We start from the raw sequence: 144,179 nt of genomic DNA, 5'->3' as shown, positions 1-144,179 counted from the left end.
AACAATTAGTTTTTAGTATCAAAATTTCAAAATTATAGCTCACTAACTGTTAGAGATATATATTAGACATATTAGCCCAATGCAATAGGCCCAAGTCCATTCCTACTTGTACTAGTAGTCTAGGGTTTAGTCGCCTATATATACTCATGTTAGGGTTCATTGTAACATAGGTTATTGTACTAAACTCTTATACATAATAAAGATGTAGCCCTTAAGAGATTCTTCCGTGGATGTAGGCCGCCATGGCTGAACCACGTAATTCTCATGTTCTCAGTATTCCTATTCTATGCTTTCCTCTTCCGCATCCACTTTAATATATACAACATGGTATAACACATCACATCGCATCGTTAATAATAATATTGTCTATTTAACATAGTATCAGAGCTAATATTTAACATGGTATCAGATACAAACTTCGTTCTTGACATCAAACAGACATCTCTAGCATGCAAAGAAGATTCTCAGTGCACACCACCATCAGAAGTCACTTGCTTGTCTGCTGGATTTAGACCTCACGGCATCTCGTAGCCACCATGGCTCAGTGCTATGTTCAAAATCTACAAACTCAAGCAAACTCGTGACATCAATCTTAGATCTGTGCAAATTCAAGCTTTGCCTCATGAAACCAACCACATAGATGTGCCCTACGGCATCCCGCGAGAAAAACCTAGAAGTCCGATCACCACTGAATTTTGCACGCGCCTCCACGCGTTGACGAAGTTTCTACCAACTTCTCCACGCGCCGCCGAGGATTTCACATGTTCAGATCCTCCTGTAGTTACATGCGCTGCCCTGATAGCCTTGTAGCCCGCCGATCTGCAAAATTGAGAAATCTGGAGCTCATCGGATGTTGCACGCGCCCTCACGCGCCTCTAGGATTTCGAGATTCTCCTCCACGCGCCGGTAAACATCGCATGCTCCTGCCATGCGCGGGAAAACTGCGGCTGATGTCATCTGACGTCACCGGATGGCGTCATCACTCTACGTCAGCAGCCACGCAGCACGTCCACATCAGCCCTAGTCCACGTCAGCGACATGTCATAGGATGACGTCAGCAGCTCTGCTACTTGATCTGTGACCCGACCTGGAAACCCGGAACCGACCCGGACCAGTATCTATTGACTTTGACCCTGGACCAGTTGACTTTGACTTTTTGCGTTAACCTTTGACCAAAAGTCAAAATTTTCTGATAGGGCCTATCTTGCTCAGTTTTTCGCATAGATTCCAATTTTGGACTCTGTTTCTTCATTTGAAACTCCTAAATTGTTCAATTGGCACATTCTTTATTGTGGTTTCTTCAGAGGCATTCTTCAAGGCATCTACAAGTGATCTTTTCATACTTATCCAACTTCAAGTCTTCATCAAGCTTCCACCTTGAGTTTGAGGGAGGGTGTTAGAGATATATATTAGACATATTAGCCCAATGTAATAGGCTCAAGTCCATTCCTACTTGTACTAGTAGTCTAGGGTTTAGTTGCCTATATATACTCATGTTAGGGTTCATTGTAACATAGGTTATTGTACTACACTCTTATACATAATAAAGATGTAGCCCTTAAGGAATTCTTCTGTGGATGTAGGCCATCAAGGCTGAACCACGTAACCCTCGTGTTCTCAGTGTTCCTATTCTATGCTTTCCCCTTCTGCATCCACTCTAGCATATACAACATGGTATAACACATCACATCGCATTGCTAATAATAATATAATTTTTAACACTAACAAACTAGTTAAGATTGATCACAGCACTTCTGCAACTCATGTCACTACAAAATTCTCTCTTCCTGCTAGTGAGTCATTTAGTTTTCATAAGGATAATCTCCCAGGGTTGTCCACTCTGCCTGTTTGGGGGATTGTCTTGGTGCCTTTTCTATTTGAATAAAATTGAAGTTTATTATTATTTTTTTTTAAAAAAATTCTATGTAAAATCAGTTTATCATGTTGATCAAAGAGATTTGCTCTAAATGGACCATTGTAGAAAAATAATAATAATAAACAAGACCATATGGAAAATGAAATTGCATGAGCGGATGAAGTTATAGAAAATGATATGGATAGAGAGGTTAAGACTTAAGATAGATACTATGAAACATGTTTTTTTTGTTTTTTTTGTTTTTGTTTTTGTTTTATTTTTTTATGCCTTGTAAATTTGTAATCAAGCAAATTTGGTCTTCGTGTGCCTCAAATAGGAGAAATTATAGGTGAGAATCTTTTAGTGGAATTGAGAACAAGTGACACGGTCCACCATGACTCTTCTCAAATAGGGTCGGATGACTAATCATATTCACAGAACTTCCTGTTTGATTTCTTAGGATGTATAGATGTGGAAGCAAAATATTTCTATTTTCTCTTTATTTATGCTGCCATGATAGTTGAATTGAGTTATGTATGAGCATCAAGTAACGTGGATGTAAAAATTAAACACACCCAAAATAGTAAATTTTTCAAAAGTTGGATTAACTCAATTTTTATGATGAAAATAATGAGAAAACTCTACACAAGAATAAAAATGTCGTCATAGACTAATTTTTGATAACTCAAAATACAACAATAACAATTAGCTTTTAGTATCAAAATTTCAAAATTATAGCTCACTAACAAACTAGTTAAGATTGATCACATATATTCTTTTATGCTCTATACTTTAAATGTTGTATTCTTATCAAGGAAGTCGATACCGTACCGGTACCGGCCGTACCGGCCGGTACGTACCGTACCGGTTGCATACCGGTATCGAAACATTAACGTTTCGTACCAGTTTAAATACCGGCCGTATCGACCATGTACCGGCTATACTGGCCAATTTCGGATAATACCGGCCGGTACCGGGCGTACCGACCGGTACATGAAAAAAGTTTTTTATTTTTTTTTATTTTTTTTATTTTTTTTTATTTTAAGTTTTGTAATTTTTGAATTTTTGTTAAGGCAGAATAGTAACTTATTTGCATTAATTTATTAATATTATTTTTTTTCTTAGTATGCAATGGTAATTTTTAAGCTTTCTATTTTTTATATTGTGTGTGTGTGTGTGTGTGTGTGTTTTTTTTTTTTTTTTTTAATTGATACTAAAGTCTAAAACCATGAACAATTAGTTTTGAATTAAGAAAATGTTTTATGGTAAACTTTTATATTTATTATAATATACACACACATACATGTATATATTTATTTATAAATATAAAAAATAGCGGTAAACCCGAAACGGTACACCGATATTGACCGGTATCCAAAATATATCGTACCGCTGGACAAACCGGTACAGTCTCCGGTACGGTATTGACTCCCTTGATTCTTATCCTTGGACAATCTCATGTGTGTTTGTTTGGACGTTATGTACGATCACATCCGATACTTTCTTTTCTTAGTGTTGTCATAAGTTCTAACGTACAGACTAAATTGACAACATATCTCTCAATTGAAGTTGCAAGGTGTGCATACCCTTCAATGAAGCTGGAGGATGTTCTCATTGTATCTTTTTAAAGCCTTGATTTTAGGTACAACTATAACACAATACAGCTAATAAAAACAAACCGCACCAAATCAACACACAGTTTTTAATCATAGATTCTTTTGTTCCAACACACAAAAAATAATAACAATAATAATAATAAAACTCTAACACAAACTTAGCCTACGTGACAGAATATAATATAACTGGCTGTCAACCAATTTTTCGTGGACCATATCACTCATAATTAATTACATCAATAAGTTTCAGTTAACTCGATCAATAAAGTCTTTAATGGTTAAAAAAGAGATTTAGAGTTTAATTTTTGTCTATACAAAAAAACTAATTGGTATCTTTATTTGATAATAAAGAGCTATCATCAAAAGAGGACGCCATAAATTAAAATTCTTTCAAAAAAATAACAATAATAATAATTAATCACGTGAAAGAGTTATGACAAAAATTAAAAATTTATTCTCTAGTGCTAGATTTTTTTTATTTATTTTAAAATAAAAAAAAAAGAAGAATCTGATCCAAAGAAAACTCAACTAATAAATTGTTTTCATTCTGTTTACTATATAATAATATTCTTGGCAGACAAATGCATTAATTAATTAATTCAAAGAAAATAAAAAAAGAATCAGCATTTAGTAATGCAATGCAAATCCCAACTGGACACAAAATGCCACAAATAAGAACCTCCGAACTTCACTTTCTACCATTTCTACCCCTCAACAACACCCCTCCAAACACCACATCATACACACACCCCAAAAAAAAAAAAAAAAACCCAGGGGTATTTTCGTCACACCAATCTCAATTACCCCAGATCAACCTAACCCAAGATCAAACCAAAAAAAAAAAAAGGCAAACCAAACAAACCCAAATCTTCCGTCACCGTCTGTTCAATTCTCGCACGTGACAGCCCAATCACCCACCGTCAGATCATTCAAACGGTCAAAAAAAAGATTCCTTAAAATCGCACCCTCATGTGACGCTATCTCCAACAGTCCTTCCATATTTTAAAAACCACGAAAACTGTTTTCCGTGATTTCTATTTCCCAAAAAATTTTGTCAGATCATTCACAAACATAAACATTTCTATATTTATATCTATATATTTATATATATATATAGGATTTCGTTTTCCGCGAACCCTAATTCCAATATTTCTTACAACAATTTTTGTTTTTACGTTTTTCATTTTCAAAAAAAAAAAGAAAAAAAGAAAAAAAAATCTTTAGGATTCATAGCCATGAGTACTTGGGATCTTCTCAACATTCAACCTACAGAACTCAAATTCCAAGGTAGGTTTTTCATTTTTCCCATTCCTTTAATTTTCTCAGTCTAATTTCTGTTTGGTTTAATTTTTTTTTTTTCCAAATGCTGCTTTGGTTTGATCTGAATGCAAAATGCACGTTGATAATTCATGATTTGCCCTAGTTTTCTGTTTGGTTCCTGGGAAAATTTTGTATTGTGTTTGTTACGCGAGAAAATTGAGGGGGGGAAATAGAACATGATTTGGGTTTTTGGGGTTTGAAACTTTTCAATTTATTTAGGTTGCTTTCAGAATCTGTAAACTTTATGGGTTTTGTTTTTTATTTTGTAATTTTTATTTCTGTTTGCTGTTTTGTCTAATTGCTCATGATGTTTTTTTTTTGGTTATTTTTCCTGTTTGTAACTTTTTTTTTTTCAATTTGTTTGTTTCTGATATTTGGGGTTAATTTTGGCATGTGATTGGTAAAGTTGAATTGAAGAAGCAGAGTTCATGTTCTATGCAATTGACCAATAAAACAGACAAATATGTGGCATTCAAGGTAGTTTGGTTTCCTATTGAATTTTAATATTCTGTGTTTAATATATTTGGGTTAGCTGTGGTTTGGCATATTGTATTATGCTTATCTTATGTTTGTAATTGAGTAGGTTAAAACAACAAACCCCAAAAAATATAGCGTCCGACCCAATGCTGGTGTTGTTTTGCCTGGAGGCTCATGCAATGTTATAGGTAAATACTTTAATTACTTGTAACTCTAATAGTAAGTGGTTCTTCTTGTTCATTTTTTTAATGTATAAAATATGTTATTTTTCCACTTTCCACTTTAGAATTTGAATTGCATGATGATGGGTTTTATTTAAATAATTTTTGCCACATTGGTTAAGTATTAATTTTAAAATGCTTGTCCAGGTTCTAAAGTTCTATCATTTTACATTGTAATTTGTCTATGTCAATGGTTGATGAGTTTCTTGGCATGTATTCTGGCAGTAACAATGCAAGCTCAAAAAGAGACGCCTGCTGATTTGCAGTGCAAGGACAAATTCCTTCTTCAAAGTGTTGTTGTGCCTGATGGTGTGACTACGAAAGACATAACCCCTGAAATGGTGTGATGGTTTTCCTGCCTCTTTTTTTTTTTTAAAATAACATAATACATTTTTTAATGTTTACTATTTAACTAAAATTATTTCATATTTTAGTTAAAAAATTAATTCATTGATAAAATACATTAAATAAAACATTTTTTAAAGTGAAGTTTGCTAGAATGCATTCCACAATAATACATTTCCACAATATAATTACCAAACGCAGCCTTAGTGGGTGCAAGAAAACATACCCATTGTTCACTTCACCAGGGTGGGGAAAATAATTGAAATGAAAATATATTGATAGTAGCGTGGGACAAACAATGTTCCCATGCAAATTACAAAAAAGAATATGGAACCATTATGTCATGCAAGTGCAACACACAAATTGGGTCTCTGGTGGATAACAGTAGGTCTTACTGGAAGAGCAAAACCATAGAGCTATCAGGTCCAGGAAGAGCTCCCAACGTGTAGCATATTTCACCAAATATTCAGCATCACTAGAGTTGAAGCAAAAATCCCTAGATTACAATCTGTAGTAATCAAAGAGCTGAGCGCCAATTAAATAAACGAATCCATTCATAACACTCAAGGAGAGTAAAAAATCTTAACTAAACCAAACAATCAATATTGTGCATTGAGTTTACAATAAGCTGAACTCATCCAGCCACACCTCCAATCAAGAAAGTTTGTTTAAAGAAATAATAATCATTCAAAATGTCAAGTAAAATTATAAGAGGCTACAATTTACACACTATATAAAAAGACCTAAAAAGTCTTAGAAAGATATGGGGCAACAACAACAATCTTGATTCCAACAACCGGGTAAGAAATAAAAGATTTGCTTGAAATGCAGGTTTCTACGTTTACTTAACGAAGTAGCCAGCCAAGATGCCAATGAGACCAACCAGCACCACAATCAATAACGAGAAGCCACCAGCACGACTTTTGCTAATTTCTTTTCTCATAATATCCTGTCAAACATAGTAATGACATTATGACAAGGTACAGCAAGTATGAAACATAAAATTTATTAAAATGACAAAGGAAAGCAGGATGGAGTAAATTGATAAAATGCACCACATTCATCACAAAGAATTACACATGCAAAAAGGGTATTTGTAAAAGAACAAATGTTCTTTCCATTTTAACTATTATATTAACTTTCAATCAAGGATGCTGGATTCATTGCAAGCCCCAAGTCCATAAAAAAGGAAGAGGGAATTTTGAACCGATCAACCAGCAAATACCTAACTAAACCAAGTTGAAGGCTAACCCCACAGGAATAGAATCATTAACACACATACCCACCCTTCTAAATAAACTAGAGTTTCCTTATAAAATTCAGCACATACATGTGTGACAGCAGTCTCTCTATATATGTATTTATATAAACATTCCATGACAATAATTAAGTACTATATCTTACAAGTGGTAAATACTTCTGTACCACTCAAAAGCAGTGAATTAGAGAGAACTTTTGTACAACAGACTATCAAATACTTAACATGCTAACTGAAGCAGATGGATTAGTTGTTGTACCCACTTTGCTTAACTGAGTTTCAAGATTGACAGTTACGTATGGCCCCATTCAAATTATTTTAGTTAAGTGAAGTAGGGCCTTCTACTGAAACCACATAACAAGATAAATCACACAATCTCTAGAAAATATTGGAAACAAGCAATATGAATATGAATTTATTGGAAAACCACAGGAGTATTTAAAAATAAATAAATAAATAAATTTAACACCATAAATGCAAAAACAAAACCAATACCAGCTCCTGACGTAGTTTTTGATTTTGTTGCAAAGCAGAACTTTTCTCCTCAGTCAACTTGGAAATCAAAGACCATGCCTGAAGGAAAAATATCCATTAATTATTGCTTTGCAATATGGCAAGGCAATCAACCAATTCTATTAAAGGGAAAATGAAAATAATCCAGCACAATAAGCACAGAAGTAAATTAGACAAAACAAACTTCATGCAAAATGAAAGACAAGCCTTTTCAAAATTAACAAGAAGATAGTACTTAACAAAACTTTTTTTTGATAGGTGAAGATAGTACTTAACAAAACACAACAATTTTCCTATTTGGTANTTTTCTCATAATATCCTGTCAAACATATTAATGACATTATGACAAGGTACAGCAAGTATGAAACATAAAATTTATTAAAATGACAAAGGAAAGCAGGATGGAGTAAATTGATAAAATGCACCACATTCATCACAAAGAATTACACATGCAAAAAGGGTATTTGTAAAAGAACAAATGTTCTTTCCATTTTAACTATTATATTAACTTTCAATCAAGGATGCTGGATTCATTGCAAGCCCCAAGTCCATAAAAAAGGAAGAGGGAATTTTGAACCGATCAACCAGCAAATACCTAACTAAACCAAGTTGAAGGCTAACCCCACAGGAATAGAATCATTAACACACATACCCACCCTTCTAAATAAACTAGAGTTTCCTTATAAAATTCAGCACATACATGTGTGACAGCAGTCTCTCTATATATGTATTTATATAAACATTCCATGACAATAATTAAGTACTATATCTTACAAGTGGTAAATACTTCTGTACCACTCAAAAGCAGTGAATTAGAGAGAACTTTTGTACAACAGACTATCAAATACTTAACATGCTAACTGAAGCAGATGGATTAGTTGTTGTACCCACTTTGCTTAACTGAGTTTCAAGATTGACAGTTACGTATGGCCCCATTCAAATTATTTTAGTTAAGTGAAGTAGGGCCTTCTACTGAAACCACATAACAAGATAAATCACACAATCTCTAGAAAATATTGGAAACAAGCAATATGAATATGAATTTATTGGAAAACCACAGGAGTATTTAAAAATAAATAAATAAATAAATTTAACACCATAAATGCAAAAACAAAACCAATACCAGCTCCTGACGTAGTTTTTGATTTTGTTGCAAAGCAGAACTTTTCTCCTCAGTCAACTTGGAAATCAAAGACCATGCCTGAAGGAAAAATATCCATTAATTATTGCTTTGCAATATGGCAAGGCAATCAACCAATTCTATTAAAGGGAAAATGAAAATAATCCAGCACAATAAGCACAGAAGTAAATTAGACAAAACAAACTTCATGCAAAATGAAAGACAAGCCTTTTCAAAATTAACAAGAAGATAGTACTTAACAAAACTTTTTTTTGATAGGTGAAGATAGTACTTAACAAAACACAACAATTTTCCTATTTGGTACACTTCCCATAGGGTAAGGTGCCCATTTAAACCTTAGCAACCAATTTTTCAAGATAGATGGTTCTTCATTACTAATCAATATCACCCATTATCCCATCCATTAAACAACTCATGCAAACCTCATTTCTTCTACTTCTAAATTCCTATCCACTGGCATAGCATATGGCTATAGAAAGTATCTGTATCAAGAGAGAAAAAGACATAAAATTTACATGAAAGAGTGAACTCCTGAAATAAGGCTGAGAATGGGGCATCTAATTTTGTGTTGACCCAACTTAAAATTTAATCTTGAACTTTAGAACATGTTTCACATTGAATTTTATCTGTATCTTGTTGTCACCATAACAAGGCTGAGATGAGAGCATCTAATTGTAAGCCAATACCTAAGACAATTTTTCAAGATAGATAGTTCTTCATTACTAATCAATAACACCCATTATCCCATCCATTAAACAACTTACGCAAGCCTCATTGCTTCTACTTCTAAATTCCTATCCACTGGCATAGCATATGGCTATAGAAAGTATCTGTATCAAGAGAGATGAAGACAAAAATTACACAAAATAGCGAACTCCTGAAACAAGGCTGAGAATGAGGCATCTAATTTTGTGTTGACCCAACTTAAAAATTAATCTTGAACTTTAAAACATGTTTCACATTGACTTTTATCTGTATCTTGTTGTCACCATAACAAGGCTGAGATGAGAGCATCTAATTCTAAGCCAAAACCTAAGACAATGGGGGCTATAAGTAGTTTTTGTCAATGATACAGCAGAACATCAATCGTGCCAAGTACAACAAGTACACCTCTGACTTTATTACTTAAATTATTTCATTTATGTAACAAATTTTCCCCACTATACTTTAGGCCTGTAAAAAGCCAACTCCAAGCATGAAAACTAAAATTTAATTAACTAAACATATTAGCCTCCACAAAAGCAAGAAAGTGAAACTATTGGTTTATATTAAATTGCTACACCAATAGCTACAACCTACAAATAACCTTACTCTTTGATTTCTCCCAAATTTGCATTTTAAGATTTGACCCGACTAGAAGTAGGGAGGAGGGTGTGACTAACATGTAACTTCCTGAACACAAAATCAATAGTTCTTTACTTGAGAATGTCCCATAGAGTGGATGACAACCACACAGAGGCCAGGCTATTACCTGAAATCCTAAAGGAGAAAATGCCTTTCTCGGCACAACTGGAGTAAAATAAAAACAAAAATCTTAAGAGAGGCATGTCATTTAATAGCAAATAACTGGACCAAAAATTTCCACTCCTGCTAGGTCCATAAAATTTCAAGGGCTCCCCAATTTTGGATTTTCCTTTCATGCTGGTCCAGCCAGACATGCAATACTACATGAAGAGCCACTACCAAAAATCTTTACAATTTGTCATTTGATTGAAGTGCTAAACCAAATCCCCCTAAATCAGTTAACATAATATAACCTACAATTATAAGTACATAGGAGGTCATCAAAACTGGAACTCGGTGACATGATTAAGACAACAAACAATATTAAACTGACTATATTAAACTGACTCAGTTGAGAAAAGAATAATGTAAAACATCAATGCTATATTACCATAAGGACATCTAGCACCACAATTTACTATTGCCATTTTGCATCAACATTTAACATCATTACAAATTTAATTCATACTGAAGAAAATAACAAATAGAGAAGTTTTCCTCAAAAAATGGTAGCTATCAACAAAAAGATTTTGGCAATACCAATTAAGTGTCAATGAAACATAGAAAAAAATAATACAATATGAAGCATCAACAACTTATTTTATGATTTGATGAAGCTCTGCAGTCTTTAGTTCCCTAAACTTTGTAAAGCATCATACCCATTACCAGCCATTTTAACCCTAGGCAGACATTGACTCTTCCAAGAAAGGCAATATCAAACTATAAGCTTGATAACACCACACAAATCCTTCCAACTATTTATATACACGCAAAATAAGTAAGCATAATTATTATAATGCTACATGGTTCAAACATCCTTCATTAAAATGAAATACATTAATCATTAAAAATAACAGAGGTTTACCTCTGAAGACTTCTCATTAGGCTCCTCTAAAGATCTTGACACCTAATTTTAAAACATTTAAAACATTATCCCAGGTCAACAGCAAACCAGAAGGCTGTCAAAGTCTCCATACAAGCTACTTAAATAATGTTTAAAATGTTAAGAAAATAGAATAGATTTCAAGACAGGAAAAGTAAAAACACTTACAGCATCAAACAATGAACGATTTTGATGACCATTCTCAAGCACTGATGATGCCCTTGGGGAAGAAACTTCTTCAGGTTCTTCAGGGACAGGTGATGGGGGATTCGCAGGAATGTAACTGACCCTCAACTTGAACTCTTCCACAGCCTTACCACTCTCTTTGTTAAACTAAAATATTATACCATGTTAGTCCACGAAAGAAAAGAAAAAAAAAATCCAAAAACACAACAACCCCCCCCCCCCCCCCACAACCATGTAAGGTTATGCACAATTTTTTTGAAAAAAAAAAAAAAAAATTCCTTAAGTCTCATCTTCTTTCTTAGTAATTAATTTCTCTACCATCTTTTCTGTTTCCTCAGATTTTATATTTTTATATTTTTTTATTTTTGCAAAACTTAGATACAGTTCTTTAATTTTACTACATACGTTTCTCAATAAAATTTAAATACATAATTTGCATTGATCACTAAAACACAAATAATACTATCTTTTCCATGAACAGTTAAATGCAGAGTGTAACATCAGATGGTTCGCATATAACCTGACTAGCTTCCTTCCCTTATTCACAAAGCTCTCTTATAAACTTTCTGAGAACCACACCTCTTCCGCCAAAAAGAAGCCTACCAAATCATTCAAGTCCACACAAGTTTTGCTTTATATTATTCTTCTAGTAGTAATATGACATACCGCTCTCACCATTGCTCTAACTTAACCTTCTACCTTTCCTTCTCTCATTTCATTATATTCGTGACACATGAATCCACACAAGAAGAAATATCATATCTTCCAGATGCGTTAATATTGGACATTCGTTAATATTGGACATTCTCTCCAGGCTTACCCTCAAAACCCTCTCAGTGCAGGAACGTCTTTAAAACTTGTTAAACAATGATTCACTCGCCTTGCTTCACTAAGTTACATCTTGACAAAAGTTCAAGTTGTTTATAATGAGGATTTTATAGTTTTGAAGACACCATTGATGGGAGTGCGGTAGCTGATAGTAGATTAGATTTTTAGACCAAATTTGACTAAAAATGCATTGAGCCTGATGTGAATACTCTAAAACTATGCAAGAAGAAATCTATATATATAATAATAGGTGAAGCAGAGAGAGTGTGAAATTGAATGCTAAATTAGAACTCTAATTGTGTGCCACGTGTACACACCAAATTAGAATTCTAATTTTGTGCCATGTGTCTAGAATCTGAAATTGAAGTTGAATTTTGCATCATGTGGCTAAATGTATTTGATCCCATTCTCATTAAAACCACTTCTATGTATCGGGTCAAGAAATATATATAATATGGAAAACATAATTTTGTAAAAATATGGTATAAAAAGAAGAAATGAAAGGAAAAAAAAAAAAAAAAATACATAATTTTGTAAAAATATGGTATAAAAAGAAGAAATGAAAGGAAAAAAAAAAAAAAAAAACCCATAAACTCTGCACTAAAAAATTGAAATAAGTTATTTCTTCTACCATATTTCAATTTAGTAGTATATTTGCTTTATTTTGATTTAGTTTTAAAGATATTTTAAGAATTCAACTTATTTAACATTTAATATAATTAGCATATATACATATATTCCATTTTTAGTTTTTACTAATCATGTAGAGAGTTGCAGTTGTAGGAGAAGATAAACAAGAGCATGGAGTTTTTGTATTTGCTTCGAATAACCTTAATACCTTCCTTCTCTTATTCAGAGGCCAAACTTACTTGAACAATTCAAATTGATCCTACATTTGAAGTACATCAATAAATTTGACTAAACACACATCCATTAAGGAAAATAATTTAATAACAAAACATAGTCCTACATAATCCTCGACCACGATAAAGTCAAATTCGAAAGTCAAAAAATAAATCTTTGTCAAAATAAAAAATAAAAACATTTCATGCTATTTCTTGCATCCACTTGTTAATATCCCAGGTGTCCCGAAATTCATCATCATCAATTGAAATAATCTTCTTCAACGCAGAGAAATACATCTCCTCTCTCCATTTCTCCAGGGGTGGTAAATCCAATATTTGAGTGACTAGCCAGTCTTCATAATCAAACTGACCAAACAAACAAATGTCAATCAGCAATGTGTGTGTGAGAGAAAGAAAGATTAAAGACTAATTATTTAATATGGCACTTGGAAACCTTGTTTTGAAGCTGATGAGTGTGGCACTTAGGCCATCCACTCTCCCCCATATGCTGGTAGAGTTCTTCAACAGATGATGCCATCTCTTCTTCACTTGGCAATGCCACCTTGCCGGATAAAACTCTTGCCACCCATCGGGATTGTAACTCAATTATTAAAGTGGTAACACCCTGATTACATATTGAATAATACTTAGTCAACCTAAAAGATGAAGCAATAAGAAGTATTGGATATAACATATAAGAGAGATATTATGTATAACAAAATATAGCTATTCAAAATTGTTGCCATCAAGATAAAGAAATTTAATGCTTTGATATCTGACATTTTTCATCCTTTTGTCTTTGCGGTGATCAAATAAGGACTATCATAACCACTTTTTACCAGAAAAGTCTAATCATAAAAGGGTTAAGAGTTATGAATAGGAGGGAAATTGAAGTGCTAAGTTCATCTCGCAATACCAAACTGCACATTACTTAAAGAAATATTTTCATATTCTTGAATACTGATGAATTCATCAACTTCATAGCACAGAATAGCATACCCTGTAAGGTAGACCTACAAAAGAAAGCCAAGGAGCTAACTGTGGCGGGAAAACATGTTTATATAGGGGTCCAACACGATTGTCATCCACGCTCACTATTCCATTTGTTCTTAAAAATGGGAAATGGTATTTGTACCTGCAGGAGGAGAATAATAATCAACATCTAAAAGGAGAGGTTGAAAGTTTTCAATAATCAACCTAGCATATGCAAAAGGTTCTTAATTTATGTAACTGAGACTAAGAAAATAGAGCAGATATGAAATCACTTTCAGGGCATTACCCAGTACAATGCATGATGACATCTGCATAGACAAATGATCCATCTTGGAATACTACTTTACCATCTTCTTTAGTACATTCTATCTGCAGAAGGTTACCATCCATTAGGAGAATAACTTATCCATTTTAAAGTTTCTGATGTCAAAGCTGTGAAATAAGAATTTTCCAGTAAAGAGATCACCAAACCATTGAATGTTGCCAGATATTATCATGACTTTCCAACTTTTTGAAATGGATATCTGAGGCTCGTAGGGCTTGATGAACTTCTTTTGCAACAGAGGAGATCTCTGTCAAGATGTCAACTGCACTAGATCCATTTCCAATTACCACCACAATCTGTCAACCGGGATCACACAAATACTATTAAGGAAAGGCACCAAAAACAATTATGCTACCAGAATTCATGAATGAAATTAATTAAGAAGTGTGGAGTTAATATATGTGATCTTGTAGTATGCCACCATTGACAAAACAGACAAAGTGAATTTTACTGACTTTGGAAATAAGGTCACTTTGTTTGCAATACTATCTTGGCCTCTTTCTCATTTTCTTTTTCCCTTCATCCCTGTAATCTAAGCAAAACGTTTTATGATTCTAAATCCTCACTTTAGGGAAAGTTTGTAGTTTGAATCTTAGTACCAATAATTAATTGAATGCGTGCAATCTATTACAAACTAGATGCTAGATAAAGCCATGTAATTTGCAAGGTCATTGCACAAGGCAACATAGAAAGGTATGGAAGCAGAGCTGGAGCAAACTGTAATAGAAAACTGAAAGCTATTCTAAATGGTTACTTCGACACCTAAGACACCACACCATGTCTGAACATGTAATGACTTGGGTATGAGTGTATGCAAAATCTATCTGAGAGTTCCATTGGCATATGAGGATATGTTCCTAGATGACTAAAATTTCCAAACAATAGTCTTACATTGTTCTCCTGTTTCTCAGAAAATATAGCATTTCAAATCATGTCTAGTATGTTTCTATAGTAGAGGCAAGAAAAATTATACCCAGACAATTGTTAGTTTCTAAGTCGAATAATTAAGGAATTAAAAATATTGGTGCCTTGACATGCACACAAGCACACCCTTGAAAACTCTATATACAAGTCCATGGAATATAGTATGCAAGTTGTTTTGAAAAGAGTAAGAGACAGTCTTTCATCTTTTACAGACAGTATTTTTTTATAATTCAGTTCCCCTAAAATGTATCAACTTGGACACAGAACATTCCCAAGCAATGTCTTTAAAAATGATGATAAAAATCATACCTGAACTCTGTTTTGTATAGTAGTTTATAAACCATCATTCCATAGCCTTATTTTAGCTTAGTCACAGCCATTGCATAGATCTAGATAATAAAGTACAAGAATGTATTTGTAGCAAACAAGGTGAACAACTTGGCATAGAATAGCAGCAGCCAGTAACAAACTGTATTCATGTTTTAGATGAAGAGAAATTGGTGATGTTGGAAAACAACAATAATAACTTTTACTTACTAGATTTTGAAATGGTTCGGGAGTCCGGTAGTTGTGGCTGTGTATTTGCACTCCTGGCCAAGAATCCATTCCTATCACACAATATAAAAATGGCAACACTTGTAAAAAATGAATAAAAGGTAATCGAAAGAATAAAAAAATACTAATTATAATCGATTAGGAAGCACATCCACAACAAACATGCAAAGAGCAAGAAACCATATAAAAGCCTTCAGCTTCATGAAGAAATGCGCTGCTTTTATGTCTCTCTATGTAAAGTTAATAGCATATTTTTGCAACAAGGTAGTCACATACTATATTACTTCATATTAAGCATTGGAGAAATCGAGAATTGGAAGCAATAAACATAGATGGCCTAAATCCTATTAAAGAAAATGTAGGAGTTTAGCACTCTTGTATATGCCAAATTTGACAAACAGCACAATTTTAGCAAAATTCTAGGAAAAAAAGCATCCTAACAAAGTCCCTCAGTTATGTAGCACATTTTTGGAACTCGAGTTTAATTGTGCTATTTGGCAAATTTGGCCCTTGTATATAAGGTTAAGCCACTGGGAAGCCACAGGTATATATTTCAGGAGAAGAAAACTTGAATATGGCTACTCTTCCTATTCAATGGAGGTTGAGTTTTATGTAGGTGTAACTTCAAGGTTTTTATCTCGGAGGACAGCAGGTACTTCTGCGAAGTGTTCCAAACAAAAAATCATGGTGCAGATATTAGGATTGTCTTATTGCATATTAATGTAGCTATACCCCTATGTTTGCAAAGTTTCAAGATTATTATAGATTAATAGCTACCTCATTTATAGAATTAAAATGTATAAATTTTAAATTTGCAATTTTAAATTATTGCATAAAAGATGAGTTTATAAATCAAATAGTAAAAACATACAATTGGCACGAATTTTACATGTGTAATTGGTGAACATTACTTTTATTTGGCCCAATAATTAACATTATTTTTATTATACATTTAATAATTGTGAAAAAGAAGCTGTGAACCCTTCTTTTTACCAAACTATTTTTTCCCCAATTAATATGATAGCATACAATAACAAAAACAGTTAAGTTATAGTTTATTTGATAAAATCTCTGATGGAATAAGAGTTTGTTGGAGTTTGTTGTATTTTAAAAAAGGAAAGCATATGGTGAATGGAGGTGCAAAATTGTAATTATGTTCATTTATGATGTTTTCTATTCTCTTTTTCCTTAATTTGGATTTGGTAATTAAAATTTGTGGGCTAGTATAACACCACCCATCTATTCCACATCCAATTTTCCTTCATACCAATCATATGAAAATTTTGTCAAGATTCTTATAATTTAGTGATATATTTTGTTCCTCCTTTATTAAGAGCAATAGAGTTTGATCGAATCTCCTTCCCTATTACTGTAACTATCAAATTAGTAATAAAAAAAATACTCTTATTCTCAACTTGTTTGAGGTTGTTAAAATTGGAATCTTATGTCAGATTGGTGGAAGGGTTTCAAATATCAAATCGAATTGTCAAATTTTAAGATTCTACTTTCATTGAAAAATAAAACCAAAAATATAAATAGTAATCATTAGAATTATAAAATTATCAAATGAAAAACAATGTTTTGCTTCAATATATTTGATATCCTACACTATTTCATCTATGCTAATTAATGAATGAGATATATATATATATATATATATATATATATAAATGTGCAGCATCTAAATAAGGCAAAGTCAAATAGCTAAGCATAATTAATAGTAAATGTGAGATATACTTATAAGTTAAGATTGAAACAAGATATGTTTAGTAAACGTGATAAATTGGCAGATTTTAGTTAGCTTAACTGGTACAATATCTTGTTACACCAAAAACTAAATGAGTGTTTTGATCTTATAATAAAAAACAATTTTCAGGATTCGGACGTTATAAGTTGAAATTTTTATAAATAAATTTTTTAAATAAAAACGTGATAAATTAGAAATGAATGTGAAAAATGAAATGATGGTGTTTTTTTAGTGTTGAAGTGTATTGGTTAAAGTTAAGTTATTTTATTTTAATTAAAGTTAAAGTTAAGTTTTTTATTACAATTTACTAAGTTTTTTTAGGGAGTCAAACACTTTTAAGTAAAAAAAAAAAAGTATTTATTTATTAATTTTTGTTATTTTCTAAACCTCTTTTTTTTTTATTACTTTTTATTTAAAAATTACACGTACCAAAAGGAAGTGAATGCACTGATAAAGTGATAATGCTCCGCTTTTGACAGTTTTAGTACTTTTTGTCCTTTTTTTTTAAAAATTTTTTTTTTATTCTAAAAAATTTGAGGATGAAATGTACGAGGATGGGACCAGAACAGGACCGTTTGGTAAGAGAGTTTAAGGTATTGGAGTTTCAAACCAACTGCAAAGTAACTTTTTTTGAGTTTAGTATTATAATTTTACATTCATCTAAATTTGAAACGTTTCTCTATTTTATTTAATTAAAATATATGCATAATAATTTTTATTTTGGATATAAAAAATACATTCATTAAAATGAAAAAAAATTACAAATAAATGTGAAGAGAAAACAATTTATTTATTTATTTTAATGAAAAGAGAAGAGAGAACACAATTTAGACATCAATATAAATAAATAAATCATTAAGAAGAAAAAAAAGGGAAAACATTGAAAATCACTTTTTTTTAATGTACATTAAAAAAAAAGGTCAAATTAGAATTTAGAAGAAAGGAAACCGAAAAAAAGAAGTAGAGAGAGCTGTGAGTTTATTTTTATATATAATTTTTATTTTGAGAAATCTACCTATAAATTAAACTATTTAAAAATTAATAAAAAAATGATCTTAATTTTTAATTAATATTTTAATGTATTAGAATTATATTTTTATTGAATTATCTTTTAATTTATCTCTTTACACGAGAGTGCCGGAACATTAAAAAAAAAAAAAAAAAAAAGGAGGAGAGAATGCCAAACAGGAAACTTTAAATAGTATAGACAAATCAAAACAAACCTGGGAAGTGAGCAATTCGTGGCTCGGTGTGATGACCGTTACAAACCACCACAGCCTCAAACACCTCTTCCTCTTCTGACTCACTCCTCCGAGTCCTTGACTCAACAACCCACTCGTGACTCACTTCATCAACTCGTTCAACCCGAACCACTTCGTGCTCGAACCGCACCAACTCAACCAACCCAAAATCCTTAGCAAAATCCTCAAGGTATAAGAGCATCTCCTCGTGACCCGGGAACTCTCTCGGATCCTTTCTCTGCGTAAACGGGTAGTCCAAGAACCCCATGAGTCGCCTCGGCAGGTTGACTCGGAGCGACTGGTACAAGCTGCTGTGGACAATTTCACGACCCGGGTCAAGACCCAATGGGTCGGGTTCCACACGTGGATCGTAGGCCCACGTGCCACCGAGTCTATTGGTTTTCTCGAAGATGGTGATGGCGTGGCCTTGTGTTTTGAGCTCACGTGCGGTGTGTAATCCGGACACACCAGCTCCGATCACTGCCACTTTTAAGGATAGCTCTTTCATGGTTGGTTTTTTCTTAAGGCTTTGAGAAAGTAATAAATGTGTGCAATTTTTTATATAGTAGTGTTTGTGTTTGTGTTTGCTTTTGTTTTGTGTTTGATGGGTAGTGTTTGTGTTTTTGCTTTTGATGGAATTTTTGATTGCTCAGCTCAATTCATTGAGATAAGAGCAAGACTTAAATATATTTCTTAGGCTGCTACTTAGTTTCCTTTTTAAAATTTTGTCACTTAGAAAAATACTGTACCAAAATCTTGGGATAAATTGTTGATGGTTTTAGACTGGATTTTGTTTTTACTCACGTTTGGTTTTACCATTTTCCTATAATGTTTTGACCAGACAATTCAAACGACAGCTAGGTTCTATACTTCTATGACTAATTTTTTTTATTATTAAAAAATTCAACTTATATGCCTTTTAATCGCTATCAAGTAGATTAAACATTTTTTTTTTTTGCTTTTTTGAGAAACAAGTAGATTAATCATTAAAGTAACTTTTTGAAATATAAATTTATTTTTTTTGGAGAGTAGACCTTTTTGGTTAAAATTCAAAATAGCCATAGTTTATTTTATTTTATTTTATTATTATTAGCATTAGTATATATAAATATAATTCGGAAGGTGGAGGAGGAAAGATTTGAGTCTTCAATGCCTTTGTTAGCTGTTATCAATATTAAGAGATGCAAACTAGTTGGAATATTAAATTTTAATTATAAGACTTTTGGCTGAATAGCAATCCTTATAATCAATCAATTAATCAATCAAGTGCTCTCTTTGACAAGAAAATTTATTACATAAATTCTTTACTTAAGTGCCACATTATAGATAAGGACTAATTAAAATTCAAGAGATAAGAACTCTTTATTTTCTTAGATTCGTTGTATCAGGACGTTTCTCGAGCATCATTAGAGATAGGGATTAATTAAAATTTAAAGGATAAAAACTCTTTATTTTCTTGGGTTCATTGTTTCAAAACTTTTCTTCCTCTCACAAAGTAATGTCACGGAAGCCGGAAGAAAGTACATACCATACCCTTTTTGATGGATAGAAATTAAATTGTTAGACTTCGGTAGTAAACTTTGAATCTACGAGGAGTTCTTTGAATCCACAATGTGATAAAATAGAATCCATCAGAGAAAGAATCTGACACAACGTCTATATTTTATTGGTAATAATTTATGAAAAATGTTTACAAATTTAAGAGCCTACTTAAAGGCTTCGACAATAAAATATATTCTAAAATAAGTCTTAATTAATACCTAACTATAACATGAACCAAATTTGACCTAAAATGCATTAAATGCACATAAAAAAAGGGAAATAAATGTCCTAAACTTAAAATAACAAAAATTATATAAAAATACCAAATATAATAAATTATAGAAATTAATTTGAAGATCCTATCCCATATCACAAAGTAGAAAACTTTTCACGTTTCCACTCATCATTTTCACCTCCTACATTTCTGTTACTTTATATACACCTACCCATAACCTTTTATTTTCATGTCATATGTTAGGTACTTTTTTATTTTATTTTAGCCCTAATAATTTATAAGTTTCTTTGTAATTTACAACTACCATTTAGTGTGGTATTGGTATTAGCGCCGACCATGAAAGTATTAAATGATGATGATTTTGGAGTTTTCTTTGTTGTGAATCAAGACTATCTCAACTTCAATTGCAACTTCAAGTTTAGTTTAGCTATTCAAGAATAGTGTGCAAATGATGTACATACTATAGTCATATTGTTAGTTCTATCCATCATAACTACAATTAAGTAGTTCTTCGCATAATTTTTATGTTCTTTCTCATATATCTTTCACATATAGTACTTATCCACTTGTATCTTTTTGATTACTTAATTGTTAGTGTTGTTAATTATGGTTACAATTTTTTAGGATTAGTTTCAAATTATTTAATTTTTTGTTATGGTTTTGATATACAATTGCTAGTTAATTAGTGTGCTATATTTTTCTACATAAAGACAATGCTCATGTGTAAAATTAATAATACAAGATCAGTTTTTCTAATTTTAGCTTATACTTTTCTTGAATTTTAGCACTCTCTTTGTATTTTGTTAAATTTTTTTTTTTGTTTTGTTTTTCCTTTTAAAGGATACAAAGGTCCTATTAGAGGAAATTAAATATTGATAAATGGAAGTATATTTAGCCAATTTTTCTTTATTTGATTATGTTCTCTTTATGTTGGTACACAAATAATTTTGTTTAATTTAGATTATGAACAAAGTGTTTGAGATTGAGGTCTTGGGATTTGGTGGTGAGAATGAAGTGGTTAAGGAAGTGTTTTGTTTTAGAAATAAAGTCTACATTTTATCTAGATGTTTTTTTATTATTTTAAATATTAAATTTATAATATGGTATAAACTCTTAAAAATATCTAATAACTATGCGATTCCAATCTCTCTCTCTCTCTCTCTCTCTCTCATTAGTAAAGAAAACCCACTCAATAGTTGGAAACTATGGATAAGAAAAAATTATAAAATATGAATTAAGAATATTAAACTTCAAAGTAATTAGCAATATTATGGGAAACATCATAAATACTATATATACCAAAATGAGTATTACATATGGATCTTAAAAAAAGTATAAATTATTTTCAAATAAAATAATCAAGCACCCGCACATCGTGTGGGACATTATCGTATGGGACATTATCTAGTATATTAAATTTTTTGAGTAAGTATGTTATAAAAAAAAAAAAATTATTAGTGAGGATAAGTTATATAACTTCGTGCGATATATTAGTTAACTCTTAATAATGGATCAGATTTTGAAAGCTTTTTTATTTAGTCCATGTATCAAAAAAAGTTAGACAATAATCTCTCAAGACCCATAGGAGCCTTGTAGTTTGATACTACCATCCATTCTTTGGTGAATCTCTCACTCCCCCATTTAGATGTAAGGAAAAAACAGACTCAAAATACAAAAGAATATCTATTTATATAAGTAATGAAAACGGGAATGGTATTCGCAGCAAAAATAAAGAAAAATCATCTAACTTTAAACTTTTCTCCTCAGTAATCATATGAAAAAGAAAATTAAAAGAAAATTTCACTTTTATTTCAACTTTTGTGAATTGTAGGTTACAGTTAGCTCAACTGGTAAAGTTTTAGGTAGTTAAATAAGAGATCTATGGTTTAATTTCTGCTTAGACAAAAAACCGACTGGTATCTTGATTTAATAATAAAGAATTATCATTAGAAGTGAATGCTATAAATTAAAATTAAAAAAAAAAAATTCTGAATTGATCTCATTAGTCATTACGCCATGTGTAAATGTGTAATAGGTATTACACTGATATCAGTATGGAAACTTTACTGGCCCAAGCCCACTTTTTACAATCCACCCAATTTAGGTGGAAATGGACACAAATGTGTGACCAAAAAATCTACTGCCTTTTATTACTTTTAGGGTTTGTTTGGATATTTCTTATTTGTTAAAAATTAAAAATTTATTATTGAAAATACTGTAGCATAATATTTTTTAAAAGGCCAAAATATTGTTCACGCATTTTGTGCAAGTTGGCTGGTCCATGAACAGTGTTATGAGATCAGCCAAATGCAAACGCTGAAACTACAGTACGCAAACGCCCACTTAACCGCTTCGATTTACAAATTTACATGACTTTTTTTATATCCATTTCCACTTCAAAATATTTTTATTATTGATTATATATATTTTTTTCTATGGAAAATTATATATGTTTGTATCGTTAGAGGTTCAATGAACATTTACTTGATAAGTTATCCACTTACCTATCAACATTTGTTTGTTAGATACTCTATTATTAATCAACAATGTAGGTGGAGAACTAGAAAACCAAGGGGCGGCCCCTTGATACGAGACTTCGAGCTAATTTGACTCTTCAAATTGGGCATATCAAAAAATTGTTATGTGCTACTAGGAAAAAAAACAAAGAATTTTTGTTCATCTTTGTAATATTCTGAACTATTCATAAACATCTCAGCAAATTAGAAATTTTCATTTATTCAACTAATATTGATTGAAAGGCGAAAGACACATACATAAATTAGTACAATTATTCCCCGTGTACAATGCTGCATGCTTAGCATCAATGACTGAATAGTTAAAGCGCTCAACTTATAATTGGCAAATTCTTAGGTTCAATTCCAACCGGATGCATGCCTACAGACATTTCATTTTATTTTATTAAAATTAACTCAATACAATTAGTTTAAGAAAAAAATTTAAAAGAATTTAAATGGCACATTTATAATTTTTACAAAGGTAGGATATGCTTGAATAAACATTTCCTATCTAAAAGCTCGGAATTAATCTCAAAAAAGAAAAAAGAAAAAAGAAAAGCTCGGGATTAGAATTTCTGCAACTAATGAGAACTGTAATTCTCAAAAAGTTTGTCAAACGAAAAACTAATAGTTTTTCTGCCGCTTTCATGATTCATGTATTGTGATTGACAACGCAAATGTAGCCCCAAAACAGGAACAAAACACAAAATTTAGTAAAGGGAAAGGAATGTACGAGAACTAGTTAACCCTAACAAGGAAAACTGATAACGAGAGAACATTACACTACCGAGGAAACAGATAAGAAAAGAACAATGGACTAACTGACAAGGAAAGTGTTATGTACATACTGAAGTGAAAGAGACTCAAAGTAAATGTGTGACAGTAAAATAAGGAACTAAACAGTGAGAGTATTAAGTAGGACTAAAGAACACAAAGTTTAATTTGATTATAGGACACGGACATACGAGGCGGAAAACCTCAATTTCCAATGTAAGTAACTAGATTCGGTACAAACAATCACTTCCAAAATCATTTCATAAGTCGTGACTCCATATATATATATATATATACATATGTAATGCTTTTGATGATAAACTTTTTCAGTCTTGGTGTGTCCCACTTCTCAATGTGTAGAAAACCACATACAAAACTAGGATGCACAAACACGGACATGGGCATAGGTACAAGTATATGAACAATATGGCAACATGAGCAATTTATGAAAATTTATAACATGATATAGCATATAGAACACTGTTACAAGATGGGTAAAACACATATACCACATGAATACGACACCTCAAATGAAGTGTCCATATACAAAATTACCAATCACATATTAGCTTAGGCTACATTAGTTCCATATTTTATAAAACAGTAATCACCCAGCACCTCACACATATCCAGCCAGCCGAGCACATTTATTAAAAGGTATTGATTGTCACATATTTCTTTTATATTTTGTCCGTTCACATTACCCATTACCCATCTCACTTTTTAAATGTGATCATCAATAAAAATGTGGACATCATCTGTGAAATTATGGACATTGTGTGTATATAATTTATTATATCAATGAGTTTAATAACAATTACTGTTAATTTATTCAAAAAAAAAAAAATTACCGTTAATTTACTTTGGCATGGTTGTGAATAAAGTCAGTAACTTGTGAGCATTCTTGCAACCACTTGTCTACGTCCCAAGTGTCCCAATATTCTACGATATAAAGTGGTATAAGAGTAGGACCCGAATGTTATCTTTGAATGAATGAATTCATGCCATAAAATTTGAAGCCAAAAAGAGAAGTGGAAGAAGAAGAAGAAGTAAGATACATACACCAACTTCACCAAGAAACATCTTTTCTCTCACTCTTCCAGTGGAGGCAATACTAATTGATTGAGCAGCCAGTTTTCATACTCAAACTGTCATGTCACACAATGAGAACAAGGTTAATAGGATGTGTGTGTTTGAATATTGCCAGACAACAATTTACACAAACTATGAGTTGCTAGATTTTTATTGGTTCTCCTATGAGCCAACAATTGACATCATTTTATCATCTACCATCAACAACTTGTCACCTTGACAACTGAGAAATACTTTGTGAATTTTTATTTTTGTGTTTTGGGGTGGGGGGAATCATTATTGAATAATGTGATTCAGAAACCTTGTCGTGCTGAAGCTTATGCGTGTGGTGCTTAGGCCGACCAGTCTCGTCCATATGCTGGTAGAGTTTTTCAACAGACGACGCCATGTATTCTTCTGTAGGCAGTGCTACCTTCCCAGATAAAACTTTGGCCACCCACCTGGCCTGTAACTCGAAAAGTAGAGTGGGAATAGCCTGATTGTTCAGTGAACTATGATACTTAGTCAATGTAAAGCAATCAAGGGTGAGTAAGTATTGGTCATCTTATAAAGAGCAATTAATTAAAGATTATAAAGTGATTACTTGTGTCTGGAATTTAAGGCTCTGAATTGTACCTTGTTAGGCAGTCCCACAAAAGAGAGCCAAGGAGCTAAGCATGGTCGGAAAACATGTTTATATAGGGGTCCAACACGGTATTTGTACCGGCAGGTGGATAACAATATTCAACAACACAACAAAGGCGAGTCAGCAATATTTGAGATCAATGATCATATATACATGAGGAAAATGCTTAAACTACTACCAATTTTACTATCAAAGGTTTACAACTTGACATGACAATGAAGGTGATTGGTGTTATTTCAACCATATATTAAAGAAAATGTATTAATTTCTTTTTTATGATTAGTGACATTTCAGTTTGCGATGTTTATGTTGTAAAATTTATGGTATTCCTAGCATCACTCAATTAAGAAAAATATATGTTATGATAAAAGACAAACAGAGACACTAGAAGTAAATATGATGCCAATACCCAGTGCATTCTATCTGCAGAAACATACTATTCATTAGGAACCATACTAGTTTCAAGTTTCCAATGCCAAAGCTGTTTGAAAATTGAATTTCTTCCTTTTTTTTTTTTTTTTTTTCAAAACAAGAAACCATTGGATGCTGCCAGCTGTTATTGTGATTTTCCAACTTTTTGAATTGAGCATCTGAGCCCCGTATGGCTTGATGAACTTCCTTAGCAACGGGAAATCTCTCTCAACATATCACGTGCACTAGCTGCATTGCCAATTAGCACCACAACCTGTCATCAAGATTATGTAGTAGCTTGTAAAACACCAAGCACCTAAAGTCAATTTCAAGTGCAGGAATGAATATAAATCAAGGAGCATAAAGCCCAATGCCTGTTGAAGAGGAAGAATTTCATATGGACGGACCCTCATGTCGATGGGCCTCTATATGTACTGGATGGATCCATACCTGAGTGGATTCCATACAGATGGGTACTGGATCCAGGAGGGACCTGACTTTGTTATGTCATGATTTCCAAAAAACTCTAGATGAGAATACTTGCAGCACACACCACAAAATGGAATCTTAGCGCAAATGGGACTCTATTAGTTGCGTGCATTAATGAGAATCTTCCTTATAAAGAAAAGACTTGCCCATCACGTTTTGGAGGCCTCAAGAGCATTTCTACTGGGAAAGACCTCTACTCCAAGTAAAAGAGGTCAACTTTCGATTACTATAAAAGCCCCAATATCCTCATAAATCAAGGTATGCGTAATTGACACTCTCTAGCACTCTGGAGTTGTAAAAGATTCTAACTTGACCTTCGGAGAGTATTTGGTCGGCACCACACCGGTGCTTTCTGTTTAGGTCTGTCTCCTTTCTCGTGTTGTGCAAGTTGCATTCTGAACGTGCCAGTACGTGTGGCTCACTGGTGATTTTTTCGGCATCATCAGTTGGCACAATCTGTGGGAATATCACGAGTAATCAGCCGTTGCTTTATCCCTGAGACAGAAGAGTTGCATGGTGCTCACTCGCTCGATGGAAACCACCAACAACATCCAAGGAGAGGAACCACCTACAATTGCCCTCGAGAGACAGGTTCGAACATTCACTGCGGCCGTGGAGCGTCTCACCAAACAAAACCACAACCTAGAAGAACAGCTGCGCCAGGAAAACGCAGCACCAAACAATCAGAGGGAGGACCAGGAAGGTACCAGTGCCATGCGAAGAGATTGAGAGGGGCTTGAAGGGACGAGTGAATGCCCTCAAGGGACGAGTGTCCAGCGATCTTAATGACCTAGTCAACCGGATCGACTCTCCATTCACTGCCCCCGTTAATTCCTTTCCCCTACCGTATAAGTTCCGGATGCCACAGATAGAAAGTTACGATGAAGTCAAGGATCCTCTATATCACCTGGAGACCTTCAAGACCTTGATGCATCTTCAAGGGGTGCTGGACGAAATCATGTGCAGGGCCTTCCCACAACACTGAAGGGTCCTATGAGAATATGGTTCAGTCGACTGACACCAACCTCCATCAGCAATTTCAAAGAGTTAATCGCTCAGTTCACTTCACACTTCATAGGGGGGCACAGGTACAAGAAATTCATGGCATGCTTGATGAGCATCAGGTAGAGAGAGGACGAGATGCTGAGATCCTACATAACCCGCTTCAATAAGAAAGTGCTTTCGATTGATGAAGCCGACGACAAGATATTGGTAGCAGCCTTCACAAACGAGTTGTGAAAGGGTAAGTTTTTGTTCTCACTATACAAAAAGACCCCAAGACCATGTTAGAAGTACTTTACAGGGCTACTAAGTACATGAACGCAGAAGACGTGCTACTGGCCCGGGAAGAAAAACCCAGGAAGAGAGAGCGACAGGGAGATGCACGGCAGGATCAAGGGCAGAAGAGACCAAGGACAGGAGACAGAAGGGATGAAAGGTGCCTTAAACCCCAGGGAGGAAGGTTCACAAGCTTCACACCACTGAACGCCCCAATAGACCAAGTCCTGATGCAGATCAAGGACGAGGGGGCACTGACGTTTCCAAGGAAGCTAAAAAGCGATCCAAACAAGCGACCTAGAGACAAGTATTGCCGCTTCCATCGTGATCACGGTCATGACACGGTTAATTGCTACGACTTAAAGCAACAGATTGAGGCCCTTATCAAACAAGGGAAGTTGCAAAAATTTGTCAGCAAGGAGAGAGTGGATCCCAATCCTCGGGAGTAGGCCCCTCGACGGGATAATGAACTTCCTAAACCCTCCATCGGAGACATAAGGATGATTGTATGGGGAATCGCGACTACTAACTCCTCTAAAAAAGCTTGAAAGACGTACCTCAGGACGGTCCAGAACATCCAGCTAACGGGCTTTGTACCTTAAACAGCACGGAGGGAAAGCCCTATCATTGGGTTCTTCGAAGAAGACGATAGAGGACTTCATCACCCTCACGATGACGCACTAGTTGTCAGCATACGTGTAGGGGACTACAATGTTCACCAAGTGTTGATTGACAACGACAGCTCCGCTGACATCCTATACTATCTAGCATTCCAGCAAACGGGGATTGACAGAATGTGATTGATACCAACAAATGCCCTGTTGGTCGGTTTTGGATGAATAAGGGTATTCCTGTTAGGCTCGATCACACTCTCGGTGACGGTGGGCGATTATCCTCAACAAATCATGAAAGACGTAACATTCCTTGTGGTTGACTGCTCATCCGCCTACAATGGTATTCTTGGACGACCAACACTTAACTCGTGGAAAGCGGCAACATTGACATACCACCTGATGATTAAGTTCCCTACAGATTATGGGATTGGGGAGTTGCGAGGAGACCAAATGACTGCCTGCGAATGCTACATTGCCATGCTAAAAATGGAAGATCACCAGCAGACCATGTGTAGAGAAGAGCAACGGACCATAGCGGAGCCAGTTGAAGATTTGGAAGAGATAACGCTCAATGAATCAAGGCCTGAACAGAAGACAAGGATAGGGACGCTTGCCAGCCAGCCAATTCGTCAAGCCCTTGCAGCATTCCTCAGAATAAACCAAGACGTATTCGCGTGGAGCCATGAGGACATGCCCGGGATTGATCCCTCAATTATGGTTCATGAGCTTAACGTAAACCCCGCATCCTCGCCTGTCCGACAGAAAAAGCGAGTGTTCGCTCAGGAAGGAGACGGAGCGATAGTGGAAGAGGTCAGGAAACTATTAGAAGCGGATTTCATTCGAGAAGTATATTACCCAGATTGGTTGTTGAATGTAGTCATGGTCAAGAAGGCTAACGGAAAGTGGCGAATGTGCGTCGATTTCACTGACCTCAACAGGGCGTGCCCGAAGGACAACTACCCCCTCCTTCAGATAGATACTCCAGTAGACTCAACTGCCAGACACTAGCTCCTAAGCTTCATAGATGCCTTTTCTGGCTACAATCAAATCCAGATGAAGGAAGCTAATCAAGAGAAAACTTCCTTTGTCACCAGCCAAGGACTTTTCTGTAACAAGGTGATGCCATTCAGACTCAAGAATGCAGGGGCGACGTACCAGAGACTACTAAACAAAATGTTCACACACTAGATTGGGAGGAACGTACAAGTCTACATTGACGACATGTTAATAAAAAGCCTGCGCGAAAATGACCACCTAGACGACCTCAAAGAGACGTTCGACACCCTTCGGTCATACAACATGAAGCTAAATCCAAGCAAGTGCATGTTCGGAGTAACGGCGGGAAAATTCTTAGGATTTATGGTGTCCCAAAGAGGTATAGAGGTCAACCCGGAGAAGATATGGGTTATCATGGAGTTAAAACCACCGAGGACGGTGAAAGAGGTGCAAAGCTTGAATGGAAAAATTGCAGCCTTAAACAGGTTCGTCTCAAAAGCGATGGACAAATGTCTACCATTCTTCCGCATCTTGAGAAAGTCATTCGAATGGACGGACGAATGCCAGAAGGCATTTGAAGACCTAAAGAAATACCTTGCCTCCCCACCATTGCTTAGCCCATCCAAGCCAGGGGAAGAACTCTATCTCTACTTAGCAGTTTCACAAGTGATGGTTAGCGCGGCCTTAGTAAGAGAAGAGGAAGGATCTCAACGACCCGTCTATTTTATAAGTAGGGGTTTTCGGGGGGTAGAAGAGAGGTACCCCCAGATGGAGAATTTGACCTTTGCACTGTGACTGCAGCCCGAAAACTCAAGCCGTACTTCTAGGCCCATACCATCATAGTCTTGACGGATCAGCCACTAAAAAAAGCCATGAGCAGCCCTAAGGCTGCCAGACGAATGGGTCTGTGGGCAATAGAGCTGGGCGAGTTTGATATACAGTATCGCCCGTGAACTGCAATAAAGAGGCAAGCTGTGGCAGACTTCATCGCTGAATTTACTCAATCAGAAGGCAAGGTGGCAGACGCCCTCAGAGAATGGAGTATCCACGTGGATGGATCGTCAAACAAGCAAGCTGGAGGCGTCGGTGTGGTGATCCAAACCCCTGACAGAGATAAAATCGAATGCATGATTCGACTGGATTTCCCAACAACCAACAACGAGGCCGAGGATAAAGCATTGGTGGCAGGATTAGAACTCGTGAAGGCAGCAGGTGCTGAAACCATGGTCGTACATTGCGATTCCCAGGTAATAACAAATCAGATAAATGGCGTCTACGAGTGTAAAAATGAAAGGATGAAGAAGTACTTGGAAAAAGTCAAGGATCGAATTAGCAACCTCGAAGTCAGAATCGTTCAAATCTCAAGGGAGGAGAATGAATGTGCTGACTGGTTGGCACAAGCCACCTCGGCAGAATTTATGCTAGTCCCTAAACAGGTGTTGTTGTTTGTCCAAGTTTCCTCAATTATTAATAACGGAACAAAGGTGCAGGAGGTGAATTCTGAGAACAACTGGACTGCGCCATTAATAGCATACTTAAAGATGGGCACACTACCAGACGGAAAAGATGCAGCCAGGAAACTAAAAGTCCAAACCTCGCGATTTGTGCTGATCAATGATGTCTTATACAAAAGGGGATTTCTCACGATCGTACTTAAGGTGTTTGGGTCGCGAGGAAGCAAACTACGTAATGAGAGAAGTCCATGAGGGTATCTATGGAAACCATTCAGAGGCATGGTCCTTAGCGCACAAATTGATCCGAGTAGAGTACTATTGGCCTACAATGCAAAAGGATGCACAAGCTTACGTTAAGATTTGCGACAAATGTCAGAGGTTCAGTAACCTAATTAGGCAACCAACCGAGGAACTGACACCCATGACAGCCTCTTGGCCATTCGCCTAATGGAGTCTAGACATTATGGACCCCTTCCCAACGGCTGCAAGGCAGCTAAAATTTCTGGTAGTTGGTATCGACTACTTCACTAAGTGGGTAGAGGCAGAGGCCCTAGCCACTATCACAGAGAAGAACATCCAGAGTTTTGTATGGAGGAATATCATATGTAGGTATTGAATACCCAGAGTGCTCGTCTCTGACAACGGAAAGCAGTTCAACAACAGTGCGTTCAGGGACTTCTGTTTGGAGCTGGGTATAAGGAATCACTACTCGTCGCTCGCACACCCATATGCCAATAGGCAAGTCGAAGTCACAAACCAGTCCTTACTCAAGATCATCAAGACTCGGCTCGAGGGGGCGAAGGGCATCTGGCCTTACGAACTACTGAGCATTTTATGGGCATATCGTACGACGGTGAGAACACCCACTGGAGAAACACCGTTCAGACTAGCATACAGAAGTGAGGTTGTCATTCCAGCAAAGGTGGGGCTTACAAGCTATCGGGTGGAAAACTATAATGAGAATAAGAATGAAGAGGCCTTGCGATTTCAGCTGAACCTGATGGATGAGATTCAGGCTACAGCAGAGCAAAGATTGGCGCGATACCAAAATCTCATGGAAAAATACTACAACTCCCATGTTAGACATAGAGACCTTCAGATCAGAGATCTTGTGCTACAGAAGGTAATGGGAGTTACCAGGGATCCTTTACAAGGAAAACTCGGCCCCAACTGGGAAGGACCATACAAATTCTCATCTTGGCAAAGGAAAATGACCTACCATCTTGAAACTCTGGACGAACGGAAGCTGTAGCACCCATGGAATGCGGAGCACCTACGGAGATACTACCAGTAAAGACGACATGAAGAGTATCGACGCTTCCCAGTTTCCAGTTTATTACATTGAGTTTTATTAATTTTTTCTTCAAACAAATTTTTTCTATTACTTAGTTTTGCGATCGCTAGTTTTTATTTCAAACAATTCTTTCTACAAGTGCCTTTTTGAGCCCAAGGGGGCAGGTACTTTTCTACATGGATAGTTTTCTTTCAATAAGAGAAATATTCAGACACGATTGTGTTTTTCCTACTTAATTAACAAAGTCCACAAGATGGACGGATTATCCCAAAAGGATGAAAAATTATAAGTCCACAAGATGGACTGATCATCCCAAGAGGATGAAAATTATAAAGTCCACAAGCTGGACGTCCACAAGATGGATGGATCATCCCAAGAGGATGAAAGTTATAAGTCCATGAGATGGACGGATCATCCCAAGAGGATGAAAATTAAGTCCACGAGATGGACGGATCATCCCAAGAGGATGAAAATTATAAGTCCATGAGATGGATAGATCATCCCAAGAGGATGAAAATTATAAGTCCAAAAGATGGACGGATCATCCGATGAGGATGAAAATTCTGTCCACAAGTTGGATGAACATAAACTAAGTCCACAAGGTGGTCGGATTAGCCCATGAGGATGAAAATTCTGTCCACAAGGTGGACGGACATAAACTAAGTACACAAGGTGGACGGATCAGCCCAAGAGGATGAAAATTCTAAGTCCATAACCTGGATGGATATAAAAATCAAGGAAAAACAAGGTAAAACAAAAGTGTCAACAGGATTAAATGAAGCAGACGGACATATTCCATAAAAAACATCAAAAAAGGTCGACGGACCTAGCATAGTTAAACATAAATAAAAGCCTTTAAGGGGAAATGTTTACATAGCCCCAAAACACGATGGGGGAAAACTATGAAAGCTATTCTCCACATATTCTTACAAAAATGATTAAAAATATAATGATAAAAGTTAATCTACTGTGTAGCCGGGGCAGGGGATCCGTCTTTGCTCTCAATAAAAACATCAGTTTTCTGACGGGCTTGTTCCTCTTGTACTTTAACATTGACTCCTTCGTCATGGGCAAGGTCAACGGGTGCATTTTCACCAAACAACTTGTCTATATTCTCTAAATGGATGGGCTGAACAGACGACTGATCCTGGGCGTTAATATTGACGGCGGAAAGATCAAGCTCGGGGTAGATGGATTGTACTTGACAGATGGCATCATTGAAGCCATCCCCATAAGAGACCTTGAGCTCCGCCAAAAAGGCGTTGGAGTCACGATATTCTTGTATCGCGGCCTCCTTCACATGACGGATGTCATTTTCCTTCTCCTCCAAGAGCTTTTTTAGCTCCTCCATCCTCTAGTAAAGGTCGTCCCTTGCTTTCTCTGTCACCAAAAGTTTTTTCATTTGAGCAACCCTTCTAGCTTTCAGTTCGTCCAGCTCCTGCTCCATCACCATCATCTTATCTCTTAAATGGTCCAGAGTGGTCTCACAGTTCAGGCACTGTCCTGTCAGCCCCTTCACCATGATCATAGCCTGGAAAATAGGAAGGGGAGATTAGCTTTAAAACTAAGGAAAGTGGACAGGTGAAAACAGATGGGGAACTACCTAAGTAATGCTGAACAGACCCGTCTTGCCCATTGCTTCCGTTGAGTGATTGCCCATATCTTCATAGTCTTCATTAGTAATGATAGATGACAATCTCTCTAGAGCATATTTGGAGTCCTCTCTAAGGAGGGGGACGGGCAGATTCTCCTGTTGGGCAGACGGACCCTTCATGGGGCCCTTGCCAGCCCCCGTCTTGGTTGGGGTGACCGTCTTCAAATCCCCAGCCATTAACCCTATGATGGGCTCCAGAGGGACTTTTGGCTTTTTGGGTAGACGATCCCCTTTTGGCAGATATTTCCTTTTCTGAGCCAGATTGCTCGAGCCAGGCTTCGTGGGGTCCACCTCAACGGACTCCTTCTTCTTGGCAGCATTAGCCTTGATCAAGGCCCTCCTCTTTGCATCTTCCATCTCTATGAAGGTAGACGGACAAAATTAGGTAAGTAAATAGTTTTATACAAAGTCATCCGAGTATAATTTTTGTGACGGACTTACGTTGGCGAACTTGGGCGTCGTACTTTTTGGCTGCTGGTGAAGGTTCAGGTCCGTCACAATACCAGTGGATGGTATCAAGTGTGACTAATTTCACCCAAGTCCTTTCCTCCAGCTTAGTCTTGTTAAAAATTTTCTCAAGAAATGTGAACTCCTTGAGATCAATTTGTGGACGTCGTCTAACTGCAAAAAAGAAGATGGTTGCAAATTGTTAAAAAAAAATGGGTTCAGTTGAAACGCTGAAATCAACTGGACAGGTGACTAGTTTAAAAACACTAGGACGGGTCCATACCAGACAGGTGTAATACAGCCCAAGTTGTGTCAACGGGCATATACTCTGTGTCCCCTGGACGAGCCATCCACTCATCACCTTCAAGGAAAAAGTAACGACTCTTCCAGCCCTTATTGGAGTTTGGGGTATCATATATGACCTTTAACAAAGGACTCCTAGCCATAAAGCTATACATTCCCCGTGATCTATCGATTTCATCTAGACGATAGCAGTGGAGGAACTCCCGCATTGTCAACCTTCTTGCACCATTCGTCATAGCACCATAAAGAATCTCCATAGCTATGTAGACCCTCAAAGCATTTGGAGATATTTGGTTGACGGATAGGCCGAGATACTTAAGAAGCTGACGGTAGAGAGAACTTAACGGGAACCGTAGACTTGCCTTTAGCATCTGTTCATATACTCCTAAAGCTACTACCCCTTCGTAGTAACATCTCTCTAACTCATGGGGAAGACGGATGAAAATATTTTCTGGAATCTGGTAGTTGGCTCTAAGGGAATTAAAATGTTTTTCCTTGATGGTTGACAAAAATGCATTCATCGTCCACTCTGGTAGCATGATGAACTCCCTGGGTCCATCAGCACCTGCGAAGGGTATTATAGGTTCTTCCCCTCCATCGTCAGAGCTTTCCTCTGGTTCTGCCATCTCCATATCCTCATTTGTTGAGGATCGGGTTGAGGCGGAAGGACTCCTATCTTCACCCATATTGTAGTGGTCTTTGTGACCTGACGGGTATACCTCCTCGTAATCCGCCCCGTTACTGACAACGGATTGATTACTGGACACACTAGACATCGCCTACACGGGATGACAAAACTTAAGACTATGACGGATCCAGCAAAGGCGACGGAAAAAATAAAATTCTATCAAAGTAAAATACTTTTCTGACGGATAAAAAGAGGAGAGAAAAAGAGGAAATGTAGAATACTTACCAAATCAGCAAGATGATAGAGAGACCTTGATGACGGATGTAGCAAGAGGACGGGATAATCTCTGACAAGGATGACGGATTCGCTCTGACAGTGTACTCTCTGTGAAAAATGTGAAAATGAAGGAGGATGGGTGATACGTATATAGGGATTGCACGGAAGATGAAGTGACGCTTCGATTCGAGAGAATAACCAATGAGAAAGTGACACGTGTCGTATGATCTGATGGTCTACTGTCATGACCGTCAGGGTTACACTAAGTTCATGGATCCTTATCCTACCGTCACCCAATGTGTCCTTGATGATGTCTCGGACTCACAGGGTGAAAGGGGCAACTAAAGAGGAAGAATTTCATATGGACGGACCCTCATGTGGATGGGCCTCTATATGTACTGGATGGATCCATACTTGAGCGGACTCCATACAGACGGGTATTGGATCCAGGAAGGACTTGACTTTGTTATGTCATGATTTCCAAAAATCCCTAGATGGGAATACTTGCAGTACACACCACAAAATGGAATCCCGACGCAAAGAGGACCCTAGAAAGAAAAGACTTGCCAATCATGTTTGGGAGGCCTCAAGAGGATTTCTATTGGGAAAGACCTCTACTTAGAGTAAAAGAGGTCAACTTTCGATTACTATAAAAGCCCCAATACCCTCATAAATCAAGGTACGCGTAATTGACCCTCTCTAGCACTCTGGAGTTGTAAAAGATTCTAACTTGACCTTCGAAGGGTATTTGGCCAGCACCACACCGGTGCTCTCTGTTTAGGTTTGTCTCCTTTCTCGTGTTGTGCAGGTTGCATTCTGAACGTGCGAGTACGTGTGGCTCACTGGTGATTTTTTCGGCATCATCACCTGTGGTTTTGTTGCATGCTAACATCAGCAGGAATTTTACAATCCTAATAGAGTTTTTAGGATTCTGTCAGTCTCTTGTTTAATTCTTGACGTAGGACAACCACACTAACAACAGAACAAAAAGATAAACCCTAGGAGTCAGCTTATAAGCACCAAGCAAAATTGGAGCCGGCACCAGTGAAAAGAAAACACATTTTTAATAATTCTTAAAAGCTGTCTTACAATAATCAGAAAAAGTGCTTAAATAGCTAATAATAAAACACATAAAGAAACCCTAATTATTAAATACTTGGGCTTGCTTAATTTCAAACCCAATAACTAATAGTTTTCATCCATAAGGCCACATGTTGGGCCGTCTTCTTTTTGCTATTCCTTCCATTCATGCGTATAATTGGAGGCTTGTACCTTGTGTCCACACCAATTCTTATATTTATCCACATACCTAAACAATGCATCATTATTTTCCAATGCCACTTAAAGCAAGTTTGACATTTATATCAAACTAAATGTGGGATATCTGTCAGAAACTAAATGCTAGTGAAAGTATTCTGTGAAAGAATTTCATATGGTCACTATTAATGTAATAAACGGATAGGTATTTATACTTTTAAAAAAAAAAAAACACACCCAGATAGGTATTGGTGTGAAGTATGTCTATAAGGCACATTGTTATCTGCAATCACAAAAGGAGCATACAAGAAATGAAAATATTTAACTAGGTGACTTTAGGTTCCATAATAGTTGGCACTTTGTTCTGTTTCTCTTGCTAGTATTCTATACTAGATGTGACTTGCACCTCATTTTTCCTAGGGTAAAGTAAAATGGGATGTCTTAAAAAAATTAACTGCGTCTTTAAATCCAATAAAACTGAGATTAAATATGTGAAACTTAGACATGCGCTCTTGAAAATGTATACATGTTGTTAAATATTGTGTGTAAGTAGTTTTGAAAAGATTAAGAGAACACATTATTAGTAGCCTCTCTCTCTCTCTCTCTCTCTCTCTCTCTCTCTCTCTCTCTCTCTCTCTCTCTCTGAGGAAACAGTCTGTGGGGCCCATTAGCTTCATCAGTGGCATGTGATATTGAGGAAAATGCATTATGAGATTGACACCTAAGCATCTACTTTGGTTCTTGACATCTTATGCCTTTATTACGCGTTAGCACCGTTATTATGTGATGTAATGTAATTCTTGCTTTTGCTGGCTTTGACGACTAGGTGGTTTTGGCCCAAGTAAATGACCTTTTCCCCTGTAACTCTCTTCTACGTAAAGTCAATTAAGATCATTTACATCAAATCAAATCAATGCAAAATAGAAATAGTTTTAATTTACCTATTTAAGTTCAAAAATCACTCACAAGAACTAAGTTAAAAATATGTAAATTTTTTATTTTATATAAAAAAAAAGCGTAATGTAAATTTATATAGCATTATTTATTTTACAATTAATTTTTTATTTTTTCTTTACATATCTTGATAATAAAAAAAAAAAGTGAATGGTAGTTGTGTGTGAAAAAAAAATTTAAAAAATATATATATATTTTAATCAAATATAGTATAATAGATAATCTAATCTGAAGTTTTTAAAAAGTAAATACATAAAATATAAAAATATTTATACTGTTAATAGTGAATAAAAATATAATATTCATGATAAGCGGCGTGAAATTTTTGTATCAGTAGCATGCTCTCTTTCATTTGTTGTTGTTGTTGTTTTTTTTTTTTTTTCTTTTTTTTTTTTGATAAGTCTTTCATATGTCTTTAAAATAATGTAAGTTGTAAGTGGAAAAATATTAGTACTTTTTTAATGAATTTATCACTGGCAATCACAGTACAATAGGAATCAAAAAAGCAATCACAATGTTATAAAAAAAAAAAAAAGGCAATCACAATATGTCATCTTAAAATATTTCATGTGATTGTTTTTAGTTCCTGTAGAAGCAGTTTGGTGGTACCTGATACAGCTGGATAGTGAGGATACAGCCAGCGTTAGGAAGGCTTAGCAAATGTGACAGACCTATGGGGGTGGCCACGTGCGATGTTAGGTAATAATTGTGGCGCAAAACCTCAAAAGTATACAGCAGGGTGGAGGTTGTTTGGTAACGTTACTTGACATCCAGCCCACCGCCAAGAAAATGGGGCCCATGATGCAAAGAGGCATAGGAAAGCGTGCCTTGTACCACAAATCATTTCCGTTACCCCGTCCTCCGTGCACGGCTGTGACCGTAGGAAGAGAGAATGTTTAGATTGCAATTAATTTTTTCTTTTCTTTTTTTGGGTTCAAAAAGTTGGTGAAGTCAGAAGGGAAATAAGAACTTGTGTGATTGGCCAAATGTGTCTTTAAAAATGGTTAATAATGGGTCCTCGATGTTTTTTGCATTGACAAGTTTAGACTATCAAGTGATGTTATTATTAAATAAAATTGCAATAATTCTGTCGTTTATCCTTAAAAAAAATAAACTAAAATTGCCACAATATTTTTAATGAATGAGATTGTATTGTTTTACACTTTAAAGTTTTTATTTTTATTTTTATTTTTGTCATATTATAATTTTATATTGTAGATCATATTTCTTTTATTTATAATTTTTTAATAATACATATCAACTAGAAAATATCAATGTGAATAAGAAAAACATATATATATATATATATATTTCTTTCTCAAAAAAAAAAATATATATATATATATATATTTAAAGATAGAGAGATTAATTGAATATTAAATAGAATATCCTAATTACTTCACGCTCTAATGAGGTCCATGATTGGCTTTGCCTGAATCACCGTGATATCTTTCTAGTTGGGACGAAGGTAAAGGGGGGACAAAGCCATGAGGATGGGGATGGTGGAGGTGAGTATGTGGTTGTTTTGTTAAACGACATGGGTGTTTGGTTTGCAGCGGTGTTGCTATGATGAGGTGGGGAAGAGATAAATATATTTATTTCTTTATTATTGGAGAGAAAAAATCATAATATTTAAATAGAATAGAAAAATAAATATTGAGGCAAATGTAGGTTTATATTGGTTAAAATAGCAACAAAAAAAAAAAAAATTAATGAAGTTTTTAAGGTTACTTTGGCTAAACATATAAAGAGACTAATGTGAATGCTATTAAAACTCGATCGGAGAAAAGTATTTGGAATGAATTTAAACCTTATAGTGGTGTTGTATCTCAAGAGTGATATTTTATTTTCCAAAGCATATTGAAAAATAAGGCAGAAGTAATGATATATATATAACACACACACTAGCCTTTTAGAAGTTTTTCTATTTTTTCGAGTAAAGGTTAATAATTTGCATCTATTATAATGTGGAAATATATATATATATATATATATATTATATATATATATATATATATATATATATATATATATATATATTTTAAACAAATAAAAAGGATAAACTTTAGAGATAAGGAAAATAAGATGAATGTGAGGGAAAGAAGGCTAAATTTTAGGAGTTCTCTTAGTTTTTTATTTTTTAAATTTGGTGTTTTACTTTTATTCAATTGAAAAAGGAATAAAAAATGCTAAATTTTAGGGAATAAAAAAATGAACATTGAAGAGGAGAAAAATAAGCTGACGGATCCAAGCAATGTTGATGGACGGGCCCATTAGGTGCAAGACTCGGTAAGGAGGATTTGTTGGCCACGTGTCAGACAGAATCCCTATATGGGAATACTTGCGGCACACCTCCTAGATTCTAGGGGTAATTAGAGTCCTAGCGCAATTAGGGTTCTAGAAGCTGCGTGCATCGATGGAGATCTTCTTTATAAGGAATATGACTTGTCCATCACGTTTGGGACTCCTCAAGAGGATTTCTACAAGGAAAGACTTCGACTCCAAGTAAAAATGTCAACTTTCGACTACTATAAAAGCCCCAATACCCTCACAAATCGAGGTACGCATAATTTACCCTCTCTAGCACCCTAGAGTCGTGAGAATATTTCTGACTTAACCTTCGGAGGGTATTTGGCCGGCACCACACCGGTGCTCTCTGTTAGGTTTCCTTCTTTGTGTTGTGCAGGTTCACGTTCGAGCACGTAGGTATCGTGTGGCTCACTGGTGAATTTCTCGACATCATCAGTTGGCGCCGTCTGTGGGGATCAACAATTGAGATTCGTAAGCCATATTGTCGTTTCCCAGACAAAAGGTTGCATTGTACTCACTTGCTCAATGGCAACCGCTAACGACGTTCAAGGAGAGGAACCACCCACGACTGCCCTCGAGAGACAAGTTCAAGCTCTTGCTGCTGCCGTGGAACGCCTCACTAAACAGAACCATGACTTGGAAGAACAGCTGCGTCGGAAGAATGCAGCACCGAATGACCAACAAGAAAATCAGGAAGGGACTAGCACTCCGAGAAAAAATCAGGAGAAACCTGAAGGCAGCCACGCCCCAAGCAAACCAGAGAAGCAGAACTTGAGCATGCCATCCCTCACGGATGCAACTCCGCCACATATCGTCGCAGAGATGCAGGCGATGAGGGAACAAATGGAGGTTATGATGAACGCGCTCAAGGGGCGAGTTTCCAGTAATCTTGACGATTTGGTCAACCGCACCGACTCGCCTTTCACTGCGGCCGTGAACTCTTTCCCTCTACCCCATAAATTTCGCATGCCAAATATAGACAGTTACGACGGAGTAAAGGATCCTCTGGACCATCTAGAAACCTTCAAGACCCTGATGCACCTTCAAGGGGTAGCAGATGAGATCATGTGTAGGCCTTCCCTACAACGCTCAAGGGCCCCGCACGGATATGGTTCAGCCGACTGACGCCAAACTCCATCAGCACTTTCAAGGAGCTAAGCGCTCAGTTCACCACGCACTTCATTGGAGGGCACAGGTATAAGAAGTCCACGGCTTGCTTGATGAGTATCAGGCAACGAGAGGATGAGACGCTGAGATCCTACATAATGCGCTTCAATAAGGAAGCGCTCTCGATCGATGAAGCCGATGACAAAATACTGGTAGCAGCTTTCACGAACGGGCTGCGGAAGGGTAAGTTCTTGTTCTCCTTATACAAGAACAACCCAAAAACAATGTCAGAGGTCCTCTACAGGGCCACTAAGTACATGGGTGTTGAGGACGCACTTTTGGCTCGGGAAAAGCCAAGAAAAAGAGAGAGGCAAGAAGATGCCCGACAAGACCGAGATCGAAAGGATGACAAACGCTCCAAGCCCCCTGCGGGAAATTCACGAATTTCACCCCGTTGACTACCCCAATAGACCAGGTACTAATGCAGATCAAGGACGAAGGATCCCTGACCTTTCCTGAAAAGTTAAAGGGAGATCCTAATAAGCGATCTAGGGACAAGTATTGCCGTTTCCACCGTAATCACGGACATGATACGGCTGACTGCTATGACTTAAAACAGCAAATCGAAGCCCTTATTAGACAAGGAAAACTACAGAAGTTCGTCAGCAAGGAAAGGACGGATCAGCAACATCAAGAGCAGCCGCCATGACAAGAAAATGAGCGCCCTAGACAACCTATAGGGGATATAAGAATGATCGTAGGGGGCACGGCAACTATGGGGTCGTCCAAGAAGGCTAGAAAGGCATACCTCAGGATGGTTCATAACGTCCAGTTAACGGGCTCCGTACCAAAGGTAGCATAGATAGAGAGCCCGATCGTAGGATTCTCAGAAGAGGATGCCCGACGTCTTTACCACCCTCATGATGACGCACTTGTCGTCACCTTACAAGTGGGGGACTTCAACATGCACTAGGTGCTAATCGACAATGGTAGCTCAGCAGACATCCTATACTACCCGGCGTTCCAGCAAATGAGGATTGATAGAAAACGGTTAATACCGACAAGTGCTCCGCTGGTTGGTTTTGGAGGTACAAGGGTATTCCCATTGGGCGCGATCACGCTTTTGGTAACATTAGGTGATTATCCTCAGCAGATCACTAATGATGTGACTTTCCTTGTGGTCGACTGCTCATCCGCTTATAATGCTATCATCGGACGACCTACACTTAATTCATGGAAGGTGGTAACGTCAACATACCACCTAATGATCAAATTTCCTATGGAGTACGGGGTTGAAGAGCTACGAGGAAATCAAGTGGCCGCATGCGAGTGCTACATTACCATGATGGAGATGGAAGATCATCAGCAGACCATGTGCATAGAAGAGCAACAGACCATGGCAGAGGAAGGACCTACCACCTCAAAACACTGGATGGACAAAAGCTGCAGCACCCATAGAACACGGTCACCTCAACAAAGTTCACGACCCCAAGTGGACGACCAACAAGGTGACGAGGTAAAACTTAGTCACCTCAACAAGTCCACGACCCCAAGTGGACGACTAATAAGGTGACGAGGTAAGACTTAGTCACCTCAACAGGTCCACGACCCCAAGTGGACGACCATCAAGGTGACGAGGTAACACTTAGTCATCTCAACAAGTCCACGACCTCAAGTGGATGACCCTCAAGGTGACGATGTAAAACTTAGTCACCTCAACAAGTCCACAACCCCAAATGGACGACCAAGAAGGTGACGAGGTAAGACTTAGTCACCTCAATAAGTCCACGACCTCAAGTGGATGACCAAGAAGGTGACGAAGTAACACTTAGTCACCTCAACAAGTTCACGACCCCAAGTGGACGACCATCAAGGCAACGAGGTAACACATAGTCACCTCAACGAGTTCACGACCCTAAGTGGACGACCAACAAGGTAACACTTAGTCACCTCAACAAGTTCACGACCCCAAGTGGACAACCAATAAGGTGACGAGGTAACACTTAGTCACCTCAACAAGTTCATAACCCCAAGTGGATGACCATCAAGGTGACGAGGTAACACGGTCACCTCAACAAAGTTCACGACCCCAAGTGGACGACCAACAAGGTGACAAGGTAACACGGTCACCTCAACAAAGTTCACGACCCCAGTGGACGACCATCAAGGTGATGAGGTAACATTTAGTCACCTCAACAAGTTCACGACCCCAAGTGGACGACCAACAAGGTGACGAGGTAACACTTAGTCGCCTCAACAAAGTCCACGACCCCAAGTGGACGACCAAAAAGGTGACGAGGTAACACTTAGTCACCTCAACAAGTCCGCGACCAAAAAATGACAACCCAAAAAGTGGACGGACAAAAGAATAAAATAAAATGGACGGATGCATGTCCATTAACAAAAAAAAAAAAAAAAAAGAAAAGAAAAGGGACGGATGCATGTCCATTAACAAAAAAATGGATGGATGCATGTCCATGAAGAAAGTGGACGGACATCCACCAAAAAAAAAAAAAAAAATGGACGGAGGACCATGCACGTCCATGAAAATAAGTGGACGGACACTCCATGTCCAAAAAAAAAAAAAAAAGAGACGGAGGACCATGCACGTCCATGAAAATAAGTGGACGGACACTCCATGTCCAAAAAAAAAAAAGACGGAGGTCCATGCAAGTCCATGAAAAGAAATGTACGGACTCTCCATGTCCATTAACAAAAAAAAATGGACGGAGGACCATGCACGTCCATGAAAAGAAATAGACGGACATGCACGTCCATGAAAAGAAGTGGACGGACACTCCATGTCCATTAACAAAAAAAAAAAAAAAGACGGAGGTCCATGCACGTCCATGAAAAGAAATGGACGGACATGCAAGTCCATGAAAGGAAATGGACGGACTCTCCATGTCCATTAACCAAAAAAAAAAAAAAAAAAAAAGAGAAAGATGGACGGATGCATATGTCCATCCAAGAAGTGGACGGACACACAAAAAAAAAAAAAAAAAAAAAAAAAAAGAAGATGGACGGATGCATGTCCATCCAAAAAAAAAAAAAGAAGAAGAAGAAGGTGGACGTATGCATGTCCATCCAAAAATGTGAACGGACAAAAAAAAAAAAAAAAAAAAAAAGAAGAAGAAGAAGGAGGACGGATGCAAGTCCATGAACAAAGATGGACGAACACGCACAACTAAAACAATAAAATAAAATAAAATAAAAAACTTTGATGATGAGGTAACACTCAGTCACATTGGCAAGTCCATGATCCAAAATAGACGGATAAAATACCTTAAGAATGGGACGCTAATAGAGGACTACAACGTGTCCAAAGGTTGAAAGTTCCATCATGTGTCTCGGGGTAGTGTATCAATGGCTTACCGTGTAAAAGGATGCCCAATCCTACGGATAAGCATAAGAGAAACGACAAGGCTTCAATAAGACCTCAGAGGGCTAAACACTACAAAAAGGAAGCCGACGGACACCTAATCCTCATCCCAATGGGATGGATCGACAACCAAGGATACCGAAGATCAAGGATGCTAACGGCACCTGATTCTCATACAAAATTTAAGTCCTACTACCTACGGGTGGAAGGACAAACCAAGTCACTCACAAGTGCCTTGGTACAAAATTGAAGTCCTTCTACCTACGGGTGGAAGGACGGACCAAGTCACTCAAGTGCCTTGGTACAAAATTCAAGTCCTACTACCTACGGGTGGAAGGACAGACCAAGTTATTCACAAGTGCCTTGGTACAAAATTTAAGTCCTTCTACCTACGGGTGGAAGGATGGACCAAGTCACTCACAAGTGCCTTGGTATAAAATTTAAGCCCTTTTACCTACGGGTGGAAGGACGGACCAAGTCACTCAAGTGCCTTGGTACAAAATTTAAGTCCTTTTACCTACGAGTGGAAAGACGGACCAAGTCACTCAAGTGCCTTGGTACAAAATTCAAGTCCTACTACCTACGGGTGGAAGGACAGACTAAGTTACTCACAAGTGCCTTGGTACAAAATTTAAGTCCTTCTACCTACGGGTGGAAAGATGGACCAAGTCACTCACAAGTGCCTTGGTATAAAATTTAAGCCCTTTTACTTACGGGTGGAAGAACGGACCAAGTCACTCAAGTGCCTTGGTATAAAATTTAAGCCCTTTTACTTACGGGTGGAAGGACGGACCAAGTCACTCAAGTGCCTTGGTACAAAATTTAAGTCCTTTTACCTACGAGTGGAAAGACGGACCAAGTCACTCAAGTGCCTTGGTACAAAATTCAAGTCCTACTACCTACGGGTGGAAGGACAGACCAAGTCACTCACAAGTGCCTTGGTACAAAATTTAAGTCCTTCTACCTACGGGTGGAAGGACGGACCAAGTCACTCACAAGTGCCTTGGTATAAAATTTAAGCCCTTTTACCTACGGGTGGAAGGACGGACCAAGTCACTCAAGTGCCTTGGTACAAAATTTAAGTCCTTTTACCTACGAGTGGAAGGACGAACCAAGTCACTCAAGTGCCTTGGTACAAAATTCAAGTCCTACTACCTACGGGTGGAAGGACAGACCAAGTCACTCACAAGTGCCTTGGTACAAAATTTAAGTCATTCTACCTACGGGTGGAAGGACGGACCAAGTCACTCACAAGTGCCTTGGTATAAAATTTAAGCCTTTTTACCTACGGGTGGAAGGACGGACCAAGTCACTCAAGTGCCTTGGTACAAAATTTAAGTCCTACTACCTATGAGTGGAAGGACGGACCAAGTCCTACTACCAATGGGTAGAAGGACAGACCAAATCACTCACAAGTGCCTTGGTACAAATTTTAAGTCCAACTACCTACGGGTGGAAGGACGAACTAAGTCACCCGCAAATGCCTTGGTGAAAATTCTAAGTCTTCTTACCTACGGGAGGACAGTTGGACCATGTCACCCAAAAGTGCCTTGGTCAAAATTTAGGTCCCCTACGCCAGAAATAATTTCGGGCTAACCTATTAAAGATTGACAAGTCTCTCAAGATCCAAATCGAACCGTCACCCCACGGATCCTTTCACTCCAAGATCACGAACCCATAGGGTGAAGGGGGCAACTGAAGAGGAGAAAAATAAGCTGACGGATCCAAGCAATGTTGATGGATGGGCCCATTAGGTGCAAGACTCGGTAAGGACGGATTTGTTGGCCACGTGTCAGACAGAATCCCTATATGGGAATACTTGCGACACACCTCCTAGATTCTAGGGGTAATTAGAGTCCTAGCGCAATTAGGGTTCTAGAAGCTGCGTGCATCGATGGAGATCTTCTTTGTAAGGAATATGACTTGTCCATCACGTTTGGGACTCCTCAAGAGGATTTCTACAAGGAAAGACTTCGACTCCAAGTAAAAAATGTCAACTTTCGACTACTATAAAAGCCCCAATACCCTCACAAATCGAGGTACGCATAATTTACCCTCTCTAGCACCCTAGAGTCGTGAGAATATTTTTGACTTAACCTTCGGAGGGTATTTGGCCGGCACCACACCGGTGCTCTCTGTTAGGTTTCCTTCTTTGTGTTGTGCAGGTTCACGTTCGAGCACGTAGGTATCGTGTGGCTCACTGGTGAATTTCTCGACATCATCAAACATGAAGGAAAAAAAAAATCATTTTTCAAACAAATAAAAATGATAAATGTGGTGCCTAGACCCAGTGGTACTTCTCTTAGGGATGGAGAACTTGGGCTCCCAATTTAATTTTTGGTGGGTTTTCTTGCATTCCTACTAGATGTTGCCTCAAATGCTGCCTTGACAGCCCAACCCTCTCCCCTTCTTTGTCACAAGTTCAACCCTAACCCTCTTTGATTCCTTCTATCACTCTCCTTTCTTCTCTCCTTAACTTTCACCCTTCTCTGTGTTTGCCAACCCTCTTCCCATTCATCATATCTTCCTTTTTATAGCCTCCCCCTTAGTGGATGTCCAAATCATTACTTTTGCATCAATTCTCACGCAATTCCACTTCTACTCAAAATCCCAAGGAAATTGATTCATTTTGAGGATTCCTTTGAAACTTGTACCTGACGCCAAATAGTGATTGATAGCGGATTTCCCCAAGACATTAACTGTGCTCGGGGGACCAACCTTAGTCCTTACTATTCCCTCTTCGACTATCCTTCGTCTATTAGTTAGTATTGGGCCTAACCCGGCCTAAATATGGTCAGTTTTCCCTCGAGTGTCGATCCTATACCTTGTACTTTTGTCATAGTATTAGGCCTACTCAAGCAGTGCTAGGCTAGTCTCAGTTACCTGGGCCAGCCTTGGTTATCGACCCTAGGTCCTTACAATAAACTTTAGAGATAAACAGTAACTGTAATGCTCAGAGGCTCTTCTATTATTTTGGGTAAAAGTTAATAATTTGCATCTACCATAATTTAGAAATATATTTTTTTTCAAATAAATAAAAAGGATAAACTTTAGGGATAAGCACTGCAATAATTGTAATTTTTTTTTAACGTGAAAGGAAAAAAAAATCCAAAATTTTAGAAGTTTTCTTTTTGAATTCAAAATGAAATTTGTTATTTGACATTTATAACCCTATTTCTAAATGAAGTTACCCTTCATTAATAAGAGTATTTTGAACCACATAAAAGTCCAATTGAAAGATGTGGGGCCAGAAAATCGGGTGGCCTCGGCCCACTTCAACCCAGGCCTAAATGGCCCATGCCGAGGACGCATGATGGGTCCGAGGATGACCCAATCCTCGGTCGTCCGAGACCTCAGTACGAAGAAGGGGCAAGCCCTGGGCGAACTGTCACCTCGGCATTGAATACGCTCACCTAACCCTTCTGGCCGCATTAATGAGGATGTAACCCTTTGGCAGGGCAACATCGATCAGGGTGAACCACTTGAGCACGGATATGACCTTTGATGGGATGGACGGTCAGGTGGAAGGCCAATAGATGACCAACAAGAGGAGGAAGAGGGGGATATATAAGAGGGGTGAGCAAAATGTAAATGGAGGGTTTTTTGGAAGGGGTTTTGGGGAGGAGCAGAAAAGGGAAGGAAAAACCTCCTCGGCGAGGAGCCGAGGAGCATCTCCCAGTTGTAAATTGTTCTAAGTATTTTTTCAGTAAAAGAAAAGAGTTCATGCTACGTGAACGCCGGCCAGCGCCTAAACCTTCGATCCACTCTCTACAAATTCATTGTTCTGAGTTCGTTGGGCCTTTGACCCATATTCTTTGGGCTTGGGCAACAAAAACAGATCCTACAATTGGCGCCGTCTGTGGGAAGGACTAGTACGCCGGCCGGCGCAACAGGCGATTGTTCTAAATAATCATCCTACAGAAGATCGATGATGATGAAAAAAAAAAAAAAAAAAAACTGCCAAACANAAAAAAAAAAAAAAAAACTGCCAAACAAACACGGCAGAAAGATAAAAGTTCGAGAAGAAGATTCAACAGCAAAGAAAGAAAGCTTGATATTATTTCATAAAAAGAAAAGTTACAAATTACAATCAGAGGCTCAGGCAGGCGTGTTTTAAAACTATTCCTACCAGCTAGTTCTACAATCAGAGGCCCAGGTGGACCCGTCTTAAAACTAGCTAGAGGGAAGTGTCAACCCGTGCTTTTATTGGCATCAAGAGAATGGGAGAACTTGACAATAAAAGCAGGGAAGGGGGGGCTGGCTTGTTTCAAGGCCACCAACAACTCCTTTCTCGGTGCGGCGGAGCTTGAACAAAGCGAGGAGCAGATGCAGGGGCATCGGGACGCCTTCCCCCGTGATGTTCCCTTGATTCTCTCCACTCCTCACAAGCATTGGCCGTTGGAGACGGCAACACTCGGGCACCAGCCATGACATAGGTTCGTGCGTTTCCTCCGTCGGGGGTGCGCTCGGGGAGAGACGTTAGGTACTTCAGCGACGTCCCTCCTGGCCACCGCGTACGGCACTGTCAGTGTTACGCCCAGACTCTGCCGCGCCGGAAGCCCAGTGGGGCTGCGGTCACAGCGACTCTTGGCACGGATGTCCTCGCACCCGCCCAAAGCCGCCCCATATCTATCAACTCTGGTCACAATTCCGACGGGGTTATTAAAGGGGCTTGGGGAGCTGAAAGGGTGTGTTTTTCTGTTTGCGTTGGGAAGTTCATGGAGTATGGAGAAACCATCCCTCCGGAAAGTCTTATATAGAGGATGACGGTTGGTGAGAATTAATCCATGCAGAATTCGAAAAGAGAGTTACCAGCGGGGCTAATAATGAGGCCACCAAATTCCAAGGGGCCGTAGACCGTTGGATTTGTGCTAATTCACGAAGACATTAATGAAGGAGCGTCTCGCGCACCAAAACGTTAAGCGCGAAACACGAACGGCCAAAGGATGCTTCGTAAGTGAAGAAGATGGGGGCTCGAGCTGGAAGCGAGATCAACGCCACATGTAAGATCATAATCCGACCCAAGGAGGAATCATCTCCAACAGAGCGGTCCGAGGACAAACCCCTCCTTACAGAGAAATGAAAGCGCTGGATAGAACTAAGGCACTGCATGGTCCTCGGACTCAGGCCTACGGGGAAACTAACAGCTCAGTCAGACCAATGTGCCAAATAGAACAGGGCATCGGATGGCCCTCGGACTCAGGTATACAGGGAGGCTAACTACAGAATATCCCAGGTTAGGAAAGGACCAAGCCCCACCTAGCCCTTGAGATGCAAGAGAGCTGCCTATGCATACGTTCTCTCTCCTTATCATCGTTACTGGCGCGATTGGCCGACATACAATTCAAGCTAAATCGTACAGATCTAAGGAAAAGAGGTAAAGCAAGTAGTGCGTACACAAATAAGCAATTCAAATAAAGGGAGATTAAATTCGCATTACAACAATGAGTTCATAAAAATTGCATGGCAAGAGCCAAAATACATAAAGGAAAAGCATAACAAAATAAAATGACAACGTGAAAGTAGGACGAGCCGCGACGCTGAGGAGCCTACTCCTTTTGCTCAGGCTGAACAGGGGCAACCCCTGACCCTTCCGAGCCTTGGCCTGATGGGATGGCCTGCGGGGGTACGGCGAGAGCAGCTGCTTCCTCAGTAGTGGGGGTTGGATCATCGGAAGGGATCACCACTACCTCTTGGGGTACCTCCTCGCTCGAAGGCTCGCCCAGCTCAGCTGCCCGTACCTCTTCAACCATCTCCCTAACCTTAGGGTCCTCAGAGGCGGCCTCGCGGATAGCGGGGGAATACACGTTCTCTGCCTTCCACAGGTCGGACGTGGCCTCCACCCCAGCTTGTTTGAGAGCCTCAGCCCAGACCTAGGAACAATATCGCCTACACACCCCGGGACTTGAGCCTTGTAGGCGGCCTCTACCGCAACCATCCCATCAGCATAAGCTGCGGTCTCAGCCTCCTCCTTGGCGCGCTCGGCCATCCCCTGCCATGGTCAGCCTCGTCTTTAGCTCGCTGAGCCTGGTCTCTGGCCCATTCTGCCCCCCTCTGGGCCCCTCGGCCTTTGTCACCTTAGTCTGCAGATCAGCGACCAGATCCTCGCGATCTGCAATTGGTCCTGCGCCTCGCCCAGGCGCCTCGTTTTGCTCATTGGCCTGGTTCTGGGCACCCTCAAGACCAGACAGGGCATTGTCCCGCTCCCCTGGTCACCGCCTTCAAATCCTCTCGAGCCTTGGCGAGGTTAGCCTCGGAATTCTTCAGAGTCCGAGTAGCTTGACAGCGCCAGTCACGCTCCCGTTTGAAGTCTCCTTTGGTCGTTTGCAACCCCCTCCACATAAGATAGCTTGGACAGCCTGCCAGAATAACCAATGTGCTATAAGCCCAATAAAGGAAAAAGAGTGGAGAAGAGTCGAGGTACAGCGCTTACCATCCCCACATATCGCTTAAGGCTGAAGAGACATGCTCACTCGTCAAAGTGTTAAGCTCAGCCATGTCCGCCGGGAGCAGCAGGCTCCTCTCCAGCGCATCAGCCACGCACGCACCTTTACCCTCATTGAAGTCCTGAGGGAGGCGTTATCCCTCAAGGGCTCTGCGGAGCAATCGGGGCTGGAGCCAGGCCTAGACCTTGGAAGAGGTGGTGTCGACGACCTGCCTCTCCTGGCTCTGGTCGCCTATCTTAAGCTGCTTGGACGGCCGCAGAGTAGTTTCTCCTCCTGCGAGGACACCGTCCTATCCTTCACGATCCTTTTTACCCTTATCCTTCTTCTTCTTGGGACCAGCAGGCACGACCCAGAGGCGAGCACGTCTGAGAAGGAGAAGGAAGGAGTTTCTGCGAGAAAAAAAAAAAAAAAAAAAAATACCGTTAATTTACTTTGGCATGGTTATGAATAAAGTCAGTAACTTGTGAGCATTCTTGCAACGACTTGTCTACGTCCCTAGTGTCCCGATATTCTACGCCATAAAGGGGTATAAGAGTAGGACCTGAATGTTATCTTTGAATGAACGAATTCATGCCTTCAAATTTGAAGCCAAAAGGAGAAGTGGAAGAAGAAGAAGTAAGATACTTACATACACCAAGAAACATCTTTTCTCTCCACTCTTCTAGTGGGGGCAATCCTAGTTGATCGACCAGCCAGTTTTCACACTCAAACTGTCATGTCACGCAATGAGAACAATAAGATATGTGTTTGAATATTGCCAGACAACAATTTACACAAACTTTGAGTTGCTAGATTTTTATTGGTTCTCCTCTGAGCCAACAATTGACATCATTTTATCATCTATCATTAATAACTTGCCACCTCGACAACTAAGAAATGCTTTGTGAATTTTTATTGGTGTGTGTTTTGGGGTGGGGGGGAATCATTATTGAATAATGTGATTCAGAAACCTTGTCCTGCTGAAGCTTATGCGTGTGGTGCTTAGGCCATCCAGTCTCGTCCATATGCTGGTAGAGTTTTTCAACAGATGACGCCATGTATTCTTCTGTAGGCGGTGCCACCTTCCCAGATAAAACTTTGGCCACCCACCTGGCCTGTAACTCGAAAAGTAGAGTGAGAATAGCCTGATTGTACAGTGAACTATGATACTTAGTCAATGTAAAGCAGCCAAGGGTGAGTAAGTATTGGTCATCTTATAAAGAGCAATTAATTAAAGATTATGTGATTACTTGTGTCTGGAATTTAAGGCTCTGAATTGTACCTTGTTAGGCAGTCCCACAGAAGAGAGCCAAGGAGCTAAGCATGGTGGGAAAACATGTTTATATAGGGGTCCAGCACGGTTGTCATCCACACACACTATGCCATTTGTTTTTAAAAATGGAAAATGGTATTTGTACGGTTGTACCTGCAGGTGGATAACAATATTCAACAACACAACAAAGGCTCAGCAATATTTGAGATCAATGATCATATATACATGAGGAGAAAATGCTTAAACTACTACCAATTTTTACTACAAAAAGTTTACAACTTGACATGACAATGAAGGTTATTGGTGTTATTTTAACCATATATTAAAGAAATGTGTTAATTACTCTTTTATGATTAGTGACATTTCAGTTTGTAAGGTTTACGTAGTAAAATTTATAATATTCCAAGCATCACTCAATTAAGAAAAATATATGTTATGATAAAAAACAAACAGAGACACTAGAAGTAAATATGATGCCAATACCCAGTACAATGAAGGATAACATCCGCATAGACAAATGATCCATCTTGGAATATTACTTTACTATCCTTATGAGTGCATTCTATCTGCAGAAACATACTATTCATTAGGACCCATACTAGTTTCAAGTTTCCACTTTCCAATGACAAAGCTGTTTGGAAATTGATTTTTTTTTTCTTCAAAACAAGAAACCATTGGATGCTACCAGCAGTTATTGTGATTTTCCAACTTTTTGAATTGAACATCTGAGCCCTCTTATGGCTTGATGAACTACCTAGCAACAGGGGAAATCTCTCTCAACATATCCCGTGCACTAGCTGCATTTCCAATTAGCACCACAACCTGTCATCAAGATTATGTATTAGCTTGTAAAACCAAGCACCTGAAGTCAATTTTAAGTGCAGGAATGAGAATAAATCAAGGAGCATAAAGCCAAATGCCTGTGGTTTTGTTGTATGCTAACATTAGCAGGAGTTTCACAGTCCTAACAAAGTTTTACAGATTCTGTCAGTCTCTTATTCTTTCATTCCTTTAATTCTTATATTTATCCGCATACCTAAACAATGCATCATTATTTTGCAATGCCTCTTAAAGAAATGTTTGACATTTATATCAATAAGTAACTAAATGTGGGATATCTGTCAGAAACTAAATGCTAGTGAAAGTATTCTGAGAAAGTATTTCATATGGCCACTATTGAATGTGATCAACGGATAGGTATTTATACTCCAAAAAAAAAAAAAAAAAAAAAAAAAAAAACCCAGATAGGTATTGGTGTGAAGTATGTCTATGAGGCACATTGTTATCTGCAATCACAAAAGGAGCATACAACAAATGAAAATATTTAACTAGGTGACTTTAGGTTCCATAATAGTTGGCACTTTGTTCTGTTTCTCTTGCTAGTATTCTATGCTAGGTGTGACTTGCACCTCATTTTTCCTAGGGTAAAGTAAAAATGAATGTTTAAAAAAAATTAACTGCGTCTTTAAATCCAATAAACTGAGATTAAATATGANAGGACGGATTTGTTGGCCACGTGTCAGACAGAATCCCTATATGGGAATACTTGCGGCACACCTCCTAGATTCTAGGGGTAATTAGAGTCCTAGCGCAATTAGGGTTCTAGAAGCTGCGTGCATCGATGGAGATCTTCTTTATAAGGAATATGACTTGTCCATCACGTTTGGGACTCCTCAAGAGGATTTCTACAAGGAAAGACTTCGACTCCAAGTAAAAAATGTCAACTTTCGACTACTATAAAAGCCCCAATACCTTCATAAATCGAGGTACGCATAATTTACCCTCTCTAGCACCCTAGAGTCGTGAGAATATTTCTGACTTAACCTTCGGAGGGTATTTGGCCGGCACTACACCGGTGCTCTCTATTAGGTTTCCTTCTTTGTGTTGTGCAGGTTCACGTTCGAGCACGTAGGTATCGTGTGGCTCACTGGTGAATTTCTCGACATCATCACTTATAATGGTCTTTTTTATTTTTGTTTTATTATGTTAAAAAAAAAAAAAACTTTTCACTAATCTATTAGAGACTAGGGGCAACTCAACCATTAGGCCATTTAGACAATGGATAAGGCCCCAAATGGAAGAAAGCCCCTTATATTTTAAGACTGGCTCCATATTTTTAGAATTAAAAGTTTTAAAATATATTTATATATATATATATATATAGAAGTAGTCCAATTAATTTATTAAATTATATAAAAGGCTAGATTCTTTTCTCTAATGCATGTATTGCTTATAAAATATTAACTAGCAATACAATTTACATTTGCGTTTGTAAAAATAAATTCTACAAAATTAAAATTAATAAAATTCTATTTAAGATTGACGATGTTATAAGAAAAAAATAAGTGGATTCGTAATACTATCAATTGATGAAAATGAAATTTTGGTGGAACAACTTTTTTTTTTTGGAGAAAAAATTTTATTGGAACTTGAACACAGAAACATAGTTGATAGTAATCTTGCATCTTAAAAAGTAAGGAGTATATATTTTAAATGTAAAAAAATATAAAAACATAAATATGATTCAATTAATATTTAAAAATATGCAAAAGCCCAACTTGAATTATCTCCTTAGGCCCAAAACAATATGATGAACTTGAGACGGTCCTATGCCATGGACAATGTGGGATAAAAGCCCAAATTCATATATTGGGCCTTGGGTCCTATTTGAAGATGTGGGTACGTCCGATGAAGAGTAAATGATTGAGAAAGGCCTCGGAGTGGAGAATCACATAAAGAAAAGATAGAGGAATATAGTCCGATGAGTGTATCCTCCTCGAATGTGAGGAATATTGATCAAATAAATACCTGGGCGGTTTAGGTGACCTTCAAGAAGTTTCAACGATAAGGATGAACTTCAGGCACGTATAAAGATGATAAGAATAAAGAAATATTTAAAGGAAAAGCTACTACTACCGCATTAAATACACTGCAGCAACTTTTCTAGCTGTATTTATGTGGAGAAGACTCCTGAACAGTGCAGTCTCAGCTGCTACTATTCATGGAGAACCAAAGAAGATACCTGATGGGATATATACTCAAGTGAATGCTTAGATGAAAAACAAGTGTACGATAGAGATAGTCTAAAGAAAACTATATAAATGTAAAAGACCTCTCACGAGGGGAGATCGAAAAAAGAGAGAAGAGAAGAAGAAGGAATATTTACTGTAGCTTTAAGAATTGTATTAGCTTTTTAAATAATAGTTATCTCCTTGGACATCAGTTTATTCAAGTTTTAAGTTTATTTTATACTTGTTCATCTTTTAAATCTTTATGAACCGTTGTTTAATTCACAAACAGCCAACTCTTTCAACCGCTCTCTACAAATTCATTAAATTGGGCTCGTTGGGCTCACAACCCACATCTTTTGAACTTGGGCTACAAATCTTGACCATACAGACATCATTCAGAATTTACTAGTTTATTAAATTATTTATTTCATATTTAAAATACTCTAATGCATATAAAAAATCTTCATAGCAATGTGGCCATATATTGCATGTAAAGCATTTAACACATCAATAACATGCTCAATATTTTGTTATTTTGGCATGATCATCATGGTATTAGTACAAAGAAACCAATTCAATTGAGGCTACAATTGTTAAAAACACACAAATATCAAATTGATGATTTTGCAAAGGAGTGTTCAACAGGTGTCATCATTAGGATATTGGAAGAAATTAAAATTTTTTTTTATTTACAAGAATCTCCTTAGGCTCTAAAATATGTTAAGCTAACCCATCTTTATATTCAATTTATACCAAAAGAACAAACCATTAGAAGAATAGATCATCAATTTTAGTCATTTTTAAAAAGGTCTTCATCTGTTTACCTCACTGCTTTCATAGTAATCTTACGAGAATAGTGTGTCAATTGTTACGAGAAAAATTACATATTTGTGTGTCAATTGAATACAAGATTAAAACCATTTCTTTCATAGTAATGTTACAAGAAAAATTGCAATTTTTCGTTTGTTAGTTGTTTAGGATAAATATAGGACAATCTTGACTATATTGTATGATTGTAATTTTACAATAAAAATTAGAATTCCTCTGTTTATCTTTGTAATATTCTGAACTATTCATAAACATCACAACAAATTAGAAATTTTCATTTATTCAACTAGTGTTTGATTGAAAGGCGAAAGACATACATAAATTAGTACAATTATTCACTGTGTACAAGGATGCATGCTTAGCATCCATGACTGAATAGTTAAAGCGCTCAACTTGTAATTGGCAAATCCTTAGCTTCAATTCCAACCGGATGCATGCCTACAGACATTTCATTTTATTTTATTAAAATGAACTCTATACAATTAGTTTAAGAAAAAAATTTAAAAGAATTTAAATGGCACATTTATAATTTTTACAAAGGTAGGCTATGCTTGAATAAACATTTCCTATCTAAAAGCTCGGAATTAAATCCCCAAAAAAAAGAAAAAAAAGAAAAAGAAGAAGCTCAGGATTAGAATTTCTGCAACTAATGAGAACTGTAATTCTCAAAAAGTTTGTCAAACGAAAAACTAATAGTTTTTCTGCCGCTTTCATGATTCATGTATTGTGATTGACAACGCAAATGTAGCCCCAAAACAGGAACAAAACACAAAATTTCGTAAAGGGAAAGGAATGTACGAGAACTAATTAACTCTAACAAGGAAAACTGATAACGAGAGAACATTACACTACCAAGGAAACAGATAAGAAAAGAACAATGGGCTAAACTGACAAGGAAAGTGTTATGTGCATACTGAAGTGAAAGAGACTCAAAGTAAATGTGTGACAGTAAAATAAGGTACTAAACAGTGAGAGAATTAAGTAGGACTAAAGAACGCAAAGTTTAATTTGACTATAGGACACGGACATACGAGGCGGAAAACCTCAATTTCCAATGTAAGTAACTAGATTCGGTACAAACACTTCCAAAATCATTTCATAACTCCATATATATATATATATGTAATGCTTTTGATGATATACTTTTTCAGTCTTGGTGTGTCCCACTTCTCAATGTGTAGACAACCACATACAAAACTAGGATGCACAAACATGGACATGGGCATAGGTATAGGTATATGGACAATACGGCGACACGAGCAATTTATGAAAATTTATAACATGATATAACATATAGAACACTGTTACGAGATGGGTAAGACAGATACAACATGAATACGACACCTCAAATGAAGTGTCTGTATACAAAATTACCAGTCACATATTAGCTTAGGCTATATTAGTTCCATATTTTATAAAACAGTAATTATGCAACACCTCACACATATCCGGCAGTCGAGCACATTTATTTATAGGTATTGATTTGCACATATTTCTTTTATACTTTGTCTGTTCACATTACCCATTTCACTTTTTAAATGTGATCATCAATAAAAATGGGGATATCATATATGAAATTGTGGGGGGAAAAGGCCCAGCCTAGTGTAGCGGGCCTAGAGCCCCATGTAAGGATTACTATGCGTCCGAAGAGAAGGAGAGGTAAGGGCAAGGCCATTTGGAAGAGGGACCTCCAGAAAGAAAAGTGATTACAATCCGAAGAGGTCGCCTTTTGTCCGAAGAGATTATATTCTTCTGACGCGAATAGTATGGATCAATTGAACGTATAAAATGTCAAATGATCTTTCGAGGACTCATCTTGATCAAAATAAGCTCTAAGTATACTTGAAGACGATAAGGATGAAGAAATATCTAAAGAGAAAGCTGCTACCACCGTATTTAAGGCTCTGCAGCAACTTTTCTGGCCGCATTTATGTGGAGAAGACCCCTGAACAGTGTAACCTCACCTACCGCCACTCACATAGAACTAAAGGAGACGCTTGACATGACATATACTCAAGTAGGCTCACGAATGAGGTACAAGTGGACGATGTAGATGAAGAGAAGGGAGGATATATAAAGGAAGGAGGCTCCTGAGAAAAGAGGGAAAGAAAAGAAAAAGAAAAAGAAAAAGAAAACCTTACTGTAGTTTTAAGAATTGTAACCGCTATATGATCAATGATATGCCTCTTCGGAAATCAAGTCATTCCATTTTTTATGAGTAACTTCATGTTGGTTTATGCGTGTAGGTTGTGATTAACTGTTGTCAATTTCATAATTAATCTAATTCTTTCACCCATTCTCTAAAAATTCATTGTTCTGAGTTTCGGCCACAAATCCTAACCCTACAGAAATTATGGACAATGTGTGTGTAGAATTTATTATATCAATGAGTTTGAGATAACAATTGCTGTTAATTTATTCTCAAAAAAAAAAAAAAAATAATAATACCGTTAATTTACTTTGGCATGGTTGTGAATAAAGTCTAACTTGTGAGCATTCTTGCAACCACTTGTCTACGTCCCAAGTGTCCCGGTATTCTACGCCATAAAGGGGGTATAAGAGTAGGACCTGAATGTTATCTTTGAATGAATGAATACATGCCTTAAAATTTGAAGCCAAAAGGAGAAGTGGAAGAAGAAGAAGTAAGATACTTACATACACCAAGAAGCATCTTTTCTCTCCACTCTTCTAGTGGAGGCAATCCTAGTTGATCGACCAGCCAGTTTTCACACTCAAACTGTCATGTCACACAATGAGAACAATAAGATATGTGTGTTTGAATATTGCCAGACAACAATTTACACAAACTTTGAGTTTCTGGATTTTTATTGGTTCTCCTATGAGCCAACAATTGACATTATTTTATCATCTATCATTAATAACTTGTCACCTTGACAACTAAGAAATACTTTGTGAATTTTTATTGGTGTGTGTTCTGGGGTGGGGGGAATCATTATTGAATAATGTGATTCAGAAACCTTGTCCTGCTGAAGCTTATGCGTGTGGTGCTTAGGCCATCCAGGCTCGTCCATATGCTGGTAGAGTTTTTCAACAGATGACGCCATGTATTCTTCTGTAGGCAGTTTCCCAGATAAAACTTTGGCCACCCACCTGGCCTGTAACTCGAAAAGTAGAGTGGGAATAGCCTGATTGTACAGTGAACTATGATACTTAGTCAATGTAAAGCAACCAAGGGTGAGTAATTATTGGTCATCTTATAAAGAGCAATTAATTAAAGATTATAAAGTGATTACTTGTGTCTGGAATTTAAGGCTCTGAATTGTACCTTGTTAGGCAGTCCCACAAAAGAGAGCCAAGGAGCTAAGCATGGTGGGAAAACATGTTTATATAGGGGTCCAACACGGTTGTCATCCACACTCACTATGCCATTTGTTTTTAAAAATGGAAAATGGTATTTGTACGGTTGTACCTGCAGGTGGATAACAATATTCAACAACACAAAAAAGGCTCAGCAATATTTGAGATCAATGATCATATATACATGAGGAGAAAATGCTTAAACTACTACCAATTTTACCACAAAAAGTTTACAACTTGACATGACAATGAAGGTTATTGGTGTTATTTCAACCATATATTAAAGAAATGTGTTAATTACTCTTTTATGATTAGTGACATTTCAGTTTGTAAGGTATATGTAGTAAAATTTATAGTATTCCTAGCATCACTCAATTAAGAAAAATATATGTTATGATAAAAAATAAACAGAGACACTAGAAGTAAATATGATGCCAATACCCAGTACAATGAAGGATAACATCCGCATAGACAAATGATCCATCTTGGAATATTACTTTACTATCCTTATGAGTGCATTCTATCTGCAGAAACATATTATTCATTAGGAACCATACTAGTTTCAAGTTTCCACTTTCCTATGCCAAAGCTGTTTGAAAATTAATTTTTTTTTTTCAAAACAAGAAACCATTGGATGCTACCAGCAGTTATTGTGATTTTCCAAATTTTTGAATTGAACATCTGAGCCCTCTTATGGCTTGATGAACTACCTAGCAACAGGGGAAATCTCTCTCAACATATCCCGTGCACTAGCTGCATTTCCAATTAGCACCACAACCTGTCATCAAGATTATGTATTAGCTTGTAAAACCAAGAACCTAAAGTCAATTTTAAGTGCAGGAATGAGAATAAATCAAGAAGCATAAAGCCAAATGCCTATGGTTTTGTTGTATGCTAACATTAGCAGGAGTTTCACAGTCCTAACAAAGTTTTACAGATTCTGTCAGTCTCTTGTTCTTTCATTCCTTTAATTCTTATATTTATCCGCATACCTAAACAATGGATCATTATTTTGCAATGCCTCTTAAAGAAATGTTTGACGTATATATCAATAAGTAACTAAATGTGGGATATCTGTCAGAAACTAAATGCTAGTGAAAGTATTCTGAGAAAGTATTTCATATGGCCACTATTAAATGTGATCAACGGATAGGTATTTATACTCCAAAAAAAAAAAAAAACCCAGATAGGTATTGGTGTGAAGTATGTCTATGAGGCACATTGTTATCTGCAATCACAAAAGGAGCATACAAGAAATGAAAATATTTAACTAGGTGACTTTAGGTTCCATAATAGTTGGCACTTTGTTCTGTTTCTCTTGCTAGTATTCTATACTAGGTGTGACTTGCACCTTATTTTCCCTAGGGTAAAGTAAAAATGGATGTTTAAAAAAATTAACTGCGTCTTTAAATCCAATAAACTGAGATTAAATATGTGAAACTTAGACATGCGCTCTTGAAAATGTATACATGTTTTTAAATATTCTGTAAGTAGTTTTGAAAAGATTAAGAGAACACATTATGATTTATGAGTAGCCTCTCTCTCTCTCTCTCTCTCTCTCTCTGGGGACTTCCATTATAAATCTGCAATAACTAGTGGATAGGAACATGTCTTTCATCTTGTTCAGATGCCATGTCCACGGGTAAATGCTCAAGAAATATAGCTGCTACCGTGAAGCAACCAACATATTCTGATTCATAGTTTCGTTTTGTTGCCATCTTCAAACCTGTCTCATGCTACTTGCACATTTAGGCTTGAACATAGATGACACCATGTATAAATTGATAAAATATCTTATCTTTGTCCAAACCCTGCGTAAGATTATCTGTAGTTATTCCTCCATGAGCTTTCACTTTGCTTATCCACATAATGATCAGTAGCTTATTTTAAAAAGGAATACTCTAGCAGTAAATGTTCCTGATTTTAAAAGAGGGAAGTCGGTGGTGATGTAGAAGGCAATAACAATTTAACATACTTGATTTTGGAATGGTTCAGGTATCGAGTAGTTGTGGCTGTGTATTTGCACTCCTGGCCAATTATTTATGCCTAAGCCAAGTAACAAAAGTAATCAAAATAATTATAAGAATGGAAAAAAGTAGGAAAAAGACGATGTATTTAAGGACTTCCACAACAAATGATGCAATGAGCAAGAAACTCTATAAAAGCCTACGTTAGGTAAAGACAGTACTCATATCTATCTAAAGAGAACCATATCTCTGCAATTTTCTTAGTGTATATTGCTTTGAAAATTAGTTGTCTTGATTTCAGAGAACTTATCATAAACTTACCTTCCCTATTGAAAACAAATGGAGAATTCTTCATCTTTATGTTAATAAGTAATTGGTTTTTCCAATGGAAAAAGTAATCTGATACTCATACATTTTGATCAATGGATTGTGATGCTAAATAGCTGTTTATTTCAGGATTCATATTCTCATGTCAGAGGGCAACAAATAAGAAACTCGGAACAAGGTTCAGGAAACTTGTCTAAACTACGGTTTGGTGCTTATATGCCCTCCAGTCCCTCATTTTGTACACATCAACCTGCTTTTGAGAATTTGAGCCCCAAAGAACCTATTCTAAATGGCCTATGTGCCCTGATCCTTATTGGAAGCAGGATTATCATTTTCATGTTTTGTTCAAAGTTGACACTTGATGCTTTAGAAATGTTACATGAAATATAACTAACGAAGTGTGTAGGCTTGATAAATAATCTGTAGCAATCAGTGCTTAACTTTATTGTAATTCAATTCATAGCAGAAAAATTAAAAACAGAAGACCTTCATATAGTATATGGAGGATCATTATCTGGTGTCTACAATGAAAATTATGCGATAACTGGAGATGTGCAATGTGCATAAAGATAGACGTTCAGGACAGAAAATTGTCATCTATATCAGCAAATTGTAGTCACAATGTTCAACTTTATTGTCACACTGTTGCTAGATGCTTGAGATAATAAGTTTGTTCTCTTTTTCATTTCTTATAATGGTCTTTTTTTTATTTTGTTTTATTATGTTTTTTTATTTATAAAAAACTTTTCACTAATCTATTAGAGACTAGGGGCAACTCAACCATTAGGCCATTTAGGCAATGGATAAGGCCCCAAATGGAAGAACGCCCCTTATAATTTAAGACTGGCTCCATATTTTTAGAATTAATATTTTTAAAATACGTTTATATATATATATATATATATAGAAGTAGTCCAATTAATTTATTAAATTATATAAAAGGCTAGATTCTTTTCTCATGCATGTATTGCTTATAAAATAGCTAGCAATACAATTTACATTTGCATTTGTAAAAATAAATTCTACAAAATTAAAATTAATAAAATTCTATTTAAGATTGACAATGTTATAAGAAAAAATAAGTGGATTAGTGATATTATCAATTGATGAAAAGGAAATTTTGGTGGAACTTGAACACAAAAACATAGTTGATAGTAATCTTGCATCTCAAAAAGTAAGAAGTATATATTTTAAATGGAAAAAAAATATAAAAACATAAATATTATTCAATTAATATTTAAAAATATGCATAAGCCCAACCCGAATTATCTCCTTAGGCCCAAAACAATATGATGAACTTGAGACAGTCCTATACCATGGACATCGTTCAGAATTTACTAGTTTATTAAATTATTTATTTCATATTTAAAATACTCTAATGCATATAAAAAATCATCATAGCAATGTGGCTATATTTTGCATGTAAAGCATTTAACACATAAATAACATGCTCAATATTTTGTTATTTTGGCATGATGATCATGGTATTTGTATAAAAAAACCAATTCAATTGAGGCTACAGTTGTTAAAAACACGCAAATATCAAATTGATGATTTTTTGCAAAGCAGTGTTCAACAAGTATCATCGTTAGGATATTGGAAGAAATTAAAAAAAATTTATTTACAAGAATCACCTTAGGCTCTAAAATATGTTAAGCTAACCCATCCTTATATTAGATTTATACCAAAAGAACAAACCATTATAAGAATAGATCATCAATTTTAGTCATTTTTCAAAAGGTCTTCGATTGTTTACCACATTATCTTACTAATGAATTAATAATACAAGAAAAATTAAAACCCTGCTTTCATTGTAATCTTACAAGAATTAAAACCCTTTCTTTCATAATAATGTTACAAGAAAAATTGTTACAAGAAAAACTGCGATTTTTCATGTGTTAGTTGTTTAGGATAAATATAGGACAATCTTGAATTTATTGTAAATTGAACACCTTAGATCCATTGCCTTGGCAAAATGTGTCTTTGAGATCAGTCCAAATCTTGACGGCTATGTCTCTGTATATGATACTTTCTTGAAGTTTCTGAGAAACAGAATTGATGATCCAAGTGCCTACCATATTGTAGGCACGGATCCAAGCTTGGATAGCTGAAGGTGAATCCACCAATGGTGATGAGATAGTTAAAGAACCATCTATGAATCCTAACTTGTTCTTGGCAATGAGTGATTTTGTCACAAATCTTGCCCAAGCAGGATAACTCTCACTCCCAATCAATGGTTGAGAAGTGAGCATAGCACTAGGATTTTCTCCACAATGCAAAAACAGAGGGTCAGAAGGTCATTAGGATTGTATGAATCTTGTGGTGAAGATGAAGTTTCAGATGAAGTGTAAGCTATTGTAGTTGCCATTGAAGAGCTTAAGAAAGCTTCGTAGAGATCAACAATGGCGTCAGAAGAAGAAGAATTAAAGAAGAAGAAGAAATGAGAAAACCCAAATTGATGGAACCCTAGAATTTCAAAAGTTCAGAAGTTGCTAATATGCAAGATGGGATCGATTAATATTTACTCAGAGTAACATTTGTTCTGTAGATAAACTTGTACTTAAACAAGAATGAAAAATGTTTATAAACATTTTTCATTGATTGATCATTATGATCAAGCATTATGTTTACGTGTGTGTTAGTTTTGATAATCAATCAATGAAATCAAAAATTAGTTTTACCATTGTTTTATGCTTTGTTGATTCATATTTATAAAATTTTAGAGCTTGAAAACAGAAATAATTAATAATTCACGATTCAATTTTAAATATCATACCCGCCTTGACCTGCCCCACCCTCGTGGGGTGGGCGGAGGATGCCTACATCTAGGGACCATAGGGGCGAGGGTTCAACCCCACCCCGCCCAATTGCCATGGTATTATTATTAATTATTAGTTTCTTTGTGCAATTATTGATGAAGGTGCAAAAGGTCAGTGAAAACTCATTAGTCTCAATATTAATTTCAAACGACCAATATATCATGAAAAATTAGCTACTATTTTACTAAAGAACTAAAATGCAAGAAATTGCAAAATAGAATGAATCAACGACCATTCATATGATCATATCAAACGCGCCCATAGATAAAGGGGAGGGAAATAATAATCAATAGACAACAAAATAAAGAGAAACAAATATTTTTACTAATATGTCATCCAAAACTCTCGAATTACACAAGAATTTATAACCCAAGTTGAGAATTATATATGGTGATCATACCTATACTATTTCCAATAACACTAGGACGAAAAAAATCAATTCAAGGACCATAATATGTAAATAAATAATATAATGACAAACCCAAATATAAAAATACCTACTTAACATAATCCAAAGAGAACTATATGCAAAAGACCAAGATTTTACAACTTGGGTTAGTCATAAAAACGATTTATTGTAAAACATCGTTGTCCTCGCTCTTGGTCTTGGGTATTGGCCTGGGCTTGCGATATGTTTGCTCAATCTGCTTGGCCCTGACAAGGCTCGAATCGGCAAAGCTTCTGAGGTTGGGGATATTGTAGTTCTGACATATATAGACCCCGCATAGAGTACCCACCATGAATGTGAAAGTGGTGCCTAAGAAACCCATTTGGCTGATCAGACAAAAAGGTAAGCAAAAACTCTTCTATAATTGTATAGAGGAAAGAGAGTAACGTGGTAGAGAAAGCTAGGATTTGACCTAGTGAGCGTTAAGGAATATTGGGTTTTATATATAAGTTATGGAACTTGTTGAGATGTCGTAATGCCCAAGTCTGTTTTGGAAGAGGTTCAATTGAATTGGTTAGTGATGACCCCTTCTCCAAGGGTCAATAATATATAATCTACACTACTGGATATATGTTTAGATATATATTTTTTTAAAAGAAGTGTTATTTCCTTGTTGGTCAATCGTAGTGGATGTGTAACTTCTGTTACAAGTATTTTTTAAAAAAAAATATGAAATCATAATATTCACATATTGTAACAATAATTGATTTATAGAAAATTTATTAATTAAAAGAAAAATTAAAAGTACAATTATAATTTTAAAAAATTGTATATAAATAAATAAGATAATAAACCTCAATAAAAAATTCAAACCAAAAGTATTAGAGCATTAGTATTTATGGTGTTAAAAAGTCATATTATTATTTTTAGCAACATTGATACTAAAAAGCATGCTGCAATAGTGGTGCCATAGCTAAAATTTTTTAGCTTTTTGCTATAGTGCTATTCTATAGCTATGTACTTTAGCTAAAAAGCTAAAGCAAAAAAAAAAATTGTATTTTATTACACTTACATGCTCTCTTTCTCCCTTGCACGCTCTCATCTTCTTCTTCTTATTTTTATTTTATTTTTTTCCTCTTGTTCCCTTGCACGCTATTTTTCAGCTAATAACTCTCAGCTCTCTTCAGTTTTCAAATTTGGTATGTTGGGTTGATTTATGGGTTTTGCAAATTGAAATTTTGTGATTTTTGTGATTTTTTGTGTGTGCAAATTTGTGTGTTAGTGTGTTCAGATTAGAAGAAAAATAGAAGGCCAAATCCACTGTAATAGTAGTTGTGATGGTTGTTTATTGTAGTGGATATATTATTTTATTGTAGTTAATATATTATTTTATTGTGTTTATATTATTTTATTATGTTAAAAATTAAAATAAAACTATTGATATTGAGTGTTTTATAAAATGAGAAGATAAAATAAATAAAATAATTTTTTATAATACTAAATATTTAAATTCATGGCTCTACGTGCTCTTATAAGTTTCAATGAGTAAAAGAAGTCAGACCCAAAATCTGAGAAGGAGCTGATTTGGTTCCTTTTAATTGGTGTCCTGCCCAACAAGTTTGTCTTTATGAAGTCTTGGTCCCTTATTAGTGGGTTGAGCTTAGAGAATTCAATTAATCCATCCACTTCTTAAGTAGATATAAAGTCTGGGCTTTCTGATTCCAACGGCCCGATTAATTAAAATACCTTGGAGGAGGTTTTTCTCCAAGGACTCATTTTGTTTGAATGTGACCTTTAATTTAGGTTCACCATGGAGGCGTAAAAAAGATGAAGTGGGCTTTATACCCTGATTCCTCTATGAAAAAATAGATTAGCTTTGAGCCCAAGTTTATGGAGTGAGAGGTACAGAGAGGGATAAGGGTCGTAGCCCACTGCGTGATATTGGTAATAACATGGGCCATGCGCCCAATTTATGAAGTGTTCGGGTTTGGAGCTCATTTCATGAAGCTGAGAAATAATGTGGACTATGAGCCCATTACGTGATGTAGAGAAGATGTTGATCATGAGTCTATCTTGTGATGCGAAGAAGCTAATATAGGTTGTAAGCTCAAATCCCAAAGAATAAAGATCTTTGGGCAAAGAACCTAACTTGCATGGTTGGATAAGATTTGAGGCTTTTTGAATTTTAAAGGAAATTATTCCAAGACCTATTAATGTCTTTTCTCGGTGAGAAATAATGTTGATATGGCACAGACTACTAAATGAAATTGTATCATGTGATTTAAGGAAAAAAATGAGCAAACAATTAGTTATTTGATACTAATTATATTTCTTGTCACACCATTTTGTAATATAAATTTCAGCAGAAATAAAATTACAACTTGCAATTAATCTTCTTAGTCGGAAAAATATATATATATATATATATATATTTTAATTAGTAAATAGTGGAGAAGAGAGAAATGGAGGTGAGATTCGAACTAGAGACACTTAATACCACAAAGAAAGTAATTAAAAAGAAGTCAAAAAAAAAAAAAAAAGCAAGAAAAGAAGAAATGGAAGATCAAAAATTTGCTACAATGCGTATAGGCAAAATAAAAAGAAGTAGAAGGAAGAACATACCTTGAATAAGGAAAACTGTCGCACTACACACTAGTCGGAAGGAAAATTGAAGAAAGAAAGGGTGAAGAAGAAGATGGTCAGAGCAATGATTGAAGGATTTTTTGAAAAAGTAAGAAGGGAAAAGTAAGAAGAGGGGAAGTTTAAAACCAAGGATTGGGAAGCTAAAAAACCAGCGGGAAAATCAATAAGACCCATCATATGGAGCATTAACTCCCCCAATCAAAATGTGCCACGTAGGCCACAACCCAAAAGGCGCCGCCGCAACGCATTTAATACGGCTCAAAAACCCAACCGCTTACAATTCAGAAACTTTTCACCTTCCCTGGTTAACACGACATGTCATGACGACCACGGAATCCGGGGGCAACTGATGGGACTGACAAAATCAAGCATAGACGAGATAAACTGGGCCGACAAGACAGGCCTACACTGATGAGTACCCATTTCACTGACGAGGTTAAAACACCTCATTCAATGCCGCCAATAAACACCCTGGACGATTACAAAACCAGTTGTACAGACCGTTGGGATAAAATTAAAGCAACATGATGAGGCCAGAAAACGTTACCTAGAGGGGTGTTAAGAACCACCATAATTGCCCAACGGCTAGAGGCTATAACAACATATATAAAACCCCCACATGGCCAAGAAGAAGGGAAATACACATTGAGATAGATACTGTGAGATTTGTCTGATCTTGATACACTATATTGCTTATTCTTGAATAACTTTTGATACTGACTTTGGCATCAGAGACGTTGTGGCAGGCACCACACCGGTGACCACACTCGAGAATACATACTTGCAGGAGGCCGAAGATCATTTTTGTCTGCATACATTGACTGACGAATTCATGCTTCATCAAAATATGTGAAACTTAGACATGCGCTCTTGAAAATGTATACATGTTTTTAAATATTCTGTGTGTAAGTAGTTTTGAAAAGATTAAGAGAACACATTATGAGTAGCCTCTCTCTCTCTCTGTGGACTTCCATTATAAATCTGCAATAACTAGTGGATAGGAACATGTCTTTCATCTTGTTCAGATGCTATGTCCACGGGTAAATGCTCAAGAAATATAGCTGCTACCGTGAAGCAACCAACATATTCTGATTCATAGTTTCGTTTTGTTGCCATCTTCAAACCTGTCTCATGCTACTTGCACATTTAGGCTTGAACATAGATGACACCATGTATAAATTGATAAAATATCTTATATTTGTCTAAACCCTACGTAAGATTATCTGTAGTTATTCCTCCATGAGCTTTCACTTTGCTTATCCACATAATGATCAGTAGCTTATTTTAAAAACGAATACTCTAGCAGTAAATGTTCATGATTTTAAAAGAGGGAAGTTGGTGATGATGTAGAAGGCAATAACAATTTAACATACTTGATTTTGGAATGCTTCAGGTATCCGGTAGTTGTGGCTGTGTATTTGCACTCCAGGCCAATTATTTATGCCTAAGCCAAGTAACAAAAGTAATCAAAATAATTATAAGAACGGAAAACAGTAGGAAAAAGACAAACGTATTCAAGGACTTCCACAACAAATGATGCAATGAGCAAGAAACTCTATAAAAGCCTATGTTAGGTAAAGACAGTACTCATATCTATCTAAAGAGAACCATATCTCTGCAATTTTCATAGTGTATATTACTTTGAAAATTGGTTGTCTTGATTTCAGAGAACTTATCATAAACTTACCTTCCCTATTGAAAACAAATGGAAAATTCTTCGTCTTTATGTTAATAATTAATTGGTTTTTCCAATGGAAAAAGAAATCTGATACTCATACATTTTGATCAATGGATTGTGATGCTAAATAGCTGTTTATTTCAGGATTCATATTCTCATGTCAGAGGGCAACAAATAAGAAACCCGGAACAAGGTTCAGGAAACTTGTCTAAACTACGGTTTGGTGCTTATATGCCCTCTGGGACTCAAGAGTATTATCCAGTCCCTCATTTTGTACACATCAACCTGCTTTTGAGAATTTGAGCCCCAAAGAACCTATTCTAAATGGCCTATGTGCCCTGATCCTTATTGGAAGCAGGATTATCATTTTCATGTTTTGTTCAAAGTTGACACTTGATGCTTTAGAAATGTTACATGAAATATAACTAACGAAATGTGTAGGCTTGATAAATAATCTGTAGCAATCAGTGCTTAACTTTATTGTAATTCAATTCATAGCATAAAAATTAAAAAGAGAAGACCTTCATATGGTATATGGAGGATCATTAGTTGGAGTCTACAATGAAAATTATGCGATAACTGGAGATGTGCCATGTGCATAAAGATAGACGTTCAGGACAGAAAATTGTCATCTATATCAGCAAATTGTAGTCACAATGTTCAAATTTATTGTCACACTGTTGCTAGATGCTTGAGATAATAAGTTTGTTCTCTTTTTCATTTCGTATAATGGTCTTTTTTTATTTTGTTTTATTATGTTTTCTTAAAAAAAAAAAAAAAAAACTTTTCGCTAATCTATTAGAGACTAGGGGCAACTCAACCATTAGGCCATTTAGGCAATGGATAAGGCCCCAAATGGAAGAACGCCCCTTATAATTTAAGACTGGCTCCATATTTTTAGAATTAATATTTTTAAAATACGTTTATATATATATATATATATATATAGAAGTAGTCCAATTAATTTATTAAATTATATAAAAGGCTGGATTCTTTTCTCATGCATGTGTATTGCTTATAAAATATTAGCTAGCAATACAATTTACATTTGCAATTGTAAAAATAAATTCTACAAAATTAAAATTAATAAAATTCTATTTAAGATTGACGATGTTATAAGAAAAAAAATAAGTGGATTAGTGATATTATCAATTGATGAAAAGGAAATTTTGGTGGAACTTGAACACAAAAACATAGTGATAGTAATCTTGCATCTCAAAAAGTAAGAAGTATATATTTTAAATGTAAAAAAATATAAAAACATAAATATTATTCAATTAATATTTAAAAATATGCATAAGCCCAACCCGAATTATCTCCTAAGGCCCAAAACAATATGATGAACTTGAGACAGTCCTATACCATGGACATCGTTCAGAATTTACTAGTTTATTAAATTATTTATTTCATATTTAAAATACTCTAATGCATATAAAAAATCATCGTAGCAATGTGGCCATATTTTGCATGTAAAGGTTTAACACATAAATAACATGCTCAATATTTTGTTATTTTGGCATGATCATCATGGTATTTGTATAAAAAACCAATTCAATTGAGGCTACAGTTGTTAAAAACACGCAAATATCAAATTGATGATTTTTTGCAAAGGAGTGTTCAACAAGTATCATCGTTAGGATATTGGAAGAAATTAAAAAAAAATTATTTACAAGAATCACCTTAGGCTCTAAAATATGTTAAGCTAACCCATCCTTATATTAGATTTATACCAAAAGAACAAACCATTATAAGAATAGATCATCAATTTTAGTCATTTTTCAAAAGGTCTTCACTTGTTTACCACATTATCTTACTAATGAATTAATAATACAAGAAAAATTGCAGATTTTGATGTGTTAGTTGTTTAGGATAAATATAGGACAATCTTGACTTTATCGTAAATTGAACACCTTAGATCCATTGCCTTGGCAAAATGTGTCTTTGAGATCAGTCCAAATCTCGAGGGCTGTGTCTCTGTATATGATACTTGCTTGAAGTTTCTGAGAAACAAGGGCTGTGTCTCTGTATATGATACTTGCTTGAAGTTTCTGAGAAACAAAATTGATGATCCAAGTGCCTGCCTACAATGTTTCTGAGAAACAAAATTGATGATCCAAGTGCCTGCCATATTGTAGGCATGATCCAAGCTTGGATAGCTGAAGGTGAATCCACCAATGGTGATGAGATAGTTAAAGAACCATCTATGAATCCTAACTTGTTCTTGGCAATAAGTGATTTTCTCACAGATCTTGCCCAAGTAGGATAATTCTCACTCCCAATTAATGGTTGATTTTCTCACAGATCTTGCCTAAGCAGGATAATTCTCACTCCCAATTAATGGTTGAGAAGTGAGCATAGCACTAGGATTTTCTCCGCAATGCAAAAACAGAAGGTCAGAGGGTCATTAGGATTGTATGAATCTTGTGGTGAAGATGAAGTGTTGCCATTGAAGAGCTTAGAGATCAACAATGGCGTCAAAAGAAGAAGAATTGAAGAAGAAGAAGAAACGAGAAAACCCAAATTGATGTAAGTGTCAGCTAATATGCAAGATGGGATCGATTAATATTTATTCAGAGTAACATTGATCATTATGATCAAGCATTATGTTTACGTGTTAGTTAGTTTTGATGATCAATCAATGAAATCAGAAATCAGAAATCAGTTTTACCATTGTTTTATAGTTTTTATGTTTGTTGGTTATGTTGATTCATATTTTGTGTTTGTTGCTATGTTGATTCATATTTATAAAATTTTAGAGCTTGAAAAGAGAAATAATTTCATGATTCAATTTTAAATATCATACCCTGCCTTGACCCGCCCCCCCATGTGGAGGTGCCCTACATCTAGGGACCATAGCCCAATTGCCATAGTATTATTATTAATTATTAGTTTCTTTGTGCAATTATTGATGAAGGTGCAAAAGGTCAGTGAAAACTCATTAGTCTCAATATTAATTTCAAATGACCAATATATCATGAAAAATTAGCTACTGTTTTACTAAAGAACTAAAATGCAAGAAATTGCAAAATAAAATGAATCAACGACAATTCATATGATCATATCAAACGCGCCCATAGTTCAAGGGGAGGGAAATAATAATCAATAGACAACAAAATAAAGAGAAACAAATATTTTTACTAATATGTCATCCAAAACTCTCGAATTACACAAGAATTTATAACCCAAGTTGAGAATTATATATGGTGATCATACCTATACTATTTCCAATAACACTAGGACGAAAAAAAATCAAATCAAGGGCCATAATATGTAAATAAATAATATAATGACACACCCAAATATAAAAATACCTACTAAACATAATCCAAAGAGAACTATATGCAAAAGACCAAGATTTTACAACTTGGGTTAGTCATAAAAACGATTTATTGTAAAACATCGTCGTCCTCGCTCTTGGTCTTGGGTATTGACCTGGGCTTGCGATATGTTTGCTCAATCTGCTTGGCCCTGACAAGGCTCGAATCGGCAAAGCTTCTGAGGTTGCGGATATTGTAGTTCTGACATATATAGACCCCGCATAGAGTACCCACCATGAATGTGAAAGTGGTGCCTAAGAAACCCATTTGGCTGACCAGACAAAAAGCTAAGCAAAAACTCTTCTATAATTGTATGGAGGAAAGAGAGCAACGTGGTAGAGAAAGCTAGGGTTTGACCTAGTGAACGTTGAGGAATATTGGGTTTTATATAAGTTATGGAACTTGTGGAGATGTCGTAATGCCCAAGTCTGTTTTGGAAGAGGTTCAATTGAATTGGTGAGTGATGACCCCTTCTCCAAGGGTCAAGAATATATCACCTACACTACTGGATATATGTTTAGATATATTTTTTTAAAAAAGAAGTGTTATTTCCTTGTTGGTCAATCGTAGTGGATGTGTAACTTGTGTTACAAGAATTTTTTTTTTTTAATAAAAAAAATGAGATCATAATATTCACATATTGTAACAATAATTGATTTATAGAAAATTGATTAATTAAAAGTACAATTATAATTTTTAAAAATTGTATATAAATAAATAAGATAATAAACACCAATAAAAAATTCAAACCAGAAGTATTAGAGCATTAGTATTGGTAGTGTTAAAAAGTCATATTGTTATTTTTAGTAACACTGATACTAAAAAGCATGTTGCAATGGTGGTACCATAGCTAAAATTTTTTAGCTTCTTGTTATACTGCATAGCCATCTATAGCCATGTACTGTAGCAAAAAAGCTAAAGCAAAAAAATTGTATTTTATTACACTTACACACTCTTTCTCCCTTGCACGCTCTCAAATTTTTTTTTTTTTTTTTTTCACTATTTTTCGGCTAATGACTCTCAGCTCTCTCAGTTTTCAGATTTGGTATGTTGGGTTGTTTTATGGGTTTTGCAAATTAGAATTTTGTAAATTTTTTTGAATTTTTTTTTTTTTTTTTGCAAATTTGTGTGTTAGTGTGTTCAGATTAGAAGAAAAATAGAAGGCCAAACCCACTATAATAGTAGTTGGGATAGTTGTTTATTGTAGTGAATATATTATTTTATTGTAATGAATATGTTATTTAATTGTGTTGTTTATATTATTTTATTATGTTAAAAGCTAAAATAAAACCCCTGATGTTGAATGTTTTGTAAAATAAAAAAGTAAAATAGATAAAATAAATTTTTGTAGTGTCAAATTGCTAAATTTATGACTCTGTGAACATGGATACTATTATAAGTTTCAATGAGTAAAAGAAGTCAGACCCAAAATCTGAGAAGGAACTGATTTGGATCCTTTTTAATTGGTGTCCCATGTGCCCAACAAGTATGTCTTTATGAAGTCTTTGTCCCTTATTAGTGAGTTCAGCTTGGAGAATTCACTTAATCCATCCACTTCTTAAGTAGATATAAAGTTTGGGCCTTCTGATTCTAATGGCCCGATTAATTTAAATAGCCTTGGAGGAGGTTTTTCTCCAAGGACTCATTTTGTTTAAATGTGACCTTTAATTTAGGTTCCTCTTGGAGGAGTAAAAAAGATAAAGTGGGCTATATTCCTTGATTCCTTTATGAAAAAATAGATTAGCTTTGAGCCCAAGTTATGAAGCGAGAGAGACAGAGAGGGATAAGGGTCATAGCCCACTGCGTGATGTTGGTAATGACATGGGCCATGCACCCAATTTCTCAAGTATCAAGATTCGGGTTTTGAGCTCATTTTGTGAAGCCGAGAAATAATGTGGACTATGAGCCCATTACGTGATGTAGAGAAGATGTTGACCATGAGTCTATCTTGTGATGTGAAGAAGCTTATAGGTTGTAAGTTCAAATCCCAAAGAATGAAGATCTTTGGGCAAAGAACCTAACTTGCATGGTTGGATAAGATTTTGAGCTTTTTTGAATTTTAAAGGAAATTATCCCAAGACCAATTAATGTTTTTTTTGGTGTGAAATAGTGTTGATGTGGCACATATTGCTAGATAAAATTACATCATATGGCTTAAGAAAAAAAGTGAGTAAGCAGTTATTTATTTGATACCAATTATATTTCTTGTCACACCATTTTGTAATATAAATTGATAATAATTTCAGCAAAAACATAATTACAACTTGCAATTAATCTTCTTAACTGAAACTAAACTTTTTTTTTTTTTTTTTTTTAATTAGTAGATAGTGGAAACGAGAGAGGCGGAGGTAAGGTTTGAACTAGAGACACCTAATCCTAATACCACAAAAGATGTAATTATTGATGAGTTATTATTTGAACTCCATAAATGGACCTTTTGGATTCAGCCAAAAAAAGAAAAAAAAAAGAAGAAAAAGGACCTTTTGGATGCCCAATTGAGCTTAGTTATAACTAAATCATAAAAAAAATAATAAAGAGACTAGAGCTTGAATTACAGTACTCCTCAGACTGTGCAAAATATGCCATGTACTTATCACAACCACACATAATATATTAATATTTTATATATAAATACAAAGTACACAACAACAACAAACCAAAACAAAAACAAAAACAAAAACAAGCAAACAAACAAAGGGAAAAGGCAGGAAGTAAGGAATGAGATAACGAATTAATTAATCGGAATGGTTTTGACTGCCTCTTCTGCTTCTCCTGGGCTTGCACTTGCACTAGTTTTCTTCCTAAGATCTTCGCGTGGACAGTGCCAGTTTCGGCGACCTTCTCCTTCGTGATGATGCCAACATCGTGCCATTGCCACACCAGTTACAAGGGCCCCAAACATGGTTCCCATAACAAATATAGCACAGGGCCTAGTTACCATACTCATTTGGTTTATATATATAGAGCTTAATTCACTCTAGACGAGAGGAATTTTGTATAGAGAGTACAAGACTATATAGAAAGCAAGGTATAATGTTTTTGGAAATCTAGGATGGCATGGAATGGAAAGAATAAGGATGGCCTTATAAGGTGTGGGATATTTCATGTGTTTCGTAAAGCCCAAGCCTTTTCTGTACCAGGTTAAAAAAACGTTTATCCCTTCTCCAAGGGTCAACAGTCAACAGACCTTATCCTTGGTTTTAAAATTGATGACTTTGGAAACATTTTTAAAAGAAAACAATGGGCTTAGATAATTCATTGGGTAAGATTCCATCAAAAAAAAAAATTCATTGGGTAAGAAGAATACAAAGTATAGTGGTTGATTAGAAGGGTGAACTGGGAAGTTATGGAAGCGAGAGGAAGGAGACAAGATGAAGTGGATGACAATTTTGTTATAGAGATTGTTTTAAAAGGTGTGGTGCAGATAAAACTTTGGGAAATGGTTGCTTGGGAAAAAAAAATTAAAAAGGTAAAGTTGATGTCTTGATGGCTCGTGAAGTTGGCAGGGGAAGAGGAAAAGGTTTTAACGCAATGTAATTTTTCACAATATTTTTTATGATAAAGTTTTGTATTGGATTGATATTTACGGCATGTTTGGATAGAGTTTATTTTGTTGAAATTAAAAATTAAAAATATTGTAACAAAATAATTTTTAAATGTGTGAATAGTACTGTAAGACCCATTTTTAATGAAAAATTTGCTAAAAAGTGAAATTTGTGGGACTCGTAAAGAGTACACAGGTACATTGCTCACGGAAGACTTAGTTAAATGTTGCGGCTGAACCAAAAAAAAAAAAAAAGGGCAAAACATGAAAGAACAAACACAAACGTAGCTTTCAGCCCAATCCAAACACATACTTAGTGTTCATTTGAAATAATTTATTTAGTTGAAACTAAATTTTTTTTACTGAAAGTATATAAAAAAAAGTTAAAAAATAAGCTGAATAGTACAGTAGGTTCTATAAATAGTATAAAAAAGTATTGTAAAGCTTATGAATAGTAGTAAAAATAAGCTGAAAGTGGAGATAAGCTAAAAAATTTAGCTCATCCCAAACGCACACTTAAAGTAATATTATTTCTATAATTTCAAAATAAATCTTAGGTGAAAATATATTTATATTTTCAAAATAAATTTCTATATCTATTTTAATTAGTCAAATTTTTAATTTTTATTAACTTAATATATTTATTTATATTTTAAATAATTATTGAATTAATTATGATATTATTGCGGTTCAACTTTGGTTCGATCTTAGTTTAACCTTAAAAACTTTGAACATCTCTCATATATGGTTTTTTGAATAGTTCGAATTTCAAAACCATGTTAATAACAAGGGTTTCCAATGGAAGAGAGGATGGAAGGGAAATGCAAACGTGCAGGTACCAGTTTGTGATGTTTGATTTTATTTTTTTAGATACTACCTCTAATTTGATGATAAGTGTATGTCAGGCTAGAGATTATAAACTCTGTTTTTAACTTTTAGTTTTTATATATAATTTTTTTAAAAATTATTATTTTTTCTTAATTTTTCTCACATTTTTAAAGTATAAGTATACTTTAGTACACTTTTAATAAAAATCTAAATAAAATGTTCTCAAGGAGAGTTGATTGAATTAACTAGAGCCTACGTCTCTGACATTTGATTTTTTGAGAATAAAACTGCAAAATATATTATTAATAAAACTTTGCCAAAGTCAACTAAAGTTATAAAAAGAAGGTGTGAAGGAATATCTTCCATCCACACTGATATCATGTTTAGCTAGGTTGTGAGTTACAGAGTTGTCTTGTCTATAGGTATGAAAAAAAAAAAAATTCAGAAAAGGTCTCTATAAGGAATTTGGCTTTAGCTACTAGATAACTGCATGCAGAGAACGATTCGTCCTCGCATCTAAAAGCCTTGGTTATAGTCTTAGAGTCACTCTTTAGTATGATAGAGGAGAAACCACAATCTCCAACAAATCTAAGAGCAATCACATTGGGAATGGCATATGCCATATGCTGGTAGTATTTAGCATCTAAGTCCTAAAAACCCCTAACAGTTGGTCTTGCAAAATCTAACTATTGCAAAAAAATTTGCAATTGTGCTACAATGTGATTCTAAATGTAGAATCACACTGTAGCATAATTGTAAAACTAAATAATATTTTTTTATTCACATATCTGACTCTTTGTCTCTCACTTTATTTTCTCTTCTCTGTTTCTCATCTCATTTCTCTCTCCACAATGGCCTCTCTCTCTCATCACATCTCTCTCTCATGATGGGCTATTTTGGTGTTGGTCATGGGTTTGGTGTGGGTTTGGCGGCGGTGTAGATTTGGTGGCATCGTGGGTCTAGTGCTTTCGCCAATGAAAAGCCATTCGAACCTGATACTAAACCAGTACCACAGGCTTGGAAATTGAAGGGGAGCCCTCAGTTGAACCGATGGTCGAGGGCTCGCATGATTCGATATGGGCAAAAGCTGGACCGACCGGGCTAGCAGGTCCAAGTATTGGAAGCAAAGTGTCCTCCAGTTGAAGCAACAGAGAGTGAGGGTAACTCCGTTATGAAAATTGACAGAGACGATGACGTGGAGGTGAGACTGGGGAGGTCGATATACATGATTTCTGATGAAACTGGATGGACGGCGGAGCATTCAGTTAACGTCGTGTTGGGCTAGTTTGAGCATTTCTTGGTTGATCGTGGCTATCCTATAAATACCCACTTGTTTTTTGGGGTAAATATGTCTTTTTACTTACTTTAATTAGATTTGGATTTGGTTAGTTCAGTTAGTTTTTGAAACTCGTAGTAGTACTAGTTAGTTTATTTTGGTGGGTTTTGTGTCAGGTTCGTTGCCGATGATGTGTTTTGTGTGTTTTGCTGTGAGAAATGGATTGATTTTTATCTTTTGGGTTCAGATGGGTTGGATGTGGCAGTGATCTGGTGGTTTTTTTTTTTTTTTTTTTTTTATTTTGGGTTTTTGGTTTCGATGAGATTTTGGTGGGCAGTGGGCAATGGTGTTTTTTTTTTTTTTTTTTCTTAATTTGGGTTTTTGGTTTCGATGAGATTTTGGTGGGCAGTGGGCAATGGTGGTGTGGCGGGCATGGTGGTGGTGGTGTGGTGATGATTGGGTTGTTTGGTTGTTGAGAGAGTGGTAGAGACTCAGAAAGGCAGGAGACAGAGATGAAGAGAGGCGAGTGATAGATAATTTGTTTATTATTTTATTGTATAATTTATATTATTTTAGTGTGTAGTATTGTAAAATAAAAGTTGGGATGTTGGAAGTATTGTAAAATGGTATGGTATAATTGATAAAATAACTTTTTGAGATGGTAAAATAGGATAGGATGGCATTTCTGGATGGGAATGCTATAAGAGCTCGAACAACCACCACACATTCCACAGTATTTACCGAAGAAGGGAGAGCAAACTTGTCAAACATAGAGGCTAAAACAAGTCCCACATGGTTTTTGATAACTACCCAAACACCCGCCTCATTTTAGTTTTAAAAGATAGCACCGTCATAATTAACCTATAGAAATGTTTCAGGGGGAAGGATCCAATGTACTAGACTAGAGGCTTCTTTGAGGAACTGTTGAGATGACTGGGAGAGCCCAAACAAAGTCATGCAAAGCAAATAAGGCCTAGGGTTTCACCTAGGAAATCGGATGAGCATTATTGCTTGTTCTTAGCTGGTTTTGCTAAAACCATAAGGTCTAAGTCAGCATAGCAAACTCATCAAGATGGGATCCTCTATCCATGACTTTCTACACCAACTCTACAAACCGTGAAAAATGTTTAAGTCCCACGAAAGCTCCGTCTTAGGTCTGAATCTCATACCACCGAAATGCACAGACAAGACCATAGTGCATGACTCACATCTTCTGGAAACTGGTGACATTGCTCACATAGATCATCGGTAAGGATTCTCCTTTGAAACATCTTGTTTTTGGTAGGGATGGCATTCCTATAAGCTCTCCATTAAAAATGCTTTACCTTGTTAGGGACTTTAAAACTCCAAATATTCTTACAAATTTCTAAGCTATGTTTGAGATCCCTCCAAGCTTTGCATGGAGAGGTCTTAAGTAAGAAAATTATACCCAGACTCTACTGTGTAAGCACTTGATTGAGTATGAGGCCAAAATAAACCGTCATCTAGAAGAACAATGTTTAGGGAAATTCTGTTAATTAACTGAACTTCATGTGGGGTAAAGAGGCTGGTTAACATTTGATTGCTAACATATATACCCACTATTTCAACCATAATTTTTTAGCATCTTAGTTTTTATTTGAGGTAAAAACATATGTTTTTACGTTTCCTTATATTGCAAACCAAGGAGAGTTAGAGTTTAAATTTTGAAATGTTCAAGAGTCTAGTAGTTGTGTCTGGGTATTTGCACTCTTGGCCAATTATATATGCCTAAGTAAAAAAAGTAAGAGCATCCGCATCAATTGATGTAAAACTTTGCAAAATAAAAAAAAGTAAAAATTTTTACACATTTTGTCCCAAAAATCTTCCACATCAGTTCCTCTAAAATTGTGTATATTTACACATTTGCTATAATAATCGTGCATATATACACAGTTACCGTAGCTATGTATACTATTATTTTATTAATTTCACATTTCGCACCTTTTTTTTTTCTCTCTCTCTCTCTCTCTCTCTTCTGTGTAAAACAAACTCAGTCTCAGACTTCTCCCTTCCTCATCTCCTTTTTCCTCAAATATACACAAACACACCCACACACAAACATATCCACATAGACAAATTAACACAAAAATAAACAAACACACCCACACAGATAAACCAACAGAGAGACAGATTGGTGCTGGTGTTGGTCGCTTGTGAATTGGTGGATTGGTGTTGGTGGCGTTAGATCAGAGTTTGTGGGTTGATGGAAATGGGTCTAGATGCTTGAGGATCAGTGTTGGCGGCAAAGATCGGTGCTTGTGGGTCAATGGGAATGGGTTTTAATGCTTATAGATCAGTGCTGGCGGTAGAGATCGTTGTTTGTGGGTCGATGGAGTCCGTGCTTGTGGGTTTTAATTCTTGTGGTGGAGATTGGTGCTTGTGGTGGATAAGTGATTTGACCATGAGAGGAAAAACAAGAAGAAGATGCTTGTGGAGGGAGATGATCAAATCGTGACCCTGAAAGGAAGAAGAAAAAGTTACCATGGAAGGAAGAAGAAGAAATAGAAGAGGGACAAAAGATTGGTATGAGAGATTAGATAAGGACAAAGAAAAAAAGATAAGTACAAAAGAAATGGTAAAAAGATAGGAACAAAATAAAAAATAAAAATATATTATTATTCAAATTGAGGGCGTTGTAAAATAGATGAGTTGATATGAGTACTTTGAAAAAGTGACAGTGTAAAATAGAAAAAATAAATTTTTAGTGTAAAATAGACAGAAAAATTTGGTCGGATTGATACAATTGCTCTAACCAAAGTAATTATAAGAACGGAAAAACAATAAGAAAAAAACAAACGTATTTAAGGACTTCCACAACAAATGATGCAATGAGCAAGAAACTTTTTAAAAGCCTATGTTAGGTAAAGGCAGTGCTTCTATCTAAACAGAACCGTATGGTCCATATCCTTGCCAATTTCCTGAGTGTATTATTTTGAAAATTAGTTGAAAAGTTTAGAGTTCAGAGAACTTATCATAAACTTACCTTCCCTACTGTAAGCAAACGGAGAATTCATCATTTTTATGCTGATAAGTAATTGGTTTTCCCAACCGGAAAAGGAAATCTAATACTCATACCTTTTGATCAATGGATTTTGATGTTATATAGCTGTTTTGTTCCAGGATTCTCATGTTCTAATGTCAGAGGGCAACATATAAGAGACCGGAATGAGGTTCAGGAAGCTAGTCCAAAATCAAACGCATGGTGCAATTATTAGATTCATTAAGGGTTTCACATCAACCTGCTTTTAAGAACTTGAGCCCCAAAGCCCCAAAGAACCTATCCTATATGGCCTATGTGTCGCGCGCTTTATTAGATGTCTTTATAAGTAAAAGGGAAGCATGATTATCATTCTCATGTTTTGACCCCTGATGTTTTTGAAATGTTACATAAAATCTATGAAGCACAAACGCGGACACGAACGCAAGACGGATATGAGACGTTGAGATAGTAATTTTTGAAGAAATACGATAAGGTACGGACATGTCTATTAAATAACTATTAATATATATTTACTTTTATTTCTATATATTATTAGTCATTTATTTTTCATATATTATTAAATATATATTAAATTTATTTATCTATAGATTTGATACTTTTTTTTGATCTGGATAGATTTGATACTTAATAGTAGATTATTAAATGACTCAAATTAGAATTAGAATAATAGATAAAGTTGAGAGAAACTCAAACTCAAGTTGAGAGAAACTCAAATTAAAATTCTACTATATATAATTTAAATACACTTATGGTTCATTTATTTTAGATTCTTTAGTTTTTGTACTTAATAACTCACTTAGATGAATATTTATGATGATGTGATCTTACATTTGACTTTAAAATTAAGAAATAAGGCTACGTTTGTTTTGGGTGAAATTCATTTCCGGAAATGGTTTTCTATATTTTCGGGTGTTTGGTTGCGTCGGAAAAAGCAATTTTCCGGAAATCATTTTCAGTTGACTCACGGTCAAGGGTGAAAATGATTTACGGAATCATTTTCACTTCAAATGATTTCTGGAAAATGGAGAGAAAGAGAGAGCATGAAGACAGAGAGAGGGAAAGAGAGAAAGAGAGCGCCAGCACCCCGAACCCAACGAGCCCAGACACGCCGGAGACGTCGCCGGCGAATCCCGAGCACTGCGCCGGCGATCGCCTTCGATCACCTCCGCTCGATCTCGCGACTCGCCTTCGATCTCCCACCAGCGAACCCAGAAGCCGTCGATCGTCGTCGCACCGCGCCTCGTCGTCGATCGTCGTCGCTGCGCCGCGCCGTTGATCGCTTCCTCTTCCTCGATCTCTCAGGTTTTTTTTTTTTTGATTGCTATTGTTGTTGTTGTTGTTTTTTTTTTTTTTTTTTTTTTTTTTTTTTTTTTTTTTTTTTTTTTTTTTTTTTTTTTTTTTTTTTTTTTTGATGAACTGATTATTGTTGTTGTTGTTGTTGTTGTTGTTGTTGTGTGGTGTTGTGGTTGCCGGAATTTGTTGTTGTTGTTGTTGTTGTTGTTGTGGCCGAAATTTGCTGTCGGAATTTGTTGTAGGAAAATAGCATTTTCCTAATTGAACCAAACACATGAAAATATTTTCCACACCAATTTTCATAAAACAACCAAACACTTAAAAATATTTTCCTTTTCCGGAAAATAGCATTTCCGGAAAATATGTATTTTCCGGAAAATATTTTACGGGAACCAAACGGACCCTAAAACTCTTTAAGAATAAATAATTTAGGACACATAGCGCAAAATTAGAACTCTAATTTTGAATTCTAATTTGAGTTTCTTTCAGCTTCATCTATTATTTGAACTCTCTCTCTCTCTCTCTCTCTCTCTCTCTCTCTCTCTCTCTCTCTCTCTATATATATATATATATATAAATTAGAACTCTATATATTATTAAATATTATTCTAGACTATATTTTTCATATTTTTCACAGTAATTCTAATTATCTATATATATAACAAGTGTGTAGGCTTGGTAAATAATCTGCAGTGATCAGTGCTCTTCAGGACTTTCTAACTTTTATCTATAGTTGGCGACATCAACTTGCGTATAATTTTGGTAGCCTCCATTTCGGCATTTCTAATTAAGGCAACAACAAATCCTTTCATAGCAAGGAAATTAAAAGGAGGAAGAAATTCATATAGGATATGGAGGATTATCATCTTGAATCTACAATGAAAACTATGTGACAACTGGAGACATGCAACATGCATAAAGATTAAAGACAGACGTTCAGGACAGAAAATTGTCATCTATGTCAGCAAATTGAGGCTACAATGTTCAACTTTATTGTCACAGGTGTTGCTGGATTCTTGTTCTTTCTTCATTTTCTTATACTGGTCTTATTATTATTTATTTATTTATTTTTTAAAAATTTTTTAACTAATCTATCATGGCTCCACAATTAGGCCATTTAGGCAATCAAATAATGCTGCCAAAATGGAATAAGGCCCCTAAAATAGAATATATTATATTATTTTTTTTATAATATTGCAAAAAAAAAAAAATAATAAAAAAGTAAGACCTCTAACCTAGGAAAAAGGTACCTCTTTTCAATGGTTAATAGAATGTCTTGTTTATGTAAAATTTTTAATTAAGACCAAAAAATTTAATGAATAAATTTTATTTTTTAAAATATATCAATTTTAATATATAAAATACTAGTATATATAGGTACTATATTTTAGCAATTTATCTTAATAAAATTACATTTGGCCACCTCTTAATAATATCATTGATTCCTATAAAGGCTAGAAAAAAAGATTCATAGATCTAAAATTTAAAACAAAATTAACAAGCCCAAAAATTTATCTCAAAAACAAAAATTAACATTGGCAAAGCTTAAAGAAATTAAGTCCAATCAATCAATTTTACCCAAAAAAAAAAAAAAACCAGTCCGTTAAACAATTTTAAACAAAATAATTTTGCTCTTATCCACTGATAGAAATTGCATTGTAATGTATAAATAATTATTTTGTGTGTGTCAATGTGGCCATTTTTTGCATGGAATGCAATTAGCAAGGCATATTAGTACAAAGAAACAATTCAATTGAGACTAAAATTGCTTAAAATATACAAATATCAAAAGCTTCTGCGTTAAGATATTGGAAGAAGAAAAATAAATTATCAATATTTAGGCATTTTTTTCAAAATATCTTGGGCTTTTTTGGCAATCCTGAATATGTTTATTTAGAATCATGTGTATATATATTTAGTTGAGACACGACCCATTTTAGAATTCAATGGAAATTTTTAGATCTCAATAGAAGTTTTTGAAGCTACTTCAAATAATGTACTCTATTTAAGGAGGATTGAAAAAGATAGGAAATGGGAAGAACTATGTCATGCAAATTAAGCTAGTAAACGAAAATTATCAGTTTCTTGTGCAATTGGTGATGAAGTTCCAATTCTCTAATTTCGTACAATATATAATGAATCAGCTACTGTTTTACTAAAGAATTAAAATTGCAAGAAGTTGCATGATATCAAACCTGGCCATAGATATAATCAAAGCAAAGAATTTTTAACTCCAAAATTTATAACCCAAGTTGAGAACATATGGTGACCATACTATTTCCAATAACGCTAGGATGAAAAATTACGAAAAAAATTTCATTAAATCAAAGAGCATAATATGTAAATAATGCAATGAAACACCCAAATATGAAATACCTACTTAACATAATCCAAGGAAAAGTAAGAGAACTATATGCAAAAGACCAGGATGAGTTTACAACTTGGGTTAGCCTTACAAAACTATTCTATTGCAAAACGTCCTTGTCCTCGCTCTTGGGCTTGGGATATGTTTCCTCTATCTGCTTGGCCAGGACAAGGTCCGAATCGGCAAACCTTCTGATGTCGGGGATATTGTAGTTCTGACACATATAGACCCCCCATAGAGTCCCCACCATGAATGTAAATGTGGTTCTTATGAAACCCATTTGGCTGATCAAACAAAGAGCTAAGCAAAAACTATTCTATAATTGTATAGAGGAAGAGAGAAACTGAGGGGTAGAGAAAGCTAGGATTTGACATGGTGAGCGTTGAGGAATATTGGGTTTTATATATAAGTTACGGAACTTGTTGAGGTGTCGTAATGCCCAAGTCTTTTTGGAAGAAGTTCACTTGAATTGGTGAGTAGTAGTGCCTGCTTCTCCAAGGGTAAAGAATATATCACCTATAGTCTACCGGATATATATACACCAAGTCTTTTTGGAAGAAGTTCACTTGAATTGGTGAGTAGTAGTGCCTCCTTCTCCAATTGTCAAGAATATATCACCTATAGTCTACCGTTTTTGAAGAAGTTCACTTGAATTGGTGAGTAGTAGTGCCTGCTTCTCCAAGGGTAAAGAATATATCACCTATAGTCTACCGGATATATATACACCAAGTCTTTTTGGAAGAAGTTCTCTTGAATTGGTGAGTAGTAGTGCCTCCTTCTCCAATTGTCAAGAATATATCACCTATAGTCTACCGGATATGTATACACCAAGTCTTTTTGGAAGAAGTTCACTTGAATTGGTGAGTAGTGGTGCCTCCTTCTCCAAGGGTCAATAATATATCACCTATGGTCTACTGGATATATATATATATATACACACACACTACAAAAAACTGGGTCTATAGCCGCGTTTTAAAAACGCGGCTATAGACACCAAAAACGCGGCTACAGGCTGTAGCCGCGTTTTGAAACACGGCCTAAGTACCGCAGCTACAGGTCAAAGGCCGCGTTTTCCAAAAACGCGGCTACAGGTCGCACCTATAGCCGCGTTTTCCTTTATACTTAATGTTGAAGCCGCGTTTAATGGTTAAACGCAGCTCTAACCATTACCTGAGCTGCGTTTGGAAAACGCAGCTCCGGACATACTTGAAAAAGAAAAAAAAAAAAAAAAAAAAAAAAAAAAAAAAAAAAAAAAAAAAAAACGCAGCTTCACCCTTTAAAAAACGCGGCTCCAGGCTAACCTGGAGCCGTGTTTTCCAAAAACGCGGCTCTAAGTCTAGCCTTGAGCTGCGTTGTTTGAAAACCCGGCTTAAACCCATCCTGTAGCCGCGTTTTTGAAAAACGCGACTACAAAACGCGGCTAAAAACCGCGTTTTTTGTAGTGATATATTCAAGTTACATCTGGTGTAATTCTAAACAATGTTTCACCACTTAATATTTTTTAATTGGATGCAAATTTTGACAAATCTACCGTTAAATTACATTATCTTCATATATTCTCCATGCTTGCAAAATTTCAAGGTGATCAAAGATTAATAAAAATATCATCAATCAATTGTTTAATTTCAAATTTTTGTAGTTTAAAATTATGCATAAAAGATGAGTTTATGGATCGAATCGTAAATTACATTCTATTGATATGAAAATTGAAATACATATTAAGAACATATAGAACATGTAATTCAACGGTTGGATTTTCAAAATATAAATTTTATAACAAGTTATTGGTAGTGTAACATTGCTTAGAGTTACACCAGGTGTAACTTGAACCCAACTATATATATATATATATATTTTCTATCTCTCTTGTCCTTTTTGGTAATTTACAACTCAAACCTCCATTTTTGTAAGTGCAAACCAAATACTTAGTTTTTTCAAAGGAAAAAGTCTAACTACAAACTAAGTTGCACATGATCTCTTAAATAAACTTAACTCAACTAACCCTAGTTAACTATACCACCTATTAAAAAATAAAAACTAAAAACTAAAAACCTAAAAAACCAAAACGTATAATCTCTCTCGCTCTCTCTCAACGAAGAATTCCAACTCCTATCGATCCTAAACCCTCTGTCTCCACCGTCGGCTCACCACTAGGAATGACAATGGGTTGGGTTTGGGCCGGGTTTTTCTGTACCCGGACCCGACCCACGGGTCATGATTTGTGGCCCGAACCTGACTCGTTTACTAAACGGGTTTTTTTGCCGGGGCCCGAACCCACCCCCACTGGGCCCACGGGCTCCGTTAAGGGATTGGGCCCAATTCGTGGCCCAACCAAAAAAAAAAAAGAAAAGAATTGAAGCCCAAATTTTTTTGCCTACATTCAAGCCTAGATACCGTGGCCCAAATGTTAAGCCCAACAAAAAAAAAAAAAAAAAAAAAAAAAAAATTGAAACCCATATTTATTTTTGCCTACATTCAAGCCTGCATATTCTAATTCAAGCCTAAATAACATGGCCCAAATGCCAAATCAGTCCAAATCATAAGCTACTAATCATAAACCAATAAATCACCTGTTAAAGAAAATCATAACTAAAATCACCAGCTAAACATAAAATCCAAAATTTTTAAAACAAAANACCAAGTCTTTTTGGAAGAAGTTCACTTGAATTGGTGAGTAGTAGTGCCTCCTTCTCCAATTGTCAAGAATATATCACCTATAGTCTACCGTTTTTGAAGAAGTTCACTTGAATTGGTGAGTAGTAGTGCCTGCTTCTCCAAGGGTAAAGAATATATCACCTATAGTCTACCGGATATATATACACCAAGTCTTTTTGGAAGAAGTTCTCTTGAATTGGTGAGTAGTAGTGCCTCCTTCTCCAATTGTCAAGAATATATCACCTATAGTCTACCGGATATGTATACACCAAGTCTTTTTGGAAGAAGTTCACTTGAATTGGTGAGTAGTGGTGCCTCCTTCTCCAAGGGTCAATAATATATCACCTATGGTCTACTGGAATATATATATATATACACACACACTACAAAAACTGGGTCTATAGCCGCGTTTTAAAAACGCGGCTATAGACACCAAAAACGCGGCTACAGGCTGTAGCCGCGTTTTGAAACACGGCCTAAGTACCGCAGCTACAGGTCAAAGGCCGCGTTTTCCAAAAACGCGGCTACAGGTCGCACCTATAGCCGCGTTTTCCTTTATACTTAATGTTGAAGCCGCGTTTAATGGTTAAACGCAGCTCTAACCATTACCTGAGCTGCGTTTGGAAAACGCAGCTCCGGACATACTTAAAAAAAAAAAAAAAAAAAAAAAAAAAAAAAAAAAAAAAAAAAAAAAAAAAAACGCAGCTTCACCCTTTAAAAAACGCGGCTCCAGGCTAACCTGGAGCCGTGTTTTCCAAAAACGCGGCTCTAAGTCTAGCCTTGAGCTGCGTTGTTTGAAAACCCGGCTTAAACCCATCCTGTAGCCGCGTTTTTGAAAAACGCGACTACAAAACGCGGCTAAAAACGCGTTTTTTGTAGTGATATATTCAAGTTACATCTGGTGTAATTCTAAACAATGTTTCACCACTTAATATTTTTAATTGGATGCAAATTTTGACAAATCTACCGTTAAATTACATTATCTTCATATATTCTCCATGCTTGCAAAATTTCAAGGTGATCAAAGATTAATAAAAATATCATCAATCAATTGTTTAATTTCAAATTTTTGTAGTTTAAAATTATGCATAAAAGATGAGTTTATGGATCGAATCGTAAATTACATTCTATTGATATGAAAATTGAAATACATATTAAGAACATATAGAACATGTAATTCAACGGTTGGATTTTCAAAATATAAATTTTATAACAAGTTATTGGTAGTGTAACATTGCTTAGAGTTACACCAGGTGTAACTTGAACCCAACTATATATATATATATATATTTCTATCTCTCTTGTCCTTTTTGGTAATTTACAACTCAAACCTCCATTTTTGTAAGTGCAAACCAAATACTTAGTTTTTTCAAAGGAAAAAGTCTAACTACAAACTAAGTTGCACATGATCTCTTAAATAAACTTAACTCAACTAACCCTAGTTAACTATACCACCTATTAAAAAAATAAAACTAAAAACTAAAAACCTAAAAAACCAAAACGTATAATCTCTCTCGCTCTCTCTCAACGAAGAATTCCAACTCCTATCGATCCTAAACCCTCTGTCTCCACCGTCGGCTCACCACTAGGAATGGCAATGGGTTGGGTTTGGGCCGGGTTTTTCTTACCCGGACCCGACCCCGGGTCAAATTTGTGGCCCGAACCTGACCCGTTTACTAAACGGGTTTTTTTGCGGGGCCCGAACCCACCCCCACCGGGCCCCGCGGCGCCCGTTAAGGGATTGGGCCCAATTCGTGGCCCAACCAAAAAAAAAAAAAAAAAGAATTGAAGCCCAAATTTTTTTGCTTGCTACATTCAAGCCTAGATACCGTGGCCCAAATGTTAAGCCCAACCAAAAAAAAAAAAAAAAAAATTGAAACCCATATTTATTTTTGCCTACATTCAAGCCTGCATATTCTAATTCAAGCCTAAATAACATGGCCCAAATGCCAAATCAGTCCAAATCATAAGCTACTAATCATAAACCAATAAATCACCTGTTAAAGAAAATCATAACTAAAATCACCAGCTAAACATAAAATCCAAAATTTTAAAACAAAAACTGGAAAATTAGTAAGTAATTTTGAGAGTCACAACCAAACAAATAGGAAAATTAGTAAGTAACCAAACTAAGTCATTTTTCAGATAACATTTTCCTCAAAAACAAACAGGTAGAACTATAACTTCAACAAGTAAATTCAATTACAGCATATCTCTCTTCACACACACTGTCGAAGCTTCCAAAAACTAATGTTTGAAACAAAATTACTAAAAAAGTTAAACAACAAAGAAGAAAATAAAGAAAATGGTGATTTATTTTTGTTATTAGGTTACCTGCGGCTCGAACGACAAAGCGGTAAGAGCGAGTGAGAGGAGAAGCGAATGACGACGATGGAATGAGTGAGGGCTGTGAGAGTGTGAGGCCGTGTCGGAGTGAGGAGTGTCGGATCGGACTGAGGGAGGGAGAGGGAGTGTTGGATCAGATGAGGGAGGGAGGCGTGACTGAGTACTGAAGATTGAAGAAATGAGGTTTAGGGTTAGATTATAGGTATATATATATATATATATATTAGAGTATTTTTGTAATTTCATCATACCGGGTTTTTATCCGGGCTGGGTTCGGGCCGGGTCTCGGGTCGGATCTCGGATTTTTTGACAAAACCCGGACCCGACCTGGACCCGCTTCGGGTTTTTTTTAAACCCATACCCAACCTTAAACCTAATCGGACCGGGTAAAATCCGGCCCATTAGGGTCGGGCCGGGCCGGGTACCCACGGGTCAGGCAAAAATTGCCATCCCTACTCACCACCTCAAATCCTCCTCTGTCTCCACCGCCTGCCCACCCATCACCAGCCCACCTCAAATCCTCCCCGTGCTGTGGTTTTGCCTTCCTGTATTGTGATTTTAGCGTTGTTTTTGTGATGCTATATTTAGTTGTTTTGATGTATATCTTTCAAGCAAAGACAATGTCTGTGCTACATTTGATTCGAAGGAGAGCTGATTTGGTGGATTCAACAAAATAGGTGCCATTGAATTTTTGATAAATGAAAAACTTCAGGCTCGTAGTGAGAAGATAATGAGAATATGTGGAATCGTTTCCTGTGGTTTTAGCTTCTTCAGGAATTTGGATAAGGTTTCCGATATTTGACAGTAATATGCTTTTCTTTATTTGTAAGGTTACTTTTTGCTAGTCCCATTGTCATCATCATCAACTATTGTAGATGAAGCTTTTTACATATTTCATAAATTGTGGTGCGCTTGTTTGGACAAAAGCCCTTCTATGATTGGAATTGTAATTTTCCTCATCATTAAATGCATCTCAAATTCTACTTCATCATCTTTTTCATTTCTTTTGCAACTAAATTTGCTTCATGTTTGACATCACATTGCAATATGAACAAATTGTTGTTGGCTAGTTGCCTGTGTATAAGAGTGAAACAATAAATTTGGGCCATACAAAGGTAGAGTTGATGACAGATGATATTATAGGTACTCTCTATTAAGGTTAGCCGATGGTGGAGATAGAGGGCTTGGGTTGGCCGGCTGGCGGTGTAGACAAGAGGGTTTGGGACCGGTGGGAGATGGGTTTCTTCAATGAGAGAGAAAGAGAGAGACAGAGATTATACGTTTTGGTTTTTTAGGTTTTTAGTTTTTATTTTTTATTTTTTATTTTTTCATAGGTGGTGTAATTAATTAGGGTTAGTTAGGTTAAGTTTACTTAAGAAATCATGTGCAATGCACATGCCATTTTTTTACACATGTTAGTTTATTAGAGCAATTTGTAGCCTTAGTCTATAATTAGCTTTGTAGCTAAACTTTATTCTTTTTCGAAAAGTACTTTTTAACAGTTTTTACCGAACACTCAGTTTTTTCTAAAAGCCCAATTTAATACCGTACTTTTTAAAAACTATACTTTTTTAAAAAGTCTAATTTTAAAAAATTGAACCAAACTCACCCTAAATGTGACCTTTAATTTAGATTCATCGTGGAGACGTAAAAAAAAGATGAAGTGGGCTTTATGCCATGATTCCTTGATGAAGAAATCGATTAACTTCGAGCCCAACCTATGAAGCGAGAGAGACAGAGATAATGGTCATAGCCCACACTGCGTGATGTTGGTAATGACATGGGCCATGCGCTCAATTTATGAAGTATCAAGATTCGGGTTTTGAGCTCATTTCGTGAAGCGGAGAAATTATGTGGACTATGAGCCCATTACGTGATGCAGGGAAGATGTTGACCATGAGTCTATCTTGTGATGTGAAGAAGCTTTATAGGTTGTAAGCTCAAATCCCAAAGAATGAAGATTTTTGGGCAAAGAACCTAACTTGCATGGTTGGATAAGATTTGAGCTTTTTTGAATTTTAAAGGAAATTATCCAATAAAAAAAAAAAAAAAAAAAAAAAAAAAAATTGAAACCCATATTTATTTTTGCCTACATTCAAGCCTGCATATTCTAATTCAAGCCTAAATAACATGGCCCAAATGCCAAATCAGTCCAAATCATAAGCTACTAATCATAAACCAATAAATCACCTGTTAAAGAAAATCATAACTAAAATCACCAGCTAAACATAAAATCCAAAATTTTAAAACAAAAACTGGAAAATTAGTAAGTAATTTTGAGAGTCACAACCAAACAAACAGGAAAATTAGTAAGTAACCAAACTAAGTCATTTTTCAGATAACATTTTCCTCAAAAACAAACAGGTAGAACTATAACTTCAACAAGTAAATTCAATTACAGCATATCTCTCTTCACACACTGTCGAAGCTTCCAGAAACTAATGTTTGAAACAAAATTACTAAAAAAGTTAAACAACAAAGAAGAAAATAAAGAAAATGGTGATTTATTTTTGTTATTGGGTTACTTACGGCTTGAACGACAAAGCGGTAAGGGGAGCGAGTGAGAGGAGAAGCGAATGACAACGACGGAATGAGTGAGGGCTGTGAGAGTGTGAGGTCGTGTCGGAGTGAGGGAGTGTCGGATCGGACTGAGGGAGGGAGAGGGAGTGTTGGATCAGATGAGGGAGGGAGGCGTGACTGAGTACTGAAGATTGAAGAAATGAGGGTTAGGGTTAGATTATAGGTGTATATATATATATTAGGGTATTTTTGTAATTTCATCATACCGGGTTTTTATCCGGGCCGGGTCTCGGGTCGGATCTCGGATTTTTTTGACAAAACCCGGACCCGCTTCGGGGTTTTTTTTTTAAACCCATACCCAACCTTAAACCTAATCGGACCGGATAAAATCCGGCCCATTAGGGTTGGGCCGGGCCGGGTACCCACGGGTCGGGCAAAAATTGCCATCCCTACTCACCGCCTCAAATCCTCCTCTGTCTCCACCGCCTGCCCACCCATCACCGGCCCACCTCAAATCCTCCCCGTGCTGTGGTTTTGCCTTCCTGTATTGTGATTTTAGCGTTGTTTTTGTGATGCTATATTTAGTTGTTTTGATGTATATCTTTCAAGCAAAGACAATGTCTGTGCTACATTTGATTCGAAGGAGAGCTGATTTGGTGGATTCAACAAAATAGGTGCCATTGAATTTTTGATAAATGAAAAACTTCAGGCTCGTAGTGAGAAGATAATGAGAATATGTGGAATCGTTTCCTGTGGTTTTAGCTTCTTCAGGAATTTGGATAAGGTTTCCGATATTTGACAGTAATATGCTTTCCTTTATTTGTAAGGTTACTTTTTGCTAGTCCCATTGTCATCATCATCAACTATTGTAGATGAAGCTTTTTACATATTTCATAAATTCTGGTGCGCTTGTTTGGACAAAAGCCCTTCTATGATTGGAATTGTAATTTTCCTCATCATTAAATGCATCTCAAATTCTACTTCATCATCTTTTTCATTTCTTTTGCAACTAAATTTGCTTCATGCTTGACATCACATTGCAATATGAACGAATTGTTGCTGGCTAGTTGCCTGTGTATAAGAGTGAAACAATAAATTTGGGCCATGCAAAGGTAGAGTTGATGACAGATGATATTATAGGTACTCTCTATTAAGGTTAGCCGATGGTGGAGATAGAGGGCTTAGGTTGGCCGGCTGGCGGTGTAGACAGGAGGGTTTGGGACCGGTGGGAGATGGGTTTCTTCAATGAGAGAGAAAGAGAGAGACAGAGATTATACATTTTGGTTTTTTAGGTTTTTAGTTTTTATTTTTTATTTTTTCATAGGTGGTGTAATTAACTAGGGTTAGTTAGGTTAAGTTTACTTAAGAAATCATGTGCAATGCACATTCCATTTTTTTACACATGTTAGTTTATTAGAGCAATTTGTAGCCTTAGTCTACAATTAGATTTGTAGCTAAACTTTATTCTTTTTCGAAAAACACTTTTTAACAGTTTTTACCGAACACTCAGTTTTTTCTAAAAGCCCAGTTTAATACCGTACTTTTTAAAAAGTCCAACTTTAAAAAATTGAACCAAACTCACCCTAAATGTGACCTTTAATTTAGATTCATCGTGGAGACGTAAAAAAAAGATGAAGTGGGCTTTATGCCATGATTCCTTGATGAAGAAATCGATTAACTTCGAGCCCAACCTATGAAGCGAGAGAGACAGAGAGAGATAATGGTCATAGCCCACACTGCGTGATGTTGGTAATGACATGGGCCATGCGCTCAATTTATGAAGTATCAAGATTCGGGTTTTGAGCTCATTTCGTGAAGCGGAGAAATTATGTGGACTATGAGCCCATTACGTGATGCAGGGAAGATGTTGACCATGAGTCTATCTTGTGATGTGAAGAAGCTTTATAGGTTGTAAGCTCAAATCCCAAAGAATGAAGATTTTTGGGCAAAGAACCTAACTTGCATGGTTGGATAAGATTTGAGCTTTTTTGAATTTTAAAGGAAATTATCCAAGACCTATTAATGGTTTTTTCGGTGTGAAATAATGTTGATGTGGTACAAACAGATACATGAAATTGCACCATGTTGCTCATGGGAGAAAGTGAGCGAGTAATTATTTATTTGATATCAATTATATTTCTTGTCACACCATTTTGTAATATAAATTGATAATAATTTCAGCATAAACATAATTATGATTTGTAATTAATCCTCTTAATTGGAAATTTACTTTTATTTTATTAATGGATCTAGGAGAAGAGAGAGATGGAGGTGACGTTCGAACCAAAAACATATGGTACCACAAAGAATGTAATTATTGATTAGTTATTACTTGAACCAATTTGGATGCCCAATTGAGCTTAGTTATAACTAAATCATAAAAAAAAAAAAAAAAAAAAAAAAAAAAAAAAAAAAAAATTAAAGACTAGAGTTTGAATTACAGTACTTATCACAACCTCACATAATTTATTATTATTTTATATAAATACAAAGTACACAACAACAAACAATCAAGCAAACAAACAAAGGGAAAAAGGGAGAAAGTCAAGAATGAGATGGCAAATTAATTAATTGGAATGGTTTTGACTGCCTCTTCTGCTTCTCCTGGACTTGCACTTGCACTAGTTTTCTTCCCAAGATCTTCGCGTGGACAATGCCAATTTCGGCGACCTTCTCCTTCGTGATGATGCCAACATCGTGACATTGCCACACGAGTTATAAGGACCCCAAACATGGTTCCCATAACGAATGTAACACGGGGCCTAATTGCCATGCTCATTTTGGTTTATATATATATATAGAGAGAGAGAGCTTGATTCACTCTAGACGAGAGGAATTTTGTATAGAGAGTACAACAAACAATATAGAAAGCAAGGTATATTGTTTTTGGAAATCTATGATGGCATGGAATGGAAAGAATAAGGTCGGCCTTATAAGGTGTGGGATATTTCATGTGTTTCGTGAAGCCCAAGCCTTTTCTGTACCAGGTAAAAAAAGACAAAACGTTTATCCCTTCTCCAAGGGTCAACAAGTCAATACACCTTGTCCCTTGTTTTTAAAATTGATGACTTTGTAAACATTTTTAAAAGAAAGCGATGGGGTTAGATATATAATTTATTGGGTAAGAAGATTTCAAAGGGTGAACTGGGTAGTTACGAAAAAGAGAGGAAGTAGACAAGATGAAGTGGATGACAATTAATTTTGTTATAGAGATTGTTTTAAAAGATGTGGTGTAGATAAAACTTTGGGAAATGGTTGCCTTGGGAAATAAAAATTAAAAAAAAAAAATTTGAAAAGGTCAAGTTGATGTCTTGACGAGGGCATGATGTTGGCGGGGGGAAGGAAGGATATAAAGGAGATGGTTAGGAATTAACGCAATGTTACTTTTTCACAATATTTTTTATGATAAATTCTTGTATTGGATTGGTATTTAAAGTAGGGCTGTCCAGAGGAACCGATCACCCGCCGGAACCGACCAACCCGATCGGAACCGACCCGTCATGGTCGGACTGACACCTCCGACGGGTCGGTGACGGGTCCAAACCTTCAGAACCCGACCCCGGCGGGTCGAGTGGCGGGTTCCATCCTCAAAAACCCGATCTACCCGACCCGCCCGACAAAACCCCGAAAAGAAGGCCGAAATCCAGCGATGTTTGGGCTTCTCAGCTCCGATCCGGCCACGTTTGGCCTTCCTTTACTCTGATAAGCTCAAATCCTCACTCCGGTGAGCTTAAATCCGGCGAATCTAGCCCAGATCTACTCAAACTCCGGTAAGCTCGACTCTAACTCGGCCAAATCCTCTAGATATCTGCCAAATCTCGGCCATATTTCCATAGATACGAAGAAATATCGGCCAAATCTCGTTAGATCCGGCCAGATCTGACGAGATCCGGCCAGATTTCGGCCAAAACCGGCGAAATCGGAAAACCCGAAACCGACCGAGCAAACCCGAAACCCGATACGACCCGAACCGCTTGATCTGAAACTGCATCCGGGTCGGTTGCGGGTTGGAATCTTCTCCACCCGAGACGGTCGGGTCGGGTCCGGATCGGGCACAAACCCGACCCGGCCCGACCCGTGGACACCCCTAATTTAAAGTAATGTTACTTCTATTATTTCAAAATAAATATTAGGTGGAAATATATTTATATTTTCAAAATAATTTTTTTTATTTATTTTAGTCAAATTTTCAATTTTTACTAATTTAATATATTTATTTATATTTTAAATAATTATTAGCAGGTACGTATTAGCTTGTGATGTTTGATTTTATTTTTTTAGATAGTACCCCTTATTTCATGATAAGTGTCTGTTAGGCTAGAGCTTATAAACTCAGTTTTTAACTTTTAGTTTTTATGTACAATTTTTCAAAATCTTATCTTATTTTTTTTCTTACATTTTCTCACATTTTAAAGTACAAGTATACTTTACTACACTTATAGAAAAAAACTAAATAAAATGTTCTCAAGGAGAGTTGATTGAGTTAACTAGAGCCTATGTCTCTAACATTTGATTTTTTGAGAAGAAAACTGCAAAATATATTATTAATAAAATTTTGCCAAAGTTGGCTAAAGTTACAAAAAGAAGATGCGGAGGAATATCTTTCATCCATACTGATATACCGCTAACATGTTTGGCCAGCTTGTAAGTTGCAAAGTTGCCTTGTTTATGGGTATGAGAAAAAAGAACTTTAGAAAAGGTCCCTATAAGGAATTTGGCTTTAGCTACTAGATAACTGCATGTAGAGAATGATTCGTCCTCGCATCTAAGAGCCTTGGTTACAGTCTAAGAGTCATTCTCTAGTATGATAAAGGAGATACTACAATCTCTAGCAAATCTAAGAGCTTGAACCGCCGCCACACATTCCATAGTGTTTACCAAAGAAGGGAGAGCAAACTTGTCAGACATAGAGGCTAAAACAAGTCCCACGTGGTTTTTGATAACTACCCTAACACCTGCCTCATTTTAGTTTTAAAAGATAGCATTGTGTTGGTGCAAACACAATGATAATGAAAATAACACAAAGAGAAACTGAATAATACTTTTGAATATTATTAAGGTAAAGAAAGAAATTACACAACACTATTTGGATTGAGATGCGACACTCGCTCTCTTTAAAGATATTCAAGCCATTGGTTGGCTAAACTTTGCAACTGGTGCAAACCGTCTCTAACTTGTCTCCCCCAGGATATAACAACCCAACAAGTGTCGTATGACTAGAACAACCTCTACACAAAGTGTTCAAGCCCAAGGCTTCACCAGTAAGAACACACTTCCTTGTCAGGAACCTCTCTATTTGTTTAGTGTATATTGTAGTAACTTGGATTGGGTCTAAATGAGTCTATTCATAAGCTCAATGGGCCTCACGAAATTACTACCCAAATTAATTTGATTAATTAGGTCCATTATTATGATGTAATAGATGTTACAAGATTAATTGTTGGATATTAATCTGATGGGCTGGAGTTACACAATTAATGGTGATAAGGAGTTTCTAAAGAATGAAGAGGTCTAAACGGATAGTCCATTAAGTGGGTTAATGGCTCTTCATTTTCCATAATAAAAATGGAGTAATAATTCGGGTCATTCACTCACCAACGGATATGGTAATTACTCCGAATGGACTATCAAGTAGGAGGATTCAAGAGGCTGATTCATTTCCATTTTTGATACCTCCACCCTACACCTCCCCCTTGCGCACGTATCTAGCCTAATATCTAAGACAATTCATGTTAGCCCATTAATCACCACAATTAAAAAGAATAAAATAACATCTTTCTCCTTTTTAATGTGGGATTAAACATTTTTACTAACTTCTCATCTTCCATATTCACTCTCATATCTTTACATTTATATTATAACATTTATTCATTTTAATTATTTAATATTAAAATGCTACAACACATTGTCATAATTAACCTATTGAAATGTTTCAAGGGGAGAGATCCAACGTACTAGATTGGGGGGCTTCTATGAGGAATTGTCGAGATGACTGGGAGAGCCCAAACAAAGTCATGTAAAGCAAATGAGGCCTAGGGTTTCACCTAGGAAATCAGATGAGCATTATTGCATGTTCTTAGAGCATCCACAGCAGTGGAGCTATTTTATCTTTCAACACAATAAAATAATATAAACATTACAATAAAATAATATATCTATTACAATAAAATAATACAGCCCACCACCTCTACCACCACTTCATACAGCCCACCACCACCACCCTACCCATAGTCTACTCCTACTGCTACCACAACCACCAAAATCAGCCTACAAATACCCAAGAAAATCAACTCACAACCACAAAAATAAAACCCAACAATCCGAAACTAGAAAAATTCCCGCTGAAAGGAGTGAACAGAGAGTGGAAGGCTTCAGTAGAGAATGGATCGGCTGGTGAGAGTGAACGGAGCTGGGTCAGCGAGTGGGTCGGCCGGTGAGAGTTTCTACTTTGTGGAGATGGGTCAGCGGCGGAGTTTCAGCGACGGTGAGCTTTGGAGAAACAATAGAAAGGAGAAAAGGCAGAAAAATGAGGGAAAGGCCAGTGAGAGTCTGAGCTTGAGAGCTTGAGAGCTGATCTGAGGAGAGAGGGAAAGAATGTGAGTGACAAGCAGAAAGAGAAAAGAAATAAAGAATAAAAAAAATAAGTAAAGAAGTATTATTTTAATATATGTGGGAATTAAAAAAAATATTTTAAAGTTTTAGCTTCACATTTCGTATGAAACCAAAAGTAGCTTCGTATAGAAGCTTGAAGCTAAAATTTTTTAGAATTACATACATTGATGTAGAGCATTTTTTGTGTTTTGGTGAAACTAAAACAGCTAAATAGCAATTTAGTTTCACTGTTGTGAATGCTCTTAGTTGGCACTAAAACCATAAGGTCCAAGCCAGCATAGCTAACTCATCAAGATGGGATCCTTTATCCATGACTTTCTATACCAACTCTTCAAACCGTGAAAAATGTTGAGTCCCACGAAAGCTCCATCTTGGGATCGAATCCCATACCATCGAAATGCATAGACATGACCACAGTGCATGACTCACATCTTCTGGAAACTGGTGACATTGCTCGCATAGATCATCGGTAAGGATTCTCCTTTGAAATGAAACTTTTTTTTTTTGGTAGAGATGTCATTCCTATAAACTCTCCATTTAAAATGCTTTACCTTGTTAGGGACTTTAAGACACCAAATATTCTTATAGACTTTGAGCTTATGTTTGAGGTCCCTCCATACTTTGCATGGAGAGGTCTTAAGCAAGAAAATTATGCCCAGACTCTATCGTGTAAGCACCCGATTGAGTACGAGGCCAAAATAAACAGTCACCCAGAAGAACAATGTTCAGGGGAATTCTGTTGATTAACTGAACTTCATGTGGGGTGAAGAGGCTGATTAACATTTGATTGCTAACATAAATACCCACTATTTCAACCACAAATTTTTAGCATCTCAGTTTATATATGATTTTAAAGGTAAAAAAAATATGTTTTTACGTTTCCTTATATTGCAAATCAAGGAGAGTAGGGTTTACATTTTCAAATGTTCAAGAGTCCGGTAGTTGTGTCTGGGTATTTGCACTCTTGGCCAATTATATATGCCTAAGTAACAAAAGTAACCAAAGTAATTATAAGAATGGAAAAACAATAAGAAAAAAACAAACGTATTTAAGGACTTCCACTACAAGAATAAAAGCCTATGTTAGGTAAAGACAGTACTTCTATCTAAACAGAACCATATGGTCCATATCCTTGCCAATTTCCTCAGTGTGTTATTTTGAAAATTATTTGAAAAGTCTAGAGTTCAGAGAACTTATCATAAACTTACCTTCCCTTCTGTAAGCAAATGGAGAATTCATCATTTTTATGCTAATAAGTAATTGGTTTTCCCAACCGGAAAAGGAAATCTAATACTCATACATTTTGATCAATGGATTTTGATGTTAAATAGCTGTTTTGTTCCAGGATTCTCATGTTCTAATGTCAGAGGGCAACATATAAGAGACTGAGTCCAAAATCAAACGCATGGTGCAATTTTTAGATTCAACTTTAAGGGTTTCACATCAACCTGCTTTTAAGAACTTGAGCCCCAAAGAACCTATCCTATATGGCCTATGTGTCGCGCGCTTGATTAGATGTCTTTATAAATTATAAGTAAAAGGGAATCATGATTATCATTCTCATGTTTTGTTCAAAGTTGACTCCTGATGCTTTTGAAATGTTACATAAAATCTATGAAGCACCAACACAGACACAAACATAGGTATGGATATGAGATGTTGAGACAATAATTTTTGAAAAAAAATAGGATACAGGTACAACAGGACACGTCTATTAAATAACTATTAATATATATGTACTTTTATTTCTATATATTATTAGTCATTTATTTTTCATATATTATTAAATATATATCAAATTAAAAGTAATTGTAGATTTTAAAACAAATGCATTACTATTAAAGGATGTTTAGAAATCAGAATACAAATTAAGAATAAAGATATTTATTAATTTTGAAATGAACAATTACTATTTAGAACATGAATGTTCTCGTTGTTATGTAAAAATGTATTCTATTCTTTTCGTTCTCATATTCTAATTGTGTGTTACATTTATTTTTAAAATGACACAGCTAGAACATGCATGCAGAAGTGTTCAAGGAATGTCAAGTGTCCGATGTCCGATGTGTGTCTGACACATATATGACACTCCAAAGGAAGTGTTTGTACTTCCTATCATAAAATATAATTAACAAGTGTGTAGGCTTGATAAATAATCTGCAGTGATCCAGGAATTTCTAACTTTTATCTATAGTTGGCGGCATCAACTTGCATATAATTTTGGTAGCCTCCATTTCGGCATTTCTAATTAAGGCAACAACAAATCCTTTCATAGCAAGAAAATTAAAAGGAGGAAGAAATTCATATAGGATATGGAGGATTATCATCTCGAGTCTACAATGAAAACTATGTGACAATTGGAGACATGCAATATGCAGAAAGATTAAAGACAGACGTTCAAGACAGAAAATTGTCATCTATGTCAGCAAATTGAGGCTACAATGTTCAACTTTATTGTCACATGTTTTGCTGGATGCTTGTTCTTTCTTCATTTTCTTATACTGGTCTTTTTATTTTATTTATTATTTTTATTATTGTTATTATTTATTATTTATTTAAAACTTTTAACCCTAATCTATCATAGCTCCACAATTAGGCCATTTAGGCAATCAAATAATGCTGCCAAATGTAATAAGGCCCCTAAAATAGAATATATTATTTTATTTATTTTATAATATTGCAAAAAAAAAAAAAAAACAATAATAAAAAAGTAAGACCTCTCAAACCTAGGAAAAAAAATACCTCTTTTCTAATGGCCAATAGAATGTCTTGTTTATGTAAAATTTTTAATTAAGACCAAAAAATTTATTGAATACATTTTATTTTTTTAAAATATATCAATTTTAATAAATAAAATACTAGTATATATAGGTACTATATTTTAGCAATTTAGCTTAGTAAAATTACATTTAATATCATTGATTCCTATAAAGGCTATAAAAAAAGATTCATAGATCTAAAATTTAAAACAAAATTAACAAGCCCAAAAAAATTAGATCAAAAACAAAAGTTACCATTGGCAAAGCTAAAAGAAATTAAGTCCAATCAATCAATTTTACCCAAAAAACAACTACTCTTTTAAACAATTCTAAACAAAATAATTTTGCTCTTATCCACTAATAGGAGTTGCATTGTAATTTATAAATAATTATTTTGTGTTTGTCAATGTGGCCATATTTTGCGTGGAATGCATTTAGCATGGCATATTAATACAAAGAACTAACTCAATTGAGACTAAAATTACTTAAAATATACAAATATCAATATTTAGGCATTTTTTTTTCAAAATATCTTTGGCTTTTTTGGCAATCCTGAATATGTTTGTTTTATAAGTTAAAAGACTCATAGAATCATGTGTATATTTAGTTGAGACACGACCCATTTTAGAATTCAATAGAATTTTTTAGATCCAATAGAAGTTTTTGAAGCTATTTCAAATAATGTACTCTATTTAAGGAGGATTGAAAACGATAGGAAATGGGAAGAACTATGTCATGCAAATTAAGCTAGTAAACGAAATTATCAGTTTCTTGTGCAATTGGTGATGAAGTTCCAAGTCTCTAATTTCGAACAATAATCATGAATCAGCTATTGTTTTACTAAAGAATTAAAATTGCAAGAAGTTGCATGATATCAAACCTGCCCATAGTTATAATCAAAGCAAAGAATTTATAACTCCAAAATTTATAACCCAAGTTGAGAATATTTGGTGATCATACAATTTCCATTTTCCAGTAACGCTAGGACGAAAAATTACAAAAAAATTTCATTAAATCAAAGGCCATAATATGTAAATAATGCAATGAAACACCCAAATATGAAATACCTACTTAACATAATCCAAGGAAAAGTAAGAGAACTATATGCAAAAGACCAGGATGAGTTTACAATTTGGGTTAGCCTTATAAAACTATTCTATTGCAAAACGTCCTTGTCCTCGCTCTTGGGCTTGGGATATGTTTCCTCAATCTGCTTGGCCATGACAAGGTCCGAATCGGCGAACCTTCTGATGTCGGGGATATTGTAGTTCTGACACATATAGACCCCCCATAGAGTCCCCACTATGAATGTGAATGTGGTTCTTATGAAACCCATTTGGCTGATCAAACAAAAAGCTAAGCAAAAACTATTCTATAATTGTATAGAGGAAGAGAGAAACTAGGGTAGAGAAAGCTAGGATTTGACCAAGTGAACCTTGAGGAATGTTAGGTTTTATATATAAGTTATGGAACTTGTTGAGGTGTCGTAATGCCCAAGTCTTTTTGGAAGAGGTTCACTTGAATTGGGGAGTAGTACCCCTTCTCCAAGGGTCAAGAATATATCACCTATAGTCTACCGGATATATATATATATATATATATAGTGTTATATACTTGTTTTCAAAAAAAAAAAAAAAAGTGTTATATATTTGTTGGTCCATCATAGTGGATGTGTAACTTGTGTTACTAGTTTTTTTTTTTTTTTTTTTAAACGAGATCATAAACATATTGTAACAATGGTTAATTAATTGAAATTGATTTATTAAAAGCGAATTAAAAGTACATATAATTAAAATTTTAAAATCATGGTTTTCACTTCTTTATATGAACTGATTTGTTCCTTTTTAATTGTTGTCCCATGTGCCAAACAAGTTTGTCTTTATGAAGTCTTGGTCCCTTAGTGAGTTGAGACTTAGGGAATTTAATTAATTGATCTATCCACATGTCGTAAGCTCAACCCTAAAAGAATGAAGATCTTTGGGTAAAGCAACTTGTGTAATTGGTTAAAATTTGAGCTTTTTGGATTTTAAAGAAATTTAACTCAAGGTCCATTAATTTTTTTGCTAGTGTGAAATAATGTTGATGTAGTACGGATTGTTGAATAAAATTGCACCGAGATGTTTGAGGGAAAAAGCGAGCCTAAACATTTATGCAATATCAGTCATATTCTTGTCACATTATTTTGTAATAAAATTGATAATAATTTTAGCATAAACATAGTTACGACTTGCAATTAGTCCACTTCATCTGGAAATACACTCTTTTTTTCTTTTTCTTTTTGTTGTGCTAATAGAATGTGGAGAAGAAGAAATTTTTTTTGAGAACGGAACATCATTCATTCAATCATAATAAAATCAAATCCTGATACAAGGACATGAGATAACAAAAGGAATGTAATTATCGATGGACTATCAATGATCTCGAAAATACACTGTTTGACTTTGAATGCCACTTGAGCTTATAATGACTAAATCGAATTACACAGTACTCTATAGACTGTGCAAAATATGCCATGTCCTTACTACAAACACACATATATAATATTAATATTTTATGCAAATACACACAAACAAAATAACAAAAGCAAAAAAAAAAAAAAAAAAAAAAAAAAAAAAAGAAGGGAGAAAGAGATGACAAATTAATTATATGGAGTGGTTTTGAGTGCCTCTTCCGCTACACCTGGGCTTGCACTTGCATTTGCACTCGTTTTCGTCCTAAGATCTTCGCGTGAACAATGGCAGTTCTGGCGACCTTTGCCTTCGTGATGATGAAAACGTCGTGTCATTGCCACACGAGTTATAAGGGCTCCAAACATGGTCCCCATAACGAATGTAACACCAGGCCTAGTTACCAAACTCATTTTGGTTTATATATTTATATATAGCTTAATTCACTCTAAGACTAGAGGGATGTTGTGTATAAAGAGAGTACAAAAGTAGATAGAAAGCAAGGGATAATGCTTTTGGAGATCTAAGATGGCATGGAATGTAAGGAATAAGGTTGGATTTAGAAGGAGTGGGATTTTTCATGTGTTTCGTAAAGCCCAAGCCTTTTCTGTACAAGTTCAAAGAATGTTAATCCCTTCTCCAATGGTCAACAGTCAATACACCTAATTTTGATGACTTTGAAAAGTAGAAACATTTTTAATAGAAAACTATGGGGGTGATATATAATTAATTGGGTAAGAAGAATTCAAGGTATAGTGGTTGATTAAGATTGGTTTTAAAATTGATGTCTTTGGAATCATCTTTAGTAGAAAATGATGGGGTGATATATAATTCGTTGGGTAAGAATAATTCAAGGTATAGTGGTTGATTAAGATCATATCTTTGGCATTGCCTAGGCCCTTAGGCTCTCCAATTCCATGCAAATGATGAGATAAGGAAGGTGAAGATAAACTCAAAGCTTCGACAAATACGTTAATAACAGGTCTTTCCATTGAAAGAAAGATGATGGAAGGTAAATGTGAATTGGCAGGTATCAGTTTGTGGTGTTTGATTTTATTTTTTAGATAGGTTTATTATTTAACGATAAGAAACTTTACTAATTGAGTTAATTGGTATTTACCAATTGAGTTAACTAAAACACACGACGATAACACTTGATTTAATCACTAAAATACCCACTATTTCAACCACAAATTTTTTGCATCGCAATTTTTATATGATTTTAAAGGTAAAGACATACGTTTTACGTTTCCTTATCTTGCAAACCAAGGGGAGTTAGAATTAGTCACTCTCCTTTTCGCTTTCCTTTAACTAATTGGATGCGTACAAACCAACATTTTCTTATCTCTTTCCTTTTCTTTTCCTCCCTAAAAAACAACCAATCATATCATAATTTCAGCTCACACATTCCTATAGTACTGGACTTATTGTACTACACTACTGCCTTAAAAAATTAAATTAAATTTGGAAGCGTACACATATCTTAATTTTGTACAATATATATATATGTATATATATACACATATATATAAATATATATATAAAAAACAAAAAAGCATAGCATTGAAAAGAATGTTTGCAGCAATATCTTAGCAAAACAAATATATTTATTTTACAGGTAATGTTAAACATATAATATTTTGGCATGGAATAAGTAAATCTTACCTGGAAATGTAGCAATTTTGGGCTCCGTGTGTTTACCATTGCATATCACCACAGCCTCAAAGACCTCTAGATCCAATTGCCCGACCCGAGTCCTCCACTCCACAATCCACTCATTTCTTCTTCCATCAACTTGCTCAACCCGAACCACATCATGCTCAAAATGTAGCAAAATCTGATTTTATATCTCATACAAAACACATAGCAAAAGTAACAAACACGGATCTACTTCAATAATGAAAGATAACATGTAACCATGAATTCTAGAATAAAGAATAGAAAGCGTACATTTATGCAATGAATTTCAAAACCACGACTTGAGAATACCTTTAATCTTTTCATCATACGTACGTTAAAACTACTCTAATTGTTTCTTTATTTAATAACTCTTATTAAATAATAATTGATTATCTAATTAGGTTAGCCTTTTGGGCCCACCCAATTAGGTTTTAGTTTATTACTTGAGATGGGTTCAAAGGGAACAAATAAGACTCTAGCTCCAATGGGCCTTGGGCTTTTCTGTCAACTCTTGAAAAGTCCAAAGTTACTATTAATTATATTCAATACCACTATAAGAATATAATTGCACTCTAGGCCTTATTAATAAATTATATCCCAAGACTTTATTATACATACAACCCATTCATTAAAATATTCGTAGTAATACAAAGTCATGAATGTAGACTGTTACTTTGAAGATTACTACATTTTAATCTTTGAGTACCCAGTTTTATCCTTAATGTTATTCATTATATATTTATGAAATCCAATTTCATAAATATATACTCTAGTAACTTCTTACTAAAGTGGTTGGGCCCAACACTCTGAATAACCAAACCCATTAAACTTATCTCAAGGGAATATTTTATATCTCCGTTAAGAGATTATGAATTCTATTTTGAGAATATATGTTCCATTAACACTAAATGCAGCTGCTTAACATACTGAGGTTTTGACCGTGACTTATAGATCTCACTCCCGATATATCAAAGTAACCTACGTCTCATGATCAAGTCCATTATTCTTTCAGGATTTAGAGTTGATGAAAATAAAAGTCATGACGTTTATTATTCATTTCACAGTCATTAGGAGAATAATAAATCTCATAGCGATCCAGTTTAATATGTCTTAACTCTTAAAACATATCAACATATCAATTAGAAGTCTCCACTTTCATGATCAAGACAAATCATCTTAGTTGATATGTTATAATCTTCGCAGATGAAACGCCCAATTTCATCACCGATACGAACTAAAATTCTGAGTGTACTAAGATAATGTCTCATTAGTTCATAAATAGTCTCATATAATTAAACAATTTAATTATTTATGACATGCCAATAAATTGGATTTTAGGACATAAACCCCAACACAAAACGGGTCAACTCAACCAACCCAAAATCTCTTGAAAAATCATCAAGAAATCTGAGCACCTCTTCACAACCCGGAAAGTCCCTCGGGTCCCCAATTTCTTTTTTCACAAATGGGTAATCTAAGAAGCCCATAAGTTGCCTTGGAAGGTTGACCCTGAGTGAATGGTTCATCCTACTATGAACAATCTCACGGCCCGGATCCATACCCAATGGGTTAGACTCCACCCGTCGATCATAAACCCCTGTGCCACCAATCCTATTGTTTTTCTCAAACAATATGACCTGGTGACCCTCTCTCTTAAGCTTTCGGGCGGTGACTAGGCCGGTGGTGCTGGCTCCAATCACCACCACTTTTATTGATCTTTCCATTATGTGTCTAAAACTTTTGAAAGCTCTAAATCACATTTTGTGAGGATTTGTGGATACCATGTACAAGTTTTTGTCCTACTATATCACATGTTCATCACATGATCAGTATAGACCATAAATAAAAGGAAATATATAAATTAAAGCATAATTTTTTATTTAAATGCCAAAATATAAGCTCCTTTTTTACCATTCAAGCTCCAAAACCCACTCCATTAGGTATTGAAAAATGTAAGTATTGTTAAAAAAAAAAAAAAAAAAACAATTATGCTACAGTGTGATTCTAAATGTAGAATTGCATTGTAGCTCAATGGTAAAAAAAAAAAATTATATTTTGATCGGTTAGGTCTTATCTCTCCTCTCTCTATAGATCATAATTTTTATTATCTTTCTCTCTCTTTCTTTCTACTCTCTCTTCTTCTTGCTCTCTCTTCTTCAACAGAATGGAGGCAATGGTGTGGAGACTCGATTAGAAAAGTTGTGGTGGAGGCGCGGAGGTCGTGAGTTTGTTCATGGGTTTCCAGTGTGGGTTTGTTCATGGGTTTTTGGAGTTTGGGTCGAATTTGAGTGGCATTTGGGTGGTTGGATTTAGGTCCGTTGGTTGTGATTTTTCCGATGGGTTGGAGGATTTGTTCCGATGGGTTTGATGGTGGGTTTCGGTGTTGCTAGGTTTGTTTAGTAGTGGGTTTCGGTGAAGATGATGATGATGATGACGGGTTTGGGATAAAAAGAGATGGCGACGGGCGACCCTGTTGGTGAGAACAGATGAGTTTGGGTTTGGTGAGAACAAATGGGTTTGATTTTGGATTTTGATTTTGATTTTGATTTGGCTGGATTTTGCTATAAATTTTGCTCAGCAGAGGTGGGTGGTGTGACTAAGAAGTTGGATGGTGGTGGTGGTGGTGGTGGTAGGTGGTTGACAGAGGAAGAGAAACAGAGATTAAAGAGAGAAGGGAGAAATATTTTTATATTATTTTAATGTGTAGGATGGTAAAATAAAAGTTGGGATGTTGAGTGTATTGTAAAATGGTATTGTATAATCGATAAAGTGGCTTTTTCAGATGGTAAAATGGGATAGGATGGCATGAGCCATTATGTATGCTCTTAGAGCAATAATGCTAGTGCTAGTGGTGCTTCTGTGCAAACTGTAAAGTTAAATGTTTTTTTTTATAAGAAAATATTGTATTGAGATTGATGAGAATTGGCGTTGGATTGTTTAGAGATTCTAAGAGATATCTTAATTTTGCATTAAGCTATTCTTCTGTCACATGGGATCATTGCCTTCAATAATTACAGTTTTTTTTTTGGAGAAAAGTTAAGGCCCATTTGGTTGATATCTAGTATTGTTGTTCAGTTTTCAATATTGTGAAAATAATTGTTTGAGTGTTATAGAAATAGGTGTCAAAAGTGTTATTGTTGTTTAAACACCGAAAATTGTTGTTTAAACACTGATACTAAACAGCCCCTAAGAAATTGTATTGATAAAGTGGAAACTGCAAATACAAGAAAAGGCCAAGTCACATTAACTCGAGTTGAGGAGACCAACAATCATGGTTTTAAAAATGAATTGGACCGGCCAGTCTGATTAGTTGAATCAGGAACCAGAGGTCGTCGGATCCCTAAAAAAAGGCCTAAAACCGATGTAAAACCGGTCAAAACCGAGAACCGGAGGCAAATTCAGTTTTGCTTTCGGTCCAATTTTTAAAACCATGCCAACGACAACACAGCTAAGTTAATGGGATGGACCTAAGAAAGACAATGAAAGACATAGTAGAATATAATTATAGATTTTAAACCTTCTTAAAACTTTTCTTTGCAATTGCAAATATAATTACTTTAATTTTCGCAATTATTGAGTTCACAACTGAAATCGAACTAGCTAAATTTTAGTTTTTAACTACTGTCCTATGTTTTCATTTACATAATAATCAAATTATTAGGATATTTCTACTTTTTTTATCAAAAATTTTGTAACTTAATTGTCACCTTCTAGTATTTTCAATGGAAAATATCTCTAGTTCAAATCCTCCCTCCAACAATTATAGATGCATAAAAATAAAAAAAAAAATAAAAAAATATGCTTTGTCATATATTCATCACCATCCATTCATATACGGTACAAGTTGTGGGAGAAATACTTTACTAATAGTCTTCATTCTGAGATTGACTTTCTTCTTGATTTTTTTTCCCCCTAAGGGATCTGTAATTATCAAGAAAGTCAATACCATACTGGTACTGGCTGTACCTGAGAAAATATACAGTATTGGTCATTAAACTAGTATTGGTACTTTTCTAAAAAGTATGGAAAAAAAAATACTAGGTTATATCGGCCTATTTCGGCTATACAAGACAATATTGGCGTTTCGGCTAGTACAATAAAAAAAATTAAAAATTAAAAAAAAAATTATTAAAAACTTTTTATTTAATCTAATATATTAATTAATGCACTCACGCTAACATGTAGGTTTATAAAATATGTGGATTTTCTATTTTATGTTGGTAAACATAAAAATTCACAAATTCATAATATGTTTTGTAATTGGCTAATTCTTCGACAAAATGCACTTTTCTTGTAATTGAGTAGATCAAATATGAGTTTAGTACTTTAAGAAACATGTTGTTCAAGTCAAGCATTAAAAACATAAAGATTGATTTAAGAAACAAGTAAAGAAAAGTTGTTCATTAAGTCTCGACAGATAGCTCGACAGATGCTTACTATTGAGACTTAATGTGAAGCTCAATAATAGCTTGATAGTAGCTCGATTTATTGAGAATTACGATTTTAGAATTTTTAGATCTAAAATTCTACCCAAGCTTATGTATTTGTTTAGGGTTTCGTTTCTTACAACCCTACACATATATATATATATATATAAGGCTTATTTTAAGAGCAATCACACACGGATGTAGAGACCAAGAGACTTATTTTCTCTGTGAGAAGCTACTGCGATTGAATGCCATAGAGTTTTGTAACCAAGTGTTTCAAGATCTTCATTGTTGATGAAGTGAAGAATTTTGCAGCCAACAACATATGTTCAAGTTGCTAGAATTAGTCACGTACTAGAATCTGTGCAAATGATTAGTCACAAATTGGAGGTTTGTGGGTCATGGGAAAGAAGCCTACTACAAAATCAAGTCTAATTTGGTATTGGAGTGAAAGTTCAATTGTAGGTTGGTATTTCGAGATAGGCTAGGGTAGTTGGTAAGATACCTTATACTTATAACCACTTGATTATTGATTAGTGTATTCTTAAGAGTGGTGACCATAAAATCACTCGATAAGGTTTCTTGCCTGACAAGGTTTTCCCCATTTGTCAACAAATCACTGTGTCAAATTTAATTTTGGCTCCATTTAGTATTTTTGGTAATTTGTTGGTGCCTTCAAGATTTGTATGCAATTGAGCCTAATTAATCAACTTGGGTATAAGGTTGAATTTAATAAACCATTATATTGGCTTTATTCCGTGCCAATTTGCTTGTAATTTAGCATTTAGAAACCTTGTATTTAGGTGGGAATCATGTAAGGGTAGTGTGTGAGAGAGTGTGAAGAAAAAGCTCAAAAGTGTGCACTTAGCAGGGCCTCGCGACTGGATCTCGCGGTGGGCTCACGGCTGGCAAGTCGCTAAAAGAAGCACATGTGTGAAGCATGCAGAGGAGCTGAAGAGTCATGCCAGATGGAGCATTACACGACAAAACTTCCAGTTTGGCCATTCTGTTAGTTCGTGACTTAGACTCGCCACTCAGTCAAGTCACGAAGCCAAGTCGCCAGACCACTCTATTTGGGAAAAACTGACTTTTCGCATTCCAAACACACACCAATATAAATACCCTTTATACCCACGTATTGTAGAGGGCTTCTAGAGAGAATTTTGAGAGAGAAACCCTAGAGAAAAACAAGATTAACTCATCCACAATCTTTATCCTTTGATTCTCCAAATTCCTTTACTCTCACTCTCTCCATTGTTACATCCTTGAGAGGTACATTTAGCCAAATTATTTTCTTACCATACCCATATCTGTGAGAATGTTATTTGGTACTTGGGAAGCAATTAGGAAGGGACCAATTGATATTGGTTGATGCTATGGGCTATAGCGAAATTCAATAAGTTAGAGAAGACAAAAGTTCGGCGTAACCTTGTTAAAGCAAGAAGTTTAGAGGGCTTAGGTACATAGTGTAGATTAGGCTTGGAGGTTCTTCTGTTGTTCATGTATCCCAACTTCATTTTCTAATGGATTATTGACTACTAGAAGGACGACGGAGAGGTTTTACACTGAGGACTTCGGTTTCCTCTTCGATAACACATCGCTGTGTTGTCTTTGTTTTTGCATCTCTCTTCCTTTAATCTTTGCCATTTAATTTCTGCTGTGGTTATGATTTTATTTGGTTAGATTGTTTTATCAATTCTATTTTAACTTATTTTCATATTCCGTATATAAATTGTTTGATAATAAGTTTGAGTTGGTAATTTGTAATTTGGAGGTCTAAACGTTCAAGGTGTTTTACACATTATTTGAACATTCATTGGGTAATTAAATTAATTAGCCAGGATCAAGTTATCTTAATCCAACACTTACATAAATAATACAAAATATATTTATGTATAAAAATATATAAATAGCGATAATTCTGAAATGGTACATTAGTATTAGCCGATACCCAAATATTTCGTTCTGTTGATCAAATCGAAACAGCTTTCAGTATGAAATTGACTCCTTTGGTAATTATACAATGTGATAGAGACCTTTTTCTCTATTGCTTTTTATGTCTAATGGATGTGTAACTCCTCCATTGCATTTTTTTTTTTTAAAGGACGTAGACAAAATTAATGATAACTATACTAAAAATAAAAACAAAGCTATATGTTTGTACTTCATAAAGAGTAGTCAGTTGTGGTGCCTTGCATTTTCAAAACATGGATTAAGATTTAGGCATTGATTGAAGTTACATTGAAAGGGATACCTGAAGACCAGATTTTTAACTCTTTTTTTTTTTATTTTTTTTTATTTTTTTTTTTTATATTCAATTTTCATTGGAGGAAGCTATCTTCATTGACAGTGTAATACAGCTATGATTTTAGTTTTTGTCGATCTAATGTTAGATCTACAGGTATAACAGTACGTTATAACTTATGACAACTGGCATACAAAAGCTCTATTTTGAAATAATAAAGAATTTTTTCTCCCAAAAAAAAAATAATAATAAAGAAATTCAAAACAATTAAATAATTGACCACATGGCCTATTTGCTCAGTTGGTTAGAGCGTCGTGCTAATAACGCGAAGGTCGCAGGTTCGAGACCTGCATGGGCCAGATATCTTTGCTAATTTTTGCTACTTTTTGCTCAACCAGATTTCTTTCCTCTCACTTTTATCATCAGTTCCCTTTATTTTCTCAGCCAGATTTCTTTCCTCATATGTTGTCATCAGTTTCCTTTTTTCTAAAAAATGGTCCCCCATAGCATTAAAAACCCTAGTAAAAGAAGACAATTTTATATAACAACAGCTAATATATACAGATTTGATGAATTCTCTTGGATGTTTTTAACATGGTACAATACAAATAAAGACAAGGGCAAATCTAACAAAAGATGGACATGTGCCCCATTTATGTACATGGACAATGACTTTTGCTGAGTGGTTTCAAATTTTCGATAACCCACTTGATAAAATCTATCTACAATACCCATATATGGCCTAATTGTGGCCATTATTTACTCAAGATTATTAGCCTGTTGCTTTATGTATAATATATATGTAGAACCCTACCTGTAGCTGATGAGAACTACCTTTGTTGCTTGATAAAATGGGTATTAGGGGTTATGAGGCCAAAGCAGTTTGTTTCATCTTATTTAACATCATATTTTTCACTTGTGTTTCATCTAATAAGGTTTTATATCCTCCCTCTGCCCCAGAGAATCCTGCTGAATGCCCAAAAGATACTCTAAAGTTTGGTGTTTGTGGCAGCTGGCTAGGGTTGGTCACTGAAGTTATTGGGACTAAACCAAGCGAAGAATGCTGTACAGTGGTGAAAGGACTTGCAGATCTTGAAGCTGCAGTGTGTTTATGCACTGCAATTAAGGCTAATGTATTGGGAATTGTCAAAATCCAGGTACCTGTTGCCCTTAGTTTGCTCGTTAATGGGTGTGGGAAGAAGGTCCCTGAAGGCTTTGTATGTGCATAGAAACTCTAGCCTAGTAGAGTGTATTTGTATGAGTTTATTTTAATGAATTTTATTTATTACACACTCTCGCACATAACCATACAAGTAAAATTTGCACAGAAATCGTGTGCAAAGAGTGTGGAACTACAATTACCCTATTTTAATTAGTATATCCAGCTTATTTTGTTTATTGTGTCAAAATATAATTGTGATTAGAATGAAAATAAGCTCTCTCTCTCTCTCCGAATTGCATGTGCATAGTCTAATTCTAGTCGGTAAAGTCTTCACTCTTTATCTTTCTTTTTCTTTTTTTGGTTAAAAACAATCTTTATCTCTCTCAAATAGTGCGCGATGCATGCATTTATTGATTCCTACTGTTCTTTTAACTAAATCAACTTTTTCGGCATAAAAGTCAGATCATGTCTTTCACTATCAGAAAAATGCACAGGGTTTAATAATTCCTGCTCCACTTTTGTACCCCAAATCACATTTGAAAAACAAAAGGAAGAATTCCCGGAATTTTAAGCTTAGAATAAAAGTGCTGTGAGCTGCTTTCTCCAAGCCTAACCCGTCAATTAATGTTATTTAACTCAACTCAACTAAATTAAGCCTTAATTCTAACTAATTAGATAGGTTTGGGTACATTGAATAATTTGTAGTTTTGTACTCAATTTATAAAATTACATTTTTTGGGTAACATTTGAATTGTATAATAGTTACTCTGGCTTTAATTTGGTGAATTATAATGAAATGCGAGGTCACTATCCTTGACAATTTGTATTAGGATATTTTTTGTGAATGGAGTGTAGAGTTAGCGAGTCACTATCCTTAACAATTTGTTGGAAATAAAGGAGAGATAATACCTGAATTTTCTTTGAAAATTACATAATTTGATATTACCAAAAAAGAGGTGGCAAAGATGAGGCGTAGACCAAGTTACTGTCTTGAGACAAATCGTACCGTTTACAGTATATTCGATGAATTTTTTTTCTAAATAACAACGAATATTAAAAAATTTAGTTAGGTGTCACGCTTCAAAAGAATGTAGAAAACTAGCATCTCGAGTGTCTAAAACTCGAGTTCCAAGATAAAAATCGAGTTTTTAAGTCTCGATTTGTAAGCGGATAAGTGCGATGTGGAAAAAAATCCACGTGGAAATCGAGTTTTAAAGACTCGAGTTCCATAAACGCCGCTATAGAGCTTAAAAACGTTACTATAGGGCTTAAAAATGGAGTTATAAAAATTTTTGCAGGAAAACGCCGCTATAGGGCTTAAAAACGTCACTATAGGGCTTAAAAACGCAACTATAGGGTTGCTGAACCTGGTATTAAACACTTATAAAAAAATTTTGCAGGAAAACGCCGCTATAGGGCTTTAAAACGTCACCATAGGACTTAAAAACGCCACTATAGCGGCGATCAAAATAAATTTTTTTTTGCATGGAACTCGATTTTCAAAAACTCGAGATCCATGTGGCATTTTCAGTCCACCAACACTCGTAAAGCGAGTCTTTAAGACTCGAGTTTTAATATGGATCTCGAGTTTCTAAAACTCGAGATGCTATTTTTCTTAATTCTCCAAAACTTTGCCTAACTTACTATATACTTGGCCTTTACGTTGTTAGTTTGCCCATTCCCCCTATATTCAATGTAGTTAGACAAATAGTTTCTACATGTTGCCCCCAGTATACAACAGCCCAGCCACCTTTGTTGATTATCCTTGCGAGCTTACACTGCTCGTAAGATATAAGCTCTATATAGTACTTTCTTTTCTCAGAAAATTTTTGTAGAAGATAGAATATTCTTGTGAGTGGTAAAAAGCAATAGATGGTAAGTGTTTAGGACAATAAAAAAATTGTTTTTTTTTTTTGAAAAGTTTTCAGCTTTGTAATTCAAAAATAATATGTGTCTTTTACTTTTTTTTTTCTTTCCATATATATATATATATATATAGCTAGACCTTTAACTTGTCCTTAGCCAAAAAATCAAAAAGATTTGATATCAATTAAATGATCATAAAGATATTGAAATCAATGTCATGAATACACACACACACACACACACATATATATATATATATATAAACCGGTCAAACTTTTTGCCAAAGTGTACGTTAAGGTGAGGTAAGTTAGTAGACAAATCGAGTTTTTCTTGTAGTGTCATAACTCATAATGCCATTAAAACAAAATTTACAGCCCCTAATGTGGCTGTGTTGAGGCTGTCAAATAATGCTTTTCTTTGAAACTTTGACTATACACCATAATTACAACCAAGAATGGAAAGTAATATATAATGCTATAACCCATAAACAGTAAATTATATAAATCGTTTTTGGAAAAAATTTATCGGGAATTGAAAAAGTTGTCAAAACTTTTTCAATTTCCGATAAAACTTTTTTCCAAAAATGGTATACTATTGTGTGCTCTTAGGGTATACTATTGTGTGCTCTTATGGCACACATTAGTAAAATCTTTAATATATAGTTGTACAATATTTGATACTTTCTATCTGTAACATTGCTATTAAATATATTAAAAGAAACATTTTAAAGCAAGTTTATAAAGGAAACTATACTAAAAGTTGGCAATATATGGTATTAAAATTCACATTAATTTTTAGAGATTTCCTAATTAAAACCATTGACAATAGCTATTCAAATTTTGAATTATATTTGAATTTTCAAAATTTAGCAATCAACATATCTGACATTAAGGGATAATTGATTTCCTTAATTCACATAAATGAGTATTAAAATGAATATGATATTTTTTTTATAAAAATATCCAACACAATTTGTGAGTTCCAGTTAGCTTAACTAATAAAATTTCTGATGGTTGAATAAGAGATCTAGTGTCTTGGTTTGATAATAAAGTACTATCATTATAAGCGGATGCCATGAGTTGTGAAACTCTCTCAAAAATAAAAAAAAGGTTAAAAAAAATCGCATTCCAATTGTATAATGATTACTTTGGATTTGGTGAATGGAGTCTATTGCATCTACATTTTGAAAAACTCTAGTTCAATAGTTAATATAACATATATAGATAGCACCTAATTTAAAAATTTAAATTTAAAAGTTTATGCTCAACTATGCAACGTCACTCACACTTATATACACAAAAAGTACTAATTATATTTCATTTTGACATTCTCATTATTATTTATATAACTCAAATTAACCTAATAAACACATCTGTTGGCATAAGACTCAATAGTCAATACCTACCCACACAACACCTTCATAGGCTAAATTCTCACACAAATAAAAATGGTCCAAACTCTAGGGTATTAGAGCATTAGCATCCAATTTCTAAAAAATATCATGTTTTACTATCTAAATATTTACTTTATCTATTATATCATACCATTTTACAACACACCCAACATTCCAAGCTCTATTTTTTTTTTGCCACTTTATTTAAATATTCTCTCTCTCTCTCTCTCTCTCTCTCTCTCCATTTTCCTCAACCAACAACCATCACATCACAATGCCTCTGCTAGATATAATAAGCAAACCCACCAGACACACCAAGCAAAACCACCAGCCAGAAATCACCACCACGAACCTACATCAGCCACCACACACACAACACCCAAACCCATAAACCCACCATTGCCAATCAACAACCACCTTGCCAAATCCACGACCCACCCCACCACCACAACAACAACCCACCTCACCGCCATAACAACACCCTACCACCACCACTATGAATCTACAGATGCACAGAAACCCACAAAAAAATCAAAGCAAAATTCACACAACTAAAACCCACAAAATTTGAACCCAAAAGGCAATACCCATCCCAAAATCAAAACTCATAGCAAATTCCAACCCCAAAACCCACCCAAAATAAAAATCCATGAACCATAAATCAACCCATTATGAACTATGGTGCTTCAATCAATCTCCCTCAACCAACACCACCGCATCACAGAGCTCAAAATTCCACAGAGAGAGGGAGTGAGGATTGAAGGAAGGAGAGAGAGAGAGAGAGAGAGAGAGAGAGAGAGAGAGAACCAGAGAGGTGAGTTGGAGAATGGGAGTCGAAGAGAGACATGGCGTGTTGAGGAGAGAAAGAATGAAGTGAAAGAAAAAATTGATATAAAATTTTACAACCTGCTACAATAACATCTTACAAGTATGACATTACTATAGCTAGATTGTAAATTTTTTTACAACTAACTTGCTGAATAATGCATGTTTTTTGTACTTTGATGCTAAAATATACCATATTATGAGATTTAGCCACTCAGATACTGATGCTCTTAGGTTTTTGCAATCTGCAACTTGAGATGTTTAAGAAGGGTCTATTTAGGTTATTGCATTCTAGAATCTTAGATGTTTCATAATGTAAAATAATAATGTTGTTTATTTGCTTTGCCGCCCATTGCTAATGCTATTTATGTTAAATAGCCTGGACAGTTAACCAACCATTGCTGCTTGCTTCAACATTGTTTTGAACTTTTGATTGATTCTTTTTATAAAAGAAAAGTTTTGAATAATGAATATGCTTCCCTTTAATATTATTATGTAGAAATTTGTAATAGAGTATTGAAAAAAGAGAAAGAGATAGATATAAGAGTTTTATTTAGTTTGGTCACATAACTTACATCCACAAAATAAATGCTCAAAATGATACATTTTAGATGATAATACTTTATATTAATAGAACCTATTTTTATTGTGAGATTTACTTACACGAATCAGTCTTTTTTTTTGGTAAAAGACGATTCATTCAAAGAAACTAAGGAGCAACAAAAGGTTCAGGACATAGCTTGTTAGAGTACATGTTGTTAAAATCATTTTCAAAAGAAACAACGTGTCAACGTCCACAGATAGACTATCATATAAAATAAAGTCTAGTTCATGTCTAACACTCATTCTAGCAAGATTGTTCACGCACCAGTTAGCTTGCTTGTAGCAGTGTTGGAATAGGATTTGCTGGAACTGAGTCATCAATAGCCTACAATCATCTAAAAAGGGGAGATAACATTATTTACATATTGAGGATTTCCAAGCACATCAATAATAGCTTTAGCATCTAATTCAACTATAAGAGATTGGATGTTTAAGTTTGAACACATCATGAACCCATCCCTTAATCCCCATAGTTCTGCCACATAGCTATTTGTCAGCCCAATACGCCTTGAGAATCTTGCCAACTAGTCACAATGCTCGTTCCTCACTACCCCATCGCAACTAGCAACACCCATCCTACCAACAAAAGACCCATATGTGTTTAACTTCACCCACCCTTCCGCGCGGTCTTTCCCATCGAATCCTCATAACTTTCCTGTGAGTTGGCATCCTTAGTGAAGCAATGCAATGCTGGTATTCCTTGGCCTGGTTCGCAATCTCCATTGCCAAACACGGATTATTACCATTTCTAAAGACCATGTGGTTCCTACTTTTCCAAATAATCCAAACCGCAAAAGGAAACAATATCCTCCATGGGCACCTTGCTGGGTTAGTTCTGTCATTCTGCCTACCATTTAAAGCCATCAAATCATGCAAGTTACTTCCCCAGAAAACCCCATTCTTTGCATTAATACCCAATTGCAACCACACTGGTTTAACACTTGGATAGTCCCTAAGAGCAAGTATTATAGTTTCTGGCTCCTCGCGGCAAACAAGACAACTTTCCTCCTCCACAATACCTCTTTTCACAAGCCAAACCCTTACCCCAATGCTATTGTGAGCACACAACCATAGAAAGGTTTTAATACGTGGAAGGGTATCAATTTTCCAAACCTTGCTAGCAGAGAAAGAAATGTTGTAGTTATGACCTGATGCAATTTTGTAGGCACTTTTCAAGTCAAATGTCCCTTGTGGTGATCTGGCCCAAGCTAGCTTGTCACAACTTCTGGTAGTTAATGCTACGAGGGTGGCTTGAATCATTCTTTTAATTTCCAAAGGAAGATCAAAAGACAACCTGTCTCAGTCCCAACTAGAATCTAAGATAAAATCTTTAATTTCTAGTTGATTAGCTTCTCGCGTTAATGGCCTCTAAATCAACTGCCTAAAAGGTCCCTTGTAAGTCTAGTGACTATACCACACTTTTAAACTGCTACCTCCTCCAGCCATCCACCTACTACCTTTGTTGAAAGTATCCAATCTTTTCCTCATAGCTGTCCAAACAAAAGAGTAAGGGAGCTTGTCTACGTCATTGAAGCTCAATCTCCTCTGGTTGCAATATTTCCTCCTTAGTAGTCCAAAGAGCCTCCTTCTCAGCATGGAACCTCCAATTAAGTTTATTTAAGAGAGCTATATTCCTCCCTCTAGCTAATTGCAACCCGAGCCCCCCTTCTTCCTTTGATTTGGTCACTTTTTGCCAGCCAACCCAATGAACTTTCTTGGATGAATCTATAGACCCTCATAGAAAATTTCTATTGATACAATCTATACCATCCACTATTTTGAAAGGCAAATGTTTGCATTGCATGACATAAGAAGGTATAGTTGCTGTCGAAGCTTGAATAAGGATAGCCTGCCCTGCCAAGGATAACATGTTGGCCTTCCAACCCAAGAGCTTCGATTTTACTCTATCAAGAATAAAGTTAAAGTCTTGTGGGAAGGAGCTTGGTTGTTTTAGGGGTATATCGAGATACTTTCCAGGGAAAGGGGTAGATGTAAAGTCAAGAATGTCACAAAGAGATTCACCACTATCTCTATCCACATTTAGGGAGAAGTTGACTCTAGATTTAGCCTCACTAACAGTTTGATCTGTCATAGTGCAAAAGTCATCCAATACATCTCTGATGGCAGAACAATTGATATAATCAGCCTTGGCAAAAAACACAAGGTCATTAGCAAACATTAAGTGGGAAAATGTAGGACCACTTTGGGATATCTTCATTGGTTGCCAAACTTTTTGACTACATTTTTCCTCGATAAGTTGATTAAGAAAATCCATACAAAGGATGAAAAGGTAAGGGGATAGAGGGTCCCCTTGCCTTATTCCTCTTGGGGGGAAGATCAGATCCAAAGGTTCTCCATTAAAAAGAATTGATGTAGAGACCGTGGATACATAACTCGTGATAATGTTAATGAGGTCAACTGGCATATTAATTCTATTGAGTATCTCTCTAATGAAACTCCACTCTAACTTGTCATATGCCTTCTCCAAGTCTATTTTTAGAGCCATTTATCCCACCTTTCCCTTTTTCTTTACTAGGGAGTGGATAATTTCCTGAGCTATAATTGCATTATCTAGTCCCTTCCCTTCCGGGACACAAATGTTGTTAGAAGAGGTGAGATAAGCCTCCCCAAGAAAGGCCTCAATCTAGCCATAATGATCTTTATGACAACTTTATTCACAATGTTGAACAAATTGATGGGTCCGTAATTCCTCAAAGTTTGCAGACCTTGAATCTTAGGGATTAGAGCCATGTGAGTTCTTTTTAAGTACTTAAGTGTCTTTCTTTCCCCAAAAATCTTCTTAACTACTTCAACCATTGTTTTCCCTATTGTTGGCCAAAACCTTTAGAAGAATCCCACATGCAACCCATCTGGCCCAGTGACCACAAGGTTACTTTAACCACCTCTTTGGAGGCATTGCCAATGATGCTATTCCTTTCCTCTTCTGAAAGCCTAGGTTGCCACTGAGAACAAGTAGGGGCAGCTCTAGAAGCACTTGAAAGCGATGTTGTATAAATCTTGTGGAATCCATTCCTAATGAACTCCTAGATATCCCTTTCCTTATTCATCCACTCTTCTACATCATTTTTCATGGACATAATATGATTTCTTTTCCTTCTATCCTATATCGACACATGATAAAAAGCCGTGTTGCAGTCTCATTGGATCATCTAGTTGACTCGAGATTTCAAAGCCCACAACTCCTCCTCCTGGTTCAACACATTTTCCAACTTCTTCAAGAGCTCATTTTCAAGATTAAGGAGGAAGCTAGAAGGCTTAATTAAGATAGCCCGCTAAATGCCATTCAGTCTTGCCATAATATTCTTCTTCTAAGTAAAAATGTTCCCAAAATGAGCCTTGATCTAGGCTGAAGCATCCCTTGTAAAGTTGTCAATAGCATTTTTTAATCTGGGTGCTTGCCCTCACGCTTGAGAAACAACCGAATGAAAAGTTGAGTCTAGGAGCCAGCAGTTTTGGAACTTAAAAGGTCTCCCTCTTCCACTTAAAGCTCTCGGATGTGTCTCCAACAGAATTGGGTAATGATCCAAATAGCACCTTATGAGGTGCACTACCTTTGCCTTGGGATACAACAGACACCAACTCGGATTTACAAAAACCAAATCTATTCTTTCTTGGATTAAGGCTTGCATTTCCCTTCTATTAGTCCAAGTAAAGCGAGGACCAGAAAAACCAATATCAATCATGCTGCATTTGTCAAAGCATTCTTTAAATAATAACGATCTACAAACACTTACTCTTCTACCCCCAAACTTATCATCATCCAAGAACGGCTCATTAAAATCACCAGCTTTCACCTAGGGCATATTATGGAGCTCTGTAACTTTCATTAGATTATTCCATAATATGTGCCTTTTGGCACTCCTAGGAATAGCATATATAGCAAAAAATAACCAGCTATAGTTAGAATTTCGTACCTTCACCACAATATGAATTTCCTATTCAGTACTGGATAATGGGGAGACGTCCACCTTGTCCGAGTTCCATAGCACCCAGAGGTCCCCAACATAGCCAATTGTATTTGTGTGGATGGTTCCATCAAAAGGAAGTCTATTAGTAATCTCCCTTGCTCTCTTTCCCCCAACTCGTGTTTTCATAACTACTAGAATTGTTGAGCTGTAATTACTTACTAACTCACGGGTATGACTCTGAAAAGTGGGCTTCAGGGCATCCTTACAATTCCACACTATGATATTCATCAGAAAGATATGGTTTGGGGTAGGAGACTCGTCAAAAGGAGGCATCAATTTGGTCTCCTCCTTCAGATTCCATCTGATCCACCTCAGCATCTCCTTTGTTTGTCCCTCCCCTAGGATCATCATCAGATTGTGCTATAGGACTCCCATTTCCATCTCCTACAAAGCCACAGAAAGACTAAACATTGTCGTCGGTTGGAAGACCCAAATCAGTTTTGTGATTGGCTTGTTCCCCATGATAGTCGTGGAAATTGGCTCCTTCCCCAATATCCTTCTCTTCGAAAGACACTTTGTGGGGTTGACATTGCACAAAATGGGGACTAATGATATTTGTGGAAGGTGCTCCCAGACCAGTGTCGGTTCCTCATCCGGCGAGGGCTTGTCCGTTAGAAAGTTCCACTATGGGTTCCTTACCTCTACCAAAACTAGATTGGTCAGTGGCAGCCAGCCCTCCCTTGCACTCACCTTTGTCAGTGGAAAGATGAACCTCCACGCCTTCTGCAACGCAATGTTGAACCAACCCATTATTCGAGTTGGGTTTCCTCGTATTTTTGCTAGCACCACCTCTGATATCTTAGTCACCACCCCATCCAAATTGATAGCCCACCTCTGGCCATGGCAGAGCTGCGAGCTAAAACTCAATAGGAACTCTTAGGTTCCATTCTCCATGGTAGGATGATTAAGCTGCTTGGTGTATAGGAGTGACTATCTCTGATTGCAAAAAGGGAATGGAAATTGCACTGCCCTTCATCCACGGCGCTAGCGTTATCTGATTGTAATGCCTTAAGCCTCATAATTACCTTCTTACCCTTCATTAAAACTCTCTGATTTGTCGTATTGGGCTTTGCTAGCACAAAGCCTTGCTTGGTCTTGTACTCGTTGGCCACTTTATCCCTGGAGTCGGTGCACTGAACTATATGGGCCTGGGTTTGAGAATTATGTCCTTCCCCTATTTTCTAAATGGCACTAGCCACGTGCTCTTTTTCTACAATTCTCACTTGAGATAATTTCCTTTTTGTCTCTTTGAGAAGCCCATTCTTAATCCCGATCCTACTTGGTCCCTTGGTATCCTTCCCCTCAAGCACGTGCTTTTCCAGTGCATGCATTGTCTCTTGAATGGTAGAGGAACCACCACTCCTCTGTGATTTTGTCCCATTTCTTTTTCAGGTCATCACTACCAAAGGACTGTATGTACTGTCATGTACATTTTCACCACTATCATGCGCAACATCTTGCACGTCCCCCTGCATAGCTATGTTGGGCCCCACCTCTGCTTTTGGCTTATCCATAGCACAAGTTTCACATGAACGATCCCCACTGGCCTCTGCCACCTCATTCCTCGTCTCTTTTGATGGCGAGTTGCAGTGGATGGTGTAAGGACATCTCTCTCTCCAATTGCCCATTCTTCCACACTCAAAACAGAGTTTTTGTATACCCTTGTAGCTTACGGGCTGCTCAAACTTTCTAATGAGAATGGTGGTGATTAGAGTTTTTTTTTTACATCGACCTGGATGCATAATCTCGCAAATCTACCTTTGGCTTCTGTAGCCGTGTACTTTAAGGACATTACCAATAGTCCATCCAATCTATTGTAAAACTTTAGCATTGTAGTATTTGATTGGGAGTTCTTTAAGTCTTACCCATAGTGTCATAGTCTTCCTCCAGAGAGAGATGTGTAAGGAAGGAAAAATTATAAGATCTACATGGTAGACAAGTGATGTAGTATACAATTTCACTAAAAAACTTCCACATGTTTAAAATTGTTAGTTAGAAAATTTTTTTAAATAGAAATTAATTACTGACTCAACAATTTTAAACAAATGGAAGTTTTTTAGTGAAATGCTGGATCACATTACTTGTCTATCAAAAGACTCTATAATTTCTCATAAGGAAGAAGCCATGTCCTAGAGCAACACAGTCTAGTCTACCAGCCAAATTAAGTCTACCAGTCTACTTACATGAATCGGTCACAACTTTCTATGTCAATCAATTTCTTGTTTTATTCTAATTTTAAGATATTTTTAATAGTCAATATCTTAATTTGGCTATCAACAATATGGATACATATTTCTCTTCAAAAATAAAAGTTAAAATCACATATTCTACTTTCCCGTTGATATGAAATTTGAACCTCTGATTGATATCTGATATCTCTGTATATAAAAAGAGCCAATAGCTTATCCATAGTAACATTTTGGTCTGTTCAATACACTAGGCAAAACTCACAGTTTGTCATTTTTGTTCTGGCCTCTTTTTTTAAACGCCCAGTTTGTTTGAAACTTTGACTTTGCTTTATATATATATATATATATATATGAGCTGGCATAATATTTCTTTTAAATTTTAAAATAATAAAATATTGATACAATAAATTATCACAATATTTTCTCAATTTTTAAAGTGTTAGTTCCTTACAAGTCAAGATAAAATAATAAATAATCATACTAGAATCAACTATCGCAAAAAATAAAGGTATTTTGAAATTGTTGTAGCATTGTTTTGTATTTCTAGAATTTATTTGTCAATTTTATTGAGCTAAAATTCACTATTTCACAAGCAATTTTCTTGAGTTGACTTTTTGTATTTTTGCTTCTTTTTATAAAACATCATTTCCATATATAAAAAGAGCCATGTTAATTCCTTATATGTCAAAATAAAATAATAAAATATCATACTAAAACCAACCACAACTAAAAATAAATGAATTGTGAAAAAAAAGTGCTACATCTACAACATTCTTTATAACATTTTTATAACAAATTTTAGGTGGTAAATTGTTATTCTAATTTAAACTTACCAATGAAATTACATTTTTGCCCACCAATAACATCCCGTAACAACCTACTACTTATGATTTATAATCAAAATGTTATAGACATAACATTTTTCCTTGTGAAAATATTGTTAAGACATCTCGTTGTTGTCACAATATTTTCACAACTACTCACAGTATTTTCACAACTACTTAGATGTCAATTATTTACAAGTCAAGGTAAAATATAACAAAGTTATAAAGGTATTATGAAAATGTTGTGTCATTTTTTTTTATTTTTAGAAAAAAAAAATGATTAGTCCATTTTTATTGAGCCAAAATTCACTATTTCACGTACAATTTTCTTCAGTTGAATTTTTGTATTTTTGTTTTGTATATTTTTTTTCTTTATGCAACATTTTAAGCAAAAACACATAGTTTTACACACACACAAACAAAACGAAAAACAAAAACAAAAACTTTAGATTAAAACACTTTTCATCCTTTATGTATGGGGTAGTTCACAATTCCTTCTTAAACTTTAAAATCAAGCAATTTTCCGATTAATATTTTGGAAAAGGGCGAATATGTTATATTTTTATTCTCTCAATTAAACCCCAATGAAAACTTATGATTCTTAAAATATTCCATTGTGTAATGTCTAAAATACTCCTACTAAATTTTAAAATCCCAAAAACTTTCTTCATGTATTTTAAGTTTTAGATGATATTAATGCTTAGAAAGTTGGAATGGTAATATAAGGTGTTTTATTTGTTACCTAGAAAACATTGATTTTCTAGGTTTAAGTCTTTGAAACTTATAATTTATCTAATGAAAAATTTGATGACACGTCTTTTTTTTGGTTACCTAAAATAGGTGTTCATTGAAAACTAATTAATCTAAAGATTGCACCTAGACTCATGTAGAATGATAAATAAGAAAGTATGAATGACAAAATTTTCATTGTGTAAGGTTGAAGGTATTTGATGAAGAGTTTCCATTGTAGCATATGACATCATTCATTGTGAAATTTAAATATTGTGACAAGGTTTTAGCAAAACTCAGTTGTTTATTGTTGGAAGATGATAGTATTCGTTATCATTCTTAGAAATTTTTAATGAGTGGATATTACCTTTAGCAAATAGGTATCAAAATTCTTATACGAATAATATTAACTTTGTATGACATACATTTTTTTTTATGTATATAGTTTTATACCTCTTCAAATACAAATTTTATCTTAGTTTTCTAACTCAAAAGGTGGCACGTGCCTCGCGCGCATGTGCCACCGGGGGAATGGGCAGACTAACAACGTAAAGACCAAGTATATAGTAAGTTAGGCAAAGTTGTGAAGAATTAAGAAAAATAGCATCTCGAGTTTTAGAAACTCGAGATCCATTTTAAAACTCGAGTCTTAAAGACTCGCTTCACGAGTGTTGTTGGACTGAAAATGCCACATGGATCTCGAGTTTTTGAAAATCGAGTTCCATGCAAAAAAAAATTTATTTTGATCTTTTTTTTTGACTCCATTTTTAAGCCCTATAGTGACGTTTTTAAGCTCTATAGCGGCGTTTATGGAACTCGAGTCTTTAAAACTCGATTTCCACGTGGATTTTTTGCTTACAAATTGAGACTTAAAAACTCGATTTTTATCTTGGAACTCGAGTTTTAGACACTCGAGATGCTAGTTTTCTACATTCTTTTAACACCTGACACTTAACTAAATTTTTTAATATTTGTTGTTATTTAGAAAAAAAATTCATGTGCCACCCATCCAAACTTGCCGCCCATGCTAAAAATGAGAAGATGCTATTGGCTCACATGTTCTAAAATGTTGGTTTGCGTCATTATCCATCTATGTGATGCATTTCAGATTTTTCTCAACTTGGTTCCCACTTGTAACTTGCAAGTATCTTCAAGAGATCTTACTCAAAAAAAATCTTCAAGAGATGGATCACATGTAGCATCACATGTAGCGTGCGCGCGCGCACACACACACACACACATATATATATATATATATATATTGTAAAAATAAAAATAAAATTGTTAGAAGGGCAACCAATATGGCTGCTCCGGATTCAGATCCTCTAAATTTCCTAGGATACTCTACTAGTAAATTTCCTTAAATCCTAACCACTCTTTAATGATTTAATGGTCAAGATTTTGTCATGTCAACATTCCACCAACAATATTCTTAAAATAATAAAATAATGTTGCAAACAAAACAATTAAGATTATTGTTAGTGGAATGCTGACATTGCAGAATCTAGACCATTAAATTATTAAAGAATGGTTAAGATTTAAGGAAATCTATTTGGTAGAGTACCCTAACACACACACACACACACACACATATATATATATATATATATTGTAAAAATAAAATTTATAATTGTTAGAAGGGCAACCAATATGGCTGCTCCGGATTCAGGTACTCTAGATTTTCTAGGATACTCTAGTAGTAAATTTCCTTAAATTCTAACCACTCTTTAATGATTTAATGGTTAAGATTTAAAGAAATCTATTTAGTAGAGTATCCTAAGAAATCTAGAGGGATCTAAATCCGGCTGCTCCGAACTAAAACTGAACATCACAGTTGCTAATGAAATAGGTGAACAACTTGTAAGTGAGGTATAAGAAGCCATAACACACTGCTAGCAGGGAGCTCGAACCCATGCCTTGAGGCATGTTAGCTCAAGTCTCAGGCATGGGTATGAGTTCTACCACTATAAATATTGTACATTAGTATATCAGTTATGAAGATACTGTCTTTCTCAAAAACAAAAAACAAAAAAGTTCCAGTGCTACAACTAAGATTTTAGAACACGACAATATACGCAGTCGTGCAGCGTGACAATAAGATAAGTTCCGCTGCTACAGCAATTCCACCACAATCAATCAAGATGAATTCAATATATCCCTATTTATTTATTCATTTATTTTAATCCTTAAATAAAGATACGTTCCATACAAGCAAACAAAAGCACACTAAAAGTAAAATGAATTCAAGACCGAGCACAAGAAAACACATCGTGTTGATCTTTCTTATCACTTTATGGAAAGCAAATTATTTTTTGTGGCTCTTCCATATCTGAGTGACCTCTGCTAGTGATTTCGTAGACGACCCATCTTGGCTCAAAGCCTTTGCGGCTGAATCCTTTAGTCCTTTCATTTTGTTCCGAAGCAATTTCCCTTCTTCTCCTTCAATTAAGCCTCTTGCGTAGTTTGCAATATCTTTATGTCCCACCAAGCCTTTATCATTCACTTTGACTCTCGATGCAACCTTCAAATCATCAGCTAACAATACAGCATTCATCCTTTGCTCTGCGTAGAGTGGCCATGCAATTATAGGCACGCCGTGCACAATACTCTCTAGGATTGAGTTCCACCCACAATGGCTCAAGAACCCACCAGTCGAGCCATGGCTCAAGACCTGGGTTTGAGGAGCCCAAGAGGGAACCACTAAACCCACCTCTTTGGTCCTTTCTAAGAACCCCTTAGGAAGAAAATCAAAAGGGTCTTTGAAGCTTTGGACACTAAAGTAATTGGCACTTGCATTTTCATGTGGGCTCCTAACAACCCAAAGAAACCTTTGCCCACTCAATTCAAGTCCTAAGGCTAACTCATTTAGCTGCTCATGTGTAAGAGTCCCACCACTACCAAAAGAAACATATAACACTGACCTACTTGGCTGCTTTTCCAACCAATTCAAACACTCAGACCCATCAACCCCACGAGATAAACCGGACTGAATTAGAGGTCCAATTGGGTAAACAGGTGGCTTACCCTCTTTAGCTCCTTCCATCAAAGCTTTCAAAGCACTTGGCTCCAAATCCATGAAGCTATTAACCATGATTCCATCAGCAAAGGGGTATCTTTTGGCAACGTGTAGAACCCTTTTGTAGGTATCATTCTTTTTATCTTGAATTGGGTCTAGAATATCAATCCCTTGGACAGGTACACACCCGGGCAATTTGACCGGTTCAGGCAATTCTTTGTACTCACAAGAGAATGTTTCATCAAGCTCTGGTATATGAAAGATCAATGACAAAGACAAAGCGTTTGTAGGGAAAAAAATATAGGACAAAGCGCCAAACTCTTTAGCCACATCAAAGGCATCCACACCGAATAAATCAGCGACTAATGCAACTAGCCGAGTTGACTCAGCTAAGACCTTGAATGAATCTCTTAGTGCAGGGAGGGACCGTGTCAGAGTGAGTACGATCAAGGTCTCAGGTCTAACATCCTTAGGGAGGTCATCAAAGCTCACAGGTGGGAGAAAGATGTAGGATATGGCATTAGGAAGGGATTCTAGGACGGCTTTTTGAGATTTTATGGGTGAACCATCAGTGGGGATGATGAATGTAACGAAGAAATGGTGGTGGAGGACGAGTTTCTTAGCTAGCTCAACTAGTGGGATCAGATGGCCCATCCCTGGAGTGGGCACAATGGCTATGTGGGGTGGTTTCTGAACTTGGGTGTGTTCCATGGTTTTGGGAGTACAAGGTGAAGTGCAAACAATAGGATTTCACGAAGTACTATATATACACAGATGAATAACTTTAAAACATATATACTTTTTTTTTTTAATTTGCTGATTTGTAAGATTGTGAATGGTTGATATTTTCTGATTGGGTAAGATTTAGGTACCATACTTAAGTACTGTTTCTTAAGTTTTTTTTCCCTTAAGATTTTGTTATATGAATTTTTTTTCATTGAATGGAACTGTATTTTTTAATTAAGTATTCACATGGCTGAATTTTAAGATGAGAACTTAAAAAACAATACCTAAACTAAGTTTTGTCCTTTCTGTTTACAGCTGACTTGTTTGAATTATTACTTTTTAATCGACTACTAAGCATGGGAATGGCTCTATATATCCAGAATATTATTGATTAATAGAATACATGATTCTAGTTGTGTTTGGTGAGATAAGAAAGAGAGAAAACGTATGCATTGAAAATAGCTTAACAGCGAGTAGTCTAAGCACTATTGGGTCAACATTTGGGATGGGATTGCCCATCCATGAAGTAGGCACAATAGTCACGATGGGTGTGGTGTCTATTAGTGTGTGTATTCCAAGGTGGGTTTGGGAACAAATTTTGGGAAATAATTAGACTTACAATTTGGAAAATGCTAAAATTGTTACAAAATTTATTACATTAGACTTACAATTTGAGGTGATAATATATAAATGTTATTGTTGGATTTTAATCTAACTAATAAATAAAGTTTAGTGACGCAAAATATCTCATAATTTTATTCGCAATTGCTAAGTTGATATATTATAACCGGTGTATAATAATTATAAGAAAAAAAGGTAAACTCATTATAAATTAAATGCTTACAAAATAATGTGATAATAAATGTAATTAGTGAACTTCAACAATTTTATTAATGAAATTGTCAATTATTATGTTAATAAGGAAAATATTAAAGGTATTAAAAAATTTATTACAAAAAACTTATAAGCTGATATGACAAAAACATGATTAATTTCACTTAAAAAAATAATAAATTTATATTTTAATTACTTTTTTTGACGATTGAAGGCACATTAGAATATAAAGTTTATATAATGAGTTTGACTTACCTATAATACTTTTTAAATAAATCTCTTTATGTTTTAATAAGAAATTATCACATCACTTACTAACTAAATAAAATGTAAAAATTAAAATTCACTATCACTTACTATTGTATATTAAAAAAAAAAAAAAAAACGTATCTGTCATGAAAATAAGTCAAACTCTTATATAAATAATAGAATTTTCAGTAGCGCTCACCCCTGGACACCAGTTCCACCGATTAAATTTACTGAATCTTTAATACTACTTTAAAAGTGACGTCAAGTTATAAAGTAATGACAAATGGTCAATAATCGCTGTGCATTCAGGAATTTAAGACGTCCTCTTATCTAAAGTCGTAACACCTGTTTACGAGAAAAAGAATATGCGCTTTATTTATGCATTTGTCCGTTTAATTTATACCTGACCTGTGCAGGAGAAAAATCCCTTCGAATTATCGCAAATTAATTATGACCTCACTTTCACGTAAGTAATATGTAATCTTACATCATTGAATATCAGCAATGCTAAGAGCATCTCCAACAACTTCTTCAAATTTTTTACAGTTTGGAGAATGAACAGTGACATTTAACTTTTACATACTCACTTTTTCAAATACACTTTCCAACAGATTCTCTATCACATTCTCTATCTCATTTAAATATTATTTCTTCATTCATTATTTATTCTTTTTTAATCATCATTTATTCTTTTTTTAACAACTATATTTTTAATGGGAAGTGTTATATTCACAACATTTTACGCAATACTTTTATAACAAAATTTATGTGAAAAGTTGTTACTAGTTCTAATTTGAACCCACTACTGAAATTATTTTTTTGCTCATCAATATTATCTAATAACAATCCGTTACTTAAAATTTATTGTGAAAATATTGTGGTATCATTTCTTTATTGCAATTTTTTATTTTTTATATTATTTTTCCCTTCCACCCCCATCTGGACACGTTTCTTCTTCTTTTCTTTTCTTTTTTCTTTTTTTCCCTTGGTTTTTTCTCCACCACCCACGTATCCCACTCCTTTCCTCTATCTACCTTCTTTTTCTTTTTCTTCTAGCTCATTCCGGAGCACTTCTTCTTCTTCAGCTATCTCTCTTTCTCTCTTTCTCTAGCTCTTTCTGTTTTTACTTTTTCTATTTCTACTTCTATTTTCTTTCCTCTTCAGCTCACTTCACACACACACACATACACACACACACACACACACCCACACGCACGCACGCACAGCCGACATGGCCTTCGCCCATCTTTTTTTTTTTTTTTTTTTTTTTTTTTTTTTTTTTTTTTTTTTTTTTTTTTTTTTTTTAATTAAATTTTTATTTTTTCATGTTCTTGATCTGTTACTGTGTTTGTGTTGATTGTGTTACCGTTTGAGAGGGACACAGATGAACAAAGAAGAGAGGAGGAAAGAGAAAGAATTTTTTTTTATTCAGCCGGATATTTTTTTAGGATAAAATAATGGTTTGAAGTTGCTACAGTGTTCTCTAAATTAAGAGAATTACTGTAGCAACTTCAAAAAATAATTTAGAGAACCTGTGCGTATGGAGAAGCTGCTGGAGAGATGAACAGTGTCATTTGGTGGTCCAAATTTGGCTTTACCGAAACTGCTGGAGATGCTCTAATACCACATACAAAAGAACACCTTTTTTATTAGCTTTAAAAAGAGCAAGATTTAGATCTAATATTTGTTCTTTAAGTTCTCTTTTTAAAATTTTGCATATAAATTTTTTCTCATGAAATTGGAGTGTATTTTTTAGTTAAGTAGTCACATGACTGAATTTTAAGAGAGAAACTTAAAGAACATCATCTAAAGTACTATACCTAAGTTTTGTTAATTTAGAATATATAAGGCTTCTAAAGAGTCTTAAAATTCAACTAACATCTCTTAATATTTTTAATAAAAACATTTAAGGTTTAAATATCATCTCTCCTACCACTGTGTACCTTTGGCGTAAAAAAAAAAAAAAAAAAGACAAAAATGTACTTTTAGTCCCTACATTTTGAGTCAATTCCCATTTTGGTCTCAAAATTGATTTCAATACTAATGTTGTCCCTAAAAAATGAAAATTGATTTCATTTTGGTCTTTACTGTCAACCCACTAACGGAAACTTTCTACGTGGCAGACAGAATGCTCTGCTTGTTGATGTGGCACTGGCGTGACCATTAAAATATTATTTAAAAAAATTATTTGGCACTTTTTAAATACCACATCAGCATTTTAATTTTTTTTAAAAGTCATGTCAGAAAATTTAAACAAAAAACTAAATTAAGTTTTTCTTTTTTAAAAAAAAAAAAAGTCTTAAATCTAATTTTTATTTTTTACTTTTCATTATTTTTTTGTAAGAACATAACAGTTTGTTCTTCATGTTCTTCTCAAATCCAAGAAACAAACCCAGCAACCAAATCCAATCTCCATCAATGCCAGGAAAACAAGAAATAAATCTAACAAACCAACCAATCTCCAGCAAACCCATAAACTCTTTCACATTCAAGTTATCTAATTCCTATTCCAAATTTATCTTGATCATGAACACATAAAAACAACAAACCCAGAATATTCAATCCTAAGAACAAAATAATAGAAACCCAAAATATTCCAAAATTTGTACACAAATTCTTACTCAAAAGTCAATTATACATTCAACCAAAAATTATTATCCTAATACAATATTTCTCATGGTGGTAGTGTTGCAGTGGAGCTGATGGCATCATCGTCCAAGATCCACAACCCAAATCACCCAAACAACCGCTTATCAAAAGCTCTGCATCACTCGAAACCCACCATCTCCCTCGTCAACCCAATCATATGGGTTTGAGAGCCACTGCCTAGGGTGGCGGCATTGGTGAATGGTAGGGGTGGAGGTAAGGGTTCTGGGCATGGCTGGGATTAGGCCTGAGAGAGGAAAAGAAAGGGTGAGGTAGAGAGAGGTTTCGCCATTCATGGTGGCTTACTTGGCACATGGAGAAGTCGAAGAGGAAATAGTAGAGAAGTCGAAGTCGAAGAGGGGTTCAAAGGTTCCTTTTCCCCTGATCTGCTCTAGACCACCGCCGACCTCATCTCATTATCTCCTCATCTCTCTCTCTCTCTCTAAACCCAGACCACGGGTTCAAAATGGGCTAATGAAAAAAATGGTCTAATGAAAAAAAAAATCATTTAAATTAAAAAAAAATTTTGATTTTAGATTAAAAAAATATTAATTTAATTAAAATTTAAAAATTTAGAATTTCAGAATTTCAGAATTTCGTTTTTATATTTTTTATTTATTTAAATATTTTAAAAACTCTTTTGCCCAAAATAATTTAAAAATTAAAATGCTAATGTGGCATTTAAAAAATGCCAAATAATTTTTTTAAATAATATTTTAATAGCCATATTAGCACCACATCAACAAACAGGGCATTCCGTCTATCACATAGGAGGTTTTCGTTAGTGGATTGATGGCAAGGACCAAAATGAAATCGATTTTTTTTTTTTTTCTGGGACGACATTGGTAACGAAATCAATTTTGGGACCAAAATGGAAAGTGACCCAAAATATAGGGACCAAAAGTACATTTTCGCCCAAAAAAAAAAAAAAAAAAAAACAAACTCCCATATTATTGTAGTAACTATTTGATTGTAAAATGTTTTACCTTTGAAAAATATTTTCCAAAAACACACAGTGGTTTCCCCTCCCACATTTAGTTGCTAGGTCACCGGTCTAGTGGCCGAAGACCAGGGACAGACCTAGGATTTTAGGCTAGCGGGGGCCAAAGTATAAATAAAAAAAAACTCCAAATAGACATCCATATAGTATTAAAAAATTATAAATACTCAAAGTCATTGTTTCTAAATACATTAAGATGAATCATTTACCAACAAAGACAAAAACAAAATAATGTTTTTTTTTTTTAATAATAGGCAGCCTAGGATTTTTTTTTTTTTTTTTGGTTGAAGTTAGAGCAATATAGTGGCAGTGCTAAAAATTTTAGCTTGTAGTACTTCAAAAAACTATTTTATCTATTTTACCACCTTACTTTATAATACACCAAATATCAAATGTTTTATTTTTTTATCACTTCATATAAAATAATATAAAAAACTCATTAAAATAATAAAGGAAGCGAGAGAATTTGATTTTTTTAATTGAAGGAAGAGATATAATCTTAATGAAATATTGTATTTTATTTTTAATGACTTACTACAGTCAACTGGTATAGCCAACTGGTATTTTTACCTGTTACTAGAGTTGCAAAAAATTTAGCTTTAGCTTCTCCAATACACATGATTTTTTGGTTTTTTTTATTTATTTTTTATTTTGCTAAAATAAAATCATCATTGTGAATGTTTTTATTGTTTTTGTTAAGTTTTTGAGTTGGATAGTTACTATTTAGTTGAGACTAGTTAGGCTTATTGAAGAGAAGGGGCCTAAGGTTTTGGAAGAGGGCCCAACTATAAAAATGAAATATATATAATAGCTATAAAAATAAAAAAAATTTGGACCCGGGGGGGCGAGGGGTCTATCCCTATCGGAGACACCACTCTAGCAATGGTACTAATAGTCTAGTGGCTGGAGACTTCACTCTGGCTACCTATGCTAGAGGTTTGATAATCGAAGATGCAATTTTGTCGACTGATGTTGGCGGTTCGGTCACCGGAGTAACCACTCTGACTTTGAGTTCCAACGGCCTGGTCACCAGACCTTTAGCACCGGTGACTTCGATGTTAAGCTATAAGTTTTGGTGGTTTGTTGGAAAATTTTATTTGTTATACCAAAAACCTAAAAATATTTTACATTTGAAAATATTTTACTTCAAAACAAACGGAGCATAATGACAAATTTTATTCGTATGGGTTGTGACCTCCATTGTATTTTTATGGGCTACATAGGTCTAAACCCAAAGGAAGATAGGTTGCATTGACCCATGAAAGGGATGAAACCCAAACCAAAACACTAGCCAACGAGGTAGCCACACAAGGACATGAGGGCCCCTGCAAAAGAGGCCAATAGCTCTAAATTTGTAGAAATTGAGCCCCAGTGAATGCCCACAAGGGTTGATATCATAAACTCAAACTTGTGAAACAGTAAACCTGAGGAAACTAACCCAAAAGAAATATCATGAACCGAGAGAGGCTTGATATGAAAAAAAAATAGAAGGGCTCTAATGACGGACTCAATGGTCTTAGTGTTTGTTGCAAATGGTTGCGAAGTACGACTGTCACTCATTCCAAAGTTAATACTTTAGGATTAAATGGCTTGATCTACAACCCAAGCTTGCAAAGAAGCTTGACTTGTCACAATCAAAACCCCAAGGAGGCAAGGTTTGATAGGAAGTGGAAGAAAATCTAAGAATGTGGCATTCTATTGCAACTCTATTGCAACTGTTGAGCATTGTGTTTGCAAGGAAACAAATATATTCCAAAAGAACGTGAGAGGGTCTACGACAAAGTGAATGTTAAGAATATTTCATCATATCTGTTAGATTAAATGAATAAATTCATCATCTCCTAATAGCTTAAAATTTATAGAAAATCAGTAATTTAACATGGTATAAAAACAAGAGGTCTTGAATTCAATCCCATATATCCCCTTACCTTCTATTTAAATTTTCACATGTTGGGCCCCCACTCAATAGCAACTAAGGTGGCTCACATGCAAAGTGAGAGTTAATAGTTTAAGTTTTGGGGAGAATTGGCAATTTAACAATATCCTTGGACGGCTTGCACACTGAACTAGCTCTATCACTATCTATTACCCTCAACCCCCATTTCATTCGCACAAGTATATGTGCTTGTGCGTGTGAGGGGTATGGGCCAAGGTTTAAGTCTCTAAGAGGGAGCTTCACACACATATACACTTAGATTAGGTTAGAGTAAAATTTCTATCTTATATAAAAAGAACAAGGATATTCCCTACTGTATTTGCAGAACGAAAAACTTGAGAGGTAATATTACTTTCTCTTACCTAATTTGGAAAAGATATGTTGCAAGATTGTTTAATTTTATTTCTAGAATCTTACAGTGCATCTAATATAATTGCTAAAAATATATTTAGGTTTATATTTTATGTAGTGACTCAAAGGTCTGTAAAGCCTGTTAAAGTTAACCATAGACTGCTCTTCTTTTTGATAACAACCTTAGGCTCTTCTATTTTGGTAAAACCTTAGACTCTTCTGTTTCATGTTTTACCTTGAAGACACAATGAGAGTTAGGGTGGCAAATTCAATCCAGACTCATTTGCTTATTCAAATTCACCCGCTAAAATAAGACTCAAACTCACTATTAATTGGGTCAAATAGATATTAATCCAATTAAGCCAAATTAATATGAATATTAATTGAGTTTTAATTAGTTATCCAATTAGAGTGATCCACGTTATCAGAGCCACTTTCTGTGGCTTTCAATTGCTTCTGCTTCTTCCCATGTTTTGTCTTTTTATTGCCCCAACAAACACCCTTGCTTGCTGCCACCACCAGGGGCGGCTTAATTTATTCGGAGGCCTAAGGCAAAAACAAAAATTGAGGCCTTTTATATATTTAAATATGATTTAAAAAAAAATTAAATTAAATTATCTTATTTTAGATGCAAAATTACTATTAATTAACATGAATCATGTAGATTTTTTTTTAAAAGTCTATAGACAAAAAATTTGACAAAACTTTTCACATCTATTGACGTGGCAGATTGATAATTTGATAATGGTAAGTAAAAAAGTGATGTTAGTGTTGGACTTAGATAAAAACTAGTAAAAGTTTGTCAACTCAACTTGTGAAAAATGTTGTGATTTTCTTTTTTGTATTGCTCTTTTTTTTTTTAGAAGCTATATTCATAATATTTTCATAACAAATCTTAGGTGTTAATTTGTTATTGGTTCTAATTTGAACTTATCATTGAAATTAATTTTTTATCATCAATAATACTGTGTAACAACCTATCTCTTAAAATTTATTTTGAAAGTGTTGTGAAAAATATTGTGAACGTAACATTTTTTTTTTTTTTTCATTTGATAAAAATAGACCCAGCCCAAAAGGGTTTCGGTTTTAGGTGTGCATAGACCCTAAATCGAGTCTCTTAGACTCGAAATGCTAGTAAAAAATATAGTTTCAAAACTTTAACTACTAACTAGATAGTTAGAAAAAAAAAAAAAATTAGTTACCTATTTTATCCAATAGAATGCATAGGTGTTTCCTAATTTTCATAGACTTTCTAAAGGGAAAATGTTAATTGACGCCCTAAAAGTATTAGATTAAGAATTATTTTTAATACCATTTTATGAAAAATTATAATTTAACTAATTCTATTAACAATTTTTTTATTTTTTTAATGAAAGTGGTGTTGAATCTTTTTTAACATAGTCAGGGGCGACTTAATGTATTTGGGGGCCTAAGGCAAAAACTAAAATTGAGGCATTTTATATATTTAAATATGATTTTTAAAAAAAATTAAATTAAATTATCTTATTTTAAATGCAAAATTACTACTAATTAACATGAACCATGTAGATTTTTTTTTGAAAGTCTATAGACAAAAATTTTGACAAAACTTTTTACATCTATTGACGTGACAAATTGATAATTTGATAGTGGTAAGTAAAAAGTGATATTAGTGATGGACTTAGATCAAAACTAGTAAAAGTTTGTCAACTCAACTTGTGAAAAATGTTGTGATTTTCTTTTTTGTATTGCTCTTTTTTTTTTTAGAAGCTATATTCATAATATTTTCATAACAAATCTTAGGTGTTAATTTGTTATTGGTTCTAATTTGAACTTACCATTGAAATTAATTTTTTATCATCAATAATACCGTGTAACAACCTATCTCTTAGGATTTATTTTGAAAGTGTTGTGAAAAATGTTTTGAACGTAACATTTTTTTTCTTTTTTTTCATTTGATAAAAAAATATTATTTTATTCATTGACTAATATTTGGACTTAATTAATACTATTATAATATTTTAAAAAACCTCTATTAATTAAAATTTGGGGGCCTTTTTTCTACTTCGGGCCTTAGGCAACCGCATCGGTTGCTTTATATATAGAGCCGGCTCTGGCCACCACAGGCACAAGAACGCCCAACTTTGAAGTTTTGGACTCATATTTTCTCTTATTCCTCAGCCCGCGGTTTCTCTATGGAATGATTCACGAGGGACATGTACCCCACCTGCCAAACTTTTATTCTAAGGAAACGCGGCCTAGCAATCTAAACAAAGTAACAAACACATGGATGGCTCCGCCTAGCCGACAACCCATATTTCTTTCGGACCAAAAAAAACAACCGGCCACCTTTCAAAATAAAATATCCAAATCATCCTTTAACACGCTTCCACGATGTCACTTATCACGTGTCACCCAAAGGTCATTTTCATGTCAGTCCTCTTACATCTGCTTGACGGAAAATTCTCTTTAACGAGGCACATAAAGACAAGCAGGTGGGCCTCACTCACCTCATGTGTTGAGCCCGTCTGCTTGTGAGAGAGCCAGCTCCCTGCTTGATATCATCATGGTGTCACCTTCATGCCACATGCCATGTTAGTAGCGTCTCTTTGGGCCTAAATTTGGCTGGATCCAATCCAATAATTGTCTGAAACTAATAACGTCAGCACCTGTCATTTGCCACGTTTGTAGTCACTTTAGCATCGCATCAACACAGCCACGTATAAAGTGCCATGTTGAACACTTTTGCCATGTAAGCTAGTGACGTCAACATGACATCAGCTACAAGACCCATGCAACATTACCCGGATCCAACACTCTTTTCAAAACCACTTTCTCAAATCGTGCCAGATCTTCTCAAGTTTTATTCCAATTTCAAGGCTTCAACAAGCTTTCTACCTTTAGTGCAGAGCTTCTCTAGGGCTAACCCTACACTCTATTACACTTACAGAAATCTTATTAGGGTTTTTTATATTTCAACACACAAAATCTATTATAGCCATCAAGACTTTATGTTATGGACGTATGTCGTTAGACTAAACCATATAACTCTCGTATGTTTTATCTCTCTCTCTTTCTTAACCTTCTACATCACTACAATATTTCTCTCATTCAATTCGTAAAAGCTTTTCGAAACATTTACGCAAATCTAAAATTGTCTAGACTTGGATTTTGAGCAAACTTGAATCATTTGTAGTGCTTGTAGCAAGTGTGTTTATGACTTTATTCTAGGAAACTTTTCACTACGAGGGTTGCTCTTGGATCTCTCATTCTATCCTCAATGGACCAAGTTACTTTCCATAAGTTAATCCAAGTCCAAAACTTAAAACAAGCATATTCAAGGCTAGTCACTTCGCTCTATTTAACTTCAAAGTAATTCATAATTGCAAAGAAAATAAAATTTTAAGTAAAACATTGGAAGGGAGCCTACTTTCATTAACGTAACAAGGCATACACAATCAAGGATAATTCTAATTTTAAAAAAGAAATCTAAAGGATAAAAAAGGGAGTTTATTTATGTACTTTCTTAAGTGAAGAACAAGGCTTTCTCAAGCGAGTAAAGTACATGCAGGCTCAAGTGGCTCATTAAAGCTTGCTCAAGCAAGACCCCACCTAACTCTCGTTTGAGGCTCACATGAGTGAGACTCGTAAAAAAAAAAATTGCATCCTATTATGATTAGAATTCTACTTGAATCATCTTATGCACAATTTCCAATGAGATAAGAGAGGCAGACAATCAAAGCTTTTAAAGTGAAAACTCATGTCTTTTATCCCATGAGCTTTCATGAGAAAGCCCTTCTAGTTCTATAAAAATCTTGTGATCCAAAGTTTATGTTAAAGATACTCTGATATATACACTGATAAAGATACTCTCATGTTGATGCTAGAATTAAAGTTTTTTTTTTTTTTTTTTTTGGGTTACTGGTTAGAATCCTTTAATGAAATTTATTCCTAATGAGATTAGGATTATGTTTTCAAGGTTTCTAGCATTATTATGGTTCTTGATCTTGAAATTTAAAACCCTTTTGTTTGATATGCAAATCTTTGTTGATAAATTCAAAAGATGTTTTTTTATTTTTTATTATTATTATTTTTTTTATGGAAGAACAATGAAGATGTCAAAAACAGTTATCAAAAAATTCAGAGAAAAATTCAGTTTTGTGAGTTTGGATCGATCAAGAATTCCTTTCGATTGATCAAATGTTCTTTTCGATTGATCGAAGAGGAATCAAGAACTGATCTATTCAGGTAGAAATTCTATGATGGAATTCTTCATTGTCTCAATCAATCGAGAATCCCTTTCAATCGATCGAATGTTCTTTTTGATTGATTGAATAGGAATCGAGAATCAATCGAATGAGATAGTGACTTTGTAATGTATTTCTTCATTTTTTCCATCGATCAAGGAAAAGATTTGACTGATTGAAGGTACTGAATTTTGAATTTTCACTTGCTTTTTGATTAAATGTTAAAACTTTGCTAAAAGGAAAGGTTATGTGTGATGAGATTACACATGTTTCTATATAAAGTGATTAATTTTTATATTCCTTAGAAGTTAAGGACATTTATTAATCATTATCTAACTAAAAGACCTAATGAGATCAAAGATGTTAGTTAAATAGAACTCTTAGTCCTAATTTGTTTAGGACCTCTCTTTTAAGAAACATTCTAATGAGATTGGAATTGTTGTATGATTAAAAATCCTTAATTTACTTTAATTAGAGGTTTTTAATGAGATTAAAATTCTAATTAAAGTTATATAGTTTCTAATGAGATTAGAATACTTTATCTAGTAAATTAAGGATAGAGTTCTTTATAACTAATTTTTGATCCATTAGGGTTTAAGGAATCATAAATAGTTTAGGACTTCCATTTTAGTTAGTGACTCTAATAAGATTAGAGTCTTCAACAAGTGCAAGGTTATTAGTTGTGATGGGATCACAATTATTTAAAGCAAAACCCAAATAATAAGTGGGAGTGTTGAAACAACCTTTTTGTTAAGTTTATTGTAATGTGAATAGATACCTTGTCTTGGCCTTGAGCCTTGCATTCCATGCGGAGGGTATTTACTTCACGGATTACATAATTAAACTTCTTTGTGATTACACAAATATTCGTTATGCTATTGTAACGTGACTTAGTCAGATCACATCGAATTTAAACAATTAAACACATTTCATGTGTAAGGTTAAAATTGTGATAAGATCAAAATAATTTCAAGACAATCAACTTGTTTTAAAATTTCTAGTGGAAGAGAGATACAAGGGTTGGAATTCTTGGATGTAGAGATTAAATGTTAATCTCATATGGATATGATTCACAAGTCCTTGTTAGAATCATTTGATCAGTTCAGATTGTTTTGAAAATAAATTCTTTTTTATATTATCTGAGTTGATAAGTGAGTTCTACGCAATGGACGACATCCTAAAAGCTAAGGTTAGGATCAATATGATTTAATTTAAATTCTTAGCCCTTACCGAAAGGTAAGAGTGGTAAGAAGAGGAATTATAATACTAAATAGTTGGACAAGCTAGTTGCCCTAGTAGTTGCCAAAAGGAAATTAGACTCAAAAGTATGACCAAAAGAAAAGTGTTTCCGTTTTGGTAAAGTTAAGCATTGTCCATGATTGTTTTCTAGATATAAATTTATATGTTTTACTTTTTAAAGAGAAAGTTTCCATCCTTTGGTATTGTATGTTTTGGCACTTATGTCTAGATCTTATTAATCTAAATGATATACAAGATTGGTGAAAGATGGGCTTTTAGAACCATTATTTTGTTATATTCCTAGTCTATGAATTCTATTTAGAGAATAATATGATCTAGGGCTCCTTTTTGTAAAGGAATGAAGTTCCAATAACTTCTTTAAGTCAGTGCATACATAAAGGAGGAATATGGCTCTTTTAAAGGTAAAATGTACTATAAGAAAAATGTTAGAATTTGTTGTAGGACAACCATAAAATACATTTAGAAATGAGATGGTTGTATTAGATACACCACATGACATTATTTTGTAGATAACTATTACACCAGTACAATATCGTAGTGGGAGGATTATCAATTACCAAATAAATTCATACTTTTAGAATAAACTTTTGAAATCATTCCACAAGGATATGAATTTGATCCTCGGTCCTACGTAAAGGCAATAGATGATATGAATATAGATTACTAGATCAAGGTTATGTGAATAGAATTAGATTCTATTTAAAGTCTAGAACTTGTAGAGGCGCCAAGTGGCATTAAGCCTACTGTTTTCAAATAGGTTTACAAGAAAATGAGATTGATAAATTAGAAGGTATAAACCTTCAAAGTCAAGACTAGTGGTGAAAGGATTTGTTCAGAAAGAAATGGTTCGACTATGAAAAGATTTTTTCACTCATAGTCAAGTTTGACTCTATCTAGATTCTCTTATTCATTATATTTCATTTGGATGAAATATGGCCATGGATATCAAGAAAACTTCTTTTAGTAGCAATCTTGAGAAAGACATCTATATGATGTAACTAGACTTGTTCATAGCAAAGAACCAGTAGTGTTTTATATGCAAGTTGCTTAAAGTCAAGTTTGACTCTATCTAGATTCTCTTATTCATTATATTTCATTTGGATGAAATATGGCAATGGGTATCAAAAAAGCTTCTTTTAGTAGCAATCTTGAGGAAAACATCTATATGATGTAACTAGACTTGTTCATAGCAAAGAACCAGTAGTGTTTTGTATGCAAGTTGCTTAAAGTCCATTATAGACTAAAGCAAGCATCTGAATCATAAAATATCATATTTGATCAAGCAATCAAATTGTTTGATTTTAATCAAGTATTAAAAGGCCTTATGTGTGTAGAAACTATATAGAATAATAAATTTCTTAATATATGTTGATGACATTCTAATCATTTAGAATGATGTAGAGTTATTGTCATCAATGGAGTTTTTTGTTGTCTAGTCTAGTGTGATATAAAGTACTTAGGAAAGACTAGTCACATCCTAAGAATTAAACTTTGTTAAAATTCAGAAATTATGATGTTAGGTCTATCTCAAACTGCTTAAATAGATTAGATTCTAGCCAAGTATAGCATGTAATACTTCAAGAAATGATTCTTTACTTTTAAGTTTGAAATTCCTTTATAAAGGACTATAGTCTTAAGACATATAAAAGGAAGAGCATATTAAGACGGTTTCTTATACTATATCAATAGGAAGTCTTTATACTATGCTATATACTAGGCTAAATATTTATTTTGCGGTGGGCATGGTGAGCAAATATCAATTAAATCTAATATCACTTAATATAGTGGAAGTAAAGCATATACTCAAATATCTTAGGAGAATGAGGATTATATGCTTGTCCACCAAAGTGAGGATTTGATGGTTACTGGTTGTACAAATACTGACTTGTAGTTTGATTGTGATTCATGAAGTTGGACTTCAAAATATG

The 144,179-nt window shown here is 35.3% G+C and overlaps 6 protein-coding genes, 1 non-coding gene and 2 pseudogenes across 7 annotated transcripts in view; 4 read left to right on the top strand and 5 right to left on the bottom strand.

The window, feature by feature from the left end:
* The first annotated feature begins 4,514 nt into the window (after positions 1-4,514).
* LOC136064191 (vesicle-associated protein 1-3-like) lies at positions 4,515-34,689 on the top strand. Its single transcript, XM_065765632.1, has 5 exons — positions 4,515-4,758; positions 5,198-5,268; positions 5,375-5,456; positions 5,715-5,830; positions 34,621-34,689. The coding sequence occupies exons 1-5, from the start codon at positions 4,707-4,709 to the stop codon at positions 34,687-34,689; spliced, it is 390 nt and encodes a 129-aa protein (XP_065621704.1). The 5' UTR covers positions 4,515-4,706.
* LOC112010747 (vesicle-associated protein 1-3) lies at positions 6,371-11,996 on the bottom strand. The gene is made up of 5 exons (XM_024043100.2): positions 11,985-11,996; positions 11,301-11,465; positions 11,115-11,156; positions 8,729-8,806; positions 6,371-6,783 (listed from the first exon to the last, which is right to left on the bottom strand). Exons 1-5 carry the CDS (start codon positions 11,994-11,996, stop codon positions 6,676-6,678), a joined length of 405 nt encoding a protein of 134 aa, XP_023898868.2. The 3' UTR covers positions 6,371-6,675.
* Positions 13,080-19,461, bottom strand: LOC112010754 (flavin-containing monooxygenase FMO GS-OX-like 2). The gene is made up of 7 exons (XM_024043105.2): positions 18,759-19,461; positions 15,771-15,841; positions 14,456-14,605; positions 14,271-14,353; positions 13,991-14,126; positions 13,446-13,616; positions 13,080-13,357 (listed from the first exon to the last, which is right to left on the bottom strand). Exons 1-7 carry the CDS (start codon positions 19,282-19,284, stop codon positions 13,193-13,195), a joined length of 1,302 nt encoding a protein of 433 aa, XP_023898873.1. The 5' UTR covers positions 19,285-19,461; the 3' UTR covers positions 13,080-13,192.
* Positions 34,690-49,963: 15,274 nt separating the features above from the next.
* On the bottom strand, positions 49,964-57,177 carry LOC112010752 (flavin-containing monooxygenase FMO GS-OX-like 5; annotated as a pseudogene).
* Positions 57,178-57,255: 78 nt separating this feature from the next.
* LOC112004089 (flavin-containing monooxygenase FMO GS-OX-like 3) lies at positions 57,256-107,479 on the bottom strand (annotated as a pseudogene).
* Positions 107,480-112,712: 5,233 nt separating this feature from the next.
* Positions 112,713-112,786, top strand: TRNAI-AAU (transfer RNA isoleucine (anticodon AAU)). The gene has a single exon. It is a non-coding gene; the product is annotated as a tRNA-Ile (tRNA).
* A 492-nt stretch (positions 112,787-113,278) lies between these two features.
* Positions 113,279-113,714, top strand: LOC112010761 (putative lipid-binding protein At4g00165). The gene has a single exon (XM_024043115.2). It carries the CDS (start codon positions 113,279-113,281, stop codon positions 113,654-113,656), a length of 378 nt encoding a protein of 125 aa, XP_023898883.1. The 3' UTR covers positions 113,657-113,714.
* A 14,435-nt stretch (positions 113,715-128,149) lies between these two features.
* On the bottom strand, positions 128,150-129,775 carry LOC112010757 (hydroquinone glucosyltransferase). Its single transcript, XM_024043111.2, has one exon. It carries the CDS (start codon positions 129,732-129,734, stop codon positions 128,313-128,315), a length of 1,422 nt encoding a protein of 473 aa, XP_023898879.1. The 5' UTR covers positions 129,735-129,775; the 3' UTR covers positions 128,150-128,312.
* A 6,950-nt stretch (positions 129,776-136,725) lies between these two features.
* The window catches only part of LOC136061213 (G-type lectin S-receptor-like serine/threonine-protein kinase SD1-1), a 20,227-nt gene continuing 12,773 nt past the window's right edge, over positions 136,726-144,179 (top strand). The window contains exon 1 of the mRNA XM_065765634.1: positions 136,726-136,756. The gene's annotated coding sequence lies outside the window, so the exon portion shown is untranslated. The remainder of the gene's footprint in view (positions 136,757-144,179) is intronic.

The sequence above is a fragment of the Quercus suber genome, unplaced genomic scaffold (assembly GCF_002906115.3).
Source record: "Quercus suber isolate HL8 unplaced genomic scaffold, Cork oak 2.0 scaffold_644, whole genome shotgun sequence".
Lineage (NCBI taxonomy): Eukaryota > Viridiplantae > Streptophyta > Magnoliopsida > Fagales > Fagaceae > Quercus > Quercus suber.
This window is presented reverse-complemented; position numbering and strand designations above follow the sequence as displayed.

Excerpts from the sequence above, each read along its gene's own strand:
- LOC136064191 (XM_065765632.1), top strand. The coding sequence starts at position 4,707 with ATGAGTACTTGGGATCTTCTCAACATTCAACCTACAGAACTCAAATTC. Across the intron at positions 4,759-5,197 it reads TACAGAACTCAAATTCCAAG|TTGAATTGAAGAAGCAGAGT; the intron begins GTAGGTTTTTCA and ends TGATTGGTAAAG. Across the intron at positions 5,457-5,714 it reads AGGCTCATGCAATGTTATAG|TAACAATGCAAGCTCAAAAA; the intron begins GTAAATACTTTA and ends GTATTCTGGCAG.
- LOC112010747 (XM_024043100.2), bottom strand. Across the intron at positions 11,157-11,300 it reads ATCGTTCATTGTTTGATGCT|GTGTCAAGATCTTTAGAGGA; the intron begins GTAAGTGTTTTT and ends TTTTAAAATTAG. Across the intron at positions 8,807-11,114 it reads CTAATGAGAAGTCTTCAGAG|GCATGGTCTTTGATTTCCAA; the intron begins GTAAACCTCTGT and ends TTTTTCCTTCAG.
- LOC112010754 (XM_024043105.2), bottom strand. The coding sequence starts at position 19,284 with ATGAAAGAGCTATCCTTAAAAGTGGCAGTGATCGGAGCTGGTGTGTCC. Across the intron at positions 15,842-18,758 it reads ACGAATTGCTCACTTCCCAG|GAATGGATTCTTGGCCAGGA; the intron begins GTTTGTTTTGAT and ends ATTGTGTGATAG. Across the intron at positions 13,617-13,990 it reads TTGTAGGTCTACCTTACAGG|GGTGTTACCACTTTAATAAT; the intron begins GTATGCTATTCT and ends ATATGTAATCAG.
- LOC112010761 (XM_024043115.2), top strand. The coding sequence starts at position 113,279 with ATGGGTATTAGGGGTTATGAGGCCAAAGCAGTTTGTTTCATCTTATTT.
- LOC112010757 (XM_024043111.2), bottom strand. The coding sequence starts at position 129,734 with ATGGAACACACCCAAGTTCAGAAACCACCCCACATAGCCATTGTGCCC.